General features: G+C 34.0%; 1 pseudogene; it reads right to left on the bottom strand.

Moving 5' to 3' along the window:
* Positions 1-3,861: 3,861 nt before the first annotated feature.
* On the bottom strand, positions 3,862-5,919 carry LOC100930578 (annotated as a pseudogene).
* Positions 5,920-144,179: the final 138,260 nt, after the last annotated feature.

The following is a 144,179-nucleotide window of genomic DNA, read 5'->3' on the forward strand; positions in this document are numbered from 1 at the left end:
TTTTTTCTTCTCTGCTGGGCACTTTTTACTTTATTTTTTTCCCATTTCATCCCTCACTTCTCCCAAGCAGGCTACAGTTATGCATGGATATAGATAGATTAAACAGACAGACAGATATAGATATACATGTATTCATACCCATATACACACACATATATATATATATACAGATATACATACCTATATGCATATACACATATATAAATATACATTTATGCACATGTAAACATGCCCCTAAAATAGTATAATATGTGAGTAGATAATTTAGAGTGAAATCTTGATTGAATAATTTCTTACTGTACATCATGCACCTAATTTAGTCTACTGATCTGCTACTCTATTTTTTTAAAAACAAATATCAGATTGTTTTGAAGATTATAGCTTCATAATATAGTTTGAAATCTGAAACTGTTGGGCCACCTTCCTTAACATTTTTTCCAATTGATTCCTTTGTTATTCTTGATTATTTTGTTTTTCCAGATTAATTTTGTTATTATGTTTTCTAGTTCTGTAAAATAAGTTTTGGTAGCTTGATTGGTGTGGCACTAAATAATTAATTTAGATAGAATCATCATTTTATTATAATTACTGAACCTATCCATGAGCAATGAATATTTCTCTCATTGTTTTGATTTGTTTTCATTTGTGTGAAAAGTATTTTATGATTGTCTTTATGTAGTCCCTGAATTTGTCCTGGAAAGTAGACTGCCAGATAATTTATATTGTCTTCAGTTGTTTTAAATGGAATTTTTCTTTCTATATTTTGCTACTAGTTTTTGTTGGTCTTATATAGAAATGTTGGTGATTTCTGTAGGTTTATTCTATATTTTGAAGTTTCCTTGAAGTTGTTACTATTTCCACTATTTTTTTTTTATTGATTCTGTAGCATTCTCTAAGTATACTGTTATGTCGTCTGCAAAGAGTGATAGTCATTTCCCCATTGCCTATTTTTATTGCTTCACTTTCTTTTTCATTTCTTATTGCTTATAGTTAGCATTTTTAGTAGTAGCTAAGTAACCCAGTGGATAGAATGACAGGCTTGGAGTCAGGAACACTAATCTTTGTGACTTCAGTTCTAACATTAGAAATTTATGAATTGTGTGACCCCAGACTGGAAGCCCTGTTTGCTTCAGTTTTCTCATCTGTAAAATAAGTTGGAGAAGGAAATGGCAAACCATTCCAGTTTATTTTCCAAGAAAATTCCACATGGAGTCACAAAGAATTGGACACAATTGAAAAAACAACTGAACAAAAAAAAATTCTAATACAATATTGAATAATAGTGGTGATAACTGACATTTTGGCTTCACTCCTAATCTTATTGGAAAGGCTTCAAGTTTATGCCCATTTTATATAGTAGATAACTATTAATCATTTTAAGACTGTCTTCATTGATCCTCATGCTTTCTAGTGACTTATTATTTGTTGTATTTTGCCAATGATTTTTTCTACATCCGTAATAACACATATATACAAGTGTATATACACACATATAATATAAAGTTTTTTGCTAATTATATTATCAATTATGTGGAATAGTTTTCCTGATATTGAACCAATTTTGCATTCCTGGTATAACTCCCACCTGGTTATGTTGTATGATATTTGTGATGACAAAGATCATACAACATAACCAGGTGGGATTTTATACAGAGAGGTATAATTTTCTTACTACTATTTTATTTAAATTTTTGCATCAATATATTTTAAGAAAATTGATCTGTAGTTTCATTTCCCAATTTTTTCTCCCTGATTTTGCTACCAAATAATATTTGTATTGTCAAAGAATTTTGTTAAAGGACTCCTAATTTTTAAAAAAAATAGCTTATGTTGTATTAGTATTACTTGTTCCTTAAATGTTTGGTAGAATTCACCTGTGAATGCATCTGAACTTGGTGATTTTTTTTTCTTAGAAAATTCATTGGTGGCTTGTTCAATTTCTTTTTCTATTTAAGTATTCTATTTCCTAATAATTTTCTATTTTAAAATAAATATCCATTTTACTTAGATTGCCAGTAACACAGGCATATGTAACTGGATGTAATAGCTCTTAATATTTGCCTTAATTTCATGCACATTGGTGTCTCATCATTCTTTTCATTTTTATGACATGTAATTTGATTTTGTTTTCTATTTTAAAGATCAAATTAACCTATTATTTATCAATTTTATTATGATTTTCCCATAAAATTATCTATAGTTGTATTTATTAGCTCAGTATTTTTTTCTTTCAATTTTATTCTTCTCTCCTTTGATTTTCATAATTTCCATTTTAAGGTTTAATTGAGGATTTAAAACTTATTTATTATTTTATTTTATTATTGTTTGTTATTATTATTTTTTCTGTGTTTTTTTAGTTGCATGTCCAATTCATTGTTCTAAGTTCTTTTCTCTCTCTTTCTCTGTCTTCCCTCTTCCCATTTCATTTTATTGATGAACAAATATTTAGAGATAAAAATTTCCCCTGAGTACAGCTTTGTCTGGATCCCCAAAATTTTGGAATATTGTCTTATTATCATTCTCTTTAATGCAATTATTATTTCCATGATGTTGTTTTTCTTTTGACCCAATTGTTCCATAAGATAAGGTTGTTTTCTAGTTAGGTTTTAATCTATGCTTCCAAAGTCCTTAGTAAATATAATAATGATAATTGAATTATAGTTTTAAAATGATGCATCTAATATTCCTGCTTTTCAACAATTGTTGGTGAGGATTTTAGGATCTAATACAGTGTCAGTTTCTGTGAAGGTACCATTCATAGTTGAAAAATAAAGTAAATTCCTTGCTAGTCCCATTCATTTTTTTCCCACCAGGGATCTATCATATCTAACTTTTCAAAGATTCCATTCATCTCCTTTGTTTCTTTCTTATTTATTTTATGTTTAGATTTATTTAGCTCTGAGAAAGGAGATTTGAGGTCCTCCACTAGGACAGTTTTACTGTCCATTTCATCTTTTAATTTATTTAACTTTTCCTTTAAGAAAGTGGGTGCTATGCTATTTGGTGAAATATGTTTAATACTGATATTACTTCATTGTATATAGTTCCTTTTAGGAAGTTGTAGCTTCCATGATTATCCCTTTTAATTAGGTTTATTTTTGCTTTTGCTTTGTCTGAGATCATGATTGTCTTTTTTAATTTCAGGTGAAGTCTAACAGAGTTTGCCCAAGTCCCTTATTTAAACACAGTCTGTGTCCATACGTTTCAAATGTGAACACAATATATTGTCGGATTCTGGCTTCTAATCCATTTTGCTATTTGCTTTGTCTTATGATTGTGTTGTCCCATTTGCATTCATAATTATGATCATTAATTGTGCATTTTCCTCTTTTCCCATTTTTGTTTATTTTTATCTCATTCTTTTAATCCTTTCCTTCTAAAGTCTGTTTTGCTTCTGAATACTTCTTTCTTGTATCCACTCTCCTTTTTACACACTCTTCTTATCCCTCAACCCCTTTTGAGGGGTTTTGAGGTTTACCAATTGAATATGTATATGTTTATGTGTATACACTATTTTTCTCTTTCAATCAATTTGGATGTGAAGTTCACACATTGCCTGGTCTCACTCCTATTTTCCCCACTCTAAAACTTCTTCCTTTTGTGCCTCTTTTAATGTGAAAGGAAGCTGGGAATCATTTATTTGTCTTGTATACAATACAACTCTTATATTTTACAAAAATATATATAATTATGCCCATAAAATTGTAATCCATGGCATCTGAAAGCAAATACTTTTGGTAACTATTTAAAAGAAAGGTCTTTTTTAAAACATTATAATACAAAGGTCTTTGCTATAGAAACAGTCCTCCATTGTGCATTATAATAAGACTTTGAATACAAAGACTAATCATATATTCATAGTTATGAACCACTGGATTTAACAAACATCATTTTGTAATTGCTTTTTGCATCCTTCTTAGCTTTAGGGTTCTCCACTTTTTCTGGCTATTTGGCAGCTTTCAGTTAGCTTTGGCTAACTTCCTCTCCTCCTGGCTGTTCCACAGCTTGTAGTTCTTCAGCAGGTTCCTTTTTTTCAGACTGTGAATTGCAAATCATCATCATCGTCATCATCATCACCATCATTTCCAGCAGTGTCACCTTCCCCAGCAGGATCCTTTAACTCACTGAAGCCAAATTCACAATGTTGCCAATATCACCCATATAACTTACTGTCCATACTCTGTTGATAACTGTGACTCCAGTTCTTTATTCATTTTCTTGTCTTCTTCCCCTGTTCTAAAGTGAGATGTTGATCTATGATCTTCTATAACAAGAGGACCACTGTGTTCTTCCTTTCCAGCTCCCATTAGTCTTAAGAACTTTTGTTTTCTCTCTTCATTGGACAGGTCAGCTGCCTCCCAGTTGCTAGATCCAATATAGCCATCAGAGGATGCTGAGCGTTTCTTGGACCACACTCATCTTTCCATTGACCAGGTCAAGGGGAGCACCAAAGCCTCTCACTGCTCTCTTCCTTTGCTGGCACACAACCTACCACTGCAGCCCAGCTCAGCTCTTGAATTCATCTTTAATTCCCAGGAACATTCATTTTGTAAACTCTTTTAGCTGGTGGTTGGTGGATTCTTTCAATTTTTATTTTACCCTATAGTTCAAGAATATCTGAGCCATTTCCTTGATAATTTCCTGAAATATGAGGTCTTTTTTTGATTATGGTTTTAGGTAGTTTAATAATTTTAAAATTACCCTTTTTTGATCTATTTCTAGGTTGGTTGTTTTTATTATGAGATATTTCAAATTTTTTTCTTCTATTTTTAAAAATTCTTTTAACTTTGTTTCTTGATATCTCATAAAGCTATTAGTTTCCACTTGCCCATTTCTAATTTTTTTTGGCTGAGGTAATTGGGGTTAAGTAATTTGCCTAGGGTCACACAGCTAGGAAGTATTGTATTAACTGATCAAATTTAAACTCAGGTCCTCCTGACTTCAGGGCTGATGCTCTGTCCACTTAGCTCCCCCCCACCCCATTTCTAATTTTTTAAGGAATTATTTTCTTATTTGGATTTTTGTACATTTTTTACATGTGGACAATCTGTTTTCCAAGGGATTATTTTCTTCAGGATTTTTTGCTTCTTTCCCCCACACACTTTTTTTTTTAAAACCAAGTTGCTGTCTTTTCTTATATTTTTTTAAATTTGCTTTCATTTCTTTATCTAATTTTTTCTCTAAGTCTTATTTGATTTTCAATTTTTTTCTACTTTTTTGAGGAATTTTTGTTAGGCTTATAACAAATTCATATTTTTCTCAGAGAATTTGCTTGCGACTATTTTGATTTCAATGTCTTCCGAAATTGTGTTTTGACCTTCTCTGTCAATATAGTAGATTTTTATAGTCATGCTCTCTTTTTATGTTTGCTCACTTTTCCACATCACTTATTGAATTTGAACATTATGTTAAAGTACTTTAAGCTTCAAGCTTTTTTACAATCCTATTTTCAGAGCTAGCTCTGGGGATTTGGAAGTTTTGGTGCTTCCAAGGTGGTATGATCTAGGGAGATATGTGGTCATTACTCTTTTGATCTCCTTACATGGAAAGTGTCTGATACCTTGGAATAGCAATAAATATTGCTCCTCATAACTCATACTCCATTTGTGTTCTTGACACTTATGATATTGTTCTTGACACTTATCAAAATTGATACTCCCACTCAGGACTTCTGCTCACACTTGACTGAAAATGTTTTTTCTCACCCTTGAACCATGACCCAAAAGTGCACACATGCAATAGAGTTGTCAAACAGTATCTGCTCCTATGTCCAGTACTAGCAAGAAGTCTTCTGTAATGTCTTTCTGACCTGTTTCCAAGCTTTGGCTTGAGAATTCTGTAAGCTACTGGTACTTTGGTCACCACTACAACATCCCACCACTGGTGTTTTACTAGTGTGAGTTCGAAGCCAGCCTCCATCCCTATATCAGTCTCTCTTCCTGATCTCCTAAGTTGCCTTGGGATACAAGAAAGTCTCACTCCAACATTTTATTGAGCCTGCTACTTCAAAATTTGATTTGTGTTGTTATTTTAAATTTGTTTGGAGGGCAATCTTGGGAGTGCTCAACTGATTGTTTTCTCACTCTGCCATCTTGGCTCTGTCCCAAAAAGCCTATATATATACTTATTTTTTAAAGACAACTTGAAAATTATTTTTTTGGTTTTTGTGTTTCATAGGTGGATTATGAATTTCATTAAGGCTCTGAAGGAATGTTAATATAGCTTTAGGTTTTTTCATTCTTATATCTGGGACCAATAAGTAAAACAGAGGGAAGAAGAAGAAATTGTACCTAAATTCAACTGTAGTAATTCCATGTATGGGCCACTGGGCCAGACCAATCTCAATCTGGGCTTTATATTTTTCCATGCCAGACATGTGGTAACCTAATAGCATTGGGATCCACAATTTCATTTTCTTTTCCTTTGGAGACACTGTGCTCTCTTTTAACAAAGTGTTTATGAAATGAGATAACTTTCTAGGGGAAAGCAGTCTGCTATTTACCTATAGAGACCAAGGGATTTTCTTTGAGTTTTATGTTACACTTCAAAAAGTGTTGAGAGTCCTATTCCCATATGACTACATATTGTTTTTCCTGAGCTCACTCAAGAAATCAGAAAAGGGCTCTCATTAAATATTGAATGCTGTGAGACCAACATCTTCTGTGTCTCCTAAAATCCTCTTGGAAATAATGCAGTTTCTGAACGTCTTTCCTCATAGCAAAGCTTCTATGGATCTGAAATCAGGTTTCCTGAGAACTCCTTTGAGTTTGGCTTCATGAGCTTTCATTGCAATGGATACACAAGTGAACTATGTGCCATGTTTAGGTGCACCCTGCTATCTCCACTAAAAACGTTTTACTGTTAGATTTTTCTTTTCAGGATGGCTTAACTAGTGGGACTTTCATCTCATGCACATTCACTGGTTTAGTCTTGGGAACAATGGAGTTTTTGAAAGTAGCTCATAAAATTATTTCTGGTTAGAAAAGGTGGGCTACAAAACCTAGCATTCAGGTATTTCTGAATTTTAGTCATTAAATACATTGTGCTACTGTGTGGAAAAATATTCCTGTTCTTAGTGTCCCAAGGCCTATATCTAAGACCTGACTTATGACATTTGCTAGGTGGGTAACTTTGAGAAAACTTAATAACTTCTGTGAGGTTTAGTTACTTGGTATGTTAGTGGCTATAATAATACTTTCATTGTATCCTGACAGGGTTGTTGTGAAGAAAATACTATTTAAGGCTTAAAGTGCTGTTGAAATGTCAGCTATTATTGTAATTTTCCTGTTGAAGAGTGGATGCTAACCTAAGGATAGAAGATTAGATTTTGTTTGCATGATAAATCCCAGTAGGTTTGAAAATGGAAAAAGAAAAAAATAAATAAGGAAGAATGAATAATTTGTTGAGGCAAGAAGAACATTTAGTGTTAGCATCTGTCTGAATGTATTGTCTTCAATTTTTAAAAAAGATTAAGTCAGTCATCAAAGTACATAACTAGACATGTATTACATATATGCAATATATGAAACTCAATGCTTAGGAAGATGTGGGATTGCTGAATTCACAAATAAAAAAAGATTCATCCCATCAAATTAGTTGGGTTATTCTTTCCCTCTATCATGGGTTTCTTGATTAAAGAGACTAGAAATGAATGACAGGATGACAAATGTCATTGGGAAGTCTCTTTTTAAATAGAACTGATGATTTTGAAAATATGTTGCATGTGTTGAATACTTAGCCTTCTGTACCTCTGGACTGTATTCCTGAACTCCTACTGGAAGCCTGGCTATTTGGATCATGTGGCTTCTGACCAAAGAACCACAAACCACCTGTTCACAATTTACCCTGACAGGAGATTATCATGTAAGAAGTAAATGGTTCTCAAGTGATAGCTTCATAAAAGGAAGTCTATAAAGAGAGTAAATATTACTTTCCCCCCCAAACTTTGTCTCAACACAAAAATGGATCCCTTTTTCAACAAAATGTTTACCTCCTGACAGAATATAAGTTCCTTAAGAACAAGGCCTGTTTCATTTTAGCTTTTGTGTCCTTTGTAACAAGCAATTTGGTAGGTAGTAGGTGTGTATTAGGTTATGGTTATGGCTTTACATGATACAAGGGGAATGAGGATCTAAGAGAACAACTAGGGTTTCCAAAGAGGAAGTTCCTAGACATCAGTGGGATTAGAATATGGTAAGGTGAGTACTTAGTCTACTGAATACAGTGAATTATAACCTATCAAAGGGTCAGGGTAAAGGGAAGGGAATAAGCTTTTATATAGTGTCTAGTATGTGTCAGGCATAATACTAAGCATTTATAAAACAAATATCATCCTTTGACCTTCCCAATATCCTTGGGAGATGGATACTATTATTTTTCCCATTTTGCAATTGAGTAAACTAAGGCAATAGATGTTAGTTAAGGGTCAAACCACTAATAAGTGTCTGAAGCAGATTTGAACAACCTCCAGACTTGGTCCTTTAGCGACTATACCACCAGCTTCCTATGATGAACAGTAATTCCCTGCCACCATGGAAGCTACAACATTAAATTTTCTTTGATATATATATATATATATATATATATATATATATATATATATATATATATATAGCCTAGCACTGGTCATGTCATATCTGGTAGCCCCCAAAGAAATTAAAGCCATCCATTGTAGAGTACACAGTTCCTCCTACTGCCTGCTGGATTCTTTACGTACTGGTCACATGTGGTACCACCTCAACATTATTTCCTTTAAAAGGGGAGAAGCAAGGAAGAAGGGAATATCTTAGAGTTCAGTTACACCAGGACTGAACCAGAGCCTGTATAATATCTTATACTGTATTCTGTATCTGTATCCTAATAAGCTTCCTTCTTCTTCTCAGCAATTTTCATAATCTAGTGCTCCACTGATCTGATATCACTGCCCACCTCATCCTTTATCGTAACTTCCCTGGTCTCTGTGTTCTAAACATGCCTTATTTGTCCCCGCCCCCATGACTTTGCTCACACTACCTGCCATTCCTGGAATATCTTCACTTCCTGTCTTCGCTAGTTAAATCTCAACACTTCTTAAGCACACAGCATGAGTGTCATCACGTCATTGATCTTTCTTTATCTCCCAGTCAGCAAGGTTGCTCACTTGTGTGATAGCCTACATAGTATCTCTCTAATGCACTTAATAGGTAATATTGTTGATATATTTGTATGTCATGATCATCTCAAAGATGGCAAATTCTGTGAGCACAGGGATATCTTAACTACACTTTGCAATTCACAGACTACAGGTAGATATAATTTTGGATACAATAAGGATTTAGCAGATGTTTGTAAATAGAATAGAACAAAACAGAATAATATGTACAAAAAAGAAAATTGATGATTCAGTCTTGGTGTTGTTTAAGAAAATATAAAAAATGTATACTCTTCAGCTTTGATGTATATACTCTTTTTTACAAGAAGTTGTTTTCTTCAATTTCTGTGCTTCTTTTTCCAAGATGCTGGCTTCCCCCTGCCCAAACTTCCATAATTCTCCTCCACAGCTCTCATTTATTTCCCCCCATTTTCTTTTATTTCTCTTTCAATCCTTTTTGAGATTTTTCACAAGAACCTTTTGAACTTGAGAGCAGTTCATATCTCTCTTTGAGGCTTCACTTGTAGTCATTTTGCCATTGCTATCCTCTTCTGGGTTAGTGTTCTGACTTTCCCTGTCTCCTTAGTTGCTTTCTATGGTCAGGACACTTTGAGGGACTCACAATTTGCCTTCTGTTGTTGGGATGGAGATCTCACAGTTGGCCTGCTGAGCCACTGGGTCTCTAAACAAGGACAGAGTAGTTAATGCTGTTGTATTTTGGCCGAAAATTTCTCCTTAGATTCCCCAAGCATTATCTACACTGGGCCCTGTTACTCCCCTCCAAGTAAGACAGACCTTTTCTAATTCCTTGCAAGATACCTTAAGCTGAAAAATGGTTTCATTGCAAATGTTTGTGGATTCTGTCACTCCAGAATTGGTTAAGAGACTTGATTTAGCTTTGATTCTGAGAGAAGCTGGGAAAGAGCTCAGATAATGTCCTGCCTTCTTTGTGCCATCTTGGTTCTCTGCCTCCCTCCTCTCCTCCATTTGTCTACGCTTAATCCCAGGTTTTAAGACAAGCAGAAATTAATAAGAATTAATAAGCACTAACATTAAATGAGGTGTTAACATTTGCAAAGATGTCATTTTGTCCTCATAACACTGGGGGGTAGATGCTACTGGTATTTCCACTTTAGAGATAAGGAAACTAAGGTTGAGAGGTTAAGTGATTTTCTAGGGTCACACAGAGAGGTATTGAGGCAAATTTGAACTTTGGTCTTCTTGATTCTAGGTAGAACATTTCATCCACCTAGCTGTCATTTTGTAATAGCTAATATTTACATAATGCTTTAAGGTTTGCAAAACATTTTATAAATATCATCTTATTTAATCTTCTCTGTGGTGTAGATGCTATTATTATTTTCAATTTATAAAGGAGTGAACTGAGGTTGAAAGAACTTAGTTAAGTTGCCAAGGGCTCATAAGTAATAACTTTAATTTAAACTGAAGTTGTCCTGATTTCAAGTCCAGCACTTTGTTCACTGGGCCACTTAATCAAATTAATCTCATATTAGAACATCAATCCTAAATATCGTGATGATAATATATTGATTCTGTAACCATAATTATTTCTTTTCTCATTTTGATGAATTGGGGGGAAATGATCCCTGATTTTTTCAGTAGTTATTAATGAGTACAATAGATCTTGAATTTCAGTCCATCTATTTTCTAAGTGTTGACAAATATAAATTGTAGATTTAGAGTTAAAATTGATTTTTAAACATAATCAAGTTCTGGTTTTCATTTTACAGATATGAAAACTGAAGTCCAGAGAGGTTATGATTTGCTAAAGGTTATACAGATAGCAAGTGGCAAAGCTGGGATTTAAATACCTTTTTTTCTGATTTCAAAGCCACTGTACTTTCCATTGCCCTTCCTTGCACTAACTGCATTTACATGTTCATTCCCAAAAGTGTTCTGATAAATACTCTTCATCATCTTTGCCATTTTTTAAGGGTAAATGGACTTCTCTATCTGCTATTCTTATCCCAAACTATCTCTTCAAGACAGACATCACCCTAATTGTAAAGGTGATTGGATTGGATTGCCTTTCTATTTCTCTTATGGATGCGAAGAGAAGAGAAAATGATCTCTGATTTGTCAGTTACACCAGAAAATGCTGAGTCTTCTCTCACATGCTTTCTTATAGTGCCCACATTTATGGAAGCTCCTAAAACTTTTTCCTGGCCCTGTGTGTGTGTCTTTATATGTATACAGAAGAAAGTTTGTCTCCTTCAAGTCCCAGATAAAATCTCACCTTCTACAAGAAGCCTTTTTTCAATTTCTCTTAATTCTAGTTGATTAATTATTTCCAATTTGTCTTGTAAAAATCTTGCTGGTGCATAGTTTGTATGCTTTCCCCCTCATTAGATTAGGAAAAGACACACAGAACTACAGATTTCATTTCATAGACTAAAGCTGCCACTAAGGAAATTGGTTAACTATCAAAAAGACAAACTCTTTTCAGAGAACTTTCCCCTCTTCAAGGTTTATAAAAACAAGCCAACAGATCAGCTCATATTCTTAGACTTCCTTTTTTCCTTCCCCTGTTCCAAAACCAGATCAGCATGCAACAGAACAGAGAGGCATTCCAGGGGTCTCCTCCCCCTCCCCCTCAGGAGCCATTAATGGCATCCCTGGGGTAGAATACATCAGAGGTATAAATGCTGCCCCAGAGCTTCTAAGCACAGATCAGATACTTGATCTCTTGAGAACAGACTTCCTAAGCTTAGGAAATGGCTAGCAGTTAAGGCATTATGATACCTTTCTGATAACCATAGTGGAAGCAGCTTTTTTTCTTTTTCTTTTTTTTTTTTTCTTTTTTTTTTTTTTTTTTTTTTTTTTTTTTGTACTCAGTCTGAGAGGGTAAATCCAGCTTGGCTACTGACCTGGGGTAACTATAAGTTTTAAAAAAAATCACTAAATTCAAGACTTCCAAGAAGACTTACATGAACTAAAAAGTGAATAGAACCAGGGGAACATTGTACATAATAACAGCAATATTGTTCAATGAAGAATTGTTAATGACTTAGCTATTCTCAGCAATACAACGATCCAAGACAATTCCAGTTGACTAAAAATAAAGCATACTCTGTGCCTCCAGAGAAAGAACTGATAATACAGATTAAAGTATGCTATTTTAAACTTTCTTCTTTTGTTTTTGTTTTTTTGTTCAAGTCTTTTGTACAAAATGACTGATGTGGAAATGTTTTAAATAATTGTACATATATAGTCTATATCTTACTACTTACAGTATGTGGTGGGGAGGAGAGAGGAAGGGATAGAATTTAGAACTCAAAGTTTTAAGTAAAAGTATTTTTTCAAAATAAAAAAAGAATTTCCAAATGAGTGATTTTCCAAATTTTATTGTTCATGAATGAATTTTCTAGAGAAAGAAGTATATCCCAATGTAACATGTTTTTACTGACAGAGTTCCTAAGCAAGAGTGTTCTACTTGCAAAGGAAAGCTAGTGAGTTATTTGGTCAGTGAAGTACCAATTGAAAGGACATTCCTCGATCAACAATCCCAAAGTATGTTTATTTTCTTGGAAGAATCCAAATAATAAAGTTATATTATAACATTATGAGTCAAGGATAGTCGTGGTGTGCAAGTACACTATGAGAGGACTAAGAATCCACCAGAATATCATGATTACCCTGGTGTTACTCTCAAATTCTATTCCATTATAAGTATTGCTGGTGATCCTTATGAATACTTAATGTGTTTTGCATCGTTTATGGGCTCCTATGAGTCCTTTGCTTCTATTGCATTTTCTATGGGATAAAATAAACACTGTGATTTCTATTTGGAAACTGGGACCTTGTTACCAATATTTGGAGAAAATGAAAAAAGAGCCAAATATATATTTAAAGATTTTCCTGGAATAACTCTATCTTCATAGAGATGGATAATCTCTATCTCTCCTTCTGGTCTGTAGAAAGCAAATTACTCTTCAGGCCTTCACTGCCATCTCACCTCTGCTCTGCCTCCCACAAATCTTGGCATGGACCCCAACTATCAGACTTAAGGATCAAAATAGAGAAAATCATAGCCATCTTGAATAATACTGAGCAAATATTCAAAGAAAAAAATGGCTTTCTTAGGGTTGAGTTGTATTTTTGTGTTCAGTTTTTATGATCCCATAGTATTAGAACACAGAACGCCCAAGGTATTGTGAAGAATTGAGCCCAAAGGTCCTCCATATTTCTACATATTGCCATGAAGTAATCCCAGATACCTGATGGAGCTGAGGATAGAGTACTAGGCCTGGAGTCAGCAGAATTTCAGTTCAAATGTAACCGCAGACACTTCCTAATAGCGTAACCTCCAACAAATCACTTAAACTCTGTCTACCTCAGTTTGCTTGACTGAAAAATGAGAATAATAGTGTCTACTTCCCAGAGTTCATATGAGGAACAAATGAGATAGTATTTGTACAAAAAAAAAAAAAAAACCAAAACCAAAAACAAAAAAAAACATTTAGCATAGCGTCTGGCACATATTGGGTACTATGTAAATGATCATTCCCTTCCATTCTTTCCTACTCTGAAGGTATTTTGAAAAAAAAAAAAAAAAAAAAACAAGAAAAATGGAAAAAGCAAAACCTAAAGGAGGGAAAGAAACATTACTCCTAAGTAAAGAAGCCTAATGAGAGTTGTCATTGTGATTAGTGTACACTGCTCAGATTTAGGAGGAGAAAAGAGGCAGGCATCAATGGCTTACTATAAATTTGTATGGAATTTGAATCTGACAATTGCTCCCATAGTTTCTCAAGAAATCTACCATGGTATATTTGCTAATATGGTGACTTATGTATCTTTAGCCCTTCTCAGTTTTGGAAATCCTTATCCCAAGTTCCACTTTCACAAATGAATCTGGTACCTGAACAAAATTATACTTCCCCCTCAGAATTATAGGGATGTTACTGAAAGACTAGAAATGTCTTTGCTCAATCCCTCATTCTAGTGTTTTCTCCAAAGTTAACTCCAGTGCTTAGTGTCCCAGTTTCACTTAATTAATATTTACAAAGGGATTTTTACTGAGAAAAGATAGCAAAAAAAAAAGAAGTTACAAGTCATTTTTTCCTGGACACAGTGAAGAGTAGGGTCACACACAACTATCATTTCAATGGAAACAGTGGGCTCACACTTGAAGCATTTGCTGGTTTTGGTTCACCAAATTCATTTTCAAATGTTTAAAAAACAATGGCTAATCTATCTCTCCTTCTGGGCTGTAGGAAGCAAATTACTCTTCAAGCCTTCACTGCCATTTCACCTCTGCTCTGCCTCCCACAAATCTTTGCATAGACTCCAACTATCAGACTTCTGATTTTCCAAAATAGAGAAAATCATAGCCATCTTGAAAATTTCACCTAAAAATATGAAGAATGGATACAACAGAGAAAGAAGCAATAGCTGGGGAGGCCATGAAATCAGTATGCACATGGTAGTGACAGATAGGGAAATAAAGGACTTTCTCCCTAGCCTAACCTTACAGCACTTATGGTTTCCTCTCTTGAACACTGGCAGTCACTGGCTAGTTAGTGATTTTTGAATGTATTCCTGCTCTAGTTCAGCAGCCAATCAAAAGAATGTCTCTTCATCATACCAGAACCAGTTGCCAAATGTCTATGCAATTGCCAAATGGGACAGTAAAGCCCTTTTCTCAAATTATGCCTTTCTGGAAACAAACTCTCCCAGCAAGAACACTGCATCTACTCTTAAGAAATGTCTCCAATGTCGAGACCCTTATAATATACAAAAGAAGATTCATGAATGAGAAATATTGTTTTTAGCTATTAAAAAACAAAATAAAACAACAATAATAACAACAACAAAAACATTTTCAGAAACTTGTTCTAATATAGTCATTTTAGAGAGGTGGTCCCCAGGCAAGGGGAGTGAGTGCCATCTTCTGGAGGAGAGTCATCCTGACACATTGCAAAGGGCACCAACCAAAGCCAGAAGAATAAAATTAAATGAAAAGCTGGAATTGCAGGAAGCAATGGTTGTAGTAGACAGTGCCAGCAAAGAGCTGCTTGGAGGTAGAAGACAGGGAGAACTGTAATAGAGCAGTAGAGGCAGGTGGTGGATAGGGGATAAATGGCAAGCAGCAAAAAGCAAAGACTGATGGGAGAAGTTGGAGGAAGAGATCCAGGGTAAAAGCACAATTGATCATAGGGTTGCAGAAACCTGAGTACTCCAGACAATGGAGCCTCTAAGAAAGGCTTGCTCTCTAGAGATATCATGACTTTCTGTGCACTTTTGCAGTTCTATTGATTTTCATTGACTTATAGTTAAAATAACTTACATTTTGAACAGTATTAGAAGCCTATTTAACAAATACAGGCGTAGAGGTAAGGAATTGGTGCCTTTCTATCTGGGAAGCCCAGATACTGAGGATAATAACAGCATCCACCTCCACAGGGTTGTTATAATGGTCAAATAAGGTAATACAATAATTGTAAAGTGCTTAACACAGTGCCTAATACATAATAAGTGTTATATAAAATTTAGTCACTTGTTATTATCATTATTATTAATACCAAAATTCTCAATTCTCAGATCACCTGGAGAGGAATGGAGGAAATAAGTATTTAGTAAATGCATATTATGTTCCAGGCACTACTTTACAAATGTCTCATTTGATCCACGCAGTTTTGTGATATAGGTATGAATTTTGTTCAGTCATTTAGGTTGCATTAAATACTTTATAACCCCATTTTAGGTTTCTTGAAAAAAGATACTGGAGTGCTTTGAGATCTCCTTTTCCAGCTCATTTTACAGATGAAAAAACTGAGGTAAAAAGGGTTAGCTGACTTGCCCAGAGTCATATAACTAGGAAGACAGATTTGAATACAGGACAATGAGTCTTCCTGACTCCAGGCCCAGTATTCAATCCACTGTGCATCCTATCTGCCCTAAGTGTGATTATTAATTCTATTTGGTAGTTAAGGAAGCTGAGGCAGACAGAATGTTGATCATTTTCTCAGGGTCACATAGCTAGTAAGTATCTGAACTCTAGGCCCAGGTATCATTTTGCTGCCTCTAGATAAAGGCAATGAACCAGAATAATGAGAAATCTCCAGGGAGCTTCTGGCACATTACTTGGATACCTAAGATGTTTTATAAGCCCTTAATGGTAATCTCTGACATTTGTATGGTTCTTTTTAAGGCTTGAAAATCGCTTTAATTAACATTGCCTCATTTAATCCTCACAATTCTGTGAGGTAACTATTTCAGGTATCATTTTCTCCATTTACAGATGAAGAAACTGAGGATCAGAGAAATTAGGAGACATGCCCCTGGTCATGCAACTGGAAAATGGAAAAGGCAGGGTTTGAACTCTATGGCTTCAGGGAGGGTATCATTTATCATGCTTCCAAGACCTAGCTGGAGGCTTTACTTAAAGTAAGGATTTAATAGATGATTTTTTAATTGAAATAGCTGAATGCCATGATTTTTTCTTTAGTAGAAAAAATAGAAAAACATGAGTGAGAGTGCTGCAAAAACAGAGCAGAATTTCTTATTTATTTAGCTCTAGCAAATCTCTTTGGTTCTTAGTGCCATCATGATCTCTTAACAACTGAAATGAGAATGTTCATCCAACCTTACTTTGCTGATTTTCCAAGAATAATCTTCAAATGCATTCTGAACAGGCAAGAGACTGAATTCTTTACATTTTATATCAGCCAGACAATTCAGTCATCATCAAAGTCCTTATTTGACAAGCCCTAACAATTTGCCCATCTATCCTCTCAATAATCAATAATTCATTCCTAAAATAACTCCATAGCAATGATAATGACCATAAATAAATTCATCATCTCTTCATTTAAAATAAAATCTATAATAATGCATGTTACTTGACTGAAGACTGATTTAATTTTAACAGTTATTTAATATTCCTAGATTGTGGTATATAAATGCTTCCTGTAGTAAGAACTATGCTGTATATACCTATAGATCAATAACATTGTCATGGGAGGTGCACTTTTAATCTCTGTGTAGAGTTTATGGTAGCAGCTTCCTCATATGATGAAATGAGTGATGATAAAAGAAAACTAAAGAAGAACTTGGTATATTAGACAAATTTTAAAAAAGAGAAAGGAAAATGCTATGGGTATATGTGTAAATCTTTGCTGTTTGATTTGGATGAAAATAAATAATTTTGAGATGTTTATGAGGAACACAATGAACTTCTCTTATTTTCTGTTTTCTTGTTTAACCATCCCAAAGACTTCAGCTTCTCTATTTGCATATCCTCACAGCACTAAAATTAATCTAATTCAATTCAACAAATAGTTTTGAAGTAACTATTATGTTCAAGCTTGGGCAGCTAGGTGACAAAGTGGAAAGAATACCAGGCCCGAATTCAGGTAGACTTGACACTTAAACCCTGTTTGCCTGAGTTTCTCTTCATTAAAATGAGCAAGAAATTTTTCCAGTATCTTTGCCAAAAATGCATTAAATGGGGTTACAAAGAAATTGGACATGACTAAAACAATTAAACAAAATTACATTCAAGCTGCATTATACTAGAAATGCAAATGTGTAGCAACACAGTCCCTGTTCAAAAGAAGCTTAAAATCTAATAGGACAGAGAAAATAAACAGAAATAATTCTTTAAAAATTATTATTTATTTTTAAAATTCATTTAAAAATTTTTTGAATTTCAGATTTTCTTATTCCCTCCAGACATCCCACCAACTCACTGAGAAAACAAGCAATATGATTTAAATTATACATGTGAAATCATGCAAAACATATTTACATATTAATTGTGTTGCAAAAAAGTAAGAAAATAAAGTAGAAAAATTATATTTCAATTTGTACTCAGACTTCAATCAGTTTTCTCTCTGAAGGTAGATAGAATTTTTCATCATGAGTTCTTCAGACACTGTCTTGGATCATTGTATTTATCTGAGTAACTAAGTTTTCATAGTTCATCCTTACAGTATTGCTGTTACTGTGTATATTGTTCTTACTTCATTCTACATCATATTGTTTTTTCAAGTTTTTATTTTCTGAAACTACCCCCTTGTCATTCTTATAGTTCAATAGTATTCCATCAAAATCATTTACCACAACTTGTTTCATTTCCCAACTGATGGACAACTCTAAATTTCTAATTCTTTGCCATCACAAAAAAACAACTTTTCTCTCTTTCCCCCCTCATATATATAGACACATATATGTAGATATAGATCCTTTTCTTTTTCTTTGATTTCTTTGAGATTTCTTTGAGAAATAAAACTAGTAGTGATATTGCTAAATCAAAGGGTATGCACAGTTTTATAGCCCTTTAAGCATAATTCCAAAATGTTCTCCAGAATAGTTGGATCAGTTCATAACTCTACCAACTATACATTAATGTCCTATTTTTCTATGACCCTTACAGAATTTCTCATTTTTCTTTTCTCTTATGTTAGCCAATGTAACAGGTATAGTAAAGTATCTAGAATTATTTTAATTTGCTGTTCTCTAGTCAATGGTGATTATAGATAGCTTGATATCATTTTGAAAATCTGTTCATCAAAAAATACCCCATTCAAATATATTAGATGTTGCATATTTTGCATATACCTTGATAGGAAGGTAATAGGATAAAGATGAAAATTTAGATAGGCATCCTCACCATGTTTAATGTGTTGATTTATTTTGCTGGACTAAGCATACAAGGGCTATTTGGATATGACAATAAAGTTCTTGCCTTCTGCCTGTACAAATTATGTTCACATATTTTTTAAAAGAGAATGTTTGGGGACAGCTAGGTGGTACAGTGGATAGAGCACCAGCCCTGAAGTCAGGAAGACCTGAGTTGAAGTCTGTCCTCAGGCACTTAATGTTTCCTAGCTGTGTGATCCTGAGCAAGTCATTTAACCTTAAATGCCTCAGCAAAAAATAAATAAATAAAAGGAAAGTTTGTATTAGAAGTTGGTGGTGGTGATGAGCAGCGATCAATAAATCCTTTACTGTTCTTAATATCCATAACAAAAAAGTAAATAGAACATACACAAACATAATCACTTCATTATTTTCTTATTAAATTTTACATGCATATTTATACATATCACTTCTTAAAAATAAATTGTATGCAATGCAAGCTTTTTTTTTCTTAGACTTTATAAGTGCTTATGTTTATTGAAAATTTCACAATAAAATATCTAATTTTAAAATTCATGGCGGATTAGAGAAAGGTAAAAAGATTGTTAAGGGCAAGTTTTTTTCCAATTTTCTCAAATAAGGAAGATGGTTGAGTCCACAAATCTAGGTTTGAGTACTTGGTTTTGATATGTAGTACAATTATAGAATGTATCATTAAATGGATGGGTATGAACATTTAGAGAAACAAGGTTTAATAAGAACCAACATTGCTATATTGTGCCTCCAGCATTTAAATGGTCAAAGGATATGATCAGTATTAAACTGTCAACAACTATATGGTGTTGCTTCAATACAAACTAAACCAGGTCTAAAAGTCCATCTCAAACTGATCAAATTGGCAAACATGATAATAGATCATTTCTGCCTATTAGCTTCCAGATCTTCCTTTAAGTCTCAACTAAAATTTCATCTTTTAGAATATAGATCCAATTCTTCTTAGTTCTTGTGCTTACTTTTATTTCCCATTTCTCCTGTACATAGCTTGTTTGTACATATTTGTTTGTTTATCCCTGCCCATCTGCCTTAAGATGTGAACTTTCTTAAGACAGGCATATCTTTTCCCTTTCTTAACACAATAGGAACTTAATAGATATTTATTGACTATTGAATATTGACTATTGACTAGAGAAAAAATACATCATTTCAGACTAACTTATTTTTTTAAAAGAGAAAAACTAGCTCAAAAGAATGTGTTAGATATAACGTAACTAACTTTAAAAAAAAGAGTTTGATAAACCTTCTCTTGCTAATTAGGGAAACAAATGCAGATATGAGCTAGATGACACTACATTTAAATGGATTTGCAATTAGTAGAATGATTCTTCATTTATGAGTATCACTTAACTTGGAGGATGGTCTTTAGTAAAGTGCCTCAAGGATCTGTCTAAACCATTATGGTATGCTGTTTAGTGTTTTTATTCATGGTTCAAATAAAGTCATAAAGGGAATGCTTATCAAATGTGCTACATAAAATAAGATCAGGAGGAATAGTTATGCTTTATATAACAAGGTCAGGATCAGAAAAACTCTTGAATGGCTAGAAATTTAGGCTAAATCTAATAAGATGTGATTTAATAGATAAATATGAAGTTCTATAATTAGACTTTTAAAAAACAATCAAACTTGCAAATGTAAAGATATATGAAGATGTTAAGGGACTAGAAGCTGAAATCAGTTACTAGTTTAAAATAGTTGTGTAAAAAACTTCATATGCTTTTAAAATGTACTGTGTCCAGGACTTAAAATGCAACAATCTGCATCTATTCTGTACCAACCACAAGACTTTTGTAAAACTTATTTGGTTATGAGTGCCATGTTTTAGAAAAGGCTTCAAGTTCAAACATAACTGGCAGATGTCAACCTGATTAATGAGAAGAAGTGAGACACTACATAAGAAAATTGGCTGAGGGAACTGGGGATATTTAACCTGAAGAAGAGAAGATTTGGTTGAGTCATGATCATGGTGTATTTGTCACTGTGCTATTAATTGTTTTTGAAAGAGGAATTAGGTGACTTTGACCTACTTAACACAGCAGGAACTTAATAGATATTTATTGACTATGGACTAAAGAAATTGACACATTAATGTGATGTGGCATCCTATAGAGAAGTAGGATGCTTGGGTGGATTATCAGAGTCTGAATATCCACATCACCATGGAATGGAGAACAACTGCTTTAGGATATGAGCACAGGGACTTTAGGCAAGAAAATATCTTATCAGACCTCATTTGCCTATGATATCTACTAGTAGGAAAGACTCAGTCAAAAGAGAAGCCTAAAGGATGAGATAAGTGAACACTTGCCTTTTTCTAAAGGAAGATTTGTTCTTTGCAGAAAAGTTTTACTTACATCGTACCACAGCAAAAACAAAGAAAGTCTGTATTGTCCGGACTGGCTCTCTGGAGGATCTCAGTACCAACCCGAATCCTTGGTCTTAGAAGAGGAGTGAAGAGGATGGTCAAGCATGGAGTCTTTATTGCAAGTTCGTTCAGCCTTAAATACCTTTGTACAATTACATCACTACAACACACTGAGCATGTGGTAACTATAAGCACCTTGCTATTATTATGTAGATACATATTTTCTCCAAGTATCTCTGCTTCAAGTAGAGGTCACACCTCCTGACTTTACAGGAAGGCTGAGAAGCCCCCAAGGGGAGATGAGAGCCAAATCAGACATAATTAGCATATTCCCTGTGGGCTGAAGGGTCTTATACCTCAAGGAGAGTTCCCCCACTGTCTGTGTCCATCTACAAAATTCTCTATCAAGCCTTCTTGAAAAATGGTACTCATTTATATTAGAATCATAGAATGTTTGAAAAGAAAGGGACTTTTGAGACTTCATACTTTAACTCAATTGTATAACTGAGCCCAACTCAGATTTTGAGTGACAAATGAATTGTCCATAACTTGTGAATGGAAGAGATGAGACTTGACTCCATATCTTCGAATTGTTAATATAAAACCATTAACATTGCACTATGCTTCTATTCCTTAATATTCCTTAAATTTTCTATCAAGCTTTAGAAAGTGTTGTTTTTTTGTTTGTTTGTTTGTTTTTTATGAAAAAAGAAGATGCCTTGCCCATGGAGTTCTTAGGACTTTCCAAAAAGGTACTTCTATTCTTCAAAGAAATTGAATTTCTTTGATTTGGGGTTCTCATAGCTAGCTTTCCATAGTTCTTACAAGTTGGTCTTTGAAAGTTGATGTAAGACAAAGAATTAATTAGCCTGTGACCAACTTTTTGATGAACCTCCATGAATGTAGTTAGGTTATTCCTCAGAAGATAAGCACCCTGACTCAGAGGTGGTACTGAAGCCTTCCCATTTCTGATTCTGCCAGAGATGTGCCCAATTGACATGGCATACCAGCATTCACAATGACTTCCTCCTCCATCAAATGGAACAGAGTAGAACTATGGTGCAAAACAAAACAGAAAAAAGAGATAAAAAACCCTATATAATCAAACATTGTAACAAGTAAACAAAAAACATTCAAATACCTTCATAAACAACGTAGAATGATGCTTTGCTTTTATGGGAACAATTTTATGATATAAAGAAATAGAGAGGCAGCTAGATGGTATAGTGTATAGAATACCAGCCCTGGAAACAGGAGGATCTGAGTTCAATCTGGTTCCAACACTGAACACTCGCTATCTGTGTGACCTTGGACAACCCCAGCTGTCTCATGCACACACTAAAGAATGAAAAAAAATAAAGAAATAAAGACTTTTTATTTATTAAAAGCTAGAAAAGTGGGCATTAAAAAGACAGTTTTAAAAAGACTGAAGAAGTTCTGTAAGAAATGACCAGCAGGATGTATACAGAGAGGCTTGGAGAGACTTTCATGAACTGATGCTAAGTGAAATGAGAAAAACCAGGAGATCATTATATACTTCAACAACGATACTGTAGGAGGATGTATTCTGATGGAAGTGAATTTCTTTGACAAAGAGATCTAACTCGGTTTCAATTGATCAATGATGGACAGAAGCAGCTACACCCAAAGAAAGAACACTGGGAAATGAATGTAAACTGTTTGCATTTTTGTTTTTCTTCCCAGGTTATTTTTACTTTCTGAATCCAATTCTCCCTGTGCAACAAGAGAACTGTTTGGTTCTGCACACATATATTGTATCTAGGATATACTGCAACATATTTAACATATATAGGACTGCTTGCCATCTAGGGGAGGGGTTGGAGGGATAGAGGGGAAAAATCGGAACAGAAGTGAGTACAAGGGATAATGTTATAAAAAATTACCCTGGCATGGGTTCTGTCAATAAAAAAGTTATTATAATTAAAAAAAAGACTGAAGAATAGGATGAACATGTCAGAAGTTTAATAGCTGAAGAACATTAAGGTGCCCAAGCTAATTTTAAAGTTATATTTGCAAATAATAACTATAAAAAGAAAAAATAGGGTTCAAGATAATATCAGATCTGAGCTTCCCTCATAAAATACAGTATTCATTTATGTTTAAAAATTGGAATAGCAGAATCTTTCCTTACTATGATGCAAAGAATAAAGTTGAAACTACAAGCTATTATCTTATTATATAATTAGAAAATATGAAAAGCACACCTATTAGAAAAAGAGACAAAACATATAAACCAAATAAATTTAATGTTTAATGTTTAAATGTTAAAATTTGAAGACAGAGGATTATAAAAAGGATAACTGATTTGATAGGGGAAATTTAGGCAGTTGCTACCTTTAAGTTGAAAGTGAGTCATTGTGAGGTTCTCACTTGAGGAATTGATGTGGAGGTTGTGGTTTGGTGACATAACTGGTGATTTATATGATATGTCATCTAGTTAATTAACCTAAATAGAATTAGCCCTAATAATATATTATTATTTATTATAAAAATAGAATTAGCCAGATTGCAAAGAAAGTACAAAAGATTCCTGAGTAAAATAATTTCTTAAAAGTTAAAATTTAGCAAGTGGAAGCTAATTACTTTATGAGACATCAAGAAACAATAAAAAATTTAAAATTTAAAAAAAGGAAAAGAAAATGTAAAATATCTCATTGGAAAAACAACTGACCTAGGAAATAAATCCAGGATAGAAAATATTAAAATTATTGGGCTACTTGAAAGCCATGATTTAAAAAAACACAATTTAAAACCATCTTTTTAGACATTATTAAAAACAACAACAAATTGTCTTGATATATTAGAACAAGAGGGCAAAATAGAATCCAATCACTATCTGAAAGAGATTTCAAAATGAAAACTCCCAGGACCATCACAGCCAAATTCTAGAGCTCATAGATCAAGGAAATAGTACTACAAGCAGCCAAAAAGACACAATTCAAATATTGTAAAGCTACAATCAGGGTTACACAGGATTTAGCTGCTTCCACTTTAAAGAACCAAAGTTTTTGAATATGATATACCAGAAGGGAAAGGAATTAAGATTACAATAAAAACACCTATCTAGCAAAATTGAATATAATCTTTCAGTGAGGAAAAAAATGGGTATTTGATGACAGGACTTTCAAGCATATATTTTGAAAATAAAAAGCTTAAAAATAAAATAAATAAAACACAAAAGAAATCTATTCTCCATTTAAGAAACAGAGCTAGGTCACTACCTGGCTGCTGTAATTCAATATTCCCTTGTACTAGATTCCTTCTCTTTAATTGTGGCTCTACTCTCCACTTTTCAGGGGCTTTTTATATGTTGTCTCCCCTCATGTGAACTTCTTGAAAGCATCAACTGTCTTTTGCCTATTTTTTGGTAGCCCCAGCACTTAGCAAAGGACCTCTGAATTAGCATCAATCCTAGTGGTTTCTAGACCTCTCAGCCCACCAACACCAGAGGTGAATTGGAAGGTCAGCAGAAAAAAAATCTGTTGAACCAGAGTGGGATCCCAACATACAATCCCAAAGCAGTTTGTGCCAGCACAGAACTGGCCCCAGCCCTGGGCTCTGCACCAGCAAAGCAAGAATCTGTTGCTTCAGCACACAAGATTTTACAATTATAGTGAGACTGGGACACTCCTAATAATTCCAGGGCTAAAAAGAGTACGGGTGGTCAGGTCCCTAAAAGGATCTCTGAAAACAGCCGCATAAAATCTTTGAATCTGGGACAGTGCACCCCCCACTCTAGAAACTTTTAATAAAGAAATTAAAGCCACGTAATAGGCTAGGAAAATGAACAGACAACAACTAAAAAGTTTCTAGCTGTAGAAAGTTACTATGGTGTTAAGGAAGATCAAAGCACATTCTCAGAAAAAGGTAACAAAATCAAAGCTTCTACATCCAAAGCCTCCAAGAAAAATAAGAATTGGGTTTAGGCCATGGAAGATTTCAAAAAGAATTTTGAAAATCAAGTAAAAGAGATAGAAGAAAAATTAGGAAGAGAATTGAGAATGGTGTAAAAGGAAATACAAAAGTTACTGAAGAGAAGAATGCCCCCCAAAACAAAATTGGCCAAGTGGGCAAAGAGATATAAAATATCTCTTGAATTTGAAAATAGATATAAAAGCTCACTGAGGCAAATAATTCCTCCAAAATTAGAACTGAGCAAATAGAAAGTAATGATTTTATGAAAAATCAAGATACAATAAAGCAAAAAATTAGAAAAATTTTAAAAAATGTGAAATATCTCATTGGAAAAATAACTGACCTGCAAAATAGATCCAGAAGGGATAATTTTAAAAGTATTGATCTACCTGAAAATCTTGACCAAAAAAAGCCTAAACATAATTTTTCAAGAAATTTTCAAGGAAAACTGTCTTGATATTCTAGAACCAGAAGGTAAAATAGAAATTGAAAAACTCCACTAATCACTTTCTAAAAGAAGTCCCAAAATGGAAAACTCCCAGGGATATTATAGCCAAATTCTAGAACTCCCAGGTCAAGTAGAAAATATTGTAAGCATCCAAAGAGAAGCAAGTCCAGTATAGTATAGCCACAGACAGGATATCACAAGATTTAGCAGCTTATACATTAAAGGACCAGCTTTTACATTAAAGGCTTAGAATATGATATTTCAGAGCAATAGAGTTATGATTACAATCAATAATCATCTACACAGCAAAACTGAATATAATCCCTCAGGGGAAAAATTGGATATTTAATGAAATAGAGGATTTTCAAGCTTTTGTGTTGAAAAGACAAGAGCTGAATAGAAAATTTGATTTTAAAATGGAGGATTCAGTAGAAGTTTAATGAGATAATCATGAAAGTATTATCATATATATATATATATATCTCATATAGCATATGATCATATATATATATATATATATATATATATATATATGAGAGAGAGAGTGTAGGTGTGAGTTGAACATGAAACAATATTATCTAAAAAAAAAAAAGATGAAATTAAGTGGTGAGAGAGGAATGTATTGGAAGAAAGAGAAATTGAGAAGTGGAATGGTGTAAATTATCTGCCATAAGAAAGAAACAATAAAGAGCTTTTGAAGTGGAACAGAAAAAAGAAAGGAGAAGGTAAGTTAATCTTTCTCTTATCAGAATTGTCTCAGAATAAATAACAAACACACTTGATAATAGTATAGAAATCTACATCACCCTTCAGAAAAATAGGAACACAGGAAGAGGGGAGGGTAGTAAAAGAAAATGCATATTGACAGAAAAAGTACTTGGTAGCAAAACACTTGTGAGGAGGAACTGGATGAAAGGAGAGAGAGAATAGAATAAATGGGGAGCAATATTGTTAAGGATGTTAATTGTAAAAAAAATTGAAGAAAGTTTCTTTGATAAAGTTTTATTTCTCAAACATAGAGGAAATTGAATCAAATTTATAAAAAAAAAAATAAATAAGAGCCATGTCCCAATTGATAAATGATCAGAAGATGTGATCTATGTCCAAAGGGCTTTGAATTCATGCATGTTCTAAAGTTACCCATGCATATAACCTGTAAATAAAAGGCTATTAAATAAAAAAAAATGAATTCATGCATGTTCTTTGACCTAACAATATCACTATTAGGCATGAATACCAACAAAGATTTCTAGAGGTAGGAGGAAGCCAATAGAATTGGTTGTCAGGAAGAGACCTGTCAGAACTGTGGTTAAGCAAATCTAGTTTGGCATCTGAATTTAAAATGCATTGTAGTAGAAAAAGAAAAAGAAAAGAGACCAGGGAGGATTATAGTGTAATAATCTAGGTAAGAGGTGATAGAGGTTTCATTAATGCCTTGAAGATAAAGTCTTCAAGATTTGGCAACTTGTTCTATATATAGGATTAGGGAAATAAGGGGTAAAGATAATGTCAAAGTTATAAATTTAGGAGCCTGGAAGGATGAGCTTCAATAAACTTACAATATAAAAAAGAAAAACTGCTATTTAGTGGAAAGATCATTCATATAGGAGACAGGTCTACTTCCCTCACCTAACTTTATGTCTTTGAATAAATCCCTCTAAGCTTCAGTTTCCAGGGACAATTACAAATTACATCATTTCTACCATATAGAAAGAGCTATTATAATTTAATTTTACTATCATGGGTTTATTTGTGATGACCTCTCTATACATTGTATGCATAATGGCAAAGTATACAGTTTAATCTAAAATTCAATCAATTCTATATACAACTATATCCAGCTTATTTCTTTAAAAAAGCCTAATTCATAACAGGGCAATTAATCAATTTTTATTTTCCCTTTGTTATCTTCCATTGACTTTGGGCTGGTTCTACTTAAATAATTACATTTTCTTCACCATATCATTAGTTGCTCTGTAATCAACCTCTGGGACAGATGAAACAATTCAGTTGACTCAAAGATAATTGAATTGGGTGATATTTTTATATGGATATCTTATATATCCCTTGGTATCTTTGTAAACATCATATCCAATATCCAGAGAAAACTGATCCAAGAAATAATACTGAGTTCTTAATAGATAGATCTTTCTAGGTGCAAAAGGAGTCACAGTGAATGAAGAACATTGTTCATGGAGTCAGCTGTGTGAGGCTTGATAATTCATTCAATATCTCTTAGCTTCATATCTCTTATCTGAATAATGGGGGCAGTAATGTTTGAATGACTCATAGCACAGGATTGCCATGATGAAAATTAATATGAGTTGTTGCTGCTACTATTTCATAAGACACAGATTCTAATCTTGAGCAAGTCACCCAATATTTCTAGATCTCAATTTCATCACTGATAAAATAAGGGTGGGGGTAGGGAGGGAATTGGATAGGGAGGGAAAGTGCCAGATGTGGCTTCTTAGGTTTCTTCCAACACTAAATCTATGATTCTATGATCCCTCAAGGAATATATAGTGATGCCATAATCCATTATTGAGTTAGGTATAAGGAATTTGTGGTTTTAAGTTTTCTTATTTTCCTTAAGAAGGAAATAAGAATGTATTGTCCCTGGTAATAGCTGCCAGGTGGTATTGAACTGATCACATTTCAAAAGAAAATGCATCTAGTTTGAATTTTCCCAGCCCCTCTGAAGAAGCACTCCTTGCTGTGCAGATTCAGCAATTTGTTTATTATTGTAAATCGAGTTCTGAGCATGGGTTTAAACAAACCTGCTGGGAAAAATTATATGAAAATGGGTTTCAAGTATTTTTCAACCCCCAAGATTTCAGATTTCTCTCACAAGGGCAAGCAACTTATACAAGGCTGAGGTTTTTAGAGAAGCATTTTGCACTCCTCAACACATATAAATTCATGTTTAGTTTTAAACCTTGGTGGAGTCTGAAGTGAGGAACAAACAGTCACTTATGCAGTGCATATTGCAGAAATATCCCATAAAAATACAAGAGCTTGCATTAATCATCAGAACTAGGACAATGGGTGACCTTTTCTAATAAGATCTGAAGAATCTAAAACGACCATTAAATTTCACAGAAGCTGTATTTACTATACATCTGTGGCATTCATCACTGGTGAGATGTAAATGTTCTGAGGCTACCAGAATTTGCCAATCACGCTTCACAGAGAGGAACAGTGCTGAAGAGCAGGGTATGCGTGTTCACCCCCAGATTCTGGCAACCTTGGATCATTACAGCATCTTTGCAGTTTTATAATGAAAGAAGAGCAGCTGTTGAGCAAGGAAGGTTAACAAACCTTGGAAAAACATTAAAGTTAATTTGTTTTTAGGGCTTTCCTAAGCACAGAAGTTGGAAGAAGATTGCTTTATGTAGATACATCAGTCTTGTGATAATCAAATCTGCAGAAACACTCATAAGATTTACTCTTTGGGTTGGAAGCCAGTATTATCAAGTGTGGATATCTGTTTCAATGGCATTTCATAGTCACTAGATGCTAATGTGTTGACTTGGAAAGCAATTTGGACTAATGACCCGAAAAGAAATGTGAGAGTTAGAAAATCTGAACTGACTGATGTGACTTTAAAAAGAAAACAAAAACAAAAACAAAAACGCTTGAAACAGGAGGTGAAAAGGGTGTATTTCTTAGATTTTGTCTACTTGGCATAATTGGGTTAAAAGTAGGAAAGAAATCCCTCATCAAATAGGAAAAAAGAGTTATTTGACTGAATCCAACCATTTAATTTGTAATTAATAGATTTGGTCAAATTAATGCATACTCACAAATCAGAGGTATTTACATTTTAATAGGGTGCTCTTAAAGAATGTAAAGCTTCCCTAGTGATGGAATTTCAGGAATCCTGACAGAAGCTGGGGTGATGTTTGAGAATAGGAAAGCAGGTCTAGTACTCCTCACATGATACCATGAGAGAATCTGCTTACTTGATCTACTTACAAAGTAAGGCTGTGTCTAGAAGGGTCTGTAGCTTTGGCAGTGTTATGCTAATGACTGTAACAAATGCAAAATGAATCTAGTCAGCTCTGGAGTTTACAATGAAAATTTAGTATACAAGATACACTTCTTTGAATACATGTGCCAAAAGGTTCTTTTCTTGTGATATATGCTTATAGTTTTTTATTTTATATTTTGCATATTTTGAGGAGAAGGACTAATTAGAAAGCTTGTATTCAGTATAAGAAACATATCTGCAACTGAGACCACACCTTAGCAAAAGGTACAATTTTATAGCATTGCAATTTGTGTTGAGCATTTCAAAATTTGAATTCTAGTTGAAATTTCTAATTCAATTCAGCTATGTTCAAATAATAATTTTTAATCTCCTACCATATGCAAGTCATTATGCTAGGCTGAAATCAGAGGCTACCACTACATCGGAACAAGGACCACACCTGGAGTCAGGAAGACCCACCTGAGTTCAAATCTGACCAAAGAGGTTATGGCCCTAGCCAAGTCATTTAACCTCTACATTAGTTTCCTCATCTATAAAATAGGGATAGTCATAGCACCACCCATTCCAGGGTAATTGTGAAACACTTTGCAAACTTTAAAGAACTGTATAAATGTTAGCAAGAAGAACACTGCCATTATCAAATTTGTGATCTCATTGGGAGTGGGGCTGGAGATATGAGGCAAGATATGTGATAGCAAGAGGATGATTTGTGTGTGTGTGTGTGTGTGTGTGTGTGTGTGTGTGTGTGTGTCTGTCTGTCTTCAGGTAAATGACTCTGAATCATAGGGTTTAGTAGGAGAAGATGTGGAGATGTGGAAGGGGAAATAACGCTTAATTAAGATTCCCACCTTCTGGATAGTGCTAGGATACTGGAACCTGTCTCTCTTTCCAGAGTCCTGGGAGCTGAAGATATTGGCAACAAGAGAGATTTAGTTGCTAAATACCTGGTGTTTGCATCCATTGGGGACTGACTGAACACAACTGGTTTCTGATTCTTTTGACTCATTCCAAAATGTCAGGAGATAATGCATGTGGAGAACATATCTCACATAGGGAGAATGAGCTCAGTCAGCAGACTTAGTATGTCCGAGTCCTCAACAAGGTGTTGGCATTATGAGATCTGTTTCTTCATTGGCTATCTGGTTACAAAGCATACCCAATGGTGCCAGGTGAAATAGATATTATTCATCATGTATATATTATATTCTTGGGGGTACAAGTGAGTAGAAATTCAAATCCTATTCTTGACATGGGACCCAGGACTCTGACCCTCCAATCTGTTTTGAATCTGCTCTGAGTCCATTCTGAGCAGACTGGTTTGCTGGGTCCTTAAAAATTATAAATGTCTTCTAAGATTCTTTTTAGTTGGCGCAGACATTTAGGGAATGAATTACTTTAAGACAAAGAATGGGTCATTTGAACTGATAACAAAGGTGTACAGCTACCTCTTAGGGGAGACATCCTTCAAAAGTGTTAAGTACAGGGTTGGCTATTTGTCTAACATGCAAAGTTTCACTTCAGAAATCATCAGTGTAGAGGAGAGTGAAGGTTACAGTTCTATTATAGTAAATTAGTGTCAAAAATGGATTAGTTGGTCCTGTGGCTTTGTGTTCTTGATAGTTGTGGTCAATGAATTGAGCTGACACAAAAAATTAATGCCTGACAATCTTATTTTTTTTTTTATGAAATGTATGATAGTACTCACCAAGTTGTCAAGAGAAACTGTTACCTTCACAAAGAAATCTCTCTTCAGGCTAGGTTTATCAAAGCCATACCAAGGAAAAGAGAGACCATTTTATCAATTAAACATGTCTTCCTAGAGGGAGGGATAGTCAGTTGTCATAACCAGGAGAACTGGGCAGGGACATTTTGTCAATTCAAGTAAAACACTGACCTTCTATAACAAACTGCTCTAGCACAGACAGGACAAGAATGAGGGGAAGGAAAGAGAGAAGGGCAAAAGAGACAGAACTAGATGACAATTCCAGATGCCCCTGGAGTCCTCAGGGACTGAGGAAATTAAGTATGAAGTAAAGGAAACCAATGTCCAGAGAAGACCCAATATTTTATTCTTGGCTGTACCAAAAATTTTCCTGGGCAACCTTGACTTTTTGTTACCCTATCTATACAATGGAAGCAGCACCTGTTTTATTTATTCCTAGATGTCACTTCATTTTCTTCTCAGAGGTCACTAATTCTCAGATCAGAGGGTTCTCTAAAAGTATGTTCACCTCATGATATGATAACCAGTGGGATGTTGTGTCCCATATGTTCATGGAGGGATTCTTTTTGTCACTTTACTTGGATAGGCTGATGGATTAAATGACTTTTTGGGGGGAGGGGGTGGAAATGTTATTTGACTAAACAGTTCAACAAAAGATATAATTAGAATGCCCTAAGTTATGGTTTTGAATGGTACTCTAAAGTTATCTTCTGAGGGTGAAGGTCTCATACTCTGATTTTAGTTGGTCCCCTGAAGCTGATTCAAAATATTATTTTGAAGGGGTTGTTGTCAGAGTCAAAAACAAGTTTATGGTAGACAAAATATTATTTGAGGACATAGCTGTACTAACTTTTAAATAATTCTGCCACTATTGTTCCATGATTATGTTCAATAAGCTTACAATCTCCCTTAAGAGCAGACTGTCAGGATGACTTCAAAACCATCAGACTCAGTCTTGTAATCGTTTCCATGCATAGATTCACAGATAACAGGTTGGTCGAATGCATGGAGATTACAAGGGGGCTAATGGGTTTGGGAAATAGTGAATCATTATATTTGTGTAAAGGGGAAAAATGCAAGAAGAGCAGAGAGATTTGCTTTTACTAGTGCTGTGCTTTCACCTCCCTTTCATTCTTGTTTCTCAAACATCCATCATTTAAAAAACTACTTTCTTTGATTAATGATAAATGCAAATAAATACTAAGAAAATCAGCTCCTTATACAGAACACCTTATAGGCAGAATACAGAATCTAGTTTAATAAGGTAGGTTTTTTATATTTCTTTCTCTTAACAGCAAGTATTTATTGGACAGGCGAATCTCTTGTTTCTAGAATACATATGTCCTTGCATAATACAACTGATAAAAATGAATATATTATTTTTCTGAGATATCAAATAATATCTTTCTTTCTTCTATTAACATAATATATTTTCTCATCTAATTTATAAGTTGCTACCTTACTAGTTATAGTTTAGATATTTTACAGGAATGAAGAAATGATTGGAAAAGAATTAATGACAGTAGTTCAATTTCCATAAAAATCTTCTGTTTTAATTTTAATAAAAGGGACAAAGTTCCAATGTCAATTGAAGAACAGTTTTCTTTTCCAGACACTTTGTCTCAACCACATATCACACTTGAGGAAGACAAATACTGTTCTTTCTAAAAGAACTCATTTTTTCCCCACGATGGCATCTTTGAAGTCTGTTATTTGTCATAGCTCTCAGCAGGAAGTACAGTGGCTGAGCACAGCTTAACATGCCATTTATTCAAGTACTACTCTTGGAGTACTGTGGCCTGCAAAAAAAAAAAAAAAAAAAAAAAAAAAAAAAAGCTCAGCAATCCACCATGCCCTTGACCACCATTTTAGCCACTGTAAGGAACTAAGGGCAACAGTTGCTTTTATGAGGGATAATATGCTGTTTGTATGTGCTAAAAATATAAAAGCATCTGTTTAATGCTAGAAAGGATCTTAGAGGTCACCTCATCCAATCCTCTTATTTTTTAGATGAAAAACTTAAGGATGGAGACGTAAAGTCCAAAGTCAGAATAGTCATAAATCAAAAGTCTAACTCAAGTCCACAGATTCCAGATTCAGAATTGATCCCATTGTACACAATTCAAGAACAGAAAAAGTCCAATAAATATAATCCTCATTCTTCTGCCATCTATTCCTTGCATTTTATGTCAGTACAATTTCTCCACAATGATCCTATGCATAATAATGGTTGTGTCATAGCACAAGGCTCAAGTAGGAATATCTGATGCATAGCAATATTCTGCTACAGTTCAGTAACATCTTTCAACAGCTGATGCTTCAGAGTGCTGAACAGGAAGCCAACACTCATTAGCAGTCAGCCAAATTCTGCTTTCATTAACACTGAGATTCCAATATATGCACTGTGATAATAATAACTCTTCATCATAGAGCTACTAGAACCAAGTAACTTAAAACATTTTGTTAACAAGAGTAGAGCACCCACCCCAAGTCTGTTAATAACTTGAGCTCTTTCTGACTTGCTGGACTAAATGCCCCTGAATAAACTTCCAATTTTGCTCAAGAGGAAGAGCAATTTAACAAAAACTCCCAAACACATGGAAGTCCAGGGCAAATTCTAGCTGAACAATTCCATAGAACTCCATCAAAATTACTCCTATAAATTACAAATATTGGTCTTTTTTAACCATATTTCTTTTTTATTTTAAGTAACATTTAAAATTATTTTAATACACATTGCTCTATGAATCATGTTGGGATGTTCTCTAGTTCTTCTTGGGTCATAAATCCCCCCTGTTCTCCAAAGTTCTAATAGGTAAATTATCCCTTGCTCTCCTAATTTGTTTGTGGTATCATCCTTTATACCCAAATTATGTGTCCATTTTAACCTTATTTTGGAAAAGGGTGTCAGATGTATAAGTCAATGCTGAGTTTGACATATTATTTTCCATTTTTCTCAACAATTTTTGTGAGTTCTTATTTCAGAAACTGGAATTTGAGGATTTATCAAATACTAGATTACTGTAAGTCTTGATTATTACGTCTTGAGCACCTAATTTATTCCACTGATCTAGCACTCCACTACTTAGTCTACAATACTATATGGGTTTGATGACTGCTGCTTTATAATAGAGTTTTAGGTTTGGTACTCCTAGGCCACCATTCTTTGTATTTTTTTCCCCTTAATTCCCTTGATATTCTTGACCTGTTCTTCCCAATGAATTCTGTTATTATTTTTCCTAATTCTATAAAATATTTTTGGCAGTTTGATTGGTGTGGCACTGAAGAAATAGATCAATTTAGGCAGAATTGTCATTTTTATTATATTAGCTCAGCCTACCCATGAGCAATTGATATTTTCCCAATTGTTTAGATCTGACTTTATTTGTATAAATTATTTGTATAAGAAGTGTTTTGTAATGGAGTTCTTAGATTTGTCTTGGCAGGTAGACACCCAAATATTTTATTTTGTCTATCATAATTATAAATGAAATTTCTCTTTCTATCTTTTGCTGATGGGTGTTGTCAATAATATATATGTGTATGTATATAGACACACACACACACACACACACACATAGAAATGCTAATATTTTGTGTGAGTTTATTTTATATCCTAAATATTTGCTAAAGCTAAATTGTTTTCAAAATTGTTTCCAGTAGGTTTTTGGATGATTTTCTAAAATTCTCTAAGTATATCATATCATCTGCAAAGAATGATAGCTTTATTTTCTCATTGCCTATTCTAATTCCTTTAATTTCTTTTTATTTTCTTATTACTAAAGCCAACATTTCTAGTACAATGTTGAATAATAGTGGCAATATGGACATCCTTGTTCATCCTTTATCTTGGTAGAAATGTGTCCAGCTTCTCCCTGTTACAAAGAATGCTTGGTATTAGTTTTAAATAGATTGTTTACTATTTTAAGGAAAGTTTCCTAGTGTGTGCTATAATTTGTCAAAAGCTTTTTCTGCATGTTGTGATTACCATATAATTTCTGTTGGTTTTGTTATATGGTCATTTATGGTAATAGTTTTCCTGATATTGAACCAGCCCTCCATACCTGGTATAAATCCCTCTTGGTCATGGCATATTATCCTGCTGATAAAAAATTGCTGTAATCTTCTTGTTAAAATTTTATTTTAAAATTTTGCATCAATATTCATTAGGGAGATTGATCTGTAATTTTCTTTTTTCTATTTTGGCTCTTCCTGATTTGTGTCATAAAAGAATTTCATTACCTATTTTTCCAAATCGTTTACACAATAATGGAATGATTTTAATGGAATTCTTTAAATGTTTGATAGAATTCACTTGTGAATCCATCTGGTCCTGGAGATTTTTTCTTAAGGAGTTACTTAAGAGCTTGTTCAATTTCTTTTTCTGAAATAGTACTTTTGTGAGGCAGAGCCAAGATGGCAGGGAGTAGACAAGTCTTTGTTTAAGCTCTTTCTGGCTTCACTCAGATCAACACCAGATCAAGCCTCTTAACTGGTTTTGGAATGACAGAACCCGTAAATATTTGTACCATACCAAATTTCCAGCAGAAGATACTTTGAAGAACTTCAGGAAAGGTCTGTCTCAACCATGAGGAGGGGGGAGAGGCAGCCAATAGTGTGGGAACTTAAGGCAAAGTATGCTAAGGAAATCTACTTGGAGGCTTTTAACCAAAATACAGTAGCTTTAGCTGCTCTCTCCTTGTTCAGAAGCCAGTGGATTGGCACACTAGCTGTGAGACATCCAATTCAACTACAAAAGACAAATAATGAGCTCCTGAACCCCAGAATAACATGAGACTCTGGCATGCCCACTCAACCCAGGAAGGAAGTCAACAGCACTGACCGCAGTGCAGTGTGAAGCTGCTGTCACCTGTAGAGGAAGCTTGGGACAATATTCCCTTTGTCCTAAGAACAACTTTAAAAATGAACAAAAAAGCCAAAAAAAAAAAAAAAAAAAAAAAAAAAAAAAAAAAAAAAAAAAAAAAAAAAAAAAAAAAAAAAAAAAAAAAAAAAAAAAGCTCTGATCATGGATAGGTTTTATGAAGACAAGCAAGAACAGACCTCTAACTCTAAGGACAAAAAAGGCAAAATGCAATCAGATGAAGCTCAGCGGGTGATATGAGTTGATCTTCATTTCACAGGGCTTTCTTGCAAGAATTTTAAAATGATATTAAAAGAAAGTTAGAAGGAAAATGGGGGAAGGAAATAAGAACATTGCAGGAAAATTTGAAAAGGAAACACAGAAATTATTTGAGGAAAACTCCTTAAAAACTAGATTTGATAAAATGAAAAAAGAACATAACTCCTTAAAATAGATTTGGCAAAATGGAAAAAAAAAACAATTCCTTGAAACCCAGAATTTGTGAAAGGGAAAAAAGAGGAGGAAATAAATTACTTCAATAGTCCCATTTTACAAAAAATAAATTGGTCAAGCTATTAATCTACTCCCCCCAAAAAACTGCAGGGTCAAATGGATTTACATGTGAATTTCACCAAACATTTAAGGAACAATTGATTCCAATACTATGCAAGCTGTTTGGAAAAATATGGAAAGAAGGCATCCTACCAAATTCCTTTTATGACATAGATATTGTGCTAATACCTAAACCAGGGAGCGACAAAACAGAGAAAGAAAATTATAGATGAATTTCCCTAATGAATATTGATGTAAACATATTAAATAAAATATAAGCAAAAGAGATTACAACAAGGCATCACCAGGTTAATACACCATGACTAAGTAGGATTTATACTAGGAATGTGGGGCTGGTTCAATATTAGGAAAACTATTATGATAACTGACTATATCAACAACCAAACTAATAGAAATTATTTGATTATCTCAATACATGCAGAAAAAGTATTTGACAAAATCCTACACCCATTCATTTTAAAAACCCTAGAGAGCATAGGAATAAAAGGAGATTTCCTTAAAATAATCAGAAGCTTCTATTTAAAACTATTAGCAAACATCATCATGTAATGGGGATAAATTAGACTTGTTCCCAGTAAGATCAGGATTGATATAAGGCTGCCCACTATCACTTTTATTCCATATTGTTTTAGAAATGCTAGTTTTGGCAATAAGAGAAGGAAAAAAGTGAAAGGAATTAGAGTAGGTAATGGGGAAATAAAATCATCACTATTTCCAGATGATACAATGGTGTCCTTAGTGAATCCTGGAGTATAAATTAAAAACTTCTAGAAACAATTCACAACTTTAACAAAGTTGCAGAATACAAAATAAATTCACAGAAATCATCTGCATTTCTATATGTTACCAACAAAGTCCAGTAGCAAGAGATACAAATAGAAATTCCATTTAAAATAACTGTAGGTAATATATACTATTTGGAAGTCTACCTGCTAAGACAAAGTCAGGAACTACATGAATATTTTCCACACAAATTAAGTCAGATCTAATCAATTGATATCAACTGCTAATAGATAGACAGAGCTAATATAAAAATGACAATTCTACCTAAATTAATCTACTTATTCAGTGCCATACCAATCAAATTCCCAATAAATTATTTTACAGAGTTAGAAAAAATAATAGCAATGTTCATATGGAAGAACAAAAGGTCAAGAATTTCAAGAAAATTAATGAAAAAAATGTGAATGTAGGTGTCCTAGGTGTACCAGATCTAAAAGTATATTTAAGGACAGTAGGAATGAAAATCATTCTCATAGATGTGGCTCTTTTCAAAAGTAAAGTGATTCAGGCCAGTTCCAATAGACTTGTGATGGAGAGAATCATAGTACCCAGAGAGAGGACTGTGGAGACTGAATGTGGATCAGAACAGAGTATTTTCACTTTTTAATTATTGTTTGCTTGACTTTTGTTTCCTTTCTCATTTTTCCCCCTTTTGATCTGATTTCTTGTTCATCATGTTAATTGTGAAAATATGTATAGAAGAATTGCACACGTTTAACATATATTGGATTACTTGCTGTCACAGAGGTCCTCAAACTATGGCCTGCAGGCTAGATGTGGCAGCTGAGGATGTTTATCCCCCTCACCCATGGCTATGAAGTTTCTCTATTTAAAGGCCCACAAAACAAAGTTTTTGTTTTTACTATAATCAAGCCCTCCAACAGTCTGAGGGACAGTGAACTGGCCCCCTATTTTAAAAGTTTGAGGACCCCTGGTAAGTGAAAGGGAGAAAAAATCATTTGGAGCACAAAGTTTTGCAAGACTAAATGTTGAAAACTAGCTCTGCTTATGTTTTAAAAATAAAAATGCTCTAAAAATAAAATTGGACTAATTAATTTATTTCTTCTTCTGTTAATATAGTCAATTCCATTTCAGTTAGATTGTCAGATTTGCTCCCAGTTGGCAAAATAACTCCTGGAGGTAATTTCATCCTTTTCATTTTTGATTTGTTTTTTTTCTTTCCTTTTTATAATCAAATTTAACAAAGTTTTGTCTATTTTATTGTCTTTTCATAAAACCAACTCTTAGTTCTACTAATTAGTTCAATAATTTTCTTAGTTTCAATTGTATTAATCTCACCTTTGAGTTTCAGAATTTTTAATTTGATATTTAATTGAGAGTTTTAATTCGTTCTTTGTTTAGCTTTTTTAGTTGCATGCCCAATTCATTGATCTCTTTTTCCCCTTTTATTCATGTAGCTATTTAGAGATATAAAATTTCCCTAAGAACTTCAACTACATCCCATAGGTTTTGTTGTGTGATCTCAATTATTGTCATTCTCTTGGATGAAATTATGGATTGTTTCTATGATTTGTTGTTTGACCCACTCATTTATTAAAATTAGATTATTTAAATTTCAATTTATTTTAGTCTATCTTTCCCTGCCCCTTTATTGAATATAATTTTTATTGCATTATTGTCTCAAAAGGAAGCATTTACTATTTCTGCCTTTCTGTATTTGATTGTGCAGTTTTTATGTTCATATACATGGTCCATTTTTATTTAGATGTCATGTACTGCTGAGAAAAAGATATATTTCTTTCTGTCTCTATTCAATTTTCCCCAAATTTCTATCATATCTATGTTTTCTAGGATCCTATTAACCTCCCTAGTTTCTTTCTTGTTTATTTTTTGGTTCAATTTGTCTGATTCTTAGAGGTGAAGGTTGACGTCCCCCACTAATATAGTTTTGCTATCTTCTTCCTTTGAGTGAATTTATATATTCTCTAGGGATATGTGTGATTAACTACTTGATGCATTTACATTGAATATTGTTACTACTTCATTGTTTATTGTACCCTTTATCAAGATATATTTTTCTTCCTTATCTCTTTTAATTAGATCTATTTTTATTTTTGCTTTTTTTTTAACTTCAGCTGAAATATAATAAATTCTTTTCCAGCTTTTTACCTTTACTTTGTATGTGTTTCTCTGTGTCAAATGTATTTCTTGTAAACAACATATTAATTCACTGTGCTATTCACTTCCATTTTATGAGAGAGTTCATCTCAGTCACATTCAGAGTTATGGTTACCAGCTCTGTATTTCCCTCAATCCTATTTTCTTACTCTTTATATAATTTTGTTCCCTCTTTCCATCCTATTCTTAGTAGTGTTTTGTTTTTCATCCATCCCACTCACTACTTTATCTTCTATTACCCTTCTCCCTTCTCTTATCTTTTTTCCTAGTGTTCCAGTCCTCCCTTCTAGCCAGTCCTTCCCTTTTCCCTCTCTTTCTCCTTCTACTTCTTTATAGGATTAGATCAATTTCTATTCCCAACTGAATGATTAAATTATTCCCTCTTAGAGCCTAAACTTATGAGATCAAGCTTCAGATAATGCTCCTCTCCCTCTCTCTTGTTCCTTTGATTGTAATAGGTCTTTTGTGCCTCTTCATATGATCTAATTTGTCCCATTATATCTCCCCTTTCCACTTCTTCCAATATAGACATTTTCCCACCCCTTAGTGTCTTTTTCTTTGATATTATCACATCAGAGTCCATTTATAACCACATCTTCTGTCTATGTGATGTCCCCCTCTGTCTGCCCCAGTAATAGATACAGATCTCAAGAGTTACAAATATTGTTTTCTCATCTAAGGATGTAAACAGTTCAACATTTAAATTATATATATATATATATATATATATATATACATATACATACACATACATATATTTTTCTCTTGTTTATCTTTCTATGCTTGTCTTGAGTCCTGTGTTTATAGATTAAATTTTCTGTTTAGTTCTGTTTTTTTTTTTAATAGAAATGATTGAAAGTCTCTTACTTCATTGAAGATTCATCACCTTCCCTGAAAGATGATGCTCAGTCTTGCTGGATAATTAATTCTTGGTTGTAACCTCAGGTCCTATACCTTCTGGAATATGGTATGCCTGGCCCTCTTACCTGAGCTGCCAGATCCTGGGTAATCCTGTTGCTCCTTGATATTTGAATTGTGACAGCTCGCAGTACTTTTTCCTTGAGATTGTAGTTTTGGAGTTTTGCAACCATGTTTCTTTGGGTATTCCTTGTGGGAATCTCTTTCTGAAGGTGATTAATGTATTCTTTCAATGATTATCTCGCCCTATGTTTCTAGAATAACATGTTTCATGAATAATCTCATGAAGAATGATATCCAGCCTTTTATTTTGATCATGACATTTAAATAGACCAATAATGTTTAAATGCCTTCTGGATCAATTTTCTAGGTTAGCTGTTTTTCTAATGAGGTATTTGACATTTCCTTTCACTTTTTCCTTCTTTTTTAGTTTTTTTGATTCTTTTTTTCTTATAGAGTCAATAGCCTCCATTTGCTCCATTCTTGATTTAATGGATAATTTTCTTTAGTTAGCTTTTGTATGTCTTTTTCTAATTTGTTAATGCTATTTTTGAAGGTGTTGTTTTCTTTAGTAGATTTTTTTTTTGCATTTAGTCAAGGGTATTTTTTAAGGAATTGCCTTCCTTTTCTAAGCTATTGACTCTCTCTTGCATGCCTCTCATTTATTTTCTCATTTTTTCTTGTACTTCTCTTATTTTCTTTTTAAAATGTTTAATGAGCCTTTCTAAGAAATCTCTTTGGGCTTGAGACCACTTCATATCACTCTAAGATTTCTACTGTGGACATTTTGTTTTCTCATCTGAGTGGGTGTTTTTATCTTCCTTGTCATCATAGTAGTTTTCTATGGTCAAGGTTCTTTTCTGCTTCTTGTTCATTTTACTTCCTTTTCTTTTGATATTTCTTGTTTTGTTTTGTTTTGTTTTGTTTTTACTTTTGTGGTAGAACTCTGCTCCTGGGGTAAAGGAAGTGCTGCCCTTAGTTTTGGAGCCACTTGTATTTGCATGGGGTTTGCTTGCTCTTTTTGAGAAACAGCGTAGTTTCCCAATTTGTCTTCTGAGCTGGGACTGGAGGCTGCCCCACTCTACTGACCCAGGACTGATCTGCTATGAATAAGACTGATTTTCCTAGAGTCTGTTTAAGCTAGGATGAACACCCTTTTCACTCCAGTTGATTGATTTTTTTTGACGTTTTTCCAATCTATCTTGAATTGGAGAGTAGTTTCATTCCATGAGACGCTGTTCAGGGGTTTGGCTTCATGTGGTTTTGGAGGGAAAGTGGGAGAGCTCGAGAGCTTCCTGGTTTCATGCTGCTTTCTTGGCTTTACTCCAAGAACTCCTACAAAATATTAATCTTAATCATATCTTTAAATAAAAAAGACACAGATATATTTCTGAAAAACATATGGAATAGTGAATCAAATTCTTTATTTAGATGAAATATTTAGATAAGAGACAACCTGGCTCTAAATTTGCCCCTGTGGAACAATTGGCAAGTTACATAAACTTCATGAACCTTATTTTCTTCATCATTAAAATGAAGATAATAACATGTAATATTAACATCTTGTTAGCCTAAATGAGATAATATGTATTAAGCCCTTTATAAACACAAGTGTTTTCTATAGATGTTAGCTGTTTTTATTTTGAATGGGATCCCCATTCACCACCAACAACTGTTATAATTAGTCAAATAAGGGCAAGATATCTGAGAATGGCAGCATTGCTAAAATTATTAGCCCTTTTTCAACTTGGTCCCTATATTGGTTACTTAGAGAAGAAATCCTTGTGGAAATGTGCTCTGATTTAACATATATTTCTTCCATGTTTAACATATATTGGACTACTTGACATCTAGGGGAGGGTGTGGGGGGGAAAAGGGGAAAATTGGAACACAAGATTTTCCAAGGGCTAACATTGAAGAATTGTCCATGTATATGTTTTGAAAAATAAAAAGCTTTAATAAAGAAAAAAAGAAATGTGCCCTGGCAGCTACAGCTACTGAAGACCTGAAAAAAGGAAGTTCTGACTACCAAAGTCATTGCCTATGTCAAATAGTTCAGTAACAGAAAGTTCTAGATATTGTTAGTGAAAATGACATTAAAGAAGAGCATTCTTATCTCTTTATAACTTCATCCACGGCCCACTGTGTCTTTCTATCTGACTTTAGCCGAAATCCTCTTTATATGATGTCTCCCCCATTAGAATTAAAATTGCTTGAGAGCAAGGACTTTTCTATTTGTATCACCAGTGTTTGGCATATATGCTTTCCATATGATAATAATTAATACATGTTCTTCATTTATTCATTCAATCTCAATACACAGGATTTAACAGTGTCTCTTATGTAGCCACTAGAGAATAAGAAAAAATATATCAGGAATCCTCCTTGCTTCATCTAGAGAAGAATAGGTTATAACTATTCTTCTGTAGAATGGAGGAGAGATCAGAACTCCTAGATTACTAGTTCTATTCATTGCTTCCATCCTGGATTGGCCAAAAGCTTATCCTAAGCAAGTTTCTCTTTACTTTGTCTACAAAGCAACATGTCATCTTCTACATTCCATGCTTTATTTATCTTTTAAGGGATAATCTATTTTAAATCAAGGTGTTCCTCCCCTATTAATAATGGAAATAAACTTCCTCTGTTAGTCACATACATCATTGGGACCATTCATTTTCTGGCTGGGACTGGCCCCTTTTCCAAGTTAAGGTTTGAAGGTCCTGTGAGAAGGCAATATATAATATAATATGGAAAGGTCTTTGGTCTAGACTCAGAGGATTTGAATGTGAATTCCAAATAAAATGATGACTAACTGTAAGACCCTGTGCACATTATTTAATTTCTCTGAGTTTAGTTTCCTAATTTGAAAAATGAGGATAATTACATAATCCCCACCTATCTACCAATATTATGACTTGGAAGATGAAATAAGAAAAATATATAAAAGAATTTTATAAATATCAGAAAACAGAAACATCCTATTAATATTATTAGTTTATATTATTTATTGTTAATGCTAATAATAATAGTAGTTGTAATGATGGTGGTGATGGTGGTGGTAGTAGTAGGAATGGTAATCTCTGACATGTGATTTCATTGTGTGCAAAAGTTCTACTGGAGAAAATTCTACTAATGCAGATAATAATAACAGCCAACATTTCTACAACTCTTATTCTATTCCAGAAACTGTGTTAAGCACTTTAAAATTATTGTCCCATTCGATCCTCACAACAATCCTGTAAGGTAGATATTATTTTACAGGTAAGGAAATGGAAGCAATCAGAAGTTAAATGGCTTGTCTGAGTATATATACCTGGTAAATGTATCTGAGGCTGAATTTGAACTCAAGTTTTCTGACTCGAGAATAGGTGCTCTTTCCACTGTATCACTTCCCTGACAACTGTTATGCAAATAATAATGTTAAAAAGATTCTTGAGACATTCAGGTGCTAAGTGATTTTCCCAGAGTTACCCAGCTATTATTTGATAAAACTGGGACTTGAAATCAGGTCTTCTTGAACTTTAAACCAGTCCTGCCTTTACTCTATTATTAGGAGTTGTTCTTAATAATAGGAGACACGTTCCTTCCCTCAGTTATTATGAAGAGCCTCATGAAACATGCTAAATTAGGCAGCTACATTAACTCATATACTTTCAGAAGGAATATATAAAACATTGCTAAAGATTAAAAGGCTCTTTGTGAGTGTGATGTCAAGAATGTTTTCACCATCAAAAACAATGTAGGAATTTCATACGATGAAGTTAGTAATGTGAAATGGCTGATTAGGAAAATGTTATCAGAGAATAGGTTGTATGTACTGTGGTTTCAGATATTGAAATGACAGAATAAGAATGGACTACATTTAATGAGGGTCAATAAAGACATATATGTTTGTTATAAACATATACATACAGTTATACATATATGTATATATACATGTCTATATATATATATATATATATGTGTATATGTATATATATATGGACACACATACATGAATATGTGTATATATAAATATATAAAGTACATGTGCATACATCTGTATATGTGTGTACATCTAAATACATATCAATATATTTACATACATATACATAATATATATAAAGACATATAATACATATCATACACACAGATGCACATGTATTTACCTGCTGCACAAAAGGATTTTAAATGGAAAATGAAGGGGAATATATTTACATATATATAAATAATATATATAAAGACATATAATACATATCCATACACACAGATGCACATGTATTTACCTGCTGCACAAAAGGATTTTAAATGGAAAATGAAGGGGAATGGAAAAAATTGCCCATGTCTATATGTTAAGGTAGAGATCAAAGAAAAGAGCAGATGAAACATAGGAAATGAATATCAGTGGAGAGGCCTATTAATTTATAGGAGAATATCCAGGAAAAGGGCAATAACATAATTCAAGGCTTCAGATGTCAAAGCACAACAAAGTGAAGAAAAGATCTTAATGCAAAGAGATAAATTTGGCCTCATGGGTATCACTAAGGCTTGGTGTAATGTGATTGATACCTGAAATGCAGAAATCCAGAAGTATACCTTACTTATTCAGATGGAACAGATTCAATTGATGGAATGATAGAATAGCATAATGTAAAAACAGGGAGATATACTTGTAAGAAAATCAGTGAATGAGAGGAAAGAGAGTATGATTGTGAACACTGTGATTAAAAATCAGTGGAAGAAGAAACAGGAATGATATTGTGTAGCATACTAGAGAATACCTGATCCCACAAATAATGTGCACAGTGAGTTCTTGAAACTTGTCACACTTTTGGCAAGGAAGCATGATGTAGTAGATGGAGTACTTCAATTGATTGAGTACCTGTTGAAGCCCTTTCTGTGTTTCAAGCAGAACCCTTGACAAAATCTAAGATTTTCTTTAAAAAAAAAAAAAAAAAAAAAGAGGATTTATTTTGTTTCTGCATACAAGATATTATTTAAAATATTTTAATTCAACAAAATAAAGAAATGATGAAGGGAAATTACAATTTCATGATTGGAAGGCAACTTAGGGATCATTTAGTTCAAGTCCTTTTTAACATATGAGGAAGCTGAGGCCCATAAGTCTTAGTCAAATTCCACTTCTGCTTTCTATGTGACCCTAGTCAAATTCCCTAAGATCACATAAAAAACAGAACTTGAATATAAACTCAGATCTTTCAGTTCTGAATTCAGCATTCTTTATACTTTCTTATCATCTGATTGTTCCAGTTATGTCCAATTCTTTTATGTTCCATTTGGTATTTTCTTGGCAAAGATACTGCTTTAGTTTACTACTATCTTTTCCAGCTCATTTTTGCAGATGGGGAAACAAAGGCAAACATGTTTAAGTAACTTGCCAAAGATCACATAGCTAGCAAATATCTGATTTGATTTTTCCTGACTTAAAACCCTGTACTCTATCATTGTGCCATATAGTTGCTGCTTTTCATACTATATCATACCAGATCTACTCTTCTTAATAATATTTTGTTAAGTAAAGAGTCAGTCTATCAAAACATTTCTTAAGTAACTACTGTGTGCCAGACACTGTGTTAAGTACTTGAGATATGAAAAAAGGCAAAAGACTGTCCCTATTCTTAATAAGCTCACAGCTCAATGAGAGAAACAACATGCAAACAGCTATGTAGAAACAAGATGTAAAGAAAATAAATTGGAGATAATATTAGGCAGAAGGGTATAAAATATGAATGATAGGAACTCCAAGAAGAAGTGCCCATGCAACTTAGAGTTAATGATGAATGAAGATCATACTGCTGGGCAAAAGTTCTAGGTTTGGAGTAAGCAAATATCTAAGAGTTGAAAGCCAGGATAAATAGGATCTCACAGACCAAAATTCTATAGAGTAACTCAAAACAAGAGTGATGGGGTAATTTTAAGAACAAAATATTGAGACACAGACTCACAATTCCAGTTAGGATAAAAGATAAAATAGTGTAAAGCAGGTGTTCTTAAAATGTTTTTGGTAAGTTTTTGTCATTAAACCCTTTTGGTAATCTGGCAAAGCCTATGGATCTTTTCCTTTTATATGTACAAAACAAAACACATAACATTACAAAAGGAAATATATATGGGTGTGAATGTGGGTGTGTCCATCTGTGTATATGCATCTATGCATGCATGTATATTATAAAAATAAGCATTTTGTAGCACATGATATGTGTCAGACCCTATGCTAAATACTTTACAAATTTTATCTCATTTGATTTTTACTACAATAGTGAGAGATATAGGTCCTTTTATTATCCCCATCTTACAGGTAAACAAATAGATTTTAAGTGATTTGTCCAGGGTCACATAGCTAGTAAATGTCTGAAGCTAGATTTGAAGTCAGATACAGTAAAGTCTAGGTATAGTGCTCTATCCATTATACCACTACTTATCTTTAAATTATTAAAATATGTTATATTCAAAACTGTACAAATGCATATGCTCATATATAAATATACATTTATGTAAACACACTTGCATTCACATATATAATTTATATGCACATAATATATATTATTTGCATGTAAATATATATATTTATATAAATATACAAATATTTATATATAAAATATATATATATATATGCATGTATACATATAAATGTGTGTGTATCTATAAGCATATACTATAAGCACTAGTATCAATTCCTAACAAATTTTTGAAATTTACTATTAAAGTCATGACTTCTAAGCATTTAGAAAGAGAAATGGTAATTGTAAAGAACAAATATGATTATCAAGAACAAATCATGTTAAACAAACCCTATTACAGTTTTTGATGATGATAAAGGCTAGTAGATTTTAGATATAATATAGATCTTGATGTTTAGCAATATATTTGATGAGCATAATTTTTTCTTACCTAAGTAAGGCACTGAAATACCATCTTTATCTTCTGCCACTATATGATACCTCAAACATTTTCTGGAGCATTTAGAAGGTGGTGAGAGGATTTCAGCTGCAAGTGGTGTCAAGTGGGACAACTTTTGCCTTCCCTATTCTGTAGCCCATGAACAACCTTCCTGCCAAGAAATTCTTTTCCCTTTTTTCCTCCTGGCCTGATACTGATGACTCCATTCCTCCACCTTGGAGAGAATCCAGAATACTCTCTTCATTTTCACCCATATGTCCAAATCTTCCTTTTCAATGGTGGTAGGTCACTGTTTAGGGGAAGACACTGAATTTGACTACATAAACTGACTTCTAATCAGTATGTAAAGTCCTTAAGAGGGATTACCTTCTATTTCTAAATGTAATCCTAGTATTTAGGATGATCCTTGCCAAATAGTAAGCACTAATAAATGCTTATTAATTCATTTCCATTATTCTTATGCACAACATGAAGAGATGTGGGATAGATGACATTATATTTAGGTTGTTTAGAACTGTTTGAATTATTAGAACTAAATAGTAGTTATTAATGTATTGATAACAATGTGAATTGTAAAATGCACAGTTTTGTTGTTGTTTTGTTCAATATTTTTCTTCTGACTTTGTTTTATTGTTTCTTGATATCTCACAGTCATTAATGTCCATTTGCCCAATTCTTAAGGAATTATTTTCTTCAGTGAGTTTTTGTACCTCTTTTTTCATTTAATTAAATCTGCTCTGTAAGAAGCTTTTTTCAATGAATTTTTTGTGCTTCTTTTATCATTAAATCAATTCTGGTTTGTTTTGTAGTTTTTATTTGCCCAGGTTTTGTTTTTTGTGTGTATATCTCTTTTTTATCAAGATATTGATTTTTGTATAATTTTCTTGTATCACATTGTTTTTCTCCCATTTTTCTCCTAGTACTTTGAACTCTTTCAGGAATTTTTGTTGGGCTTATGTTTAATTAGCATTTTTCTTTGAAGCTTTGCTTGTAACCATATTTTACATTGTTCTGATCTTCTAACTTTATATCTTGGTCTTCCTTGTCACCATAATAGCTTTTTATGGTTATGAACTTTGTAGTTTTTACAGCTTAATTCTTGACTTTGAGCTTTTTGTAAAGGTTGGACTCTGCTCATCTGGAAATGGGAATGGATTGTGACCAAGTTTCATTTAATTAGTATTCATTAGTTGGATTTATAAAGTAATTTCTATTTCAAAATAACTGTTTATTTCTTTGAGTGATGTGAGGTTTCTCAAGGAACTTACAATCTGACACAGAAAGAAAATAATTCATAAAAATCATTGTCAGTTTCTTGATTTTGACATCAACTGACTTTTCTGAAGTGAAAAATTATGATTAGAAACAACAAATTAACTCATTGAAAAAAACTAACCTGATGAGGGGAGGTAGCATAAATTCTAAACAGAGATTCGGATGAATAAACAGAAAGACCAGGTGAGATTTTAAAAAATGGAGTTTTTGAAGGCAGCTGGTCAAAAGAAATATTCATCAAGTTGTAGAATTATTTTGAGAGTTAAATATTTCAAACTCGAAATATGTCTGTACCAAACAAGGTTAAAAAAATGTCAAGTGAATAAAAAAATTACAGTGATAGAAACATATAAATTGGCTCTCATGAGAATTCACTCTAAGGGAGTCTTCTGGACTATCCATGTAGTAGCCACACAACTTGTGCATTTTGCTTCAGTGATAAAACAATGTATTCCAATAGCTGTGGTATAATTCAGAATGTGATGAGTATTGTAAGAAAATTAAGTCAGAAGTATTGTGCAAGTTCAAAGGAGAGGGAGATAAAAAACTTTATAAAATACTTGTATTTTGAGATGGACTGTGAAACATGGTTAATACTTAGTTAAGTAGAAATGGAAGGATGGTTCTTCTGGGAAAAGAAGGCATTTGTAACATGTGTGTAGAAAAACAAATAGTTCAATTTGGTTGTAGATTTGGGAAAGAAGAGTGGTAGAAGAAAAGGATAGAGGGAGAAAGTTGGTATTTGAATTCATGGATTGGGAATTTGAACTTTAGTAAATAATGGGAATCCAGTGAAAATTTGTGAGTGGCAAGTTCTATATGTTGAAATGAGCTATTATAGGAGATTAGCTAAAGAATATATTGCTATAGTCAACGATAATGGATCACACCAATCTGTTTATTGAGCAAAAGTATATACATGGAGTAATATGGTATCTACTTGCTATCCATCACTCAAGAATCTTACAACTTCCAAACTCTTGATATGCAATATGCAAGTGACAGATGCCATTGGGTATTCTACCATATGGTAGATACATGGCATCACTTTGATTTGACAGTAGTTTCTTGAGGTGAGCCAGACTTGAAAATAAGAATAAACCTATGTATAATAAGCAGTGTGAGCCAGCACAAATTGATCATTTAATAAATAAATCCAAGAAATGGCTCTATATGGACCAATCAGGTATAAACATAAAGAAAAAAAAATTCTTCATGATAAAGAAATGAAATATAACATCTGCATTGTATTGATACAGGAAGATGCAAGGTAAGTTAGAGTAAGTCAAGGTACCAAAAAAAACCCATTCAATACTTTCCCCTCTTCTGATAATGAGGTACTCTGGATCACTACAGAGCATGTGTAGCCAAAGCTGTGATTTTCTGACAACAATATGAAAACTGTTCTTTAATCCCTACTGATTTATTTACATGCTATATGAATAAGTTACTGTGGAAACATAAGCTTTAGCTGTTTTTAAATGATGCATTTTGTCAGGTACCTTTAAAGAACTTATATATAAAATTATGTATTTTCTATTTTTTAAAAATTTGTTATCATTCTAGTTAGACAGTGTAATGGACTGAGGTTTGAGTTGATGCACTGAGGTTCCAAGTACGTGAGGCTAAATAGTAATTGTGCTATACTCTATTAATATACATGATTGAATAAAGAATGGTCCCTGCCCACTCTCCCTGCAAGTCCTGATGTGTTGTATAGGAAATGATGATTTTGGTGGGTGGAGGCAGAGAGAGAGACTGGAAGAGAAGCCGGGAGAGATTGGGCCTGGGTTCCATTCTCCTAACTGCTGGTCGTGTGGCTGCTGATCTAGCTAGCTTCTTGACTCAGCTGCACACATTGCTATCGCCGATTATCTTCCACCTCTGATCCTTCTTCACTGAGAATAAAGACTGACGATTTTCCCCTAACCTGAATTCCTGACTCCTGCTGATTTAAAAATACACGATCTTCACAAGACAGTATGTTCCATGAGAGCAGGAATAATGTCTTTAAACTTTATATCTCTCCCAGCACCTTAAATAAGGCACAAGAAATGTGTTTCATTAGAATAAATTGATATTACCTACAATCAATGCAAGTGGCTTACTTTACTATAAGTTCAGATAAGTCATTACTAGTCATAGTGAACTTTATTATTCTCCCTGTTAATATTAGTTAAAATGTAAATGGAATTAATCATATGATCTAAAAGAAAAATTCCTTATTTTTGTGAAGTAATAAAGTGTTTTCTTCCTTTTCAAGAAAGAACAAGATGCCTTGATCATCATATACAAATATTTATTGAGTGCCCTGTATAATCATGAAACTTCATCAGCTGGGATCTAGTTAAGACTTTTCTTATTGCAGGATAACATTTGCAAGAAGGGAAAATAGTCATCTGCTTTATAATAATTTGTTTCCTCTCATATATTGTGAATTAAATTTATTTCAATCAACTTTTATTAGACACTTTCTATATGCAAGATATTGCTTTAGATACAAAGACAAACAGGAAACAATTCCTGCACTTAACTAGCATTCAATTTACAAACAGGACATAAGTTTGTTTCTCATTATTACTGTATTTGCTGAATATGGCTCTTCAGAACACAGACTTAGAGCTGAAGAGGATATTAAGAATATTAAGGATCTAATTCAGTGTCCTTCATTTCTCTCTGTCCCCCATGCCTGGGATGCTCTCCCTCTTGCATTCCAAATTACTGTACAGACTTTCCTGTCTTCCTTTAACTCTCAACTAAAATCTCATCTATCAGTATGTCTTTCCCAACCCATCTTAATTATAGTATCTTACTCTGTTAATCATTTCCTTGCTTTGTATATATTTGTATGCATATTGTCTTCCCTGTTTTGCTTGTTTTTGTATCTTTTGTATCTTGCATCTTTTGTATGCTTGTTTGTTGTGCTTAACACAGTGTTTGGCACATAGTAGGCTCTTGATAAATATTTACTGATTGATTGATTTCATATATGAGGATGCTTGGGACCCTAGAAATTCAGCGATTTGCTGAAGGTCACAAGCAGTAGGCAAAAATATTGGAATTTTAACTCATGTAATTTGATTCCAAAATCACTACTCATTTCACTGTACCATATATCACCTCATGGTTTAATATTCTGGGCAATCTTAGTTGATTAGTGTCTATTATTAATAAGACCAGTTTAAAGGGACAGCTGGGTAGCACATCAGGAGTCAGAGGAACCTCAGTTCAAATTTGGCTTGTGTGACTGGCCAAATCAAGTAACTTCAATCATTAATCATTTCAATAAAAAAATTAAACCAATTTCAGAGGGCAAGTTATTTGTATTATCCTAGTTAGACAGTTTTCACTGCTATAAGTTGTCTCTTAATCATGGAACTGCAGATGGCTAGCCCATGGTTTATTCACTTATGAAGAACAATTCACTTAATTTCTCATGGCATTAGGTTTATAGAATATTAATAGCAGCTTTTCCCTCTTAGAATTATCTGAAATCAGAGCTGCCTCTGTTTTATATTTAAGAATATCTAAGAATAGAGGAAACATAGATTCTATCAATTTGGTTCTATCTCTGACCTTCCTTTAGGAACACGAGTCCAACTGAATGTGATTGACAATTCATTGTTAACAAAATTGCTTTTTGAAAGTGATCTCATATTTAGTATATCAGAGACAATAAGCACTTGTCAAATGAAAACAAACTTAATTTAAAACAAAGTGTTTTCACAGAATCATAAATTATAGGATCAAAGATCTACAGCCAGAATATATAGACCTGGATTCAAATGTAACTTCACCTACTTGTGTGAGGTGGAGCAAAATCACTGAACCACTACTTGTCTTGGTTTCTTCATCTGTAAAATGAGAATGATAATAGTGCCTGCCTCCCAGAGTTGTGTGAGGATAAAATTAAATATCTGTAAAGTGCTTTGTAGACTATAATCTACTAAATAAATGTTAGGTTTTGTTGTTGTTGCTGTTATTCTCACTGATCACAATTGGATTGCCAGGAAAGGTCAATTAATTTAAAATTTCCCATTTGAAATTTTTTTCTTTAGTTTTCTTATAATTCTTCAGGATGAATGTAAAGATTTTATAGAATTGACAATGGGTTTGGAGATAGGATAGTGCAATGGAGTTTCTGCTTACTATTGCCAAGCAAATGAGAGTTTGAGGAGGAGGATTTCTAGTTTGATTACTATTTCAATATATCAAGCATTCTTTTCCATAGGGAATTTCTGATTTAAAAAAATTTTCTGAATTTAATAAAACAAACATTTTCGTAATGTAGTAGAATAGAAAAAAAAAAGATGACTGTACATGAAATTGCAAATCTATTACAACTTCTATTCCTTTGAAATATATTATAAAGTTAGCATGGTGATTTTTCTTTTTTTCCTTTTTTTCTTCTCCCTTTCCCTTTAGAAATAATTACCAATAAACACAAATATATGTAAATATATAAAGCCATTGATAATATAATATTGTTTTTCAGTTCTTTTTCTGGATGCAAAAGTGTCTTTCTTCCTAAGCCTTTTGTAACCTGGTATTTATAATAGTCAAAATGACTTAGTCATTCAAATTTGTTCTTAAAACAATATTGTTGCCACTGTATACAATGTTCTCTTAGTTCTGCTTATTTTGCTGTTCATTATTTTTTCAAATCTATCCATGTTTTCTAAGATCATTAAGATTATTATTTCTTTTTTTTAAAAATAAAGTAGCATTTTATTTTTCCAAATACATACAAAGATAGTTTTAATATCCTCCTTTGTAAAACATTGTGCCCCCAATTTTTCTCCCTCTCCCTCCAAGCCCCCTTTCCCTGGACAGCAAGTAATCCAATATAGGTTAAACATGTGCTGTTCTTCTAAACATATTTCCACATTTGCCATATTGTATAAGAAAAATCAGATCAAAAGGGGGGAAAACATGAGAAAGAAAAAAATAATCAAACAAACAACAAAAAGGTGAAAATACAATGTTTTGGTCCACATTCCCCATAATTCTCTCTCTGGATGTGAATGGCACTTTCTATTACAAGTTTATTGGAATTACTTTGAATCACCTCATTGTTGAAAAGAGACAAGTCCATCACAGTTGAACATCACATAATCTTGTTACTGTGTACAATGTTCTCTCAGTTTTGCTCATTTCATTTAGAATCAGTTTATGTAAATCTTTCCAAGTTTTTTCCTGAAATCAGCCCCCTCATCATTTCTTATAGAATAATAATATTCCATAACATCCATATACCCTAACTTATTCAGCCATTCCCTAACTGATTGGCATCCACTCAATTTCTGATTCCTTGCCACTACAAAAAAAGGGCTACTACAAACATTTTTGTACATGTGGGTTCTTTCCCCTTTTTTATGATCTCTTTGGGATATAGACCCAGTGGAAACACTGTTGGGTCAAAGGGTATGCACAGTTTTATAGCTCTTTGGGCATAGTTCAAGCTCATAAGTATTTCATCACAGTCATATGTCACAACTTTCTTATGATTATATAAATGCTATATTTTGTGAGAAACATTCATCAATTTGGTCTGACATCTCTACTTTTAGAGCCACTTTTTGGATTGCCATCGTATTTTAAAGTATTCCTGTTAAAAGGCAAATAGATTTTCTGAAAATAATACACATTAATATGTTAACACTCATTCAAAAACATGCACTGTTTTATCTCAGATCAACTGCTATTGTCACATTTAATCAGGCACACATAGACAGGCAATGGTAAACTATTCACTCCTCATCCCTTCCCCTAGCCTACTGCAACTCTGTTCATAGTCAAGTTACTGTTTGTGCCATATGGGATCAGTTGAAAGAACTAGAGATATTTAGACCAGACAAGAGAAGACTCAAGGGGAGCATGATAGTAATTTTCAAGTATTTGAAGAGCTATATGGAAGACATATTTGACTAGTTATGTTTGCCCCTAGAGAATAGAACTGAAAATAATGGTTGTAAGTTGCAGAGAGATAAATTTAGGCTTGATGTCAAGATAAAACTTCCTAAAATAAAAGCTATCTCAATGTGAAATGTGCTAATTTGAGGGTTTATGACTTCTTCATCACTGGAGGGCTTTAAGCAAAGGCTGCAGATTATATTGCATTGAAGGCCCAGCAGCCACCAAAATACTCAGGCAGTAATGGTGCTATCACAAGGTGATAAATCCCCCCAACTTGTCTTAGATATTCCTGTGAAAGAGGTCCTAGGACCATGACAAAGGGAGAAAAGCCAGCAAAAAAACACTTCCCAAATAGATAAAATAGGTTTTTTTCCCTTTGTTTAGTGCCTATTGAATACTAATAACAATAATAATAGTTAGCATTAATATAGAATTTTTAGTACTTTATACATATATTGTCTCAGAGAGTCCTATATGACAACTGAGGTCTCTTTTAAGTAATAAATTCAGTTATTGTATTTGTATCATTCTGTGTACTATACATAGGACTGAAGAATGAGAATCTAGAGCAAAAATAATAAAGGAATAGCATATGTTTTAGCATAATATTTTTACAGCAAGTCAGTGTGTCCTCTTCATACCTCTCTCTGCCTGCTTAGGAAAGATACATGGTCATCACAAGTTGAGGTGACAAATGAAGAAAGAAGAACCCCAAAAGAAAAAGAAAAGGAAAATGTTGATCCCTAAAATGGAAGTTGCTTAATCAGCGGTTCTTAAACTTTTTTCACTCATGACTCCTTTTTGCCCAAAAACTTTTTATGACTTTGGGCATATAAGTATATAAAAATAGGTATACAAATCAAACCTTTACTGATAAATAAATCATAATTTTGTGGACCCTACATTCAGTTACATGACTCAATGTGGTCAAGACCCACAATTTAAGAAGTTTGGGCTAGGAGAAGCTAGATGGCACAGTGGATAGAGCACCAGCCCCAAAGTCAGGAGGACCTGAGTTCAAATTTGACCTCAGACACTTAATACTTTCTAGCTGTGTGACCCTGAGCAATTCACTTAACCCCAATTGCCTTAGCAAAAAAATAAGAATAAATAAAAGAAGAAGAAGCTTTGGCATAGTGTGCAGAGAATTAGCCTCCGGGTTGAGAAGACCTGAGTTTAGATTACACCTATGACATATTCTAGCTATACACTATTGAACACGTCACTTAATCTCTTCCCTGATTAAGTGCTACTTACTTCAGACTACTCTGTAACTTTTGATGTCAAGGAAGGTGACGATTAGTATTATTGGAGGATGTTTTTTGCCAGAAACACTCTAAAATTATAAAAGCTAAGGTCCAGTTCCCCTGTATCCTCCAAAAAAAATCTGTAAAGTATGAAACACAGTATGCTACTTGGATACAGTAATTGGGAAAGGGAGTATGAAAGATGTAGGTCCTGGGAAGCCATGAGGAATGTGAGCACATGACATCCGAAAGATGATAGAACATTGATGTGGGGACTCTCTAAAAAACAAAAACAAAACCAAAAAGTTAGAAAGGCATACTAAAGGGACAAAGTTGACAAAGACAAAATATAGTTCCTTGAGAATATGGCCTGGAATCCATCACAGCAAAATGATATACAAAGTTATACTTTGAGATTTTTTTAAAAAATTCTGATTGATAGGCTCATATGACAGAAAAGGAAAAAAATATTAACATTGGAGAGGATATGGAAAAACTGGAACACTAATGTACTGTGATGGAGCTGTGAACTGATCCAACCATTCTGGAGAACAATTTGGAACTATGCCTAAAGGACCATAAAACTATATATATCCTTTGATCTAGCAATACTACTACTAGGGATTCAAAAGAGATTTTTATTTATTTTTAATTTTTTTCATAATATTTGCAAAGTCTTTAACTTGCAATTACATTCTTGGCTTAAACCAAAAATTTCAAATATATAAACTAAAGAAGCATAGTGAACACAGTAAAGTATTTGAAATTCACATGGAAAATTGTTTCTTTTTTTATTATCATAGCTTTTTATTTACAAGATATATGCTTCAATAATTTTTCAGTGTTGACAATTGCAAAACCTTTTGTTCCAATTTTCCCCTTCCTTCCCCCCCACCCCCTCTCCCAGATGGCAGGTTGACCAATACATGTTAAATATGTTAAAGCATAAATTAAATACAATATATGTACACATGTCCATACAATTATTTGCTGTACAAAAAGAATCAGATTTTGAAATAGTGTACAATTAACTTGTGAAGGAAATCAAAAATGCAGGCAGACAAAAATAGAGGGATTGGGAATTCTATGTAGTGGTTCATAGTCATCTCCCAGAGTTCTTTCGCTGGGTGTAGCTGGTTCACTTCATTACTGCTCTATTGGAACTGATTTGGTTCATCTCATTGTTGAAGAGGGCCACATCCATCAGAACTGATCATCATATAGTATTGTTTGTTGAAGTATATAATGATGATCTGGTCCTGCTCATTTCACTCAGCATCAGTTCATGTAAGTCTCTCCAGGCCTCTCTGAAATCATCCTTCTGGTCATTTCTTACAGAACAATAATATTCCATAACATTCATATACCACAGTTTATTCAGCCATTCTCCAATTGATGGGCATCCACTCACTTTCCAGTTTCTGGCCACCACAAAGAGGGCTGCCACAAACATTTTGGCAATACAGGTACCTTTCCCTTCTTTAAGATCTCTTTGGGATATAAGCCCACCAGTAACACTGTTGAATCAAAGGGTATGCACAGTTTGATAACTTTTTGAGTATAGTTCCAAATTGTTCTCCAGAATGGCTGGATGTATTCACAATTCCACCAACAAAGTATCAATGTCCTAGTTTTTCCTACATCCCCTCCAACATTCAGCATATCTTTCCCTGTCATTCTAGCCAATCTGACAGTTATATAGTGGTATCTCAGAGTTGTCTTAATTTGCATTTCTCTGATTAATAATGACTTGGAGCATCTTTTCATATGGCTAGAAATAGTTTCAATTTCTTCATCTGAGAATTGTCTGTTCATATCCTTTGACCATTTATCAATTGGAGAATGGCTTAATTTCTTACAAATTAGAGTCAAATGAGGCCTTTATCAGAACCTATGACTGTATAAATGTTTTCCCAGTTTATTACTTACCTCCTAATGTTGTCTGCATTAGTTTTGTTTGTACAAAAGCTTTTTAACTTGATAAAATCAAAATTTTCTGTTTTATGATCAATAATGATCTCTAGTTCTTCTTTAGTCATAAACTCCTTCCTCTTCCACAGGTCTGAGAGTTAAACTATCCTATGTTCTTCTAATTTATTTATAGTCTCATTCTTTATGCCTAGGTCATGAACTCATTTTGACCTTATCTTGATGTATGGTGTTAAGTATGGCTCAATGCCTGGTTTCTGCCATACTAATTTCCAGTTTTCCCAGTAGTTTTTGTCAAACAGTGAGTTCTTATCCCAAAAGCTGGGGTCTTTGGGTTTGTCAAACACTAGATTATTAAAATTATTGACTGTTTCGTCCTTTGAACCTAACCTATTCCATTGATCAACTAGTCTGTTTCTTAGCCAATACCCAATGATTATGGTAACCGCTGCTTTATAATATAATTTTAGATCTGGTACAGCTAGGTCATCTTCATTTGATTTTTTTTTCATTAGTTCCCTTGAAATTCTTGACTTTTTATTTTTCCATATGAACTTTGTTGTTATTTTTCTAGGTCATTAAAATAGTTTTTTGGGAGTCTGATTGGTATAGCACTAAATAAATAGATTACTTTAGGTAGTATTGTCATCTTTATTATATTTGCTCGCTCTATCCAAGAGCATTTAATATTTTTCCAGTTAGTTAGATCTGACTTTATTTGTGTGGAAAGTCTTTTGTTGTTTTGCTCATATAGTTCCTGATTTTCCCTTGGCAGATAGATTCCTAAATATTTTATACTATCGGTAGTTACTTTAAATGGAATTTCTGTTTGTAACTCTAAATGTTAGATTTTGTTAGTGATATATAAGAATGCTGATGACTTATGTGGGTTTATTTTGTATCCTGCAACTTTGCTAAAAGTGTGGGTTATTTCTACTAGCTTTTTAGTAGAATCTCTGGGGTTCTCTAAGTATACCATCATATCATCAGCAAAGAATGATAATTTGGTTTCTTCGTTACATACTCTAATTCCTTTAATCTCTTCCTCAGCTCTTATTGCCAAAGCTAGTGTTTCTAATACAATATTGAATAGTAATGGTGATTGTGGGCAACCTTGTTTTATTAAATACTTTTATCTTTTGAGATGATGGTGGTGGTGGTGTGTGTGTGTGTGTGTGTGAGAGAGAGAGAGAGAGAGAGAGAGAGAGAGAGAGAGAGAGAGAGAGAGAGAGAGAAACAGAGAGACAGAGATAGAGACAGAGAGACAGAGACAGAGAAAGACAGAGAGACAGAAATAGAGACAGAGAGACAGAGACAGAGAGATAGACAGAGAGAGAGAGAGAGAGAGAGGCAGAGAGACAGAGACAGAGAGATAGAGACAGAGAGAGAGAGAGAGAGAGAGAGAGAGAGAGAGAGAGAGAATAAAAGATCTTGAAGCTTTTGAAGACTGTCTGGCAGGACAGTTGGGATATATCCCATGCAGAAGCCCAACAGACATCTTGATAACAATTTACTTTAAAAAATATTGAACACAAGACTATGATTTTATTCTATAACTACAGAAGATTTCTATACTATGAATACTACTATCAATGCACCTTTCATCTATTCTTCAATTCACAGTTTTCTGAGAGAATGGTAGGACATTGAAAGGTTAAGTGACTTGCCCAGTTATCCATATAGTGTGCATCAGAGGCAAGACTAGAACTATGAATCTTTCTGACCTGAGGCCTGCTCTTTATTTATCATACCATGCTGCTTTTACTTAGACTCTCTCATTTGATCTTCACCAATCTCTGAGGAAGATAGTGCAAAAAATATGTTATCACCACTCTTGCAAATAGAGATTCTAAGGATCAGAGAATAAAGAAGTTTGCTCAGTATTATAGCTACTGAATTGCAAATCTAGGAGGTAAGGGGGTGGTCCTGAATCCAAATTCAAGGCTCTTTTCACATGCCTTGTATCCTTCTCATTTTTTTCTGATTGGTAAACTGTACCCAGGAGTGTCTGCTGCAATAAATATTTATTGATTTGGTTCTTAAGATATTTTAATAAAAATTAAAGGCAAATGCCATTAAAACTTTGATAAAGGAACAAATGGAATTAATGAAAGAAAAAGTTTTTATAAACATGAAGAGTGTAAAAAACAAAACAAAACAAAAACTATATTTAAGAGACAGATGAAAAACTGGATTTCTGTGCCTTAGAAGAACTATTGCAACTAATGCTAAACTGATAATCAAGTCAAGCTATCCTTTTTAATGAGGTATATGCTACCCTCTACTGGCGCAGAAAAAATGTTGCATGATGTTTTTGTTTGATAAGAGTTGCCCTTCTAACTGAGGAGGTGCAAATTCCATTCTTGTTCTGAGAGCTGAGATTTGCAATGAATCTGGGTTATTTTTTTATTCCATTTTCTTACAGACAAAATTCATGAACTCTGAGTCCTTTCATTTCCAATCTCATGTGGCTGTGTCATTTCTATGATTATTTACAAGATTCAGTAAATTCATGAAAAGAAAAATAAGGCCATGCTAATTTAGAGGAATCAGAATCTTGACTTTTTCTGGTACAGCTACATATCATCACCAGCTAAAAACTCATCTCAAAATATATATATATAGAGAGAGAGAGAGAGAGAGAGAGAGAGAGAGAGAGAGAGAGAGATAGGTTCAATGGAAGATTGGACCTTACTATTTGCTATCAACATCGCCCGGATTACATAGATAATTGATTGCACTGAATATTAGAGTCCTGGGTCTCATTCTCTAGAGCTGTATGGACCTGGCCATATTGATTCCAGATTAAATGGCTCTCCTAGAAGAACTAATTTGATTGCAGGTTTTTGAGGATATACAACAGCAAAAATTTGGGATCTGAAAATCAGCTGGGTCATCTGATCAAAGTAAAATACTGGTCTGGATTACTTGGGTCCAAAATTGAATTTTGGGTGGAAGTATATTGGCTTATCAAAAAAAATGGATAATTACCATATTCCCACTTAACATTGCTTATGTATGGACAGTGACTGAGTATTCAATAAGGGAAGAAATTTGAGATGAGTTTTTAGCTGGTGATGATATGTAGCTGTACCAGAAAAGGCAGCCTAAAAATCCTTCCAATACAAAATTCCCTGCCTTTTTAAAAGTTGAATTTGTGTCATTCCCTATTTTTAATCTCTTACCTACATATTCCTACCTGCTTCCCTGTTAAGTCTTTGATTATTACCAGAGATGGTAAAAGCAGACTCTACCTAGCTTCCTAAATCATTAGTTTTATGATTAAACCTTTTGAGTATCACATCATTGTGAATTCTTGCCACATCTTTTCCAGTAGCACCAATCATCAGAAATTCATTTGGTATCTAGCATGACCACAGTAATTAATAATTAATGAAATAATAGTTAATTGATGTTTAAAACAATGCTGTCTCATATTTCAGTTTGGTTACTGCTTTATTTTTTTCATCATTAATTAACATTCTCTTTATGGAATATTGGTTGGGTAGAAAATCTTCCATAATTTCATATTTAGGTAAAGAGTTATTTAAAACTAGTTTTAACTGAACTCTTATTAAGAAATGTTTCTATTAGGTCACAATATGGTATTAAATACAAAAGGCTAGGTGGTATAGTGAATAGAGTATTGGGACATAGAGCCAGGAAGAATCTGTTGCTTGTGTGACTCTAGGCAAGTCAATTGACCTCTGTTTGCCTCAGTGTCCTCCTCTGTTAAGTGGAAATTGCAATAGCACCCATCTCCTAGGATTTTTTTTTGTGAAGATAAAATGAGAAAAAGTACTTTAACTTTAACATGCTAAATGAATGCTGTTTTATTATTATTATTGAATGTCAGGCAAAGTAGGAAGGAGAATATTGCAGAAAGTCTCTTTTAATGAAGAATTATCCAAACTTTATATTGAATTGAATACTGCTTATTCTTGTTCCTGCTTTTTATTTCCTTCTCCCTTATGACTCTCTAGTACTTCTGCCTTTCTTATTTGCCTGGTGGATTTAAATTCAATGAGTGGAATGTTTAAGGATGTATATGAAGTCTGAGCTCACCTCTGCATGATCTCTTGCTATTTGCACATATGAGCAAAACCATAAGCATAACTTGAGTTATGGTCCCTAATTTTTATTCAGAGTTCCTTGATCACCTTTAGCAGTTTCAGATCAATGGTGCCACGGCTTTTTATAGGCTCCGCTCTCCTCGACCCTTCTTGCTGTCCATGTGCTGAGGAACAGTTGGCTTGAGATGTGAACCTACTAGGCAAATAACCCTACCTTTTAAGGATGCATTTTCTGTGTATAGTCTGCTTGAAAATGCCATCTTCCTCCACATGGAGCATACTTGAGTTGCTCCGGCAGATCTGCCTGGGAATGAACAAATTCAGAATTCATTTGAAAACAGTAACTAAATTAGAATCTTAGGTTTAAAAAACAAGGATTGGCCCCTTTGTTGGCTACTGATAAGTTTGGATTCTCTTCCACATTCCTCACCTTAAAAAAGTTCTTCTAAAGTTGAGCTCTGCCTGGGAAATACAAATAAAACCGAACTCCACTGGAGTCTCATTTTGGTTCCCTGACAAAAACTCAACTAGATACTAGATTATGTACACTAAATGGGTTTGTGGACAGCTGGATTTGAGCCTCATCACTGCCAAGTCCTGCCTATGTGATCTTGTGTGAGTCATTTTATCACTCCATGCCTTTTAATTCATCTATAGAGTGAAGGCATTAACATATGAACTGCTTACCTAATAGGTTTATTATACACACATACATATATTCACACATACCATACATATACACAAATATATGCCTACACAATATACATATGCCCATATATACATATTTACACCAGAAATGTTTTATAAAAGTAAACTACTGGCCCCAGAGAAATGTTGAGAAAATGGACTTTCCCTCCTTTGTAGAGAGCAGTAAGGAACTATAAGGATGGAATATTGCATATATTATCATCATAACTGATATATTTTGGGATTTTGCTGGACTGTTTTTTCTCTTCTTACAAGTTCATTATTGCCAGGGATATCTCGGAATGTCTGGAAGATGGAACACTTTACATAATAGTGAAATGTAAGTAATATAAAATAATAGTAAAAGTAAAAATAATAATTAAAAAAGTTCATTCTATCCAATAAAAATAAAAATTTTAAAGTTGGTGGGGTTGTTATTTTTTGCCATAATAATTATCATCATCATCAGGAGTTGGCATAGTTGATTGAATGCTAGGTTTGAAGTCAGAAATCCCTAAATTTGATTTCTGTTTCTGGCATTTAGCAGCTGTGTCATCATAAGCAAGTCATTTAACTTCAGTTTTCTTATTTTTAAAATGGAAAAAATAATATTTTTATTTCTTATTCAAGACCATAACTTAGAACTGTGTGTGTGTGTGTGTGTATGTATGTGTACCAAAGACACCAAAAATAGAACCTGGGGAAAATGAACCTTTAGTTGAGTGGAGGAAATGATGAAAGATAGGCTCCTAGAACACTGGGGAAGGTCCTACTAGAAAAATAACCAAGGGCTAGGGTTGGGGGTATGAATAAAAAAGAGTTGGGATGGAAGCTCATTCCTGTTCTCTGGCAACTTTCTATTTTACCTAATTATCTTTCCTGTCTAGGTGCTAAACTTTAAAAGCCTTCCAGGTTTATCAGTGCTTTCTATATTGATTTTCCCAGGAGAAAAGTTCTGGTTGTTCTATTCTAGTTATAGCTTTATATCAAATTCACAAGGTTGTCATGGAGCTCGATTATATGCCATAAAATACTTTATAAACTTTAAAAAAAACTAAAAAAAAGTCCATTTTTCAAAAATATATATTATTATGCTTTCTAGTAATTTTATCTGGACTAAGATTACATCAAAATAGGCTTACTTAGTCATTTCTTCATGATACTTATTAATCTTTAGTGCCATCAGAGTTGCCAATATTGCATTCATTTCAATTGTATGAAGTGTTTCTCTATTTGCATGTCTTCTGCAATATTTCCCCCAGTATGGGATGGTGAATTAGTGTTTGTTTGTACTCTATGCATCTGTTCTGCCACTATCTAGAGCTTAAAATTGCAATTAATAATTTGCTGTATTGATGGCATTGATGACATAACTTGTATCATTGATCTCCAGATGGATGAACCTGATAAATTTTAGAGAAACATGATGACTATTCATAACCATACTAATTCTATCTCTAGCAGGAAGTAGGAAGAGATTTTCTTAAAAAAGATTTTCAGAATCTGAGTAGGTCATTATCACTACCACCATCATGATGATGATCATCATTATTGCATATCACAAGGCAGAAGTAATTTTGAAACTGAAAACTAAGGGGATGCCATCAATTGGGGAATGGCTGAATAAATTATGATATGTGATTATGATAGAATATTATTGTTCCAACAGAAATGATGAGTACGATTCTCTCAGAAAAACCTGAAAAGTCCTCCATGAACTCAAGCAAAGTGAAATGTACTGTGTACAAAGTAATAATATTGTTATGGGATGAACAGCTGGAATGACTGCTGTTCTCAGCAATAAAATGATCCATGATCCCTCTGAAGGACTTATGATAAAAAAAAATAGAAAAAGTGATTTTGAAGTTATTAGTGTACTTTTTTCATTCCATCCTTATTCTTTTTGAAAGGCATTAAATTATTTGCTAAATAGATTTGAGTGAAATTATTTTAAAATAGAGGGTATCTGATCATTCTTATTAATGATGTAAGCAAAAGCTAAATAGATCCTTAGAATTTAAGAACAATTGGTATTATAAAAGATATTTAATGCTAAATATATGCTACATATTTAATGATACTCTTTATCAGCTAAAGGCCAATTTCTAGTGAGTCAAAGAATAAACTTCTAATTTTTACATTCCTATGGTAGAGGAACAGGTCCTACTGCCCTGGTGCTATAGAAACTATTTTTAGCTGCATTCTACACAGAGTGCTTGGTGGAGATCATCTAATCTTGTTTTTCTACTATGGATGGATTAGGATGCAGTAAATAGAGAGGGAGTATGACTAATCAGAAAGCTGTTTCCATGATTGCTCTTCTCCCTGTCAAGCTCAAGCTGAGACCTGGTGGCCTCAGATATTAGTTTGGTAGAATACTTAGACAGAATAGCTTCCATTGCTAAAACCATGAGAATAAAATCATACCTAACCAACTTTGATTTGGACTCTGCAATGGACATCCTTCATAATGATGGCAAATGTCTTTGATCAGCATATGTCTCCCTGATATCAATAATAAGAATATCATCACATAATTAGTTATCTGTGTTCTTTCAAGGAATTTTACACATTTTTTAACACTGAAGGTATCTAGAGACCTTCTTGGAAGGAAGCCTTTAAGGTAGAATTCTGCTTTATATTGAATTGAAAGGTTTTAAAAACTAGTTATCCAACAATAAACATGCTGTGATTCTACATTCTCTATACATTTCAACCAAATTCATGACCTTAAAGATAGAATCTGCTACTAAATATTATTTAGGCTTCCCTGTTCTCTTCTCATATCTTTATCATGAACTCCTCAAATGCATATGTAAATTATTTTCATAAAACTTTTTAGAGATGGAAGTGTCAATAATTATTAATTTTCCATAGGTCACTATTTTTAAAACATGAAAATCTGATTCTTTTTGAAGCCTTTTATATCTTTTCCTCTTCTAAATACTAATACTCTCCCAGTGATGCTGTCTGTCTATTAAGTCATAGAATAACACTATTAAGGCATGGGATACTATGAATTATTAAGTCATGAAATAATTCTGAAGAATTAAAGTTGAGTATTATCAAAAGGGAAATGGAGAGGCACATAGTGAGGGTAAACAGAGAGATACCATATCATAGATCAAAAATTGTACAAAGAACGCATAAATAATATCACTAGAAATCAAATGAGAAGTAACATATGTGAAAGAGCGTGGGATTTAGAATTAGGAACAGAATTTGAATTCTGACTCAGTCAATAAACATTTAAGCATCTACTGTACTATGCTTGATTCTAGAAGCCAAAGGTGGAAAAAAAGACAACATTGCTACCCTTAGGCATCTTATCCTCAGATCATTTTATAGTTTCTCTCAGTTTTTCTTGGTTTTTCTCTCTCTTTCAGTCTTGTTCTTGCTCTCATTCTCACTCTCACTCTCTTGTTATCTCTTTCTCACGACAATCTATATCTATGTCTATAATTAAATCTATATCTATATACATCAAATCATTTAATTCTAATAGATTTTTTTCTGAAGTTCATAAGATCATAAATTAGCAAGGGACCTCAGGGATCATGTAGTTTTAATTCTCTCAATTTAAGATGATGAAATTAAAGCCTTAATTTACAAAAATTTATTTAAATTTATAAAAATCAAGTGACTTGTCAACAGTGACACTCTTGACTAGGGTGCTGTCCTACTGTTATGTATGTGTACCATCCTTTTTAAAGTCATATAGTCCAGTCACCTGTCCTCTACATGGGATTTACACAGATATTTCAGAGCTTATAAAAGTGAGTTCCTGCTTAACAAAATATCCTCTTTTGACCAGAAAATATTATCATTTAATTTACTAAACAGCTGTGTGAGCATAAGTGTTTTATTCTTTCCTTTTCCTCAGTGGGCTGAGGAAGTTGATGGCAATTTCTTAGTAGTCTCAGGTTTTCTTGTTGTACCTCTCAACAACATTCATGGAGAGTATGGAATAAATAAAAATGGAATAATAAGAACACATTGCTGTTATAAATGGACTTTTGCAGTTTGCATCTATTTATAGTGTACCTCATCAATATTGATGATAGCCCTAAGTCACTATGTTGTTTTTAGTGTTCTTCAATTTAAATCCTTCAAAAGAGTTTAGATATTTGTCCTAGTTTACAAAGCATTCCTGGTATTCAAAAAGTTTTCATATTAAGGGATGAAGGGGAAAAGTATCCCTAAATTTGAATTCAGAAAGACTCAAGTTCAGCAAGGATGTGAGGTCACATCCTTCTTAGCTATCTGGGCCTGGGTAAGTGACTTAGTCACTTAACCCATATTACCCTCATTTTCCTCATTTATAAAATGCAGATAGTAGTAACACATATCTCATAAGGTTGTTGTAAGGATTTAAGAATATATGCAATCATACATGTGTGGATATATGTTAACATTTACATATGTATGTCTAAATAGGCACATTTCTATGAATATATGTGTATGTATATATAGATGTGTATGATACAGCTATATATGAGTATATATGTATATCTGTGTATCCATATATATTACATATCACATATATGGAAACCTCAAAGTGTTAGATGAATGCTAGCTATAACTGAAAATATTAATTTAATTAATAATTGGAATATTGTTAAATCTGACATATCTTTCTCTATTTATGTAAGGGACTTCCTATTCCATATTCTTTAAAGGTGTCATTCCTGCTCTTAAGACTTAGAATCATTCCTAGCTCTTTATGTTCAGCTTAATTTGTAGAAGAGGCAGAGAGGAAAGCTCAGCAAGTGTTGATGCTTCAACACGTGGTGGCAGCAGTGGGTTTTTAGCCAACACACTCCCATTTCTTTATTGGCCTGAAGTTACCATGACAGAAATAATTGGTGAGTAAATGGAGCCTAACTCAGTCATGTTTGCAAGGGAAAAGGTTGAAAACCATAATGTGTATTGAGTAGCCACAGTTTTGTGTGACCCATTTCCATCAGAAGGAGAACAAACTAAATCACCATACCAAGTGCTATCAAGAAAGGTCTGATGCTTCCTGAGAACAGAAGTAATAGTTTCAGAATACTGAATAGGATGTATGCAGAGAAGAAGGATCACTCCCATAGAGAACACCTATTTAGGAGAACTGAATGTGGGCTATTCAGAGAGTATGCAAATACAAATGACCTTCACTAATAATAGGCATTAGAGAGGTAGGGAAGAAGAAATGAGAGCCAGAAAATTCATCTTTACAATTTACAGCTTGACAGACAGTGAGTTGCCAATTTCTAATTGATACTTGAGAGGTAACTTGTGATTTTATTGATTGATTTTCTGTAATGCCACCTTGGACTTTAGAGTCACTATTGTGTTTAGCCAAAGGAAAAAAAAATAATCCTCTCAGAAACTGGCAAATTGTGTAGGTGTGTTAATTTTTGAATCATGAAGTAATAGTACTGAATTTTGACTTTGGTTTGGTAAACTGGATCAAGAACTAAAGGCTTAATGAATCTCTCTCTCTCTCTCTCTCTCTCTCTCTCTCTCTCTCTCTCTCTCTCTCTCTCTCTTTCTCTCTCTCTCTCTTAATCTTTCTCTGTTTCTCTCTGTGTGTCTCTGATTCCTCTCTTCTATCTCTCTCTTTTCTTTCTCTTTTTCTCTCTCTTCTCACTCTCACTTCCCTGTCTCTGTCCCTCTCTCTGTTTGTCACTCTCTCTTTATGTGTGCATGGGTTTTCTATGTCTCTTCTTTTTCTATATACACATATGTAATACACAGAGTTCTTCATATCTGTATATATACACATATGTATATATATTTGTGTGTGTGTGTATGTGCACTCACACACATGTTTAAATTTAGCCTCACACACTTAATAGCTGTGTTAATCTGGGCAAGTCACTTAACCTCTGTTTGCTATAGTCCAGTGCAGAAGGGAATGACAAATCACTCCAATATCTTTGTCAAGAAAGCCCAATGGACAGTATGGTCCACAGGGTCACAAAAAGATTGAGATAAGACTGAACAACTGAACAATAGGGGCTTTAATTAGTTGTGCTTACTATAAGATCTGTAGAGTTATTTTAGCAATATATTCCTTTTTTTGTTACTTGGTGCGGTTTTTTAAAGAAGATAGATACTGCTTTTGACCACAGGTAAAGTGGTAGAGTCTTAAATGTGATCTTCTATATAATTTGAATTGTAGACGTAACACTATTAATTCACTGAATAAGTATTTGAATATCTACTGTGTCCAATACTGCTATTTTCTTGGGAAATCAGGCAGAGAGACTAATCAGATATTTTGTTTCCTTTGTACAGAATTCTTGGACATTTTTTCTTTCCCCCTGCTCCTTTAGGAATATAAAATTTTAGATTTTAATAGCAACACCCCAAGGAGACAACTTTACCGATGCAGTTAGATTACAACTCTAGCTTTTTTGGAAAAAAGTATCTTAGCTTCTACCAAATGACAGAGAAGCCCTGGTCAGCATCTCCTTGATCCAATCTTATTATTAGAAGTTATGGCCCTAATATTGCAACTTCCTACTCTTGACTGGAGTATTGGTTGCATTCTCAGAGGGAATCATGTTCTTGACTTGACATTTGATTAGGGCAAGGTGGGCAAAAAAAAAATCTTCCAGGCAGATATTTTGGGTGTTCTTTAGCCCTCAGATCCAAGTACTGAGTCAAACAGTTGTGGCACAAGCTACAAGTCAGCAATTGGAAAGCCAAGTGGATAAGACTTTTGACTTCTCAACTATTAGTTGAATCAGAGATCCATCTGCTATCTTTTGTATTGGTCACCTCAGTAGTACAGGGTTATGTCTCAGTAACAAAAACTTGCTGCATTAATGCTCCTTTAAACGAATAAATTTGCAAAGAGTAGCACTGAGGTCCTTGAGACCTCAACCAAATTATTTTTGTAGTTCTACAGTAGATGATACTTAGAAAGAAGGATGGAAGAAGGAAGAAGAAGGAAGGAAGGAAGGAAGAAAGGAAGGAGAAAGGAAGGAAGGAAGGAGAAAGAAAGGAAGGAAGGAAGGAAGGAAGGAAGGAAGGAGGAAGGAAAGAAGGAAGGAAGGAAGGAAGGAGGAAGGAAAGAAGGAAGGAAGGAAGGAAGGAAGGAAGGAGAAAAGAAGGAAGGAAGGAAGGAAGGAAGGAAGGAAGGAAGGAAGGAAGGAAGGAAGGAAGGAAGGAAGGAAAGAAGGAAGGAAGGAGAAAGGAAGGAAGGAAGGAGAAAAGAGGAAGGAAGAAAGGAAGGAGAAAGGAAGGAAGAAAGAAAGGAAGGAAGGAAGGAAGGAAGGAAGGAAGGAGGAAGGAAAGAAGGAAGGAAGGAAGGAAGGAGGAAGGAAAGAAGGAAGGAAGGAAGGAAGGAAGAGAAGATGGGAAGGTAGTAGTGAGGAAGGTATATAGAGAGAGAAAGAAAAAGAAAGAAAAAAAATTCACATGGAGAAAGCAAGTCAGCAGTGGCTTTTGAAGGGTGTTTCCTTTGTTCAGGATGTGTCATAGAAGAAACAGATCTGTCATTCTTGTTGAAGGATAAGTATGTCGCATCCCATTTTACTATTCTCTGACTTTCTTGTCAATAGATTAATGCTGTTTCCAGGCAGTTTAAAGGATTTTGTTGTTGCTGTTCATGTTGTTCTTCCTCCTCTCAATTATGCATTGAGCTATTGGAACAAATAGTCCATTTCAATTCAATTTAATTTATCTAGCTTTCATTCAGGCCAGCATTCTCTTTGCTTGACATTCCTTGCCTTCAGAGAGTTTATATTCTGTGGAGGAGATATCTGCACATACACAGATAATACCAAATATATACAAAGAAAATTCATGGTAATTTTGGTGGGGAAACACTGCAAGTTCGGAGAATTAGGAAAGGTTTCTTATAGGAGGTGTTTCTCATCCTTTCAGAAGAGTGAAAGTGAGGAGGGAGAGAATGAGGGATCACGAACTGGAGAAAAAACACATATGACTATCATTGGGATGAACTGTCTCTATTAATTATTATTTCCACACTATATTACTATTTTTAAAAGTAAAAAATACATCATAATGCCTATCTTTCTGTGGCATAAAAAAATGCTGCTATAACTGTTCTACCTGCATTATTTATAATCCCCAATGGGGTGGATGAGTGGAATAATACCTAATAAGCAGGACTAAGGCATTCCCATGGGAAACCATGCCATTTTACAAGAGATCACTCCTTTTTTTTTTTTTTCAAACAGTAATTGCTGTGGCTTTTAGATATCGTGAAGGCTTTTTTTTTTCTCCTCACACACCTCAACTTGGGGATAAATATCATTATGGATGATCATTTAATCTCATGTTTTATTAAAACACTTAATGCAAAGCCATGTTATAGCTGAAGGTGAGGCTCAGAGGCTGGCCTAAGAAGCTCTCCTCCAGAATGCAGTAATGAGTGAATTAGCACATTAATCTCTGTACAAAGGCCCGTTAGAGATTTGTCTGCCTCCTGTGGTTTCTCTTTTCCGTGAAATGTGGAGCGAGTAGAGCTTCAAACAAAATCCTCCCTTGTTCAACATTTCACATTTTCAGGTACGTTTCTGTCAAGACAAGGCTGCTATGGTGACATGTGGAGTGGCATTTCCCTTCAACTTTGTTCTCCATCATGTCAGTTAGGAGAGCATTGACTTGATATGGTACATGCTGAGTTGTCACCAGGCCAACAAACACATCTTAGAGGCATCCAGGCCACCTGTGTTATACAAAGTGACATTCCCCCAGATAATGAGTCTGTTCTCTGCCTGATATTAGCTTCGTTTCACCTACAGGGCAGATCAGAAGAAGAATTCTTGGTAGTGTCTATCCCCTAGTGGCGAGAATCCAGCCCAGAGATGGTACCTAGCCTGCCGAGTGCACTTAAGAATTCCCAAGAGGGCACAAGACCACAGGTCAAGATAATATTCTTTTGGTCAATTGTCTGCCTGGACCGTGAGTCATCATACCCTGTTTTCTGCTATTCCGGGAACCATCCAAGCATACAACACAGCAGAGAAGTGGGGATTTGCTTCTGAACTAGAGGATACAAATGATATTCACCTGTGTATCTTCAATGTTTTCCTTGCCTTGACAGATGTTTCAATTTGACAGATGTTTTTCAGCACAGGGATTAATCTTATTAAATCCACACTAAACCATGGTTAGTGTCAGAAATATATGAAGCTTGAAATGAGACACTTTTTTTTTTTTTTCAAGCATACAGAAGGAATTTGCCATTTACCACCATTCTCTGAGTTCTGTTAATGCTTTGGAGCTGAGAGAGCCCTAAATGTCTCTCTGGTTAACTTGGTTACTTTGGTAACAAAAAGCATTAGGTCTTATAACAGCTAAAGCCAAATGCATCCTGCAGTGCAGGCCACTCACCAAATGGTTGCTTGCTACTATTAGAATTATCACCTGGGAGTTGAAGGACTAGGGAGTCATTTAAAATGGCCTTGGAAAATACGTTGAAAGTATCGCCTCAAACCATTTTCCCTGGTGCTCTTTCTTTGTCTCAGTGCTTAGACAGATGATGCAAGATAAAATGCACCCTGTATATTTATAGCATGTCCAGAAAATGCCACTGTGCTTATGACCCTGACATTGTTTTCATTAAAGAGCGATACTTTGGGGGGATATAAAAATCAACTCTTAAACTCTGTTCTATGTGGGAAATACAAATGATGAAAGCTTTTAAGAAATGCTGAAGGGTTTTTGTGAAGGTCTACAATAGCTGTTGGTAAACTGCTTGGTATAGAGACATAGAGAAACAGAAAGCATACTATGGCCACCTAGTCTTCTAACTGGAATCCTGGTCAAGCTTCCCTCAGGATTTGAGAATTCTTGTGCATGGAAGGAATCTCAGAAATCATTTCAGCACCTCACTAATGTTGGTCATTAAATCTGAGGGAAACATCAAAGATTTTTTTTTAAGTGGCCTTTCAACTTGTAATCCTGGCTATTTTGCTATTCCCATATACCTACTCCCTGTCCTTATCCAGTAGCACGGGTTGCTAGAGAGACACTATTTTCTCTGTCTCTAAGATCCATCACACATGAAAGACCATAGCTCTTATGTTACTGTAATAACATTTCTGAAGATGCTTTTCCCAACAATTTTATTCAAGGATGATCAGGACACCAAATCTCAGGGCTAGCAGGACACATCTTTGACACATCTCAATCTTCAGCTCTCCCCAGTTTTCTCATTTCCTAATCCCCCCAACTCTATTGCATAAACTATAATGAAAAGCTAGATTAATTGTTTTTTCTCCCCAGTAATCTCAAGCCTGTCTAGGAAATCATTTTTCTGAGGTTTTGTGAACACAATACAACTCCTGGTTATCAACCATTTTAGGTAAAAAGTTAGATGACAAGATCAATTCACTGAATACTAATTTACACTGTGAGGATGATAGAATTTCCTGTTGTGATTTATCTTTTAGCAGGGACTGTTTCCCCCTCATCATTTTTTTTTTCACAGGATGGGGATAATGGGAAGATTACATGGCACATTTTAAACTATGAGTAAATTGAAGATTAGGATGATAATAGAGTTGAACACTCAGTATCCTGTGAAATGAGCTTAACACTTATTTTCTGGGACACATAATCCAACACTTGATTATATAAGACAATCTATTTTTTTAAGTTGATTCCTCAAAAATAAGGAAAACCTCTTGAGGACAGGGAATATTATGCTTCTAGTATATTGGACCAGGACTCTCAAGGAGCACTGGGCACATGGTGAGTGACCAGTTAGTACTCAAGAATTGGATAGACTCTGCCTGCAGAGCATCTCCTTAGACAACTTTTGGGAAATAGGACAGGAATCAAAGCTGTTGCTAGGAATCCTGGCCCTGGGTCCTGTTCACTCAGGACCTAGGGAGAAAGTCCAAGTTGTGACCAACTATTCCTGTGTTGTTGAGAAGGAAGAGGAACTGGGAAAATAGGATGTTCCAAGGGTTCAAGAACTGGGGAAATGAAAAGACTTTGAAACAGTTACTGAACTTATTGGGCAGGAAAGGAGAGTTACTTAGAGGATGATGTCATTTAGGGACCCTCCAGGGATTGGACTGAGTTTACTAAGGTTGTGGTAGTGTGGAAGATGGCCAACACATAGCATTTTTACTGAATTTCAGCTGGCCCTGTGTTGCTGCAAGCATCCTTCATTGGTTCCCCAAGCAAAGGAGGGCTTCAGGGGCCTTCTCTGGTCCCAGGGAAGGCTGACCTTGGGAAAGGAGCATGATGTTCTAAAAGTAACCCTGGGGCATACTGATAATCAGTATTTCATGGTGTGTATGTGTGTATATGTGTGTGTGTGTGTGTGTGTGTGTGTGTATCTGTGTCTGTGAATACAGGACCAGTGCTCATTCCTACTAAATAGAGGCCTTCAAAAAGAATACCTGTGCTTTGGGCATGTAGAAGTCAGGAGTTGTCTTACCTGAACTGTTGCCAAGAAATTTGGCTAGGGAAAGGGCCCACAACACTAGAGTTGTAGGGCCATCCATAATGTGCTATAAAGGATATTTCTTAACCAACAAGCTCTTAATAAGGAAGGTGCCCTCTCTTATCTAAATTGGAGAGATAATTATAAATCACAAAAGCAGAAAGGGGTCTTCTGTACTTTCATATAACTATTACTCCAGTACTTTGTTTATGGGTGTTCCTAGGTACACATGAATATCTCAAAACCAAAAGTATTTAGTGTCATATTTTCAGCTTGGTCAACTGATAATTTTAAAGGTTTAGTTAAATTTGAATTTCCTTTGAAGGAGTTTTGAAGGAGAAAAGTGTCCTTTATGATTTGAATGGGAGAGATGACATGGTTCAGTGGAAGGAGTTGGTTTTGAAGTTGAAGGCTCTGGGTTTCAAACATGCCTCTGGCATCTCTTGTCTGTGTAATCTTAGACAAGTTATTTGAGGCCTAAATCTGGCCTCAGTTTTTTCCTCTATAAAATGGGTAAAGAGTTGGAAGAAATTATTTCAGTGGTTTCTTTCAGCTCTAGATTATGCTCCTCTGAGTATTGAGTAAACATAAAGAAATCAATTTAAAAATCTTAAGTGTGTACCATAATGAAATGTGATACTCATTTCCTCTGAGTATTCACTTTATTTAAACAGAAGATGGAATGTGGTTGCTACTACTTTACATAATTCTGATTCTACTATCTGAAGCACTACCAATGCACAAGGGGAGATAGAGATGGGAGCACAACCAAAGATGTGTGTGTGTCCTTTGGTAATCTGGTACTTAATTGGAATTAGGATTTTTTTTACTGGAAACACATTTTCCCCTAATCTCAATTGCCACCCATCAAGCCTATCTTTTTTTTTTTTTTTTTTTTTTTTTGTGTGTGTGTGTGTGTGTGAGAGACATGTCTATATTTTTACATAAATACTGTGTAAAGGACTCAACTAATGATTCTTATTCTTTAACTCAGAAATGAGTGTTGTTAAGACCCACTACTCTGATGTCTGACTGTGGTCTCTTATTCTGGCTACATGATCCCATTTTGAATCATATATATATATATATATATATATATATATATGCATGTATATATATTCATACATTTTAAAGTTATACATATATATCTCTCCATATACAAATTATCCTATATATATATGTGTGTATATATATATATATATATATATATATATATATATTTTGGAGGGTTTATACATACAAAAATATGTGTATGTGTATTGTGTGTGGAACAAAAAGAAAGGGATAAAGGAGTGGAAGATGAGAGGGACAGAGAAAGATAAAGAGAGAGAGAAAAAGGAGAAAGACAGAGAGTATGAGAGAGAAAGCACTTGATAATGTTTTTGTCATTTTTTTCATGGCTGCTATAGCTCTCAACCTGCTGAAATCTCCTATTTCACTAAAAAATCTAAACTACATGACAACAGCTATCCCATTTACCCCACTGTGAACATTTCTGTTCCTTTGGGCACTTTAGTTCTTAAGAGATCAAGGTATTCTATGATTTGTAGCCATATATATTCACAGGAGAATATAGGTGTTAAAAGAAATTATAGGTGTTAAAGAAATGGGCTTTTATATCAATGAACAGTTGAGGATCTTTGGATTTTCCAATTTTTCAAACACATCTAGCCTATGCTCTTCCTCCTATTCAACTCTTGACTCATCTCATTTACCATCTTCATTTCCTAAAAAAAGATCTGGGAGGTTTAATGTTCTAAGTCAGTTGTGCAAATGTGTTACTGAAAATAGGGTCTGCATTAATAGAGGCCTAGTGCCCAGGAGATAGTCTTGTCATATTCTGCTTTAGTTAGATTGAATCTGGATGATTGTGTTCAGTTTACAGGTTAAAGAGCTTAGGAAGTACACTGATATTCTAGGTAGCATTTCAAAAAGAGCATTTATGATGGCAAAGAATTGTGAATTATTCTATATTAATCAATCAGAAAATATATATTTGATAAGTGCATACTATGCTCCAGGCCCAATGCTAGATATTGGGGATATAAAAACAAAAGTAAGATTGTCCTTGACCTTTTAAGTTTCAATGATGTCTTTTCTCTCTATCTCTTTCTTTCCCTCTTTCCTCCTTTACTCCCTCCCTCTCTTCCTTCCTTCCTTCCTCTCTTCCTCCCTTCCTTCCTTCCTTCCTCCCTCCCTCCCTTCCTTCCTCCCTTCCTCCATTCTTTCCTTCCTTCCTCCCTTCTTTCCTTCCTTCCTTCTTTCCTTCCTCCCTCCCTCCCTTCCTTCCTCTCTTCCTCCATTCTTTCCTTCCTTCTTTCCTTCCTCCCTCCCTTCTCCCTTCTTTCCTTCCTTCCTTTTTTCCTTTTGTGTAGATTTACATAAATCATCCTACATTTTATTTACTGGCTTTACTATTGCCAGGATAGACTGCAACTTTTGCTCTGCTAAGAAATATATTCATTCAGTGATCTAGAGTTGGAAAATAACTCAGGCTATATGGGCTGACAATAAACTGATAAGAAAACTAAGGGCCAGAGGTAATGAATGACTTGTCTAAGATCTAAGTTTGTTTAGATAAACATCAGTGTAGAATTTGAATCCAAGTCCAGGGACTTATATATTTTCTGGCCTACCCTTAGTTATCTTTCCCTTCTGACTGGAGGGCTAGGAGGCAGAGCACTAAACCCCCAGAGTCTGTCTTTACAGAGGGCTCTCAGCCAATCTAGTAATACCATTTTCCATTGGCTGCTCTGCACTGCCATGGAACAATATTCCCCTCTGGGTCATACCCTTCATCATCCTTTTATGTGTAGTCTTTCTCCATTGCCTGTAAGCTCCTTGAAATCAGGAACTACTTATTTTTCTTAGGCATAGAGCCTAGAGGTGCTCACAGTGCCTGGAACAAAGTAAATATTGATAAATATCTATTACATTAACTTGAAATGACTATAGCAACCATTTTCTTTTCCTTATACTTCACTACCTCTACAACAAAACTCTTAAGTGAGAAGAAATAAGTCATTCTTCATTGCATCTCATAGCTGAGACCAAAGAATGATCTAGGTGTGAAAGAAACAGACTCGATTTTCACATACCCACCAGCTCTAAAATTCTCTGCTTTTATGATTCCTTAATCCTTTATGATTGAGAAATGATATTGTACCAAATATGTGTAGAGAGAAAACACTGATTTTGTAGGCATGCTTTTCTGAATAAGATTCACTTAATTCAATTAGGGAAGGGAAAACATCACAGACTTGTGTTTGCATTTCTCACATAACATGTTACAATAACTTTGTGACATTTGTAAGTTTATTTTCTCTCTTTAGGAGAAAAAGATGTGAAACAAAAATTGTTACCTACTCTAAAATGTTATTTGCTTCTATTTTCTATTTGGGGTTCTTTTTGTTGTATTGTTTTCGTTCTAATGATTTCTTTAAGTACTGTAATAATAAATTGTATTTGGTGACAATTTCTTTTCTTAATTAATTAATTTATTTTTAATATAAATTTCTTTATGAATCATGTTGGGAGAGAAAAATCAGAACAAAAGTGAAAAACCATGGGAGAGGAAAAAAAAAAAAACAGAAAAAAAGAAATGAACATAGCATATGTTGATTTACATCCAATCTCCATAATTCTTTTTCCTGGATGCAGAGGGCATTTTCTATCCAAAGTCTAGTGGGATTTCCTTGGATCACTGAACAACTGAGAAGACTGGTAACAATTCCTGTCTCACAGCTTTGTGCATATACTATATCATGAGCACTGCTAGTCTAATCAGTTGAATAAATACAAAATTAATTTATAAATTTGATTATTATATAACTTCATTTTTATCTTAAAGCTATCCTAGATGAACTGAATATCTTGTGCTTCTTTTCCACTCACTTTAGCCTTTTGGGTTAGGGCATTGAATCTAGATTCATTAAGACCTGGGTTCAAATTCTGATTCAGGTTTGGACTAATCATATGACTCTGGACAAGTCATTTAAATTTTAGGGGCTTAGTTTCTTCATCTTTAAAATAAAGTGGTTGGACTTCTAGGGCCCCTTCAGCTCTAAATCAAAATGCTCACTAACCAAAGGGACTAAAGACATGTATCATGACCTTATATGTAGATCTCCCTTATCTCAATTAGGTCATTTCTTTCTTTTTACTTCCCATATCTTAGGGAAAAGTGGCCCTTTCTTGCCCTCTAAAACCAATCATGTCTTTGATTACATGAACTCTGACATTTCCCCATCTCTGAGGGACTTCAGTGCTACACCTGATCTTCCATCTCTAGCATCTTATATATCTCCCTCTTCATGTGCTTCTTTCATTTCATCTATAAATAACAGATTTTGTCCATCCCACCATTTTTGTTTCCCAGTATACAACACATTCTCTCTAATGGGGAATTATTAAATGAAGAGCTGAGAGAAGTTTCTTGTAGAAAATAAGATTTGAGGGAATTTCATGGATCCAGGAGGAAGAAGTGAGTAAAGTCAGCTTCTTTACTATCCCACAAATATACCATGCTCATTCCTCAGTTTTTATGGCCTCCCTTTTTTATATTATCCCCCTTTGCCTGAAATGCCTTTCTGTATATAATTTACCTTGTTGCTGTTCAATTGTGTATGATTCTCCATGACCACATTTTGGGGTTTTCTTGGCAATTTCTTCCTCAAATCATTTTTTACACATGAAAAAACTGAGGCAAATAGAGTTGTTACTTACTCAGGATCACAAAGGTAGCAAGTATCCGAGGGCAGATTTGAACTCAGGAAGATGAGTTTTTCTGACTTCAGGCCTGGGACTCTAATCTATTGAACCACCTCACTGCTTCTTTCCCTTTATCTACTGTATCCAAATTGAATCCATTCTTCAACACATAGATTAGTTTATACATCCTCCTGGAAGCCTTTTCCAATTATTCCATCCTTTAACTAAACTAGCTCTTACCCAAACTCTTTATGGTAAAGAATACTAAAGCTAGGATTAGATCTGAGTTTAAATCATACCACAGCACATGGTACATTTGGCCACACTGTGAGTCTTCATGAAATAACCATCAGGAATACACTAGAGGGGATTTTTGTTCAGGTGTGCTTTGGACTAAATTAACTGTGAAATTCCCTTCAGAATCTGAAGTTCTGTTATATTCTGTCTTTATTATTCTAGGTCTTATTTGTAATAGAAGAAAATGTAATTTGTAATGGAAGAAGTGTAATAGTATAATAGAAGTCTAATAGAAAAGGAAAATAGAAGAAAACTCAATTCAAAGATCTAGCTTTAAAATCACCACAATCTTTTAGAACAGAAGTCATATTTATCATGCTTCTGAAACTTCTGTATGATACTAACCAAATGTATAGATACTCAGCATATTTGCTACTATAATTTATATTTTTTCATAACAATAAAACTTTTATTCTACATTTCACATTTTGTTGTATTCTAGAATAGGTGCAGCTCTTGGTAATAAGAGGTGGTCTGTGGAATGGAATAATCAAAAATTAAGCACTTTCTATGTATTAGGTATATGCTAAGAATTCAATAGATAATATTTCAAGTGAATAATAATAATATTGCAGATACCCTCTTGGAAATACCTGGAAGAGGAACCTTTCCTGTCGATCATTAGTACTTGTTTAAGTGAAACTCTATGGACTCAATAAAGGAGCAATTCCCTCCCCTTCATCCCCTACTGCCTATCATAGGCCATCTGTGAGTCTTATTTAGATGCTGAACTCCAGAGGATCAATCCAATGGGGGCTTTTTCCCTACTTTTTCCCCTACTTGGCTGATTCTTAAATGTATGGTTTCCTAAACAAATCTATGTTTGAAATGGAGCTCACTCCTGTTTGTATCTTCTTTCCTTCCCTATTTGATTTTGGGAGATCTTGAAAGATAGCTGATGTCTTTTTCTTCCTGGGCACCCAATCATCAGGGAATTGGCCATAGGAACTCTTGTGGTTATAACAATTACACTGGCAAAGACCATGATTTATTCAATAAGAAATACAGAATTGCCCACAGAGAGAAACCAGTGGGAAGAAAAAATGCTACATGGCTTTGATAAAGTTGTACCTGGTGCAGGAAATTGCTAAAGAATAGCTGTTACAAATGTTCCAACAAAGCTAGCTTCTCAAATGCTTATTGTCATTTTATGATTTTTTTAAAAATTAAACAGCATCCCTTTTTCCTGTCTGGGTTTGGAACTGTTTCATATTTGATTCACATTTATACATTTGTTTTTCTTTCTCCTTCCTTTCTTCCTCCCCTCTTCTCCCTCCTCTTCTCTACCTCCCCTACTCCATCACCTCATAGACTAAAGGATTGTTGTTAAGGAATATGAGGTAGAAGCAGGACTGAAGTAATGAGAACCTAGTGTCCTTAATGAGGAGGCTGGAAAACCTAAAGCAATGAACCCAAGGCAGGTTGTGAAGGAGGTGAAAGATGGAAAAAGCGTTTTGAAAAGTAGAAGCTTAACAATGACAGTACGTTTGCAGTGCTTGGGCAGATTTTTTTCTTCACAGTAACAATGTGTGATTGGTATTACAAATAACACAAAAGGTAGTGTCTAAGGTCACATGACTTCTAAATGGCAGATCTGGCATTTGAACCATTTTATCTCCAAGTCCTCTCCACAATTCCGAGAAGCTATCCTTTGTCCTCAATATAACCACTTCTACTTTGGGGGTATATTTCTTTCCTTTTACCCCTCTACATGCTAGCTATCTAGAGTGCTTTTTTACAGTGTTTTTCTCACTTCTTCCCTATCTATGAAATACTTTTTTCTTATGGTCCCGCCAGATCCTTTCTCTCCATCTTTTGTCATCCAAATGTATCTACCCCATTTTTGTCTCATTTTCTATTATCTATCTATCTATCTAGAATCCAGACTAATGGGTTTGTGTTGTGAGAGAAATGATTATTAATAACCAAAAGTTTGGGGAGATCATAGTTTACCCTCTTTTCTAAAATTTTCATTTCAAGGCTTCAAAAGGCAGGATTGATAAGAGCAGTTTGGATTGATATTCTCTTCCATCTAGGCATTCTTACCTCACCCAATCTTACAAGGAATTTAATTTAAAGTGAAACTTCTGACCTACTATCTTCTGTTCAGGTTTGGATGGAGAATATAGACCCTTTGTGTAGATTACCCTGCAGCTGAGAGTGATTTCAAAGTAAACAGCATGATCAAAGCCCTTCATTAGAATGGGCATAGACCTCTCATTGTAAAATCTTTCTCTCTCATTAATTGTTAACCAATCAGAGTTGTCTGCCACCCTCAGGTATATGCATTTTTCCAAGCGCATATAAATTAGGAACCTACCACCACAATTATCTTTGGCATGCAAGAGTATTTCTGATCCATTTTATTGTAATATGCTAGCATTGTAAATAAAAGGATTGGTTACACAGAAATTATGTCTCTTGAACATTTTAGACATTACAGTTTATGTATTGCATATCTCTAGGAATTTATTCAAATCTAAGCATTATATTATTGAGCAATATTTCAGTTTAGTAGCATGACTCAACTAGTAGAAATTTCAATCATGACATTATGATAGATGGTTCTAATAAGCATGCCATTTAAGTGACATGGAAGTTGTTGGCATGTGATAGTGGCCAGAAAAACCAGTCTCAGAATCACAAGATCTGAATTTAAGTCTCACTTCCATACGATACTTGGTTGTCTGATCACAAACAAATTACCTAGCTTCCCAGGTCACCACAGGGTTCTCAAAATAGTCATCTCTAGCAGAAGGAATTTTTTCATTGACAATTCCCTATACCTATGAAATTATCCATGATTCCTCCCCAACAAAAATGTGTAGGTGAAATAAAGCTGGTCTTTGGACAGTAGAATATAAAATTGCTTTTGTGTTTTAACCATGAAAGATAATATAGATAGATAAGAGACCATTAGTAACTTCGTGGGAAGAAGTTCTAATTTAAGATATATATATACATATGTATATATGTATAATATATATGTGTGTGTGTGTATTTATATACACAAACATATATATGTTTAAGATATGTATATTCTATATTGCTATATTCTAATGTATTATGATACATTAAATAAGATTGTTTAAAATTGGAACTTCTCTGCTAAAAGTTACTATAGATACATGATAATATGTGTGTATGTATATATAGATAGTAGATAGACTGATGATAGGTGATAGATTGATAGATAGGTAAAATCTTAAATTAGAACCGTTATCCACAAAGTTTCTAATGAACTCTTAATTGCCAGATCTAATGGCTTTTTCTCATGTTTTCTCCTTTTTAATCTCTCTGCAACTTATGACACTATCACCTCTCCTGGATTCTTTCTACTCTTCCTTCATTCTCTTCCAAATTATATGACATTTCCTTCTTAGTATCCTTTGTTGAATTTTTAAAAATGGCATGGTCTCCAACTCAAGGATCTCTCTTGGGGATTCTTTTTTTTCTTCTATACAATCTCATTTGGTGATCTTATCAATTTCTATGGATGTAATTATTATCTCTAAGCAGATGCTTTCCAGATTTATATGTCCAGCCCTAATCTATCTCCTGAGATTTATGTCCCTATAACCAACTGCCTTTTGGACATTTCAATTTAGATGTTCTGGATATATCCAAATCCATTTTCTTCCCCTTCCAAACCTTCAGTTCTAACAAAGACCTCCATTATTTTCAAGGGTACCATTATCCTCTCAAACTCACTGCCTCAGTATCATTATCATGGTTGATGCATTGTCAAATATTATTTTTATTTTCATAACAATTATCTCTCATCTATGTCCCCTTTTCTCCATTTATACAGCTGCCACTTTTGTAGAGACCTTCATTATGCCTCATAGTCTAGACTAGGGCTTCTTACATTTTTTTTACTTAACCCCTTTTTGTCTGAGAAATTTTTATATGACCCCTAATAGGTAACTATATAAAATAGGCATACAAATCAAATATTTACTGATAATGAAACATGATTTTGTGACCCCCTGGATTCAGTTATGAGACTCCAGTTTAAGAAGGGCCTAGATTATAACAATATCCATATGAATGATCTTCCTGGTTTACCATTGTCTTCAAAATCAAATATTAAATCTTTATTTGATGTTTAAAACCTTTCACAAGCTGTATTTGGTCCCTTACAATGTGCCCTTCAATTTAGCCACATAGGCCTACTTGTTCTTGCTCATATACCACGTATCTGGAATGCCTTGGATATTATCCCTCCTCACCTCTTATTCTAGGCTTTTCTGGCATCTTTCAATTCAATTTAAAATCCACCTTCTGCAGGATGCCTTTCAGAGGTTCCCATTTCCTATCACTTCCCTCTGAAATTACCTTTATTAACACTCTATATTTATTTTATGTACAGAGTTCCTTGTATGCTGCCTTCTTCCCAACCCCATCCCATTAAATCTGAGTTCCTTGAGAGTAGGGATTGTGCCTTTGCCTTTCTTTGTGTCACCAGGGAAAAGCACAATGCTAGACACATAGCAGGTGCTTAATAAATGCTTGTATTCTGACTGACTGCTGAAAGAGCTTTCGCAGAGCCATGATATAAAAAATAGACTTTGTGTTATTATAAAGTAGATGAAATAGAAGAACCAGAAAAGATTATTTTTTTTCTCCCCTCGGGAAATGAATTTAGAAAATAGAATTGAAATTCTATCATCTGAGATAAGATTTTTTCAATTGCATACTTCAGAGTACATTTAGATTAGGCCAACTCTCTAAACTTCTGTTAGCTATCTAACACTGTACAATGTGAATTCCTTATCTTCCCTGAGGGAACTTTGAGCATGTCTGAGGAGTGGACTTCCTGAATTGTGGTAAGACAGTCAATTTCTTGCTACAGCCTACTCAGCTTACCATCTGACCACAGAATTATCTTTATCAGAGAAACCCTATATTAAGATTCAAGCTATTTCCAAATATCCAGAAGTTTGACCTTCCATAGTCAAACTATCTGGCTTATTAACTCCATTTTTCATGTTTCATTTGGTCATTTTCATACATGACTGATATATTTCAAAGGTTTGTGTAGATACTATAGCATCTTTGGCCCCTTTGCCTGGGGCAAAATCCTTTGCCTGATGTAAGATTTCTAAAAGGCCCACATCATGTCCTTTAGTCATAATAGCAACCCAGTGTTAGGGGATGGAGGAATGGGGGTGGGGGGAATGAAGTTTTCCAAAACTTTTCCCATATGTTATCATGGGATTATACCATAGCTCTTGTAAACTTTGATGCAGCTTCATATTATCCATTTAGATTTTAAGGGTTGTCAGTTTTTATTAATCTTAGTTCTTAACTGCATCTGAAAAATGAATTCACCTTTCAAATTTGCAACAAGTAAATAGGCTTTGAGGCATTTCTTTGACAGCATCAGAGCATACACTTCTAATAAGTAAACATATGGAAATCACCTTTGAGCTGTCTCCTGCCATCCATCTGACTTGACTGAATTATTATTATTTTTTTTTTTTTAGGAATCCCACATTTTAGTACAACAGGAAGCAAAGTCATATATAATATTCAAACTTGTGGTAGTGATGAGGAAAAAAACATGCCTAGGTAAAGTATTAGAATAGAAGCCATTTGTAAATTAATCATTTAAAATTTGGATATGAAGTCAATTTACAAGTTATAATATTTATAATATAAATACTTGATAAAGAAATAAAATTAAGTACATTTGTTATTATTGTCTTGTTTTCTTTCAATCATGCCTGAGTGTTTGTGACCCCATTTGGGATTTTCTTGCCAAAGGTTGCCATTTTCTTCTCCAGCTCATTTTACAGATATGGAAATAGAGGCAGATAATGTTGTGACTTACTCAGAGACATCTTGCTAGTAAGTATCTTAGGCTGGGATTTGAACTCAAGAAGATAAGTCTTCCTGACTCCAGGTTCAGCACTCTATCCATTGTGCCCTTCTTAAGCACATATTTGCTAAGCACCATGCTTTGTTCTAGTGATATCAATTCAAAAGCTAAGGTAGTTCCTGCTCACACAGAACATGTATTATATAAGGTGGAAAATAACACTTGCAAGAGAATGATAACAAGGGAGAGAGATTTTGGTCAAGAAAGTTATATGTGGGAGAAGATGAATATCCTCTCTTTCCCTCCCTCACTTAATAATATTTTATTTTTTTCTGTTTTATGTAAAGATAGTTTTCAACTTTTATTTTCGCAAAATATTTTTCCTTCTCCCTTTTTTATCTTCCCTTCCCCATCATTTCCCCAAGCAATTTGATATAGATTATATATGTATAACCATTTTAAACATATTTCAACATTAGTAATATTGTGAAAGACAAATCAGAACAAAAGGGAAAAATCATAAGAAAAAAAAGTGAAAATAGTGTACTTTGATCCTCATTCAGTTTCTGGAGTTCTTTCTCTGGATGCTGATGGCATTTTCCTCCCAAGTCTACTGGAATTGTCTTGCATCATTGTACTGCTGAGAAAAGCTAATTGATTATCACACAATCTTGCTGTTATGACATACAATGTTTTCCTGGTTGTGATCACTTCATTTAATAGCAATTCATGAAGTCTTTCCAGATTTTTGTGAAATTAACCTGCTCATCATTTCTTTTCTTTTTTTTTTTCCCCTGAGGCAATTGGGGTCAAGTGACTTGCCCAGGGTCACACATCTAGAAAGTGTTAAGTGTCTGAAACCAGATTTGAACTCAAGTCCTCCTGACTTCAGGGCTGGTGCTCTATCCACTGAGCCACCTAGCTACCCTGCTCATCATTTTTTAGAGAACAATAGTATTCCATTACATTCATACACCACAACATATTCAATCATTGCCCAATTGATGGGCATGTACTCAGTTTCCAGTTCCAGGTGCTACAGACTTTTTGTGCTTGTAGGTAGCTTTGTAATGCTGAAGAAACTGAGCAAGACAGAGATTAGAGACCAATTCAATAGTTTATTAAATGGAGACAAATACTAGGACCAATGGATCCATGTTTGATCCCAGGGCTAGACGAGACTATCATCTCAAAGAGTCTAGCCCCGAGTATTGGGACAGCAAGCTTTTTTATAGGATAACAAGAACAATGATATAATGGAGGTACCTAGGTAAGGATAACCTAGTGGAGGGAGGTTACTGATATTCTAATGACATCTAAAATGGATAAACTTTTATCTTGTCAAACATTAAGAAGGAATGATTATAACCTAAAGATAGAAAACCTTCATCTCATCAACCATTAAGAGGGAAAGGTCATAACCTGAGGCAGAATAACTAAATAGGACAATTGGAGAAACTGGATCACAACATTAAAAAGGGAACTTTGGCACAACAGTTTCCCCTCTTTTCTGGACTCTTTGGGATGCAGATCCTGCAGTAACACTGCTAGGTCAAAATATATGCACAGTTTTATAGCTCTTTAAGCATAGTTCCAAATTGTTCTCCAAAATGGCTGGATCAATTCGCAGCTCCACTAATAATACAAAATGGCTGGATCAATTTTCAACTCTACTAGTAATGCATTAGTGTCCCCATTTTCCTGCATTCCCTCCATTATTTACTATTATCTTTTCCTCTCTTGATATCCTTCTTCTAGGGGCAATGACAATTCATTTACTTAGAAATTTTTATCATTTGATGATCTCTACCAGTAGGCATTAGTCATTAGCTTCTTTGTTTTGCTTTGTTTTGTTTTTTGAGAAGGAATAAGGCTTAGTGGATTGAAAGTTGACTTTTGAGTCAGAAATGCGTGCATTCAAATACAAATTTTGTCAATGTCCCCTAATCTCTCATTGTCCTAGGGGACTCTCTGAGAATAAAAGGTGTAGTTTTATTATTCATCTGTATCAGTGAAGGGAATTCTTTCCTAAAACCTACCTCTACTACTGAAATCAAAAAAGGACAAATTCATTTTACTAAGGTAGATGAGAAGTTGTCCTATAGTCTGTAGTCTAAAGTAATTCCCTGGGACTGTGAAAGATGAAGTAATTTACCCAGATTCACACAATGGGTATGTATCAGACTAGTAAGTCAGAAACATAGGTTTTGATCTCTGAGGGTATCCCTCTATTACATTGCTTTCCAATTTTATAATGTAATGCCGGAGAAACTGAGCAAGACAGAGATTAGAGACCAATTTAATAGTTTGTTAAATGGAGAGATATACTGGGACCAAATGGATCCCTGTGGTTGGGACCAAATGGATCCATGTGGTCCCAGGGCTGGACAAGACTATCATCTCAAAGAATCCAGCACTAAGTATTAGCAAGATTTTTTATAGGATAACAAGAACAATGACATAATGGGGGAGGTACCTGGATAGGAGTAACCTAATAGGGGGAGGCACCTATGATGACACAATGGAGGGAGGTACTGGAGAGGTTACTGATATTCTAATGATGTCTAAAATGGATAGACCTTTATCCTGTCAAACATTAAGAAAAAATGATTATAGTCTAAAGATATAAAACCTTTATTTCATCAACATTAAGAGGGAAAGGTCATAACCTGAGGCAGAGTAACTAAATAGGACAATGGAGAAACTGGGTCAGGATATTAAAAGGGAACTGTGGCATAAACATTGTTGGCACTTAAATATCTATAGTTAGTGAAGGCAAGTATTGTTAAGGTGTCTACTGAACTATTTTCAAACATATTTTGTGTCTTTTTGCCATATTTTCCAGAAACATTGGACTCAGAGCATGCCAGGCTGAGAAATTTGTTTGAGCAGCTGAAACTTTGTTAGATATGTAGATCATCTTCATGGTTAGCAGTGCCCAAAGGAAAAGAATGTGGCTTTTGCCATTACCTTGCTCCTACTCTTGGGCTACTATTACTACTACTTTCTTTTCTTTACTGAACTTCTCCCTCCCTTCCCCCCATTCCAAGTTCCTTTAAGTGGAGTTTTGTTTCCTGCTCCTTTTTTTGCCCTGTTGTCATAAATATGCACATTTTTGTATAAATTGTTAACTCTGAGTCCCACATGCATGTTCATTTCTCTTGTAATAAATCTCATTTTCACATAAATTTCATGAAGTTGTGATTGCCTGTTGATAGTGACTTACTAAAGTGAATAAAATAGATGAATAAAACATGAATATATATTTTGCACATAGCAAACACTAAATATATATCTATTGAATTGACCATTTTCTTTTCAAATTATTCACAATTCTTTAGAAATGGTTCAGAAATAGTTATGACAATATACAAACATTTATTAAGCATCTATTAGTTGTCAGACACAGTATCAGTTGCTGGCAACAGAAATATTATGGTTTAAATAATTCCAATTTGTAAGTAGTTTACAATCTTATGGAAAACAAAGAAACTAAATACAAATACAGATTAACTGGATACATAGTAATTAGGAAGAAGGGCATTAGTAATTGGTAGGATAAGGACAGTTTAGTTAGAAGAGTATTTTGATACCAGAGAAGATATAGTGAGAACAGAGTACAATCCAGTCAGAGGAGGGGCAGTGCTTAGCTATTAAGATATTAGGTGGAATATTCTACATGAGGAAGAGATGGCTAATTTGGTTAGATTATAGAATGCCAAAGGAAGTTAGGTATGGACAATGAAACTAGGGAGATAAATTCAGATCTGGTTATAAAGACCTTTAACAGTTAAACAGAGGAGTTTATATTTTATTGTAGAGGAAACTAGGGAACCACTAAAGTTTATTGAGTAGATGAGTGACATAGTTAAATGTATACTTAAAGAAAAGAACTTTGGAGTATAGGTTGGAGTACAAAGACATTAGTTATAGCGAGAAAAATTAGAAGGGCAATCTAATAATCCAGGGAAACTGGAATGAATGTCTATTAATAGTGAATATGTGAGTAGAGGGGAAAGGTTGATTACAAGACATATTGTGAAGTTAGAAATTAGATAAGATTAGACAACTGATTGCGCATATGGTGTGAGAAAAAATAAAGAGTGGAGGATAGCACCAAGATTATGAACTTGAGAGTCTGGATGGATGGTAAATTCTTGGGACAAAAACAGAAAAATTTCAAAGAGTAATAGTCTTTAGGGAGAGGATAATAAGTTCTGTTTTAGGTATAATGAGTTCAAGATGTCTCTGGGAAATCCCATTTGATATGTTCGATAGGCAAATAGTAATGTATGAATGAAACTCAGAGGAGAGATTGGGAGTCGATAGAGTGATCTGTGAATCATCTTCATAGAGACAATAATGAAACCCATGGGAGTCAGCAAGACTGATTTTATAGAGACAAGAGTAGAGGGCCAAGGACAGAGATTGGGGAACACTAACAGTTAAAGAATATAGTATAGATTGTGAGCCAGCAAATGAGTCAGAATAAAGAACAGTGAGGAGAACGAGGAGAGTAGAAGAAGAAACAAATTGAGCCTACTCCTCTCAGACAGAGGAGTAATGGTGTAAGGCAGAGTGTAAGTTGAAGTATTAAAGGATATATTTGTTTTGTTCTTGCTTTATCTTAAAAAATATCTCTTTGTAAAATCTACAAATATTAAATTCTTAAATGGAACTGTGGTCCTAGTTATTGGCCCCCTACACTGGAGGGAACATAGCCAGTGGTTAGTTTGACTTGCTGGTAGTAAAGTCAGACAACTGAATCCATTAGGGTCACCTTATTGGATCCTGAGAAGACAGATATAGCCTGCTTGGTTTGGGGATAGTAAACTAGAATGTATATACTACCACATGGGTCTCATTCTCTACCTCTAACATCAGTTCTCTATCAAGAGACAGATGTCTTCTTCAACATCAATCCTTAGGTGTTATAGACTTGGCTCTTTTCAACTGAGGTGATTTAGGCCAATTCCAATAGACTTGTGATGGAGAGAGCCATCTGCATCCAGAGGGAGTGAAGGGACCTTGAAACTCTAAAACTCCTTGAAGGACAAATTCTCCTTGAAACCTGCCATTGTGGGGACCTCACCCTGAAGACAAGTAGCTTCATTCAGTTGTCTGGGTGGGGCTGGTTGAGTTCAGAGCTGGAGATATCAATCCTATTGAATTGGAGAAACACCATATTCAATTGAAGATTTTCTATTCAATTTCAGCTCAAGATGAAAACCCGGCCCCCATGGAGCAACCCCCAGCTTGTAACCAAGGCTTATAAAAAGAGTCAATCTTAAACCCTCTTTTTGCAGAGGAGCTATTATGCCATCCTTGGCATAGCAGCAAATATCTGCCTCCTGGAATGATATTCTCTTCCAGCATTACCCTCTCTTTATCCTCACCTATTTCCCTAATGAGACTTTATATTTCTCTGTCAGGATCTTACTTTATATCTCTCTGCCAGGACTCCTCCACTAAGGAATTCAGCCTTTCTACTCATGCATAGCAAAGGCTGACCTCCCAATGCCTATAATAAACTTCTTTTAATCAGTCTAACTTTTCAGGTTCATAAATTCCTTTATAAAGCACTTCTGTGCTGCCAGAAGGGGGTTCCCAAAATTGCCTACCTATGCACTGAATCCCAAGGGAATTAATGGGAACCAAACCTCTTTATTTGGTTCCCTGAACCCCGAACCTGCCACTAATCTCACCAACTAACTCCCTGACCATCAGGAACCCTAATCTCATTATTTTGGTTTCCTGAATCTAATCTCATTAAGAGGACTACGGAGCCTGAATATAGATCACAACATGGTATTTTCACCTTTGTTGTTGGCTGTTGTTGTTGTTTGCCTAATTGTTTTTTCTCTCCCCCCTCTCTTTTCGAACTTATTTTTCTTGTGCAGCATGATGAATGTGGAAATATGTTTAGAAGAGTTGCACATGTTTAACCTATATTGGATTACTTGCTGTCTAGGGGAATGGAAAGGTGGGGAGGGAGGGAGAAAATATGGAACACAAGATTTTCAAAGGGTAAATGTTGAAAACTATCTTTGCATATATTTTGAAAAAAAAAAGTTTTTATTAAAAAAAGCACATTAATCCTTAGGATTGATCCTTAGGAGTCATATACGTTCATAAAATTAATCATTAGTCATACTTCTGAAGTTTTTTGTTTTTGTTTTTTGCTAAAACAATTGGGGTTAAGTGATTTGCCCAGAGTCACACAGCCAGGAAGTATTGATGAGGTATGGAACATGGCAGGAATATGGGTTGGTCTCCTAGTTCTCCAAAACACCAAGTTAGGGCGGGTTCCCAGGGAGAAACACTACACAAAAGGCTGTGATAAGAAAAGGCACTTTATTAAAGAGAGAAAGACACTAAGATGTTCTCTTAGTGGGCAATATCAGAGAATTGCGAAGAGACATTTTCTCAGGGCTTACTTATATACAGAAACAAAACAATTTGGGTTTTGCATCTGAAAGGAACATACTTGGGATGGGTTTGCATCCAAAAGGTGCATAGGTTTTACATCTGAAAGGGACATACTTGGGATAGGTTTGCATCCAAAAGGTGCACATCTGAAAGGAACATTTTAATGCAGATGCTTTCCTGGGTGAGGCTGTATTGTCCTCATCAGTATTAAGTGTCAGAAGTCAGATCTGAACTCAGGTTCTCCTGACTTCAGGGCTGGAGCCCTATCCACTACATTAACTAGCTACCCCAGTTCTGAAGTTATTTAAAATTATTTTTATTTAAAATGCCATCAGTTTATGAATTGTCTTCTGATTAAATTAACCTCTCTAGATTGAATCAAAAAAGATATACTAAATTTTCTAAACCCTTTTTCTTTCATTATTTTTATGGTGAAATAATATTCCATTGATGAGGTTTTCAAGGTGTGGTTAGGTGAGAAATTTATAAAAATTAATTCCTCAGGCAAGTAGGAAGAAGATTCTATTAATGCAGATCACTTTGGCTCCTTGATTCCATCCTCTAAACATAATCCAGTTAGAAATCCAAGTTATGTCAAGATCCTGAGGCTAAAATTTCCCTATAAAACAATTTACGGTCCATGGTTTTGCTGCTACCTTCCTCTGGGTCAACCCTTTATAGTATTCGGTTTTGTGGTATCTTTTCCCTTCCTCCTTGCCGCATGGTATCTCTCCTAACTCCACTATGCTTCCCAACCTCATTCCTCCTCCTTACAGCTAATTAACTCTTTTAGGGTGCTAATTTCCTTTCAGGAATTAGCCTGCAAGCTAAGGTCATCCCCCAGTCTCATGGGGCATTGCCTTTCTACTGGGTAATTATGAGTTCCACTGAGAAACTTGTCTTTCATGTGCTCTCCCACTCTATTTCTTATTTGCCATTCCTGGTGTCTATTGTATCCCTGCATTTTGTCTGTAATCTATTCCCTTAAATAAATCTATCTTTTGCCAAAGAGAATGGCCATTGTGAATTCTTCACATGATCAACCCCCAACTTTTGGTGCCTGCCATCAGTTAGTGACAAACTCCACACCATCACATCACCATTGCTTTCATATACTAGGATTCGTTCAGGTATTCCCTATATAGTGGTCACCCCCTTAGTTTCTAATTGTTTACTACAACAAAAAGTACTGTCAAGAATGGTTTTGTACATATAGTTCCTTTCTGTCTTAAAAAAAAAAATCTCTTTAAGATATTTGCCCAAGTGTTATCAAATTTTTTGCATTGAATATTTATTGTTTTTTATATGTAGCTTCAAATTTCTATATAGAAAGGTTTGGATTCAAGTTCTGCTTCCCAATACATACTTAGCCTTATGACTCCTCAAGTCACTCAGTCTCTCAATGGCCTAGGTAACTCACTAAGACTAAACATTACAAAGAAAGTTTTACTCTGTCTGAGTAGAAGAAATTTTCTCTGTTGTGATTGTTGTTTGGTCTTCCTTCTGCAAGATGACCATTGACATCATAAGGCTGCTGTCTTGACTTGGACATTAATTGGAGATAAGTAAAAGCTGTGCAAAGTTCTTAGCTTCATTCCTTTCTCCAAAATAATGTAGTCAAGATTACTACTAGCAATGTCCTAGGATGCAGTGGATAACCTTCCCCTTTCTCAATTAAGATCTTTCCCAGGTCTCAGTTTGTCTGAGATCACTATCTATTCAATGACTAAAGACTGGGAAAGAGTTGAGACAAAAGATGACTCAATTTAACATTCCAAAGAGAGGGGAAAGCCTTTGGAGTTCCCTCAAGAGTTTCTGGGCAAAACAGAAAACACTCATTTACACTCTTTATAAACCAGCAAAACCTAAACAATGAGCCACAGAAGGTTAGGTTTTCAAAGAAAGTCAGAGTGATTTGAGTTTAAAGCTTGTCAAGTAGCTCCATTTAAAACACAATGGGCTTTTTGAAAGTCTGTCTTTTCAGTGCTATATTTCAAAAAATCAAAACTGAAAATTGCACAGATAAAAACTAAATTGTCTCAGCTTTTGAAAGTAGATAAATATAAAAATTAGAAGAGAGGAGTAGAAGTAACAAGGGGAGAAAAAGGGAAAAAAAAAGAAGGAGGAGGAGGAAGAGAGAAAGGAGAAAGAGAATAAGGAGGAAGAAGAGTAAAAGGATAAAAGAAGATGAAGAAATAGCATCAATCCCCAACTTCTGCTCAAATTGGCAGTTTGGATCCCCAAAGGGTCATTTGCTACTATTCTCAAATAATGTGGTAAATTAGACGGTTAATATAAAATGTTTCCCTAAGAACCTGGTTGACTTTTTCCCACAAATACATACAACATTCATGAGAAGAATAATCTTAAACTTAGATCATAATAGTAGTGAGGTACACGTAAAAATATGTGTGGCAAGGCTTATCTCACCATGCCTACTCTGGAAATCCTCTCTGTTTAGAGACTTCATGCAGAACCATTATTATTCTTATTGTTGTTGTCCATCTTTATTTCTTGAAGAGAACTAATGACATCATGAGGGTGATGTCTTGACTTTCTTGTGAATTAGATACAAATGAATCAGAGCTGGATGAAATTGTCAGTCTTATTTACTCTGGGGATTTTCTGTACCAATAAAGCAAAATGTCTGGTACAAAAAAAGGAAAGATTTTTAAACTTGAATACTTGAATAGAAGAATTCATGATTTTATCATTATGAAGACTTACCTGATAGAAATGAACCTCTAACCCTTCTATAGCTTAGGAGGCAGTTAATAAATGCAGGTCTCCCTGAAAAAATTTTTGCAGCCAACCTAGGTAGTTTTAGCAAGCTGAGGTAGGTCTGTCCACTGAGGGGAGAGAATCTTATGGCCTTTACAAATGAGACCACATAAAAATGTTTGGGAGTGAAGGAATTAGAAGCTCTAATTTTGTGAGTTGGAGAAAATCAGAACGCATGTACCAGTAATTCCAACACTTTGGGTTTTTGAACCCAATCAGCATCCATGCTAGAGGAGTAAGAGCTGCTCCACTTGCAACCCAGCTGGAATTGGCCAATTGAGCAACACAGAATTTGTTTTCCTTTTGTTTTATTTATTCATTCTTCTTTTCCTATCTTTCCCTCTGTCCACATAGGACATCATACTTTTCCCTGTGGGTACTCTGCCCAAAGCAATGTAAAATTTTGATCACTGGAACTTCACAAGATATCTTGAGTTTTATGGTCTAGGATCATGTCCTGTACCCAAATCACTCTGGCTCTTATTTATTGGCCAACAATAGGCCCCAAGCAAAATCACATTTGATCATTTTTTAGATCCTGATTGACTCAGAATGAAAATAAGTAGTATTTGTTTCTGCTTTGGTCAGAAACCCTGATCCCTGATTGAGGGGTGTGTGTGTGTGTGTGTGTGTGTGTGTGTGTGTGTAATTTCTTTTGACTAGACGAAAGAGGCTACTCTCTGCCTCTCATTTTTTACCAAGCCTTAATCACAGAATGGATATTTCCTGATAAAGAACTTAAAAAGGCCAAGGTCTTCCACTTCATTTGAGGCCCAACTCCACTCCAGTAGTTTTGAACTATATCTTGAATCTTGCCAGACTCAAAAAACTCCAGAAGAGACAGTGAGGCTGTTGACTTTGAACAGCCCTATCCAATTCACTTGCATGTCATGATTTCTCCAATCCGATGTCATGGCCCTCTTGAGAATGAAGGACAAAGAACAACAGGCCAATCCCCGGGGTATAAATATTCTGTTATTGGGCCCATACTCAAAATCTTTACAATTTTGTTGAATCTATCAGAGCTTATGTTACAGTAATACATTCTTGGATACCTTCAGCTTTTCTCTCTACTATAATGAAGCCTGAAAGTAAGCCCTTAATAGAATAACTAATCATAATAAATACTAAGACTCAATGAACAAATAACTAATAGAAATTGCTTCACAAAGAATCAAGTTGTTTTAATGTGATTTTGATAATAGCAATAATATATATATAATATAGTTATAATTATATAAGATTTAAAATATATTGAAATAATATGTAATGGTCTATATCATATGATGGATATTATCTAATAATATATCATAGAAGATGGCATATAACATTATTTCATAATAAATATATAGCCATATAACAATATATATTAGTGATAATATGTGATTATATACAGGAGAGTAATAGTGCAGAATAATGTACAAATTTTATACAGCCATAATCCCCATCCATAAAAAGTAAAGATATTACTTTTCACAAAATGATCTACATAAAGAATTTTATTTAAAGTTAAGGATTTAGGGAGGATCCTAGGAAGATGGCAGAGTTGTCAGGAAATTTCAAATGCTCCAAACTTCCCCCACAAACAAAACAAATTTGCACTTCACGGTGAACATGGACTGATGAAAAAAACAAAGAAGACTAGAGACAAAACAAGGGTCCTCCTGAGATAATACCAGAAGATCAGAAGAGAGAGTCCAGAACTATGATTAACCCATGGAAAGTGTAACACCTCTAGGCTAGATCTGCAGAAAGAGCCAGGGAGAGGGTTTGGCGGGAGCCTCACCTCTGACTTCCAAGACATCATGGGGATGAGTTCAGGAAAACTGAAGGAACCTCTGCTGATTAGGAATGCCAGGCCCAGCTCTGTTGCAGAGACACAGTTTTGCCTGAAAAGGAACAACTGTGAGTACAGAGGCTGGGAAGTAGGGAGTTGGTTATGGGCATTTGCAGGATTGGGGAGCTTTTGGTTTGGGGTTGCAGGTCAAAGAACTGAAGTGAAGCTAGAAGCACAATACCCCTCACTCCCAGATTAATGATACTTATTTATTAGTTTTTAATTTAAAAAAAATGAACCTGCAAAGAAGAAAGAAACCAACCATAGAAACTTACTGTGGGAATAGAGAAGACGACCAGGGAATCATCTTTAGAGGAGAACACACAGACACACAGACACACACACACACACAGACACACACACACACACACACACTTCTTCTATCCCCAAAATAATGTTAAATGTCTCCCTGCCCAAGAACAATTTATTGAAAAAAATTTGTAAAAGACTTTAAAAATCAAGTGAGAGATATTGAGGAAATACTAAAATAAACAAACTGATTGGTAAATAAAACCATAAAAGAAAAACAAAAAATTATGAAAAAAGTTAATTAACTAGAAAAGGAGATACAGAGTCTTAAAAAAAGAAAACTATTCTTTGAAAATTAAAATTGGGTAAGGGGAAGCCAGTGAAGTTAGAAGAGACCAAGAAATAACAAAACAAAATATAAAGAATGAAAAGAGTACAGAATGTGAAACATCTTATTAAAAAAAAAAAAAAAAAAAAAACAATAGCTCTGGAGAACAGATAAAGAAAAGAAAATACAGAAATAATTGAATTAGCTGAAAGCTATGACCAGAAAGTTAAGAATTCATTATAATTTGATTACGATGTAAAAAAAAATAAAAATCCCAGAAAGGAATGGTAAGCCCAGGAGCAGGCAAAACAAATAAGCACTAGATTACCTCTACGGAGCTTTGGATAAGCAACAACTTTTATTGCACAACCACCAGGAGCCTCAGAGAACCTTGTGATTACCATGAGATCCTGCCCTTGCCCATTGAGCCAGGGGGACACATCTGTTTAGCACTAGGCTGCACTGCTGTTGCTGGATATACCAATATCTTTGCTCCTATGACCTGGGCCTAGGTCAGAGAAAAATAGGATAGGCAGTGTCTTCTGGTGCCTATATCCAGGTTCACTATCAAGGTCTCAAGCAGGTTTGTTCCCTTACTATAGCCACCAAACATTTAAAGAAAATTCACTGACTCAGTTTTACTTTTAACTTTAATTTTGTTTTAAAATTAGACATACCTATATAGAGGTATAATAAAAAAATACAATAAATTTTGGCTATTGCTTCCTACCTGCTACCACTTCCCCATCTCTTGGGAAGGCTTGTGTCCTCACAGCTGGAAAATGCTTATCTAACTAAATGAAGGATGGTCTTGGTCATCACAAGACCTGGATTTCAGTCTTAATTCTAACACTTGCTTATATGATCTTGGCTAAATGACTAAATTTCTCTGAATTTTTTTCTATCAAATGAGAGATATATCATGTTCACATGTAACTTTACATTTGTGTCAGCATCCCTGGAAAGTAGCAAGTAATATGATATTTATTTAGGAGATGATGAAATCAAGGGGCCAAGAAATTTAGCAACCTGTTTAGAATTATAAAACTGGACAATCATGATTCTATGATGCAAACCCAATTCTTTTCTGATTCTTTAATTCAACAGTCTTTCCACCATGCCACGAAGCCTCTCTAATTTGGTGATTTATTTCACATGGTAGTTATGAGGAAATATTTTGGAAATCTTTTTTTTGCCACAGAAATGAGTTATTATTATAATATTATAAAAGGAATTAATAACTCACTTGTGATTTTATTAATATGCACATTATTGCAGAGGCTGGAAAGTATATTTTTAAATGCATAGTTTTATTCTAATGGCTAATCAGTATGGACTGCTGAATTTACATATAATCTGAAAAAAATAGCACCTTTTGGACTTAAAGGCTTTTATCCCATACATCTCAAAATAATTACTGCATGAATAAAATCATAACATGAGGTAGTTATAAGCAGTCTAATTGTAACAATTAATTTGTAGACCTACCTAATTAAATTTCCCCAGCCAGAGTATTTTGTCTGCATATATCAAAGTTTATAAAAGCAGAATAATAGAGCAGAATAAAAAATAATAGTGTCCCCAGATAGTCCCTTGAAGAACTTCTAAGGTTAAAATGAAAATCTATCAATGCTGAACAAGAAAATGTGCAGTTCTATTCAAGTGATGGATGGTATTGCTAACCTTCATGCAAAGTGATCTTGACATGTGTTATTATTGAACTACAGATGAGCATATCTTTGTCTACCTTATTGCTTTTATAAAGTGAATATAATTTTCTGTGAGTCTGAGTTCTCTCACTCTCTCTGCCTCTCTTTCTCTGTCTCTTAAGATTCAACTTGGCAATGTTAAGACAAAGCTACTCTCTTTTTTCTCCTTGACATGTCTATAACTATGTTTATCTAATTTCTTGTCTTTATTTATGAATTATGTTATAGCAAAAAACAGGCCAAAGAAAGTTTCCTTTCAAAGCAAAGAAAATAGTTCAGGTCAGTTTACCTGGGAGGCATTAGAATACTCCACTGCCAGAAGGTCTCTAATGACTTCCATAGTTTTCTTTGGCCACTATTTTTTGTTCTTAGACAGCAAGCCAGATGTTGATTTATGGAACTACAGTTTCTCTGTGTCTATTCCTTATATTGATAAAGATTGTAATTTATTAAGACTTTCTCACTCTATTCCTTATTGGGTTCTATTAGTACTTTGGGTATAACAACATGGCAGGACGCAAGGTATTGATCTCTTTAATCTAATTTTTAATCAAATGCCCACTACTTATCCTTACTCACCACACTTTTTTCACGACACTTTTGGTAACATTCCTTATAATATTTATGCCCACTGTGTATCTTTTTGATGTCCTTTGTGTTTTTTTTTTTTTTTTTGTGGTTTGATTCTTCCAAGATTGTGATTTATAGTTATATAACCTGGCCTGAATATTTAGTGTTAAAAAAAAAAATAAGCTTTTCTGGCCATGAGCATTTGGGGATGATTGAAAATCTACACAATTTCCCAAATGTAATCCAGACAAATCTCCTGCTACACAGTTCTGAGGCAGATCATTATGTGTCTCCAGTGGTCATCCAGGATGCATTTTGAATAACCATCCAATGGAATTGAACATCCAGGGACATGCTATTTTCAAGGCAATATTTTTCCCTATTCACTTTGCTTTCTGTTGTGCTTGGTTAGATTTAAAATTTTGGGATTGCTGTTGGATTTCATTGAAGAACCTTTGTAGTGTCCCTGGCCAGAAGCAGTTTGTGCAATGCCATTTTTAATGGGAAATTTGAAAACTCCTATACGATCAAATCCTTCCTCTGAACTTTATTCATTGAATGCTTCAAGACACTAGAAAATACCTTCTGTGAGAATGTCGCCCTGTAAACACTTATTTCTATAGAAGCATTTCTTTTTGAGTCTTCTAATTCTAAAATATCTAAGAGCAATAACTTGCTTGAATCTACAATGTGTCATTTTGTTGCACTAAATCAAAGACTTTTAAAAAATGAATAATAAATACAGCATGAGGCTATAGAGATGTGATCTGCTGTAGGAAAGCATTTTTAAAAGTTTGCACGTTCCTTTCTCATGTTTTCATCAGTGATATTCTTAATGCTTTCATGGCTTATTTTCATAAATATTCTACAGATATGAAAAAAAGAGATACATTAGTTGGTGGTTATTCATGTTTTCTGGGTTATATTTTTGGTGGAAAGGAGAAGTAGAAGTAAATATGTGATCTTGTCTAAGCTTTTATCACTAAATTTATTGATCCCTAAATATTTTTAAAATCATGTCATTTCTAACTCATATATTCTGTAGCCAATATTCATGTCTAACTACCTTTACCAAGTCCTTCTTAAACACCTTATCTAACACTATCTAAGTGTTATCTATCTAACTACTTTCTACTACTGCCACTAACTATAACTACTAACTACTGTTAACTATGTAAACAGTAAACACTATCTAAGAAATGATAGAACACAGAATATTGTTATCTAAAAATGTTAGTTCCATTCATCAATAAAAATTAAACTTTTAAAAAGTGACATATCTATTTTGTTGTCTGTTATCCAAGTATGTTATCCAAGTCTCATCCAAGTATGGTCTCAGAATGATCTGTTTTAGCTTAATCTAATATTAATCTCTTTTTGATCATGTTTTTTACACTATTTTTAATGCTTTATGATACTGCTCATAACCTTCTGTCATCCTATTTATGAAGATAGAAACCATATCTTTTTGACACTCTGTATCTTCCTTAGTGCAGGTAAATATGCTGTACCCAGTAGTTTTTTTGAATGTTTCTTGAGGTAAATTAAATTTAGTGTTCCTTGGTAATACTTTCCAAGCAAGTTTGTATCAGTGTTGACCTAGTTGCTATGGCTGTCTATTTGGCAAATTAAGTTTTTTATCCTATCTTCCTGGCCTTTCTATAGCCTTTGACATCGTTAATCACACCTTTTCCCTTGGTACTCTCTTCTTATTGGGTTTTCTTAACATTATTCTCTTCTAGTTTTGTTCCTACCTGTCTGACTAATCCTGTCCATCACCTTTATTATATCAATGACTTGGTCATATGCAGTAACTGTGGTTGTCCAAAAAGGCTCTGTTTTGAGTCCTCTTTTTTTTCTCCCTCTATATTATTTTACTTGGTAATTTCATAAGCTCCTATGGATTTGATAATCAACTTTGTGCTGATCATTCTTAAAGCAATTTATCAAACTTTAACTTCTCTTCTGATCTCCAGTCTTATGTATTCGATTACCTATTCTATATCATAAATTGGATATCATATAGAAATCTGAAATTCACTGTTTCAAACTAAATTCTTTGCCTTTTATCCCAAATCTATCTCTTTTACTGTCAAGGGCATCACTATCCTCCTGATCATCTAGGCTCCTTGACTCCTCACTTTCTCTCACTCCATACCCATCCAATTTAAGATCAAGTTCTAGTGATTTTATTTTTGTTACAGCTTTTATATATTCACCACTTTCTCTTCTGACATTGCCACCACTTGGATACAATGCTCGTGACTTCATATTAAGGCTCTTGCACTAATTTTTTAGTTTCCCTGCCCCACTTCAGTTCATCCTCTCCTCAGTTATCAAATTAATCTTCCTAAAGCACAGGTCTAATCATGTTACCCATTACCCTCCTCATTCACTAACTCCAATGCCTCTCTTTCATCTCCAGTATCAAATATAATATCATCATCATTCATACTGCTTTATGACCTATCTCACTCCCAAACTTCATGTACCTCATGTACATGTCTAGAATATTTTCTTTTCATCTCAATCGTCTATCTTCCTTCAAGTCCCTGATAAAATTCCATTGTCTCTAAGAAGCCTTTACTGATCCTCCTTACAGCTAGTGCTTACCTATCCCAACTCCCATTGATTATCTCCACTTTAGCCTGTATATATCTTGTTAGTGCATAATTGTTTTGTGTTGTCTCCCCTTTTAAAGTATGAGTTCTTTGAGATCAATGATTGTCATTTTTCTTTCTTTGTATCCTCAGAGTTTAATATGATACTTGGCATAGAGTAGGTGCTTGGTATATGTTTATTTACTGACTGGGTTGGATTCCTTTTTATGTGGACTATTTCACATTGATAACACTTCTCTAGTAAATGGTAATGAACTCAATATCTTTACTTTTATCTGTTTCCCATTTTTCAGAATTTATAATCTACCTAAATAATTATATACAATAATGTCATTACATACAGTGTCCCTTCCTCTTTATCCTTTCTTTTAGTTTTGTATGACTTTAACCTTTTTCCTTTCCATTCTCTAATCAGACTACACACAAAGCTGCGATTCTGAAATGGACTTTCCTATCATTTCCTGCCTATTAAAATATAATTACAATATTTTATTCTTGTATGAACCTTTTTTGTATTCCATGCAGTTTTAATTTTTTCTTGAATAAAGTATTCTTAATGTACAAGAGTGAGAAATCTAAGTAGTTTTTCAAACCTTTTGTATCTTGACCTTTTCCACATTTTCCTTTCCTCTGGAGTGTCTTATTTTGTTATAAATATGTTGGTAGATTTTCCAATTTGAGATAGATTTTTTGGCATTGGTAAATCTGTTTGAAGCAAATGAGATTTTGGTGGTCTAGATTCCCAAGAAAGAATATGCCTAAATAAACTAAGAGTCATTTCAGAGAAAAAACCTTTTGTGCTTATGCAACTCATCTCTTGACTTCTCAGCATTATGAACCCAAAGAAAAGTAGTATCAACATGTTTATTGAATGGATTATTCAGTGTAAAAGTACATAATTATTGTTATAATCTAGTTTATATTCTACTAATTACAAAGTAATACTAATTCTTATACAAAGGCATCTTTGGAAGAGAATTTTTAAAAATTATATTTCTGTATTAAGTAACCACAAATATGTACAACATCTATTACTCATAAATGTGATTATCTTAATTCTCATATTTAATTGCACAAATGCTTTTTTAGGTTTGTGCAATTAGTGAAAAAGAAGATTAAATAAGCGAACAATATCTCCCTTTTCTAAGGCTATGTCAGGGAACAATTTTCTAGGGCTTTGCTTACAAAAAGAGAATGTGATTGGTCAGTCAATCAGTCAGTGTAAAAACTTTGGCTTGTGGCCTTTATTTTGTGCTTTATTGTTGAAACATTATTAAGACATTTGTGAAATTGTATAGCAGTAATTTACTGATAAAGGACACACAAGGACACTGAGTAAGTACTCAATGAGAAGAAATAGTATGAGTAGGAATAGTATGAGTTTAAACACAGCACATCTCAGTCTTTTGAATACAGCACTGTGATCTGTTGCCTCCTTAGTGAATTTGCCATATTAGTGGATTGAATTAAAAACCTTAAATTGTTTTTGATAATGGTTTAGAGGATACCCAAGCTATTGAGTTAATGCCTCTTGATTATTCTTGTGATACCCAGAATATAAAGATTGTCAAGAGTAAATTTGAGCCAAGGGGAGAGGAAATATTTCCTTTTATTTCTGTCTCAGTGTCTACATTATTAACCTAAGACAACAGAGATAGAACAGATCCACAATTTTGAAAATCCATGGAGATTAGAACAAAGAGATTAGAACAGTTGCAGAAAGTAACATCTATCTATTCATCTATCTTCTACCTTTCTCTTAGTTATTTATCAATTTATCTTTCTATCCATATATATGTTAAAGTATTTATAAATATACACCTGGTGTTTAAGCATTGCACTTGCACCTAATAGACATGCTATAAAGGTCTGTTGACAGAATACTTAGAGAGGGGAACATAAAATATTAAAGGATGTGAAATTGCTTTAGTAGAAGTTGTGAAGGAGGTAAGTCCTGGAAAGGGAGTTACTGTGTCCTCTCATGGCACTCTGTCTCATGAAAGCCCCAGTTAATTGTCCTATTTATGGCTGCCATTTGGTTTGGACTGCTGAAGAATTTAAATGGATCTTTTATTCAAGACATCTCAGGCATTCATCAGCCATTGGCATCTTGCTTTTTTCTTTTCACAAGCTCTCTTTTGACTACAAGTGTGTACGACATTTATTAATTCATCTACTCTATTCAGAGAGATTTGAAGCCAATATCTCTTCCCCTTCCCTTAAAATGAAAGGAGGATAAAATTGAATAGAAATCTTTCATCTCAGTACCTTACATTTGAATGGGATAGCTACACTTGAAGTAGTTTTCTGCCACTCATAACTTCTTATGGAGTTATGTTAGTTGTTAAATGTGTTTTCTTTCAAAGCAACACAAAGAAATTTTGCCTTAAGGGAATAAAGAAACAATCTCTTATTTGTTATACCACTTACCATCAAGTAGATGGCCATTAGTAAGTTGGTCAGCTTTATTCTAGAGTCTGAATACTTCTATTATGTTTTACAAATGCTATTTTCCTTTCAAAATTTTATTGAAAATAATTTGATGGCAATTTCCATGGTGACAGAAGATGAGAAACTCACTTAGGACAATAATAAAGTGCTTATCTCTGAGTTATTGGTTAAAAAAAAGTTATTGGTCCCTTTGTATCAATAGCTATTTCTTTCCTTTATATACTTTAGATAGGATATATAAATATATATATATATATACATATATATACATACATATACATTTATGATACACACAGATATATGTTTATGTTTTTAGAGGCAATCTGATTTGTATTTATTAATCCCTTGTTCCTACAAGGTTTCCCTATATTCCTTTCTTGAAATGCTGCTTTGTTAAAGGTAGCCTACTTCTGTTTTACTGAGGACTTCCACAATAGATTCCTTTTTGGATGGAGAAGATTTATCATTGTTTTATGTACCAGTGCTTCTCTTTAAATCATCAAAAACATCTTTGTAATATAACATATATCACAGGCCAGATGAACCATTAAGAGGGTATGTTCATTTGAATTTTTATTCCATAGCTGTTGTTTTTTGTTTATTTGTTAAAAATGCAGGTCATTTTCCTTGTGTCCAGAACTTCAAAGATAGAAGAGCATATTTATAAAAAGGCATGCCGTCATCCTCTCTATTCCTTTCTACCTCCAAGCAGGTGTAATTTTGCTACAAGGGAAATGTAGTTGCCTAGTCACCTGAGAGTGATATTCTAGGCTATTTTCCAACCTCTTCCTCTCCTTTGCCCAAATAAAGGTTCAAATTAGTTTCATACATTGTAAACACACATATATACGCATACACATGTGTATATATATATTTATATATATGTAATATATTTACACATATCTATTCATCTATGTATTGTTTTGCTTAATAAAGCATTCAAAGGACTTTTATGAAATCACCATAAAATGAACACAGAATAATGTAATACCTGATAATGAGGAGGTATGAGTGAGTTTAAATATGGTTAAAGGAGATGCTGGATGATAATTTATCAGAGATATGAGAAAAGAGATGCTTTTTTTTCTGGAGGCAAGTTCTAGATGACCTTTAAGCTCTCTCAAATTTGAAGATTCAGTGAATCTAAGTAACTATACAACCCAAGCATGACTATAGCTTATTAGTGCAATTTCTCTAAAGGTAAATTAAGTGTTGCTTCTTTCCTGAATGGGTGAATTACCATTTCACTATGAGATCATAGTTGATTCATATTGGTAGCCCCTTTAAAGTTGCTTTAATGTTCTTCATAAATTACTGGGCCATGAGTTCCATCACCCTGAAAATAGCAAGCACTGAACCTTGCCTTTAAAATGTGTGTTCAGTGTTTTGAAACACAAAAGGTACTGAAGCAAATCCTTAAGGACATACTGCAGAACCATACATGACTAATCTTTCAAATGCCATTCAGGTTGAGTCATCTGTATTCTCTTGAGGGAGAGATTTGACTGCATGATTTTGAGTCCATATTCATAATTATTCTTAGAAGAAATGCTGATCAGCATTTCATTTATTTGGGGGGGATATTTATGTATATGTGTGCATGTGTGTGTGTGTGTGTGTATGTGTGTGTGTGTGTGTGTGTGTGTGTGTGTGAGAGAGAGAGAGAGAGAGAGAGAGAGAGAGAGAGAGAGAGACAGAGACCCTTGCCAATTCTTATTTCCAAGGCTCAATTGCTTCAGCCAGCTGTCTTGGCCTTCCAGAGCATTATAAGTCCTGGACTGAGCATTCTTTCACCACTGTTCATTACCCCTGGCAGAAATTGAGCTGTAGCAGACATGGCCCCTGGGCATATTGAAATGCTTACTCTCCACAAAACAACTAGGTATTAAATTATGAAAACACAAGTATATTGCATTACTGGGTAACTTTAAAAAGTCACAAATACTAGAAAGCCATTTAAATACAAAGTGACTCTGGTTATAACTATATTACACAAGTCAACCATTTTAGTTGGTCCAAATTATCTTATTATTACTTGTCTACATGTTGTGGTACAATTTGATTTCCAGACTTAAGCATGTAGTACTTACAAATATTCTTTTCTTCCTAGTCAGGTAAATTTTTTTCTATATAAATCTCATCTTCTGCTTGTGCCTCTATTGTCTTCTAGTTGATGATTTTTTTCTCTGTATATGATAAAGAATATGTATCCATGTAGGGGAACAGCTAGATGACATAGTGGATAGAGTACCAGCCTTGAAATCAGGAGGATCTGAGTTCAAATCTGGCCTTAGACACTTAATACTTAATACCCTAGCTGTGTGACCCTGGGCAAGTCACCTAATCCCAATTGTCTCAGCAAAAAAAAAAAAAAAAAAAAAAAAGTATGTATGATGAAATTTTTGTGTATGTTAAAAGTGGTTGCAGTCACTTCTAAAACACTTGGCAGTTTTAAATATAGCAAAAATTGGGTGGCTACAAACAAAAACAAAAATCTAAGGGATGCTCAATAAGGAATATGAGGAAACAGGAAGAAAAGGAAGATGTCTCTCTACTTCTACTTTTGGTCACACATCTTGCCCACAACTCCAGGATTTTGTTGCTCTGTATTCTCATTGAGCCCTCAACTATAGAGACCAGGTAGCATATAGAGGTCTATAAATTATGGACATATACATCTGTTGATTATTCATGGGAATACAGGCTAAGAGGAAAAAAGTATTTAAATGAATGTTGTCTCCTGCAACTAACCCAAGGGAACAGAATGATAGGGAATAATTAAAAACTAAGATGCATTTGAGAAAACATTTGAAAGAGAAAGAAATAAGACTATGAGGAAGAATGTGTTCAGCATAGCAAGCAATGAAGAATTCAAATAATAGTTTACACAGATAATATAAAAAGAAGCAATAAAAATTAAAACTTAGATCATTATCTAAATACTCGATTACAAAGAATAGATAATAAGACATACCAAGAGAGAAGTGGTGAACTACAGGTTCAGAATGAAATGTATGTCTTATTCATGGTCAGTTTTTAGTTTTATTTTGTTTAAATGTACTTCTTGGTTATAATGGAGTCAAAAAGACATTTAGAAATTACAAGAAATGTTTTAAAAGTACCATACCACTATAAAAATGAAAGAAAAGAAAATAACACATCATAAACATGAGAAGTAAAGTCCCTTCCAAATTAGGAGGAGAGGAATCAGGAAGAAGTTAAACAGAGTTCTGAATAAGAAACAATGAGAGTTAGGCAAAAGGAAAAGCATATCCAAAGAAAGAAAACTGTGTTGTATACTCTATGCTCAGAGCAGAGGGAACCTATTTCCTCTCATAATTTAACTGTCATTCACTGTTTTTGCCTTTAATACAATAGATCCAATTCCAGGTCTGGGTTGGAAAGGGAGTTCCTTGCTTTGGTTTGGTTACTTTGGTTCTTTTTACCTGAAAGTCCTTTCTGAAGTTTTCTAGAATGTACTTTTTGTTGAAATTAGGAATATCCATGGAAATTCAGTAATTTTCCACCATCATAAAAACTCCTTTAACTTTAGTAGAATGATTTTAATGTTTGCTTATGTGTAGAAACTCTTGACTTTGTTATGTGACAATAATGTTGGATGGATGAATGTGTCATTGGGGAAAAAATGAATGCAGCTATCCTAGAATAATAGTATGCTGAATTAATCAATATTTTTTCTTCAGTGCCACTTATTTTAAAACATACTTCAAGCTCTTGATTTCAGCTGAATGCATCTTTTCTATATTATGGAATTCAGGTTGATTTCAAGCTTTAAAATTATATATATATATATACACACACACACACACACACACACACACATATATGTGGACATATACATACACACATATATATATTGGAAATATAGAACTTTATATTTCTATATATTATATACATACACATATTATATATCTCATAGAAAGCACAAATATTATGCTATCCAGCTTTGCTTAGACTTGTAGTAAGCCTTCATTCTAAATCTAATCTCTAAGAAAGAATCGGAGGTACTGTATATCTCTTCAAGAATGTCCATAAAACATGGACAATTCATAGTACTGATTTTCCTTTTAATATTATTCATTCCCTTATGTAATTGAAATTATAAGTGTTGAGTAGAATTCATTGTCTAATTATCTTAGGCAATTTTGTAGTATAGTTAAGGAAGCATATGTACAATTTTCACAAAATGAAAAAGAGAGTATGTATCATATCATTTATGTATGTGTCTGAATGTGCATGTAGATAATATGTGTCTATGTGTATACTATATGTATGTGTATGTACTATAGAGAAATATATATATACATGTATAAATATATAAATAAATATATATATATATATATATGGAGAAAGAGGGAGAAAGGGAAAGAGAGAGCATGAGAGGAAGGAAGAAAGAAAGGGAGAGAGAGAGAAAGAGAAAGAGAGAGATTTGTTGATTTTGTTTATCATGATTCAGGTCTTTTATTTCATCACTATAGGGAACTCCCTTCACCATTTCAGATTTTCAAATGTTTTCTACCATATAATCTTTCCTAGGGGATAGTGAATAGTTAAGTGGCTTGCCCAGGATTATGTATCTAGTATATGGCAGAGGTTAGACTTAAATGAACGTCTTCCTGCGTATGAGACCAGCATATGGTTTACTACAATTATCTCTAAACTTTATACATACATATATTATATAATATAAATGCATACATAAATACACACACATATATATGCATATTTTTTCTATGCACATATATAAACACATATACATCATATGCACATGGGTATGTATGCACATACACACACATTCCTCTATCAAAGTTTTTTCCCCTTGTGTGGATACGCTAGAGGTCGGAATGGGGGTCCAGTGTGTCATTTTTTTAAATAGCCTTGCTCTATGTACCTGAAGCAGTTAGATTATAATTGCTTTGAGGGATCAAATTGCTGCTTAGAAGAGGAAGGTCAAAGCTTGTAATATAAAGAGGGGTATAGTGAGAGATTCTTGGGTTGTAAAGGGTAAGTTAGGTAAGGCTGTGTTGGGACAAGACCTTGATTATTTATAGTGAAAATGATAATTTGTGAACCATCTTCCTACCCTCTTGGTCACTGATTATACATACTTTCCCACAATGACACTCTGCATCCCATACTGACTTTTTAGGGTGAATGAACTGTGTTGTTCTAAGAGTAAATTGCTTTTTTTATTACCACGTGATCTTTGCTCTTAGAACTGCTGTATCTTTCCAACAATTTTATCAAGTAATTTTTTCAGATAGATGACAAAAGTTTCAAGTGAAGCTTAATTCATACAATATATCTATGGAACTATCAATCTGCTCTCTAGGTGTTGCAGAGTCCAATGGAAATAATACCACACAACCATAGTAGATATTATCAAATATAAAGTGTTTATCCAGTACAATAATTACTTTATCACTGAATCAGGATAAACCTATAATAAACATTCAAACAAACCAACCAACTCTTGGGTGCCACAATCTTTTTATTTATTCTTTGGGTCTTACACAAGGGGAAGATGTTTTCTATAAATTGCAGCTTAATCTCTTCTTTCCAGGGAATGAAAGGGTAGATTATTTGTATATTTTGCTTTCTGAAATAAATTCTAAAAGTTAAGGACTTAGGTTTTGTATCCTTTCTCAGTCTGAATATTTGATAAATGGATTTGAAAAATATTTTTCTAACTATTCCTTCCTTTTTCCCAATTACTACTAAAATATAACTTGGTCAGAAATAGGAAACAAGAAGTCTACAATCAAAGCCAAACTATGTGTGTATCTATATCTATATCTATACATATATATATGTATATACACATACATATATTAATATATTTCATATGCTTGCATATAAATAAATAAATGGGGAGACATCAAATTATGTAACAAAAATATCACCAGCAGTAGCATTTAGCATTTATTACTCAGGTAGCAGGCTAAATGATTTAAAAATATATCATTTAATCCTCACAGTCACCCTGGGAGGTAAATGATATTTTTATCCCCATTTATCCACATTTTACAGTTGAGAAAACTGAGGCAAACAAAGGTCAAGTGGCCACTCTTCCATCTCTGGTTCAAAATTTGGTATGTATATATGTGTCTATGTATATATATGTATCTATATATAAAATTAATGCAAGACAATTTATAGAAGGCTAGTGCTAGCAGTTGGAAGAGATCAAGAGATCTTGGTATAGAAGGTTCTTGAGCTTATCCTGAAGTGAGGAGTTCATGCTGCAGTGAAGAAGGAGATACTTGTGACTTTACATATTGTTTCCTATCATTAAAATGTAAGTTTCTTGAGAACAAGGGACTATTTTGTTTTTGTCCTTGTATTCCTGACACCTATTACAATGCCTAGCACACAGTAAGTATTTGATAAATGTCATTTGGTTGGTTAATACACTGATAGATTATTCTAAATCTTCACTAATGAATAATAAATAAAATCTCTTCTTTCCTTCCCTGCTTTCAAGAGCAATTTCAATTGAGATCATTTAAACAAGCCAGTGTTTTCCAACTAAGCCATATGAGTTCAAATATACTCAACAGCTTTGTAAAAAGGTTGAGTTATGCCAGGATTGGCTTGTTGGTGGACCACTGGCTGAACCAGAACATGCAAACATTTGCTTCTTTTTATAAGTTGAATTGAAATGTTTTCAAATGGATTACTGGGGAGTTAAAATTGATAAGGAGAATTTCAGGAATTAAATATTGAGATGCTGTAAGTGTGTAAATAATATAATGTGGTCAATTACAATTGTGGAAATCTCATACAGGAGAAAGGGGGAAAGTATTCTAGATGTGTGTTTATCACCCTCTTAATACTTGACATAGAGTCATAATTGTATTTTTCTCATGAAGTTCTTAAGAACAATTGTTATTTAGGCCTCTACATTTGTAACTGTATTTGCAACATACTCACAGTACTGCCTTTCTCATTATATGAAGGGGACCACTGACTTGAAAACAGATGACAGGTTTATTAATGTATTAAACACAGGAAATATGCCCTTCTTTCTCTATATCTATTCTATGTCACTGATGCTCCTCAGAGTTTGCATAAAATACATATTTCTAATGTCCTTTGAATACATGACATTTTGTCAAAAATGACCTATTTGCTCTAGTGTGTTCCTCCTAGAATGATGCCTCCTGGGTCTCTGGTGACAGAGAATATAAAGCATCTGAGGAGCAGTTAATGTTCTTTCTTTTGAAGACAGTGAGTTGGTGAGATCACACGCTAGGCAACTGAAACCTGAAATATCACAACGGTATTTTCGGGACTCTGGCACTTGGCGAATGAGATATGAAATGGATTTCCTGTGGCTCAGCACCCTGGAGCTTTGTCACAATAGACAAGGCCAAGTCAAAAAGGGCTGCATTAGTTCATAAATGCTACTAAATGGGGATGCTAATAACAAAATTGCAGTTTCATTCTAGGACACACAGACTGTAACATTCTGTCTTTTTTTTTTTTTTGAAAACTTCATTCACAATAGCAACAAAAAAGTATAAGGAAAGACAACCTGCAAATCAGATCAAAGAGTAAATCTACACAGCGATATAATCTATATGTATATGTGGTATAATTATGTACAAATAATCTATACATATACATTGATAAATCTATGCATTCTGCTCCATCTCTGGCTCAAAAGTTGGTATAAAACTCATCTCCAGAAGTTCTCTATAATCTAGCTTGTTTTCGTAAGTACTCAGCTGGTTATATTTTCATTTATTAATATGTTGTCTTACAAGCTTATTTAAATGGTTGTATATATGTGCATATACCTATATCTATCTCTCTATATAAACATATATATGCATAGATATCACATCAAAATACTTAAATGTGATTATAACTTTGTCAAGAACACAGACATCTCAATGTAATTTTATCTCCCTCTCTTTCTTCTACTCTCAGTATATTCAGTGCAGAGCTTCATGCAAGGTAGGTTTTGGAGGGATGTTTTAGTTTAGTCTGATTTTACCTTCTATTGGCTTCTTTCTTATTTAAAGTAGTTTTCTGCCATATGGGATTTTTACCTTCCAGACTATATTCCATTGCAAATAATCTCTTTTATACCTGTATTTCATGTTTTGAGATTCCATTTTTGGTATTCTCTGACTAAAGACCCTTTCTCGCCATGTACATCTAATTTGATGAACATTTGCTAAGGGTCTAATGTGTACAGACTTTAATACTCTAAGTTGCAGAACAGCTGCCAGTTTGCATGCATTAGTAAGGAGAGTTTCATCATTAAGAGTTCCCTATAGTAATGAAATTACAAGTCCTGTGAAAAGGAAAAAATAAATCAACAAAACAAAACGCGGGATACTTCAGGAAGTCATAACATGAAAAAAATGCCAGGGTCCTTGCTCTCCTGAGGAAGTTAAATGATACAGCAGCTAGAGTGTTGAGTCTGTAATGAATTCAATAGTTGTATGTTTCTGAGCGATCACTTAATCTCATTTTTACCTCAGTTTCCTTAATTGTAAAATCAGGATAATAGCAGCATCTACCTCCCAGAATTGTGAGGATCAAATGATCAAATGGTCAAAGGATCAAATATTTGTAAAGGACTTAACATAGTACCTGATACATAATATGTACCTAATCAATGATTATTTCCTTTTTTCCTTCATATAATCTCCACCTTTCTTCCTTTTCCTTCACTTCTACATTTTGTCTCATCCCACCTAGAGAGTGAATAGGCAGGGGTATTCTATAGATATTCTAATGGAGCAGCATTGAAGAAAATATACTGGGCAGAGCAACTTACTTGCATGATCAAAATTTCCAACTTGGGTTTGCTCATTGCTAATATTTGAGAGAAAGACATTAATAGCTCATGCTTCTCTTTGAGGAGAGGAATGGTATTTGTTTACAGTTTAGTAAAGATACTTGCACTTACTAATGCTATGTTTGTGATAGGAAAACAATTATTCTACATAATAAATTGAGCAAAATCTTTGATGAGATCTTAAAACAAGTTGTTTTTTCAAAGTAATCTGACTCATTAATTTTTATGATTAAAACCCTGTAAGACATCAATAAAGACATTCTCCTCTTCCATTAATGTGTCTACAGTAGAGTCACACATTAATTGTTGCTATGGTAATGAACATAGCTAGTCATTCTCAGTAGAGATCTCACTCTTCTGCTATTAAATATTTATTACAGATTATATATTAAATAAAATAGCATGCTTTCATTTCACTACTACTATATATCTACCAAATAGTTCATATACAGAATTGTATATGGAAATATTACAAATAATTACAAATTAAAAATACATATATATATATATATATATATATATATATATATATATATATATATATTGGATTATTGTAGATAATGTCCCATGTTTAATAGATTCTTTATCCAGGATTAGATTTGGGCTCACCTTTCTTTGTCCAATATCATAACGTTTGATACACTGATATCTTTTGGAAAGGAATAGCCTAAGAATAGAGTCATATCACCAAGGCTAAGGGGTCAATGCTATAGGAAAAGAATGTGTGGGAGGGAGCGGATGCTAGAAATAAAGTTTCCTGAGGTGACCAAAAGGTTAAATTGGTGAAGAGTTGGATAGTACATGAGTGAGTAGTACATGGGTAATAGCTTACTGGAGTTCAAGGATGCTTCCTTGAACAGAATACACAGTTTTGCTCTTATCTTTTCAGAAGCGTTTTTTATATCCTCAGTCAATTGCTGAGGCTTTTAACATCTTCCTAGAAGAGAAATATTGTTGACTTCAAATTACTTTAAGCTACTAAATAAGGTAGAGGGATGATACATTCCCACTGCCATATTAGCCTTTTTGAGTTCTCTTGGGAACACAGTGCCTGCTTTTGTCCACTTTCTCATTTCCATTCCTTTCAATAGGTGGCATTCTGCACACACTCAGACAGTGCAGTAGTGTGTACTATGCACCATGAGGACCACATTTTCATTCTTGATTTCCATGATTGAGGCCAGATGTTATATGCCCTTAAGCTTGCTATTAGGAATATCTGGGATCAGAAAACTGGCCATAGAATGAAATTTGGAGGACTGTAACATTCTCCAAATTTGTGAAATATAGAAAGCTTATCACAACTCTCCCAGCTTTAGGATGGATGCAGAGGTAGCGATATTTAAATTTGACATGGAAGCACCTTGTATCAGTTTCAAGGCATAGGCTAAAGGTGGGTGATCAGAACTGGGGTGGTCATAGCAAATTAAATTAAGTCAGAAAGAATAATTCATTCATAATTCATGCTGGGTAGTCTCAAACTGACTGTAGACAGTCAGACAATCAAGCAGTGGAATCTAGAATCAAGGTGGAGAGGAGGAAATCGGATCTACAAGCACAAATACATATAGGAGAAAAATAAGATAGGCTTGAGTTTGGACAATAAGTCATTGGGGTAACCTCAGAAAGAAATCTAAGAAGAGTAGGTATCAGAAAAGAGATAAAAAATAATTCAATACTATTTAAAACTGAACTCATGTTATTTTATATAACACAATTACTTTTCTCCCTGCCTATGTCATTTTTGTAAATATGCCTATTTTCCAATTCACCCAGGTTTAGCACATCTCTGTCATACTTGGCTCTTTTTTCTCTCTTATATCCTTCATTTAATCAGTTGCTAAGTCCTATCAATTGCAGCTCTGAAGTTTCTATTCCATCTCTCTCCTCCATTATTCCACTCATTACCTCTGACTTAGGCTATTTTAATAGTGTCCTAATTGGTGTCTCTGGCTTTAGTCTTTATTCCAGTTCATTCAAATACATCAGAAGATGATTAATCATCCAAATGGACACATCTGATTATATCACTTCCCAATTAAAAAGCTTTCAATGGTTCCCTGTTGCATAATAAATGAATTAAAAATTCTTTAGTCTGGCATTCAAGGCTTTTTACAAACTTTCTCCAACTTCATGTAGTTTCTGAAATGTTATTCATTTTCATGTGATTCTTGATCAAAAACAGGAAAAGGAATAAGTAGAATTTGAAGAAGAAAGAAAAGATAAAAGTAGAATGTACCTACTAAGACAAGGCAGCAGAACCGAAACAGAAAATAAAAGGCAAAGCAGTTGAATGAACAGTGGATAGGGAGAATTAATGATACAGGAAACTTGTGGGAGACGGGAGAGAAAATGGTAATGCTTCTAGGATTTTTGAGACAAAGGAAATGAAATTGAGTAGTATTGGTAAGTTATTAAAAATATTAATTGACTGTGAAAGTTTGTGTGGGAAAGAAGCTTTGAAATTAAGGTGTAAAGACTCACAGAACTGGAAAAAAAAGACTCACAGAAGTTGAAAAAGACAAGACTAAAATTTTCAATCAGTAGTAATGCAATGATCTACAGTGAATATGCAGTGTTTGTATTTCTACCATGATTACACTTATCTGTTGTTAACACTGCTGTTTTTGCTGCTATTAGTAGTACTTAGTATCTTAGAGTTTTATTAGGTTTGTAATTACTTGAAAATTTTCTCACTTTATCTTCACAAAAACTCTGGGAGATAGGTGTTATTATTATTTCCATTTCAGAAAGGAAGAAATTGAAGCAGAGAGAAGCAAAGTAACTTGCCCAGAAGCTAAGTGTCTGAAATCAGATTTGAACTCAGGTTTTCCGGACTCTAGGGTCAAGACTTTCCATTATACTACTTACCTGTTTCTATGAAAGTATAAGCTATCTCTCTTATAACAGAAAGTAAGAATCAAGAGTGCCTTTCCAAACCCTAATTTGTTATTGACAACAATGAAGTGTCCTCAAAGGATATAGAAACTAGGCTTCAATGAGGGAAAAAGAAATGTGAATTAGAAAAGGGAAGATGTAGCACCTATTAGAGTGATGGAAAACAGAATAACATTACATAAAGGAGAACTGGAAGGAAAAGTCATGCTATGCCATTAGTTTTCAGTACAACTCCTCTGTTCAACTTCCTCTTATAAATAATCCTCTCACAAGGGAATCTTTTCTAAGTCAGCAATTCTAAGGACCTTTTAGGAAAGTTTATAGAATATTGTGGTCTGCTAAATATCACCCAATAAAGTAGACATGAGTTACCATCAGTCTCTTAATAATGAGAAAAGTATTTAATGAGGATTTGAAAGCTCTGGACTTTAAGGGAAATTTCTTGCTCAATACTAATTATGCAAATCTATAGAAAATGACCTGTGAGAAACTAGTATCAAATAAAAGCCTTATGATGAGATACACAAGCATCTCTACAAAGAATACAACATTAAATACCAAATTGTTTTCTACCTCTCTTTGGCCCCTGTTTGTACTACTTGACATGTGAATGAAGGCAAGAAGAGGGAATAGATAAATGCAGATTCCTGCATAGCTCATTTTAGACTCTTGGAAACTGAAAGAGTGCTTTGGTATCCTAAGAACACAGAAGGGAAATACTGAGTAGAATTTCTTTATCTCCTTCCTGGTTCTTCTAATCTGGGAATATAACATTTTACTTTCCTTCTGTCTTTCTAAAACCTTTATATCCTGCCCCTGAGTTCATTGTGAAGGAAAATCTAGTGTTAATTTTCCAGGGAGCATTTATACCTTAGAAATCAACAGATAGCAACAAAAGAGGATTTAATTTATTGTTTTGGTGATTGTTTAGACATAAAAGGGATGACGAAAATGTTAATTATATTGATCAAACTTAAAAGTGTATCTTGTATACATTTTTCTGTACATAGTCAGTTGTTTAATATTTACCGCCCTGGTTAGAGGCAAAATGATGTAACTCTTGTATTTCAAAAACTATGCAGTCAATAGGACTCCATCTTCCTTTTAGACACAGATTAGCATTTTTTAATTAAAAATGTATGAACTTAAACATCAATATTTTCACACCTAACACATAAAAGTGGTTTGTGTAGAAACTGAATTTCTATTATAAAGGTTTTTTATAAACAAACACTAAATTTAAAATGATATTGCCCAACATTACCCCCTTATAAATATCTTCTTGCTTTTTGAGGAGCATGTTAAATGTTCCATTATGTTCTTTTCTTTGTATTTTAGTGTCATTATTTTTCCCTCTTCACATTCTACTATTTTTCCTCTTCAATAAATGCCACTTATGTAACATTTAAGTGTAGTTAAGTAAAATAAATTTGTACATTGATCATTTCTTAAAAGAAGTATATTTCACTAGGCATCCCTAGCCTATCATCTTCCAAAAGGTAACGCAGAACATCAATGTTCTGGACTCATAAGTTTTTAAAAGTTATTTTACTTTACTTTATTATATATCTGTATGAATTATTCTATTGGTCCTTCTCACTTTATATCAGTTAGTATGTTTTTTCCCCCAATTTTCTGCAAATCTTCTTCATTTTGTTTAAACAACAATATCCCATTACATTCATATTTTGTTCTGTGAATTATAGGCACTTACTTTATTCCCAGTTCTTTGCTATGATAAAAATGGTAACAAATATTAAAAAAAAACAAAAAACTATAGGTCTTTCCCTTTGTTTTTGACATTTTGGCAATATATACGTATTATTGATTTAAAGATTCTGCATAACATAATGATTTTTAGACATACTTCTAAACTATTTTTCATAAGATTATTAAAAATTAAATCTTTAACCTAAAGTGTTAAACCAAATTATAGCTATTCCAATAATGCATTAGTGATGGAACACTATGTGGACTATAGTCCACAGACTATGCAACAAATATAATTGTCCTTATTTTTCATTTATTTTAAACTTAAATACAAAATAGGAAAAGAGGGTGGAAATGACATTGCCATGTTCAAAGCATAAGAATGAAGGAGATGATTCAAAACATAAAGTAACAAATTTTAATTAAAAAAAAACTCTATGTAATAAATACTATACATTGTCTTCAGAGATGTCCAGTTTTCCTTTGCCAGTTTTCTTTTTTCAACACATGTTATATATCTATATCTATTATATATGTGTATCTATGTTTACACAGATACATACACACATATATACAAACACATATACAAAGATATCTATAATATATAGTATCTATAATCTATAATCTTACATTATTGCATATATGTAAGACCTTACTGTGCTTATTTCTACTTGCCCTGTGTTTCTCTGAAGGTGGCTAACATCTTTTTTGCATAAGACCGAGTCTTTCAATATTTTTATAATCTACCAACTCAATAAAGGCCTCATTTCTAAAATATATAAAAACCTGTCAAATTTATAAGAATATAAGTCATTCCCCAGTTGATAGTCAAAGGATATTAACAGACAATTCTCAGATAATGAAATTAAAGTTATATATAATCATATGAAAAAATGCTCCAAATCACTATTGATTAGAGAAATGCAAATTAAAACAACTCTGAGGTACTATCTCATGCCTTTCGGAATGGCTAAGGTGAAAGGAAAAGATAATGATAAATGTTGGAGGGGATGTGGGAAAACTGTAACACTAATTTATTGTTGGTAGAATTGTGAAATGATCCATCTATTCCAGAGAGCAATTTGGAACCATGCTCAAAGGGCTATCAAACTGTTCATACTCTTTGATCTAGCAGTATCACTATTGGGTCTGTATCCCAAGGAAATAACAAAGGAGGGAAAAGAACTTACATGTGCTAAGTGTTTGTAGTGGCTCTTTTTGTGGTAGCAAAGAATTGTAAAATGAGTAGATACCTATCAATTGGGGAATGACTGAATAAGTTATGGTATATAAAAGTAATGGAATGCTATTGTTCAATAAAAGATGATGAACAAACTGATTTTAGAAAGACCTGGAAAGGTTTACATGAACAGATGCTGAGCAAAACAAGCCAAACCAACAATACATTGAACATAGCAATAGCAAGATTGTGCCATGATCAACAATGAATAACTTGATTCTTTTCAGTGATTCAGTGCACCAAGACAATCCCACTAAACTTTGTGCCTATAGGCTTTAGGCTTTTGGATATATGCCCCATAGATATAGACTGTTGAAGAGGTGACACATATGATATGACAGTTTTGTTGGGGAAAAACATAATAATTTGTTTTGTAGATAGTGTTTTAGGGATGGCAGTGAGAACATTGGATTTTAAGCAATACCCATATGAAGAAATCCAAGAACCATAGTTGGGGAAGCGTGACGGAGAGCACTTGGGTGAAGATCAACTGAGGTGGCAAAAAAGACATATTGTTATTGGAGTATAATATAGACACTTGGATAAAATTAGGGAATAGATGAATCAGGGAAATAGATTACTCACTTGGCACAGAGTTATGATATTGTAGTGAAGGGGACTTCAATTATCCAGGCATTTGCTGGAACTTCCTGCCAAAAACACAACAGCTCACAATTTCTTGGCTTGCTTTAAGGATAAGGTCATACTTCAAAGCAGAAAAGGACTTAACTATTGTCTGAACTCTTGCAGCAGCCTTCTAAATGAACCTCTGGCATCTACTACCTGCCTTTACCAATCCATCATCTACACAGCTACTCAAATAATCTTTCTGTTCTTTAAACATTTTATTGATATATTTTACATTCCTTCATTTTTCAATATATCTCATAGCAGCATCTTTCTTTATAACAAAAAATAAAAGAGAAGAAAAAAGTTCAACAAACTATCCAGCACATCAATCAATTAACTTATCCCATATTTCATATTTATAATCTTTACCTCTGCTAAAAAGGGAAGAATGTACATTCTAATTTTTATTCTGAAGATAAATTGGTCATTATAATTACCTAGCAATTTTAAATTTTCTGTTTTCACTGTTGTATATTCCTCTTTCATTGTTGTAATCATTGTACATAGGTCTTGTACTTATTTCATTTTGTATCAATCAATCCATGGAGGTCTTCCCATGTTTTTCTCTATTTGCCCCATTCACAGCATTTTTCTATCTAGTAAAAATAGTCCATTATGTTAATATAGCAATTTTTACTTGGCTATTCTTCCAATAGAAATGTGTCTACTTTTTTTTCAATTATTTACTACTATGAAAAGTGATATTATAAACATTTTGGTACGTATACATGGAACTTTTCTTTTTATCTTTGATCATCCTGCAATATAGGCCAAGCAGAAGTCAAAGGATGTGGATATCTTACTCGTTTTTCATGTAATTCCAATTGTATTAATATGCATGTCTTTTCACAACTATCCCCAACATCTATTGATCCAATGTTTTGCTATCTATGCTAAAAATGCTGTTTCTGGCCCAAAGTCTATAGAATTATGCATACCCTTTGACCCAGCAGTATGACTATTGGATCTGTATCCCAAGAAACTTATAAATGAGGGAAAAGGACCACTTGGGCAAAAAATGTTCATAGAAGCTGTTTTATGGTAGCAAATAATTGGAAAATAAGTAGATGTCTTCATCAATTGAGTAATGGCAGAATAAGTTGTGGTATATGGAGGTAATGGTACATTATTGTTCTATAAAAAGTGATAAATAAGCTGATTTTGGAAAGACCTGAAAAGATTTACATGAACTGATTCTGAGCAAAACAAGAAATACATTGTACATAGTAACAGCAAGAATGTCCAAAGATCAACTATGATCATTAACAATGATTAATGGTTCTTCTTAGGGATTCAGTGATCCAAGGCAATCCCAATGAACTTTGAATAGAAAACATCATCTGCATTAAGAAAAAGAACTATATATAAATAAACACATGCTATATTCACTCTTTTCTGTTTCTTTTTCTTACCCATGATTTTCCCCTTTTGTTCTATTTTTTCTCTCTCAATATGATTCCTCTCAATATGACTCCTCTCAATATGAAAGCAATGTGTATTCCAAAACAAACAAACAAACAAATAAATAAATATTTGTGGCCATTACAATATAGGATTAACTGCTTGGGAAAAAATGTTGTTTGTGATAAATTCTGAGTTATTTGGATTTGGATTTTTCTTATTATTATTGGGTTGAAACAATCTTTCCACATAGTTATTAGATGTGGAATATTTTCCTCTCCTTTACCTCTTGAAAAAAACATAGCCTCTATGTTCATTGGCATATCTACTGTCTGGTCAGCTATATTTTAGATTTCTTCCTTTTTTTGCTTAGAGCTTCATTTAGTATTCGTTGATATCTGTTGATTTCCAAACATATCTCTGTATTCCTTCCCTACTCAAAGAATCTTCCTCTGTAACAAAGAGAAATGCATTTCAAAAAGAGACAATGACAAACTGGAGTTATTCAGAAGAGAATTATTCCAATTTAGCAAAGTGTCCAAAGTCTAATGTAAGTCCTTCTAATTAAAAGACACTTTACAAGTATAGATTAAATTTAGATCAAACAAGGTGTTAATGCAGCTGTATTGTATTAAAGTTAGTTGAGAAAAAGGAGATGTTGAATATGGAGAAAATAATTTGGATTTAGGTGGGATATAGTTGTTCTCATATATTTGAAGGGCTGAAGTACAATTAAGGAGAACAGACATATATTACTTTGGTTCTACCAAAAAAGAATGAGAATCAATAGGCAAATCATTTAGTGGACATAATTAAGAGAATTCCTACATGAAATAGAAGGTCAGATGAGTTCTAAGGTGCTTTCTGACCCTAAGATTCGATTAATTTGATTTTCTTGCTTTCAAGTAGAGCAGCTAGATAGAAACCATAAGCTTTACTTTGGGAGGCAGTTGTCATTACTTGTGTAAATTATTCCTCCAGTTCAAGTTTTACATTATAACTCTTCTGTTTCTGAATCCAGAGTCTCTTGACATTGTTGGCAGGAGGTGAATCAAGAAAATGAATGGATATCAAGTTATTGTAACAAAGTCTTCAGGGAGGTTGTGGTTGAAACTGTGAGATGCGTGAATTAGATTTACTTAGTGGCAAGCTCCTGGAATAAGCCAAGGCTGTCCAGGTGGTCTTGACAAGATCCCAGTGTACTTGGAAATCTCATATAGTCAAACTTAAGGCTGGCTGAGGTGAATGTGAGAATTTTTCTGAGAAACAAATAAGCCAAGTGCTAGAAAGCAGAGGAAACACTGCTATCTAACCAAGTAATAGTTATACTTGTTTGATGAAATGGTGATAAGAGAAAAGAACAAAATCAGATTGTGAAGTGAGACTCAAATAATAAGTTAATAAAATGAAATGTGGATTTGAAATGTGGATTTTTTTTTTTACAATTATCAATTTCCAAAAAATCTTATTCTGAGACTATAATATAGAATAGTTAATCCTTGTTTTTCTTTTTTTCAATTTAAAAATTTTCAGTTATCAAGAATTTGTTTTTTCACCCTCCCACCCTTTCCCTATTGAGCTCACTAAGAAGAAACTCATTTTTATAAATAAGCATAGTCAACCAAAATGGATTCCAATATTGGGCCATGTCTGAAATTGTCTTGTTCCAAATATTAGTCCCTCACATCTGTCAGGAAATGAACAGTATTCTTCATCACTGGTCATCTGGAATTATGTTTGTTCATTATGTTGATGAACATTCTAAATTTTTTCAGAATTATTTGTTTTTACACTTTAAAAAATGGAAGCAAGTGGGGTTAAGTGATTAGCTCAAGGTCATACAACTAGCAAGTGTTGGAGGATGTGAAACTCAAATAATCCAGGGCTAGTGCTCTATCCACTTTATCACCTAATTGCCTCTATTTTTATACCATTAATGTTAAATTATTCACTTAAACAGTGATTTTTGGTTTCTTGAAAACTGTGATAGAGGAGGGTATATTCTGATAGATCTCTCGACTCAAATTGCTTGGAAGACACATTTGTCACAAACCTTCCCTCTGAGAACCACCAGCCCAGCTTAGTTCAGATAGGTTTATGCTAGAAAACTGACCATCAGATAAATATGTCTTATGACTACATTACTTCATGAAATCAGGACCAAATAAATGAGATAAGATATGGGCAGTGATTTGCTTCCTTTAATGCCTATATTAGTGAGATAACTACAATGATGATGATAAAAATTATGATGACATTGTCTATCTAGACATGAAATGTTTTGATATGCTTAGAGTGTTTTTTTTAGGATCTCCAATACCACTGAACATATTAGTAAAATCATAGAGCTTTTGATGCATAAAATGGAGTGAAAAAATATTTCTGACAATATATTATACCAGCTCATTTATTCTTAGACACCAACTTAACCTATGCAAAGAAATTAAAAACACTGCCTTTAAGACAGATAGAATTCTAAATAAATTTTTGTAAGATTAGATATTTTGTAATCTTGACCTGTGAGCACTGAACAAAGGGATTAGCATCAGAATTCACAAAAGTGAAGTTTTATATTGAATATAAGGAAAAAGATTTGAGAGTGAAAAGGAAAAACTGTCTGTGACTATAACAACTTCAAGATTTATAGTTCCATGACAAACTTGGCGTGAAATCTCAAATTTGAGGCATTATATACAAAACAGTGGGTAAAACTATGGTTTAAATACATTAGTGAAGGATTTTAGAAGAGTCCTAGGAAATGACCTAGTGCTTATAATGGAGATTGCATGACATTTTGCATAGCAGGGAAAAGGGAAGTACAAGAACTGCGTGACTATTCGAATCTGACTGAAATAGGTATTGTGAAGAATCTCACCAGATGTTCAACACAAATTGGCAGACCTTTATTTAATGAATGAAGACTGGGAGTAGGGAGGGGAAGAAAGGGACAATAAACAAAGAACATTAAAGCTGAATATAAACCTCTACTTTCTCTATCAAGCTAGAAAGGCAACTGATATTTGGAAAACTCTGGTATAATGAGGCATCTAGGTGGTACAATTGATAGTGTTATGCCTAGAATCAGTTTCTGAATTCAAATCCAGTCTCAGATACTTACTTACTGGCCACTAGCTGGGCAAGTCACTTAACCCTATTCACTTCAATTTCCTCATTCATAAAATAAACTGGAGAAGGAAATGGCAAACCACTCCTGTATCTCTACCAAGAAAATTCCAAATGGTGAGTCAGACATGACTGAAATGATTAATTAATAGTAACAAAATGTGGTATAATAGAAAAAATGTTGGATTTGAAATTAAAAATTCTGAATTTGAATCTTGGATCTGCCACCTTTCCCCTACATGATCATCTTTTTCAGTTCCTTCAAAGTGATTGAACAAAGCAGAAGTCTGAGCCCCTCTTCCAGTGCAAAGCTGTGATTTTGTTAACTACAGAACAAAATAAAGAAAACACCCAAGCAGAAAGGTTCCCACAGCCTTTGTGTCTCCAAGTTTTAGGTCAAACCCTACTTTCTGCAGAAGATCTTTCTTTTTCTCTTGAAAGCTTTCTCTTTCAGATTAGCATCATCTACTTTGTATATATCTTTTATGTATTTAATTATTTATGTGTTGTCTCCTTCTTTAGAATGTGTGATCCTTAAAATTAATAATTTTAATTTTTGCCTTAATTTTATATTTTTTAAATTGTTTTTTAGTTGAGATGATAGCTATTTCTTTTTATAGCTTTTTATTTACAAGATATATGCATAGGTAATTTTTCAGCATTGACAGTTGCAAAACATTTTGCTCCAATTTTTCCCCTCCTTCCCTCCGCCCCCTCCCCCAGATGGCAGGTAGATCAATACATATTAAATATGTTAAAGTATGTGTTAAATACAATATATGTATACGTGTCCATACAGTTATTTTGCTGCACAAGAAGAATTGGACTTTGAAGTAGTGTACAATTAACCTGGAAAGGAAATCAAAAATGTAGGCAGACAAAAATGGAGGGATTGGGAATTCTATGTAGTGGTTCACACTCATTTCCCTGAGTTCTTTTGCTGGGTGTAGCTGGTTCTATTCATTACTGCACTATTGGAACTGATTTATTTAATCTCATTGTTGAAGAGGGCCACGTCCATCAGAATTGATCATCATATAGTATTGTTGTTGAAGTATATAATGATCTCCTGGTCCTGCTCATTTCACAACATCGATTCATGTAAGCCTCTCTAGGTCTTTCTGAAATCATTCTGCTGGTCATTTTTTACAGAACAATAATATTCCATAACATTCATATACCACAAGTTATTCAGCCATTCTCCAACTGATGGGCATCCACTCAGTTTCCAATTTCTTGCCACTACAAAGAGGGCTGTCACAAATATTTTTGCACATGTGGGTCCCTTTCCCTTCTTTAAGATCTCTTTGGGATATAAGCCCACTAGTAACACTGCTGGATCAAAGGGTATGCACAGTTTGATAACTTTTTGAGCATAGTTCCAAATCGCTCTCCAGAATGGCTGGATGTATTCACAATTCCACCAACAATATATGAGTGTCCTAGTTTTCCCACATCCCCTCCAACATTCTGCATTATCTTTGTCATTCTAGCCAATCTGACAAGTGTGGAATGGTATCTTAGAGTTGTCTTAATTTGCATTTCTCTGATTAATAATGGCTTGGAGCATCTTTCCATATGGCTAGAAATAGTTTCAATTTCTTCATATGAGAATTGTCTGTTCATATCCTTTGACCATTTATCAATTGGAGAATGACTTGATTTCATATAAATTAGAGTCAATTCTCTCTATATTTTGGAAATGAAGCCTTTATCAGAACCTTTGACAATAAAAAGGTTTTCCTAGTTTATTGCTTCCCTTCTAATCCTGCCTGCATTAGTTTTGTTTGTACAAAAACTTTTTAACTTGATATAATCAAAATTTTCTATTTTATGATCAATAATGATCTCTAGTTCTTCTTTGACCATAAATTCCTTACTCCTCCACAGGTCTGAGAGATAAAGTATCCTATGTTATTTATAATCTCATTCTTTATACCTAGGTTGTGAACTCATTTTGACCTTATCTTGGTGTACTGTGTTAAGTGTGGTCAATGCCTAGTTTCTGCAATACTAATTTCCAATTTTCCCAGTAGTTTTTGTTAAACAGTGAATTCTTATCCCAAAAGTTGGGGTCTTTGGGTTTGCCAAACACTAGATTATTAAAGTTATTGACTAGTTTGTCCTTTGAACCTAACCTATTCCACTGATCAACTAGTCTATTCCTTAGCCAAATTCCTTAGCCTATTCCTTACCAAATGGCTTTGGTAACCACTGCTTTATAATATAATTTTAGATCTGGTACAGCTAGACCACCTTCATTTGATTTTTTTTCATTAGTTCCCTTGAAATCCTTGACCTTTTGTTTTTCCATATGAACTTTGTTGTTATTTTTTCTAGGTTATTAAAATAGTTTTTTGGAGTCTGATTAGTATGGCGCTAAAGAAATAGATTAATTTAGGTAGTATTGTCATCTTTATTATATTTGCTCACCCTATCCAAGAACATTTAATATTTTTCCAATTGGTTAGATCTGACTTTATTTTTATGGAAAGTGTTTTGCAGTTTTGCTCACATAGTTTCTGATTTTCCCTTGGCAGATAAATTCCCAAATATTTTATACTATCGGTAGTTACTTTAAATGAAATTTCTCTTTGTAACTCTAACTGTTGGATTTTGTTAGTGATATATAAGAATGCTGATGACTTATGTGGTTTTATTTTTAAATTTTATCTTTTAAAATAGCATATATTGTGCACAAAATGAATGTTTGCTGACCAACTGACAGACTGACAGGTGGCATAATCTTCAAGTCATAGAATGAAGAGGAAGAAGTCCACTATAGCACTATGAAACACTGGTTCATAGCCTTTGTACATGATTACACCAAGTTCTTGATATTCTTGGGTCAATTGGTGGTAAATTTCATGATTAGAGTATTTCTAGGATATATGATTAAATATAATTGCTTTACTTGTCTAGGGGAAAACTGATTTTTATCTTTAATATTATAGACAGGAAGTCACCAGAGAAGCTACAAATTTCTATCAAAGTAAATGCCATTTATCAGAGATTCTAGGAAAGAAAAAGATAAATCTAGAACAAATATAGGCTTTCATGTGTTAACTGAGGCCTAGGAGAGTAGAGCTGTATTTTGGACCATCCCAACTACTTAGAGGGAAAATGTAATTTTGCTTATGGAAATAGACATGCTTTCAAATAAGATTATAACGTGATATGCTTTGCCTTGTGAACTAGAAGCTAGAAAGACCTGAACTTTAGCTCAATCATTTTGTGGTGTGCCTGCTATGTAGAGTGTCTTCAGGGGTACAAAAGCAATCTGATTTTGCTGAGGCATGTCAGCAATTTCTGTCATTAAGATGCTGACATGGCTTGCCTTGACAGGCTGAAGAAATTTAACCACTTTGATAAGGTTAAAGGGTGTATCCAACCAAGAACAAAAAAACAAACAAAATACTGCTTTAGAAGAGTGAGTACACATTCTAGGAACCAATTATCAAGTGACAACATCACAGACATCCATTACTGCCCTTTCATCCTAAAATAAACAATGCTCTTGATAAAAAGAGCCATTCACATTGGTGCATTTGTCAATTGCACTGTCGGACATTACAAAAAAGTGCTTGACTGCTGCCAGTTAAAATATATAAAGCTTATTGCAAATACCCTAAATGCCCATTTCGGAGATTGAGTAGCTCTGACCAAGAAATTCACTTGACATTATGATTTTAGTATGGAAGGAGTAGTGTTATTTAGAGATATGTTGGGAAAATAAGAAGATTGGTGATTTTATTTAGGAAATGTAGTGATTATAAAAATCAATGATGTCTGTTGATATTCATTTGATGCCAAAATAGAAAATTCTTATGATGTGATGTTTTGTAAATTATTTATTCACTTACGAACTAAACTTTTACTCAAAGGGAAAAATATTACTGAATACATAAAAAATGAATGACCTGAAAACTGATATTGATCATATATACTAAATTTTAGTCCCCAACACATCTTAATTTAATAATGTGGTATAAAACACTCATTTTTAAAGAGGTCATAATGTCCTTAAGAGTTTAAACGATCTGTTAAATTTAAAGCCAGTAGATGATTATAGTTGAATATACCAGTTACTTTTTTTAATTTTGAAGGAACTAATAAATAGGATATTATATTTTAAAAACACTCCCAATTTAAAAATAAAATTTGCAAGCTATAGCTTGGGTAATGCAAACTTTGATCTTTTGTGATTATAAGCAAGTATTTAACTTTCTGAACTGCCCTTTAAATTATAGGCTAATGTCAGGGGCCTTCATCAACTCATATGTGAACTATTGCTGATTAGCTTCTCTGCCCTAAAGTCTTTCTCACTCCTTCACTCAACTGTCAAACTTCACTTCTAAAATGCAAGTCTCATCATATCATTCTATTCTGCATTCAATAAATGTTATTGTCTCCATAATATCTCTAGATTTGGATAAAAAATACTCTATTTGGTTTTTAAATAGTTTATAACCTGGTTCCTCTCTACTTTTTTCAGTCTTCTAAGTACCTTACACCTATTCTGAGATCCAATCACTTTTTGTTTTTTATATTACATACTAACTTCTGACTCTGTGCCTTCCATGCCAAATGTTATCTCTTTATCTCCACCAATTGAGGAAAGATTTGAAATCTTTCCTAATTTTTCTTAATATTAGTTCTTTCCCTCTGAGACCACTCTAAATTTATCTTATATATCTTGTTTATATGTAGTTTTTATGTCTTACCCATTTGAGTATGAAATTTTTTACTATTGGAACTGTCATTATTTTTATATCCTTGGTACTTAATACAGTTCATTGGCACATAGGAAGAGCTTAATCTAGTTGACTAATTGATTAATTTATAGGTAAGTTATGCTTACCTATTTAAAAAAAAATTTTTAATATTTTAAAATATTTAAATATTTTTAAACAGATAGTCCCAATATTCCAAACAATCTTTACAAGAGAGATAATATGATATATTAGACAGATGACTTCAGTATCAGAAAAGTCTGGGATCCAGTCTTGTTTTTGACACATAGTGGCTTTGGGCTCCTAAACAAGTCTCTTAATGTCTCAGTGCCTTTGACAACTCTTTGACAATAATTCTAAGTTGCAAATAGGGAAAGGAATAAGAAAGGGAGAGGGTCTGTAAAGGGGGAGAGCTGTTTGAGGAAGGTGGTGGTCAGACGCAAAACAGTGGGGAGGAAAGAAAGAGGAACTCTGCTTTGGCAGATGGAATTTCTTTCCTGGGAGTAAAATCACAAGCCTAGTTACTAATTTTGCCTAAAAGGCTTTCAAACTGTACATACCTTTTGCTCCTGCAGTGTCTGTACTGTGTCTATATCTTTAAAAAATCATAAAAAGAGAAAAAGACCTATATGTGCAAAAATGTTTGCAGCAGCCTTATTTATAGTGGCAAGGAACTGAAAAGTGAACCCATGAGTTAGATAATGCCTGAATAAATTATGGTATATGAATGGAATGGAACAGACTATTATTGTTTTGTAAGAAATGATCAATAGGATAATTTCAGAAAATTCTGGAAGGACTTACATGAACTGATACTAAGTAAAGTGAGTAGAATCAAGAAAACACTGTGCATAGCACCAACAAGATTATATGATGATCAATTGTGATGGACTTTCTCTATGTTTCTCTATGAAGCTAAAAATGTCTGATATTCTCTCTTTGAGCTAAATGCAACGAGATTAAGGTTCACACAATTCTCATCTACCTCCTTTTACTCCTCAATTGTAATAGGTTTTTTATTGCCTCTTCATAAGATATATTTTACCCCATTTTAGCTTCCCTTTCCTCTTTTCCCAGTACAATCCCTTTTACACCTCTAGTTTCTATTTAATATCATTACAATAAAGTCACATTATAACCACACCTCTAAGTACATCACTAATAGAGGTACAATTATCAAAAGTTAAGCATATGCAGAAACTAGACATTGACCCACATTTAACACTGTATACAAAGATAAGGTCAAAATGGGTTCATGATCTAGACATAAAGAATGATATCATAAACAAATTAGAAGAACATAAGATAGTTTACCTCTCAGACCTGTGGATGACGAAGGAATTTGTGACCAAAGAAGAACAAAAGATCATTATTGATCACAAAATAGAAAATTTTGATTATATCAAGTCAAAACGTTTTTGTACAAACAAAACTAATGCAAACAAGAATAGTAAGGGAATCAATAAACTGGGAAAACATTTTTACAGTAAGGTTCTGATAAAGGCCTCATTTCCAAAAAATATACAGAATTGACTCAAATTTATAAGAAATGAAGCCATTCTCCAATTGATCAATGCTCAAAGGATATGAACAGACAATTTTCAGATGAAGAAATTGAAACTATTTCTATTCATATGAAAAGGTGCTCCAAATCACTATTGATCAGAGAAATGCAAATTAAGACAACTCTGAAATACCACTACACACCTGTCAAATTGGCTAAGATTACAGGAAATGATAATGAGCAATATTGGAGGGGACGTGGGAAAATTGGGACACTGATATTGATGTTCCAAAATTGTGGAACTGTGAATGGATCCAACCATTCCAGAAAGCAATTTGTAACTATGCTCAAAAAGTTATCAAATTGTTCATATCCTTTGATCTAGTAGTGTTTCTACTGGGATTATTTCCCAAAGAGATCTTAAAGAAGGGAAAGGAATCCACATGTGCAAAAATGTTTGTGGCAGCCCTTTGTAGTGGCAAGAAACTGGAAACTGAGTGGATGCCCATCAATTGGAGAATGGCTGAATAAATTATAGTATATGAATGTTATAGAATATTATTGTTCTGTAAGGAACGACTACCAGTATGATTTCAGAGAAGTCTGGAGAGACTTACATGAACTGGTGCTAAGTGAAATAATAAGAACCAGGAGATCATCACATATGGCAACAGCAAGACTATACAACAATAAATTCTGATGGACTTGGCTCTCTTCAACAATGAGATGATTCAAACCAGTGCCACTTGTTCAATGATGAAGAGAGCTATCTACACCCAGAGAGAATGAAAAACCTTTCATTTTTTGGGGACTTCCAGCCAAGATAGTGGAGAGGATGCACATATCTACTCCACACTCATTCTCACTCTCGATGTTGCTGTTTGCTTGCATTGTTTTTCTTTCTCAGTTTTCTTCTTCCTTCTTGATTGATTTTTCTTGGGCAGCAAAATAATTGTATAAATATGTATACATATATTGGATTTACCATAGATTTTAACATATTTAACATGTATTGGACTACCTGCTAGCTAGGGGAAGGGATGGGGGGAAGGAGGTGAAAATTTGGAACAAAAGGTTTTTCAAGGGTCAATGTTGAAAAAATTACCCATGCATATATTTTGTAAATAAAAAAATTAAACATATAAACTTCCCATTAACTTTTTTTGATCCAGTTAGCATTTATTAAGTATTCAATTTCTCTATTAAATGCAAGGCTTAAAAATTAAAATGAAAAGAAACTATATCTGCCTTTTGGGACCTTACACATACCCAAGTAAATAATAATTTATTATAACCATTATTATTTTTTGGATGTCAATAACATATTTTCAAACACAAAAGAAAATGGAGTTTAGGGTTTTGTGTATTAAAGAAACATCTTAAGGACATTGTAATATCTTTTAAGATTCTTTCTTTTTAAAAATTATACCTTTTTTATTTTCAAAGTTATACATGGATACTTTTTGACATTTATTCCTACTTTTAAAACCCTGTTCTAATTTTTCCCTCCTTTCCCCCCACCAGTTGATAAGTGATCCAATATGTTAAAGATGTGCAATTCCTCTACACAAATTTCTACAAATATGCTGCACAAGAAAAATCAGAATCAAAAAGTCAGAAAAAAAATGAGAAAGAAAACAAAATGCAAGTAAACAACAACAGTTCCCACTGTTCTCTTTCTGGTTGCAGATGTCTTTCTTCTCCACAAGACCATTGGATCTGGTCTGAATCACCTCATTGTTGATGAGAGTCATATCCATTAGAATTGATCATTACATAATCTTCCTGTTGCTGTGTATAATGATCTCCTGGTTCTGCTCATTTCACTTAGCATCAGTTCATGTAAGTTTCTTCAGGCCTCTCTGAAGTCATCCTGCTGATATTTCTTAAAGAACAATAATATTCCATAACATTCGTATATCATAACTTGTTCAGCCATTCTCCAATTGATGAGCATCCACTCAGCTTCCACTGTCTTGCCACTACAAAAAGGACTGCCACAAACATTTTTGCACATGTTGATCACTTTCCCTTCTTTATGATCTCTTTAGGATACAAGCCCAGTAGAAACACTGCTGAATCACAGGTATGCACAGTCTGATAGCCTTTTGAGTATAGTTCCAAATTCCTCTCCAGGTTGATTCAATCAGTTTAAATTTCACCGGCAATATATTAGTGACCCAGTTTTCCCACATCCCCTCCATCATTCTTCGTTACCTTTTCCTGTCATTTTAGCCAATCTGAAAGGTATGTAGTAGTACCTCAGAGCTGTCTTAATTTTCATTTTTGGGGGACTTCCAGCCAAGATAGTGGAGAGGAAGCACATATCTACTTAAGCTCCATGTTTTCTCTCAGAATAATTTATTTCATGACAAGCCTTGGAATTAGTGCTTGACTGAAAAAAAAAAAAACACAAATAATTGCCAAGAGAAGATATCCTTGAAATTTGCCAGAAAAGGTCTGTTTTTGCTTGTGGGTGGGGACAGTTAGATTGGGTGCAGACTGAAGGCAGACAGTGGCAGCACAGGAGACAAAGTAAGACAGGCAATTCACAGCTGAGCAGACCAAAGTGGGGTGGGTTGTGATCTCAGCCATTTCTGTGGAGAGAGCTTTAGCACAGTGTTGGCTACTTTGCCCTGGCAGCAAGCCAGCAGACAAGCAAAGAAGCTAAAAACAGGTGAAGACTATAACCCTGAAAAGCTGGGGTCTCTTGGGACCTGACCACACCCACCCACAGTGTCTCAGCACACTCTCACAGTCTTAGAACACAGATGCAGGACAGCCATTTTTCCTGCTAGTGTCTCACTGCTGTCCCCTGCAGTCTATAGAGGAAGCTCGGTAATATTATCCAGCCCCCCCCCCCTTCAATCCTCCCCCCACCAAAAAAAAGCAAACCATTTGTTTTTCTTGTTAATTTGTTTTCTTTGACAAAATGAGCAAAAAATTAAAGTGCACTCTAACTATTCATAGCTTCTATATGGATAGAGAGCAGACTTTAAACCCTAAGGAGACTAAAAACAGACTGTCTCCAGATGAATCTCCAAATGGGAATATGATCTGATTCTCAACACATAAGACTCTCATAGAAGAAATTAAAAAGGCTCTCACAAGAGAGATAGGAAAAAAATTGGAAAAGGAAAGGGAAACTTGGGAAGAGAGTCTGGATAAGTCATCCCACTCATTTAAAGATAGAGTGGATAAAGAAATCAAATCCTTGGAAAACAGAATTAGTGAGTTGGAAAAAGAAAATAGCTCTCTAAAAAATTTTGGCGAAATGGAAAATAATTCCATAGAACAAAACAACTCACTTAAAAATTCAATTGGACAATTAGAAAAAGATATAATTTGAAAATCAGAATCAAACAAATGGTATTGAATGATTTGAGGAGACACTAAGAATCAGTCAAGCAAAACCAAAAAAAAAAAAAAAATGAAACAATGGAAAAAAATGTCAAATACCTTCTTAGGAAAACAACAGACCTGGAAAATAGATCTAGGAGAGACAATCTGAGAATTATTGGACTCCCTGAAAAATATGATGAAAAAAAGGGCCTGGGGACTCTTTTCCTGTAAATTACCAAAGAGAACTGCCCAGAAGTTATAGAAACAGAGGGTAAAATAGAAATTGAAAGAATTCGTCGATCTCCTACTGAAAGGGACCCTAAAATCAAAACACCAAGAAATATAGTGGCCAAATTCCAGAACTATCAGATGAAGGAAAAAATACTGCAAGCTGCTAGAAAAAATCAATTCAAATACAGAGGAGACACAATGAGGATTACCCAGTATCTAGCAACATCCACATTAAAGGACCAAAGGGCCTGGAATATGATATTCTAAAAGGCTAAGAAACTTGATATGCAGCCAAAAATAAGTTACCCAGCCAAAATGAGCATCTTTTTCCAGGGAAGAAGATGAACATTCAACGAAATAAATGAATTTCTTCTATTTTTGATGAGAAAACCAAAACTAAACAAAAAGTTTGATCTACAAATATAGAACTCAAGAGAAACCTAAAAAGGTAAAAATAAATCTTAGGAATTATATTTCTGCTAGAAAGATATATAAAGAATACATGTATACTTTGTTCTAGAAACTAGAGGGGGGAAAGAAATTGTATCCAGAAAAGGGTAAAGTGGACGTACTACATCTCACCAAGAGGCAAAGGAAATCTATTATATCTGAGAGAAAGAATGGAGGGGGATGAACATAGTGTGTATTTTACCGCCATCAGAATTGGCTTAAAGACAAAAATATTAGACATTTGATTTATGGTAAAACTTCTCCCACCTCATTGAAAAGTGGGAGGGGAAAAGTGAAAAGGGAAGGCATAAGCTAAGCGGAACGTAATACAGAAATTGTGAGGAAAAGGGGTAAGAGAGTAAAACAGTCCCACTAAGGTGGGGGTAGGGATACTAAAAAGGGAGGGTTGTGAGAAGCAAGTGGTGCTCACAAGTTCAATACTGGGGAGGGGGACAAGGGGGAAGGAAAAGATAAAACCATAAGCAGGGGTTAACAAGATGGCAAGTAATACAGAATTGGTAATTTTAACCATAAATGTGAATGGGGTAAACTCCCCCAAAAAGAGGAAGCGGTTAGAAGACTGGATTAAAAGCCACAATCCTATAATATGTTGTTTACAGGAAACACACCTGAAGCAGGGTGATACATACAGAGTAAGAGTAAAAGGTTGGAGTAGAATCTACTATGCTTCAGGTGAAGTAAAAAAAGCAGGGGTAGCCATCATCTCAGATCAAGCAAAAGCAAAAATTGATCTAATTAAAAGAGATAAGGAAAGGCACTATATCTTGCTAAAGGGTAGCAATATACCCTAGACAAAGAAGAGATCTACTCAGTTCCAATTGATCAATGATGGACAGAAGCAGCGACACCCAAAGAAGGAACACTGGGGAATGAGTGTAAAGTGTTTGCATTTTTGTTTTTGTTCCCAGGATATTTTTACCTTCTGAATTCAATTCTTCCTGTGCAACAAGAGAACTGTTCAGTTCTGCACACATATATTGTCTAGGATATACTATAATATATTTAACATGTATATGCTTGCCATCTAGGAGAAGGGGTGAAGGGAAGGAAGGGAAAAGTCAGAATAGAAGTAAGTGCAAGGGATAATGTTGTAAAAAAATTACCCAGGCATATGTTTTGTCAATAAAAAGTTAAAATGAAAAAAAAAAATAAAGAAATGAAGAAGTAAATTCCTCATGAAAAAAAATTTCATTTTTCTGATCAATAGTGATTTAGAACACCTTTTCATATGACTAGAAATAGTTTTAATTTCTACACCTGAAAATTGTAGGTTCATTTCCTTTGACAATTTGTCCATTGGAATGTGACTTGAATTCTTATAAATTTGACTCAGTTCTCTATATATTTTAGAAATCAGCCTTTATCAGAACCCTTGAATATAAAACATTTCCCCAGTTTATTGCTTCCTTTCTAATTTAGTCTGCAATGGTTTTATTTTACAAAATCTTTTTAACTTAAAATAATCAAAACTATTCATTTTGTATTCAATAATGTGCTCAAGTCCTTTTGGCCATAAACCCTTTCTTTCTACACAGACCTGAGAGGTAAACTATCTTTTGTTCATCTAAGTTGCTGATAATATCATTCTTTATGGCTAAATCATGAACCTGTTTCAATCTTATCTTGGTATAGATAAGTTGGTATAGGGTGTTAGGAATGGGTCAATGCCTAGTTTCTGCTATATTAATTTCCAATTTTCCTAGCAGTTTTTGTCAAATTGTGAGTTCTTATCCCAAAAGCTGAGGTCTTTGGGTTTATCAAAAAATATATTGCTATAGTCATATACTATTTACTATTTACATTTAGTAATAAAATAGTAAATATTACTATTGTGTCTTGTGAACCTAACTTAATCCACTGATAGACTACTCAATAGTCTTTTATAATATAGGTTTTTTAATTTTTTATAATATAGTTTTAGGTCTGGTACAAATAGGCCACCTTCATTTGCACTTTGTTTCATTAATTGTTTCAAATTTTTGGTCTTTTGTTCTTCCAGATGAATTTTGCTATTATTTTTTTCTAGCTCTGTGATGCATTTTCTTAGGAGTTTGATTGGTATGACACTGAATAAGTGGATTAATTTAGATAGTATTGCCATTTTTGTCATATTTGCTCGGCCTACCCAGAAGCACTTGATATTTGTCCAATTGGTTAAATCTGGCTTTATTTGCATGGAAAGTACTTTTTAATTGTGATCATATAGTTCTTGATTTTGCACTGGCAGGTAGATTCCCAAATATTTTATATTATCTACAGTTATTTTAAATGGAATTTTCTTTGCATCTTTTGCTGCTGGACTTTGTTGGTTTGCTGATGTTTTATGTGGATTTATTTTGTATCCTGCAACTTTACTAAAATTCTGAATTGTTTCTAGTAGTTTTTCCCCCCTCAGGCAATTGGGCTTAAGTGACTTGCCCAGGCTTCACACAACTAGGAAGTCTTAAGTACCTGAGGCCAGATTTGAACTCAGGTCCTCCTGACTTCAGGCCCAGTGCTCTATCTACTGTGCCACCTAGCTACCCTAATAGTTTTCTTAACTGATTCTCTGGAGTTCCCTAAGAATACCATCATATCATCTGCAAATATGTCTAATGTTCTCTTTTTGAGCTAAATTTGATGAGATTAAGGTTTACACAATGTTCATCCCCCTTCTTCCTTTCCCTCAGTTATAATAAGTCTTCTTTTATGTCTTCATGAAATGTAATTTCCTTCATTTTACTTCCATTTTCCTCTTTTTTAAAAGTACAATCCTCTTTCTACCTCTATTTTCATTTTTATATTATCCCAATAAAATCCAATTATACCTGCATAAGTATACCCATAGTAGAGATATAGTTCTCAAGACTTCTTTCCTTTTTACCTTTTTATGCTTCTCTTGAGTTTTGTATTTGGAGATCAAATTTTCTGTTCAGCTCTAGTCTGTTCATCAAAAAAAAAAAAATGAAATTCACTTATTTCATGGAATGTAAATATTTTCCCATGAAAGATAATGGTTAATTTTGCTAGATAGTTGATTTTTGGCTATAGTCCAAGCTCCTTTGACTTCTAGAATAAATTTCAGGCCCTTTGATCTTTTAAAATGGAAGCAGCAAGATCACGTGTAATCCTAATTGTAGGTCCTTGATATTTGAATTATTTTTTTCTGTCTGCTTGCAAAATTTTGTCCTTGATATGTTAACTCTGAATTTAACTAAAATGTTCCTTGGAACATTTCTTTTGGAGCTCTTTCAGGAAGTGATTGGTGAATTCTTCAATGGGTATTTTATCCTCTGGTTCTAGGACACCTGGGCAGTTTTCCTTGATGATTTCTTGAAAGATGTTATCTAGACTCTTTTTCATCATGGTTTTCAGATAGTCCAATAATTCTTAGCTTGTCTCTTTTGGATCTATTTTCCAGGTCAGTTGTTCCAAAGAGGTATTTTAATTTTTGTAATGGGTTGAAGCTCTCGAAGTTCTTGTTGCACTGAGGTCCGGTCCAAGCACTTGAGGCTAATTAGCAATTGGACAATACTCTATTAATATATGCTTGAAGAAAGAATGGCCCCGCCCACTCTCTGTGTAAGTTTGATGTGTTGTATAGGAGATTGTGTAGAGGATTTGGGTGGTGGAGTGTGAGAGCCAGAGGCACTGCTGGCCAAATTCATGTGGCTATTACACTCACTTCGTATCGCCATTCCCTGTCACCTCCACAAAGAATAAAGATCAAGGATTTCCCCTTATTCTGACTCCAGCTGATTTTAATATACTCTGGGCGCTAAACACGGTTATCACACATTTTCTTCTATTTTTTCTTTTTTTTTTTTGTTTTGCTTGATGTATTCTTGAAGTCCCATTGGATAATTCATTTCCATTTCTTCAATTCTAATTTTTAGTGAATTATTTTCTTCAGTTATCTTATTTCCTTTTGCATTTGGCTAATCAAAATTTTAAATGTTATTTTGTTCATTTGATTTTTTTTCCATATCACAAATTCTGTTTTTCAAGAAGTTGATTTCTTTTTCCATTTCATTAAATCTATTTGCTGTTATATGCTTTTTCCATTTCACTGATGTATATATATATATATTATATTTTAAGGAGTTTTCTTCAGATAGTTTCTGCATTTCCTTTTCTAAACTCTCCTACAAAGTTCTCATTTTCTTTCTTCATTTTTCTTCAAACTCTATTTTAAGATCCTTTTTGAATTCTTTTATTAGAGCCTTATGAAATGGAGACAAAGTCATATCATAGTTTAGGGTTTCATCTGGAGACAAGTTGCCTTTAGTGTCCTCAGGATTTGAAGAGTGTTCTTTTCTGTCTCCATAAAAGTTATCTATGGTCAGAAATCTTTTTGCTTTTTTGTTCATTTTTAAAGGTTGCTCTTGGGACAAAAGGGCGATTGTCTCAGTCTTTCTCTATAAGTGACAATGGCTTCACATTCCTTGCAGCCAGTGTTGCTGGCTTCCTTCCCATGTTATGGATATGTGACCAAGTCCTATGTTATTCTAGAGTTCAGGAATTCACTATTTGTCTTTTTTAGTTGCATGGGGTGTCTCACAGCTAGTCTGCTGATCCATTGGCTTTTGAACTAGGACAGACCAGCCAACACTGCTGTATTTTGGCTAAAAGCCTCCCAATATATTCCCCTTGCTCATGGACTCCATTCTTTCCTGTATTTCAGTGCTATAGTTATGCTTTCTGCCTTCCCCCTCCTCCTACTGGGAGTGAGTGATTGAAACAGACCTTTTCTGAAGTTCTTCCAAAATATGTTCTGCTGGAAATGTGTTACACTCCAAATATTGGTGGATTTTGTCACTCCAAAACAAGTTCAGAGGCTTGATCTGGTGTTGATCTGAGGGAAGTCAGGAAGAGCTCAAACAAAGACCTGACTACTCTCCACTATCTTGGCTCCATTGCTGGAAGATTGTTCTTCCATTACTTCCATTCACATCTTTCTTTTCTGTTCCTGCTGACAATTTTCATTAGCTCTTCAATTTCTTACTCTGTTTTTTCTTAATAATTACAACATTCTAAAAGAGATGCAGTTGGAATGAACCTTAGAGATAATTTAATGAAATCTATACCTGAATTTGAATACCCTTGGCAAGATTCTTAACAAGTAGATATCTAGTCTTCACATAAAGACATCAATTCTTTTTTTTTATTTTTTTTATTATTATTATAGCTTTTTATTTACAAGTTATATGCATGGGTAATTTTACAGCATTGACAATTGCCAAACCTTTTGTTCTAATTTTTCCCTTCTTTCCCTCACCCCCTTCCCCAGATGGCAGGTTGAACAATACATATTAAATAAGGACATCGGTTCTTGAACCATTTCTTTTATGTCTTGGGAGACATTTCAATTTTGGACAACTATGATTTTTAGGATTTTTTTGCAAGATTTCTTTGAAAAGCTTAAAAAGAATATTGAACCAGCAATAGAAAACAAATTATCCAGCATAATCATAACTCTGTGAAAAATCCATCCATGCTTAAGATCTTTTCCATGACACCAAGAAGACATTGTAATCTCTTTAAAAAAAAAACAAAAAACCCAAAGACTATTATAATTATCTACGTAAGTTTTCAGTTCTCTAGGATAAACGTTTCCTTCACCATCTTCCTATGACATGTTGATTCATATTGAGCTTGTAGTCCCATAAAATCCCAAGATAAATTTTTCATAGAAACTATAATCCAACTATGTATGTTCATCTGTGCTACTGATTTCTTGAATAGATTTTTAATCCCTATTCAATTACAGTTTAGTAAATTTAATTTATTATTCTCCTGGATTCTTACTTTGTAGTTCAATATTCTAATTTGATGTCATATGTAAATTTGACAAATTTACCATCTAAGCCTTCATAAATGTTATTAAAAATATTGACTTGACACTAGGCCAAGGGAAGATCTATGGAGCACTCCAATGAGCACTTCCCTCTAGGCTCATTGTCAATCAATTAATGACTATTATTTGGATCGAATTACTGAATTAGTTCTGAAGCTATCTGATGATAGGATTATCTTTTCCACTTCATTATATATATAATCAAGGATGGCATGATTTTGTTAAAGGCCTAATTGAATAAATCATGTCTGTGATGGTCTCTGATCTTAATTTTAGGGATTTAGTCAGAAAAAGAAATTAGAATAACTTAGTTTAACATGTTATTGATAAACCCCTATTAGTTTTTAATGATAATTATACATACATATCATATATGTGTATGTACATATTATATATATATATATATATATATATATATATACCTGTATATATAAACAACATTATATACACACACATACATTATATGGCTCAACTTTCCTTCCAAATTAGCAACAAAATGTTTCATTTAGAGAAGCTCTATTGACATTTGTTTATTGACATTAATTCTTTTGGTAGTCTTTTTGCCTTGAGGCCATTTTTTTGTTGAATGTGAATAGTTTGGAGAGGATAAGTCCATGATCAGTCCAGCATTCTGTACTACATATTGCCTTCATCATTCTCACACCCTGATTATTACAGTCACATTGTCTATTAAATGCCAACATTTGCTGCTAGTATCCTTGAAGTTTTGTTGAGTTTATAAAAAACAGAAAACAGTGTTGGTAATAAAAAGGTTATGATATTAACAAATCTTCAATAATAAATGACCTTTTCTATTGCTGTACACTTAATGCAGATTCTCATGGATCAATTCTCTGCTACTTGTGCTAATTTTGGCTTAACAATTTACATTGAGAAAACATAGATACTGAATTGGTCAGCATCAGTTACAGCAAATGGAGTTTTTAATTGGTAGTATACTTTTCAGGGCTGTCCACATTGATAATTGATACACGCATTGCCAGAGCTAGCTCAGTGTTTGGGAAACTGATGGAAAGTGTGGAAGAAAAGAGATATTAGACTGATTACAAAATTAAAGATTTAGAAAGCCATTTTGCTGGCCTCATTATTTTATGCCTGTGAAATCTGGATAGTATAACATCACCATTCCAAGAAACTGAATTACTTCCATTTCAATTGTCTTAGGAAGATTCTGAAGATCACCTGGCAGGATAAGCTATTAGACACTGAAATCCTTTTTTGAACTAACTTGTCAAGTGTTCTAACTTTATTACAAAGACTGCAACTCTGTTAGACTGGCCACATTGTTCAAATTCCAATGTACAGCTACCAAAAAGACAATTTTATAAAGATCTCACACAGATCAAGTCCTTATGTGTTGGGCAGAAAAAGAAATACAAGGACATTCTCAGGATCTCTTTTAAGAAGTTTAGAACTGATTGCCTGACATGGGAGGTACTGGCACAGAACTACTAAATATGGGTGTACCTTTATTAGAAAAGCTACTAGAGACTTTGTGACCAAGACAGAATTGAAGTAGCTCAAAGAAATACTAGATACATAAAGTTAGAGAATCCACCCCAAATCTTTATATGAATTATTGGTGCCTGATCTGTGGCAGAGCCACAATATTGGTCTACTCAGCCACAATTGAACAAATTATAACTCAACTCTAACATAGTCATGTCATTTGGTCTTCTTCAAAAATGAAGAACAACAAATACAACACACACATACTATAAGATTTACAAAGCATTTTAGATACATTATCTCATTTGACCTTTATAATAAGCTTGGAAGCTAAGTACTACTGTTATGTTCGTTTTATAGATAAGGAAACTGAGGCACAGAAAGGTAAAATAATTTGTCCATAATTACACAAATGGATATGGCACGCAACTTGGAGCCAATAATATTTTTTTGTCCAAATCCTTTCCAAATTACTTATGGAGGGATTCTGAGAAGTTGATGGTTTAGGTTAGAAAATTCCAGGCTCTCCAGATTTTCTCCACACAGAAAAAAAAGCATTTTAAGTTGAACATAGAGGACCAAAAATGAGGAGTTGGGGGCAGAGCAGTAGTTCTCCTGGGACAAGTGGAGAAGAAAACACCACCAGACTAGCTCCATTGAAAAAACAAATCCAGCTTTAGGAGCAGGAATTTTTGCCTCACAGTGTGGGTGAGGTCAGACATCTGAGCAGGGAAAGATGTAGTCCCAGGTTTCAGTTGAAGAAGAGAAGGAACTAGTACATGCCCATAAAGTGCAGAAGCAGTGGGGCAGGGATGCTGGTAGCTGAGTTCTTTTTTCTGGACTAGAGGGGAGAACTGAAGGTGACAGCCCCTGGAGAATCTGTGGGGACCAAGAACATTTTCAGCACAGTGGTGGGGAAGAAGTGCCAAGGTTGGGCCTTAGACAAAGCTCTTTAAATGACATTTAAGGAGAACTTAAGACCAGAGACACATCCCCCACACTCTAGTTCTAAAGGTGTTTATAATAGCAAGGTGCTAAATATAAAAATGAGTAAGCAATGGAGAAAGAACCCAGTCATAGACAGCTATGAAGGAGATCCAAAAGACTTATATTCATTTTCACAGCATACTGAAGCAAAAAACAAAACAAAACAACAAAAAATACCCTCTCCTTCCTTAAATCGTACCATCAATTATCACATGCCCCAAAAGAGTTCTTGAGAACTTTAAAAACATAATATTTTTTTATTTTTTCAAAATACATACAAAGATAATTTTTAACCTTCACCTTTGCAAAACTTTGTGTTCCAAATTTTTCTTCCTCCGTCCTTTAAATTATATCTATATATTAAATTATATAAAAATCTAATTTCTATTTCTATTGATCACTTCTATGATTTATTCCTTGATTTACTCATTTTAGAATACTAAATCCTAAAAATTCTATTAGATTTCCAATTAATTTTTAATTTACTTTTCAAAAATCCTTCACTAAATATGATTTATATTGCATTATGATTTTAATGAGGTTCATTTAATAGTCCTACTTTTCTGCTTTTTTGATGTTTTTATGCTTTAGTACATGATCAATTTTTGTTATATCACCATGCATGGCTGACAAATAAGTATGTTCCTTTATATTGCCATTCAGAATTCTCCAAAAGCCTAGTGTATCTAACTTTTCTAAAATTTTATTCATTTTCTCATCTTCTTTCTTGTTGATTTTATGGCTATATTTGTTTAGGTTTGAGATGATGAATCAAGTCCCCATGCATCCAGTATTATTTTATTGTATATATCTCTCCTATATCTATAATGGATAATATACCATTTGGTGTATACTTACTTAGTATTGATATTAATTCATCATCTCTGGTATCTTTTAGCAAAATATAGTTTCCCTAATTATTTCTTTTACAAGATTCATTTTTGTTTTTACTTTGTCTGAGGTCATTATCTCTACCCTTACTTCTTTTTTTTTAAACTTCAGCTGAAATTAGATCAACCAAATCATTTCCAATGGAGCAGTAATGAACTGAACCAGCTATGCCCAGTGAAAGAACTCTGGGAGATGACTAAAAACCATTACATTGAATTCCCAATCCCTATATTTTTGCCCACCTGCATTTTTGATTTCCTTCACAAGCTAATTGTACAATATTTCAGAGTCTGATTCTATTTGTACAGCAAAATAACGGTTTGGTCATGAATACTTATTGTGTATCTAATTTAAATTTTAATATATTTAACATCTACTGGTCATCCTGCCATCTGGGGGAGGGGGTGGGGGGTAAGAGGGGAAAAATTGGAACAAGAGGTTTGGCAGTTGTCAATGCTGTAAAGTTACCCATACATATAACCTGTAAATAAAAGGCTATTAAATAAAAATAAAACAAAATAAAATAAACTTCAGCTGAAGCATAATAAATTTTCCCCCAGTTCCCCTTTTAATTCTGAATATCTTTCTGTTTCATAGTGTCTCTTATAAATAACATGTTATTGGAATTTGATTTCTAATCCATTTTTTGCTATTCTTTTCCCTTTGATGAATAAATTTCATTCACATTCACAGTTATGATAGCTAATTGACTCTTTACATCTTATTCTCTCCCATTTATCCTTCTCTTTTTTACCCTGTCCCCTCATAAAAATCTACTTTGCTTTAAATGACTGGAAGTTCTCTTTGCTGTCCTGGCACTTCTACCTGGAACTGAATAATGGACAATGGAGTTGCCAAATAGACCTGATCCCATACCCAATGCTACTACAGGTGATTCCTTGGATCCTTTGGGGATCTCTTCTTGATCATATGTTGAGTCCCCTTATCATCTTGGGCACTGTCCACTCAAAGTGCTGCCATTATTGCTGCAGCCTCCAAGGTTCGCAAATTATGTTACTTCTAGTGTGATGTGCTTCTGGCTAACCCTAGCCATTTATTTGTAAGTCTTTCTATCACCCTAAGCTGCT

Source organism: Sarcophilus harrisii, chromosome 1 (assembly GCF_902635505.1).
Source record: "Sarcophilus harrisii chromosome 1, mSarHar1.11, whole genome shotgun sequence".
Taxonomy (NCBI): domain Eukaryota; kingdom Metazoa; phylum Chordata; class Mammalia; order Dasyuromorphia; family Dasyuridae; genus Sarcophilus; species Sarcophilus harrisii.